This window comes from Myotis daubentonii, chromosome 4, assembly GCF_963259705.1.
Source record: "Myotis daubentonii chromosome 4, mMyoDau2.1, whole genome shotgun sequence".
In the NCBI taxonomy this organism is placed as follows: Eukaryota; Metazoa; Chordata; class Mammalia; order Chiroptera; family Vespertilionidae; genus Myotis; species Myotis daubentonii.
The window spans coordinates 49,262,250-49,384,145 of NC_081843.1; the positions used below are offsets into that span (position 1 = coordinate 49,262,250).

General features: G+C 38.8%; 1 protein-coding gene across 3 annotated transcripts; it reads right to left on the reverse strand.

Annotated features, from left to right (window-relative positions):
* Positions 1 to 55,542: 55,542 nt before the first annotated feature.
* YTHDC2 (YTH N6-methyladenosine RNA binding protein C2) lies at positions 55,543 to 120,117 on the reverse strand. Of its 3 annotated transcripts, XM_059693888.1 has the most exons (29): positions 119,741 to 120,117; positions 118,517 to 118,607; positions 114,055 to 114,251; positions 110,135 to 110,334; positions 106,124 to 106,290; positions 104,365 to 104,467; positions 103,372 to 103,528; positions 100,068 to 100,175; positions 96,968 to 97,116; positions 94,353 to 94,488; positions 91,234 to 91,360; positions 90,957 to 91,022; positions 87,515 to 87,693; positions 87,177 to 87,273; positions 87,008 to 87,095; positions 86,840 to 86,920; positions 84,614 to 84,696; positions 83,311 to 83,416; positions 81,753 to 81,872; positions 81,176 to 81,448; positions 77,650 to 77,776; positions 76,025 to 76,230; positions 75,479 to 75,674; positions 72,039 to 72,148; positions 70,397 to 70,689; positions 62,447 to 62,618; positions 59,851 to 60,054; positions 58,908 to 59,090; positions 55,543 to 57,458 (listed from the first exon to the last, which is right to left on the reverse strand). In XM_059693888.1, exons 1-29 carry the CDS (start codon positions 119,934 to 119,936, stop codon positions 57,378 to 57,380), a joined length of 4,296 nt encoding a protein of 1,431 aa, XP_059549871.1. In that variant the 5' UTR covers positions 119,937 to 120,117; the 3' UTR covers positions 55,543 to 57,377. The 3 variants fall into 3 exon arrangements, with proteins under 3 accessions (XP_059549871.1, XP_059549872.1, XP_059549873.1); XM_059693889.1 differs by lacking the exon at positions 59,851 to 60,054; XM_059693890.1 differs by lacking the exon at positions 118,517 to 118,607 and having other exon boundaries at positions 119,741 to 119,848.
* Positions 120,118 to 121,896: the final 1,779 nt, after the last annotated feature.

Genomic DNA, 121,896 nt, shown 5'->3' on the forward strand with positions numbered 1-121,896 from the left:
AAAATGGCCCCAGCATGCACAGTGGAGCACACATTGTATTAGGCCAAGTGCAAAGGCTCTCATGAGCTAGTTCTTGAATTTCAGAAGAAGGTTTGGAACTATGCTAGTCACCAATCAGCCCAGGTAAACAGTGGCAACCAGAGCAGCAGTGAAACAGACAATCATTTTAAGAAGTGGCAAACACTATACTAGCTGAGACACCAAGTGAAGCAAGGACAATAGGTCAGTGTAACTCATTACATCATCATAATTGCTGAAACTGAGTTATCTAATATTTTTCTAAACCATCTTTGCTGGTCAAAAGTTATTAAAGACAGACAGATAAAAACAGTTATTAACTGCTTGCTCTGTGCCAAACACTCTAATTGGTATTTACACATTCATTATCTCAGACCACATCTAAAAGACAGATGTACACCATGGGGTGTATGATTAAATGTGATGCTTTTGTTTCTTTTAAGTTATTATAAAAATAAATCTCTGGCTAGCCCAATGTCCCTTGAACTTTTTCCCCAAGAATTTTTCAGGACTTTGGGGGGTCATCTGCTGAGAGACTAGGGCAGAAGTGAGGATGAGGCAGAGTTGCAGAGATTTGGGACTGCTCCTCTGGAGGAGTCAGTAAGGTGGGTCAGCAAAAATTATTATTGAGGGCAAACAAGGAATTCATGGCAAATCTGATCAACATGGTGCCAAGGCTTCTTCCCTGACAAGGAGAACACAGGACACAGCACCAGCGTTCTCATGTGTCCTTCTCTGGGAAAAGAAAGGAGTAGCTAAAACAATTACAGTAAATGTATTACACAGCATTCAAATTTAAAAGGCTACTACTATTGTAAATAACACTGCAACGTAAGGGTGTATATATTCTTTTGAATCAGTGTTTCGGGTTCCTTCAGATATATTCCCAGAAGTGGAATCTCTGGGTCATAAGGCAATTTCTTCGGTTTTTTGAGGTAGCTCCATACTCCCTTCCATAGTGGCTGCACCAATTTGCATTCCCACCAACAGTGCACGAGGGCTCCCTTTTCTTCATTCCTCAACATTTCTTTGATTTACTGATGATAGCCATCCTGCCAGGTGTGTGTGAGGTTATATCTCATTGTGGTTTTAAATAGCATTTCTCTGATGACTCGTGACGTTGAGCATCCTTTCATATGTCTATTGGCCATCTGTACGTTCTCTTCGGGGAAATGTTTATTCAGATCCTTTGTCCATTATTTAATTAGATTTTTGGGGGTTTTTTGGTGTTGAGTTGTATAAGTTCTTTATAAATTTTGGATATTAACCTATTATCAGATGTATCATTGGCAAATATGTTTGTTCTCCCATTCAGTGCATTGTCATTTTATTTTATTGATGGTTTCCTTTGCTGTGCAAAACGTTTTAGTTTGATGTATTCCTATTTGTTTATTTTTCCTTTGTTTCCCTTGCCCAGGGAGATATTTCAGAAAAAAACACTGCTACAAGAAATGTCTGAGATTTCACTGCCTATGTCTTCTTCTAAGGCTTTTATGGTTTTTGAGAAAAACATTTTAAGTCTTTAATCCATTTTGAATTTATTCTTGTGTATGATGTAAAAGGTGGTTGGAGCATTATTTACAATAGCCAACATCTGGAAGCAACCTAAGTGTCCATCAGTAGATGAGTGGATAAAAAAGCTGTGGTACATTTACACAGAGGAATACTACTCCACCACAAAAAAGGAAATCTTACCCTTTGCAGCAGCATGGATGAACCCAAGTATTATGCTAAGTGAAATACATCAGTCAGAAAAAGACAAGTACAATATGATTTTATTTATATGTGGAATCTAATGAGTAAAATAAACTAACAAACAAATAGAAACAGAACAGACTGACAGGTGTCAGAGGGTAGGGGTTGGGGGACTGGGTGACAAAAGTGAAGAGGTTAAGCCAAAGCCGGTTTGGCTCAGTGGATGGAGCGTCGGCCTGCGGACTGAAGGGTCCCAGGTTCGATTCCGGTCAAGGGCATGTACCTGGGTTGTGGGCACATTCCCAGTGGGAGATGTGCAGGAGGCAGCTGATCAATGTTTCTCTCTCATCGATGTTTCTAACTCTCTATCTCTCTCCCTTCCTCTCTGTGAAAAATCAATAAAATATATTTTTTTAAAAAAGTGAAGAGGTTAAGCAAAAACAAAGACTCATAGACACAGACAACAGTACAGTAATCATCAGAGAGAAAGGTAGGTGGAGGTGGTCGAAGGGGGTACAAAGGGAATAAATGGAGATGGAAGGAGACTTGATCTGAGGTGGTGAACATACAATACAATATACAGATGATATAGTATAGAACTGAATGCCTAAAACCTACATAATTGTATTAATCAATGTCACCCCAATAAATTCCAGGGCTACTACTCACTAGGGTATATTCTCCAAATCCACCGGGACAGACACAAAGGTTAAATCCACTTTATGAAAAAGCTTCCTTTCTTGAAAAATCCACATCAAAGGAATTCCATGGGTTGGCATGCACTAGAAAAAAAGACCTCCTTATTTGTAGATACTGACAAATAGGTCTTTTTAATTATTAACTAATTTATATTTTATTTTTACCCACAAAAGACTATCTCTTTTCTTTTCAAGCCAATGCTAAAACCTCAACCCCACTATGACCTCCCTCAAAAGTCACAAAGCCCAAAAACTGTATGATGATATCCCTGAACCACACTCTCTTCCCAAAATCAATATTCTCCTTTCTTTTGTTTCAAGCACGCATTAACTAGATCTGTGTGTTTGGGATTTTAAATATTAGGCTTAATTAGAGAATACATTTGAGCAAAATGGCTTTTCTAAAACTGATGATCCCATTAAGAGATTAGATATTTATACCTGGTGTGAAAACTGACCATTTTTAGTTATACTCAAGGAGCACAAATATTCTTCTGTGAAGTGGGTTTTAGGGTAGCATGAAGAGCAAACGAGATCATGCATGTGAAAACATTCTGTAACTGCAGAACATACTGCAAAACTAAGAGATTAGTTCCCTTTCTATCTCTCTGTTCTTCAGATAAAACTGATCACAGATGCCGGGATAAAACCTGAGTCTGTCTGTCTCGTAAATAACATGTCTCAATCACCATCCCAGTCACTACTGCTTTATGCTAAAGCTGTACGGTTCTATTCAAATTAGGTATGGAGTCCACTAACATTATTAGATTAAATTACACAAAACTACTGGTATTCAATCATTTTTAACATTCAGGAATGGCCATTTCATAGTTCAACCAAATGCAAAGCATTGCTTTACTTTAAAAGATCCTGTAAAATTATAGACATAAAAATTACTTGCAGTGTTTCTGCATTTACAGAAAATAAATTAAAGCTATACTGTTCCAAAGAATGGGAGTTCCTTCATAAAAAAAAAAAAAACTTGAAGGAAGAAGATAGGAATGGAGCAGCAGCTTTTCTGATTGAGGTTGACTGGAACCCACAATCCAGAAGGGAATGAGTTATGTAAAAGAAACCCCCAGACATAATACATCTTATTCTGTCACTTGGAGACATATTTCTCTCAGCTTATAACAGGATGTTGAAAGACTCTTCTTCTCTTGTCTCAGAATTTCAACTAAAGCCCAAAGCTGAGGACAATAAGTACTAAGAACACCCACATTCTACAGAGAACTGCCAGGCATATTTCTACAGAATTTATCAATCACACTGCTCTCATCCACTACTCCCACCCATCTGTATAAGTAATGGATTGAAATTCTAGAATTCCCATATGTTACTGAGTTGTTGGCCTAAGTAATGGTTCTCAAACTGAGAGTTTAGAGGAGGCATTTCTGGGAATGCTACTAGCATTTAATGGATACAAGCTTGATAAATACCCTGCAAGGGAGAGCCCTGCACAGCAAAGAATTCCCACCCAGATTGCCAATAGCAATCCCATTAAGAAATATTGGCAGAGGTGAAAAGTCCTATGGGTTCTTCACTCTCCTTCGGAGACAGGACTATCCTCTTACTCCAAAGACAAGTGAGATGGGATTCAAGAAATTAGCTGTGGCTGCAAGAAGGGGTGATGAACATTCATTCCCAAGGCAGACCAACTGAGTGAACTTGTTGATCTGCCTCTGTGACCCCGTAAGCAGAGAATACAAGGAAATGAATTGTGGGAAAATGGCTGGCTGAAGAAAGGGGCAGCAATGCAGTGGTCTCCCTCCCACCTTTTGGGTGTACCTCCTCTGGGCCAAGTAGACATCATGGAAGTTATCCAGGTTTAAGCTGTGTGGCCAGAGGCTGCCCACTGGGCAATAAGGGCATTGTCAGAGGACATGGCAAGCCAAGAAGAAACACAGCATTCTCATGGAGACATCTGCCCCTTCCTCCACTCTTCCTCTCAGTCTCACTGGAGGAAAGAGGAGCCCTGGGACAGACAAGGAAAGAAGGTACAGAAGGAAACAAGGAGCAAGCCAGCCCATCACCAATGCAGTCCCCTCACCAACACAGGTCCTGTGAGCCTCGGGCCAAGCCTGGCAGAGAAGAGTTCTCTACTGGACATGAGGCAGAAATTCCAACCTGATTAAATTAAACTGGACTGGACTTTTATGCCCAAAAGTGTCCACAAAGCAATGGCATCTGTCTAAGATACTCTTGGCACTGAAAAGATATGACAGCACATGTTTGATGGCAAAAAGAAAAAAAAATGTAGACAAGAAACAAAGCTGTTTCATAGTTGCATCTCACCAAATCCTAGTTAAAGAACATTCTCAGCTGATAACTTTTCTAAATGACAGTATAGTAGCAATCCCAATATATGAATAGAAAGATTTTTTTTTCATGTATTGATTTCAGAGAGAGAGGAAGAAACAGTGATCTGTTCTTCCATTTATTTATGCATACTTTGATTGATTCTTGTATGTGCCCTGACAGGGGACTGAACCCCCTGCAACATTGGCATATCAAGATGATGCTCTAACCAACTGAGCTACCTAACCAGGTGAAAGCTTTTTAAATGAACTAAAAACTACTAAAATATCTTCATAATAACAGCTGCCTGTGTTAGCCAGGGTCAATAACTATAAACAACGAATAGATTTTAGGTTTCTCAGACTCAGGGTGGATTTATGGGGGGAGTGTTCATTCAATCTATAAATTCTTGTCATGTCCTACTCTATGTCAGGTATTATTCTGAGCATCGGGATACACCAGTGAACAAGAGACAAAATCTCTTCCTCATAAAGCTCAACCTCTAATGGAGAGTCAGACAAAAACAAATAAGAAAAGTATACAGATTGGTCAATGATGCTAAAAGAAAAACTAAAGCAGGGATGAGGAGAGGGAGTTTTTTGTGGGGCTCAGGGATTACTCTTTTATATGAGAACTAGTGGCCCGGTGCATGAAATTCGTGCAGGGGGGGGAGGTGTCCCTCAGCTTGGCCTGCACCCTCTCCAATCTGGGGGATGTCTGACTGCCGGTTTAGGCCTGATCCCTGTGTGATCCCTCATGGCCCTGTGGGATTGGGCCTAAACCGGCAGTCAGACATCCCTCTCGCAATCTGGGACTGCTGGCTCCTAACCGCTCACCTACCTGCCTGCCGGCCTGCTCTCCCCCAACTGCCCCCCTTGCCACATGAGCACTCCCAACTGCCTTCCCCTGCCGGCCTGTTTGCCCCCAACTGTTCCCCCCTCACTGGCCTGATCACCCCCTACTGCCCTCCCCTCCTGGCCTGATCACCCCTAACCGCTTCTGCCTCAGCCCTGCCACCATGGCTTTGTCCGGAAGAACATCCGGAAGGTTTCCCAGAAGGTCTCCTGGTCTAATTAGCATATTAGCCTTTTATTAGTATAGATGGTTAGAGAAGTCCAGTCAGTGTGACTCAGTGATTGAGCATCGACCCAGGAACCAAGAGGTCACCAGTTCGATTCCGGGTCAGGGCACATGCCCAGGCTATGGACTGGATCCCCAGTAGGGAATGTGTAGGTGGCAGCTGGTCAATGATGTTTCTCTCTCATTGATGTTTCTATCCCTCTCCTTTCCTCTCTAAAAATCAATAAAAACATTTTTTTAAAGAAAAAAAGAATGTTGGGAAGACATCCCATGAAGTTAGGATGGACAATTTTGGCAATAGATACAATGCTGCCACCCCTGGATGCTGCCAGCACTGCAGATGGACACTGACAGGACTGCGACCACTAATAAATTCTAACCATCCCTTTATTTTTGTCTCCATCGATTTTATCCCCTCTCCAGGCAGAACATCTATGTGGCTGAAGGAAACCAGAATACGTCATCCCAAAGTAGGCCTCTTTGACATAAAAAACATATTTTAAACTGAAGGCAATTAAGAAGCAGCAAATGCAGAAAACGCTCTCTCTATCCTCCCCCTTTTCTGCCTAAAGGCAGGACATAAATTCTGCTTCTACTGGAGACAGGCTCTAATCAGCCCACAGACGGCACCAGAGGAATCTGCAAACAAACCTTACTCCACTAGCTTCCTGACAGTTTGCCATCCTTGGAAGCCTAAAATCACTCCTTTGTCCGCCACTTCTCCACAAATCTATTGATCTTTGTTGAAGTGCAGTAGAAACAGGAGTTCTAAGCCACCTTTTGAGTTACTTTTGCAAAGGTTGTGCACTGCACATATTAATGAACTCTCTTGTCAATCTGTCTTTTTAAGAGTCCCAGCTGAAAGCGGAAGATGGGTAGAGGTAAAGCTTTGCTTCCCGCCATGGCCACACCAGGACTCCCTGCCCTGTATCAGGAATGGACAGAGGGAGAATGGCTGCGTTACATTCATTGTGGTTTCCTCCCGATTGGAAGGATGAATGTCCACCCCACTATTGTTTCTGAGAACCTCCTCTGTGACAATCCTCGCTGAGAAGTGGTTGTGGCTGTAAAGGGGTTGAATGGCTTGCTTTGGCATTGGGAGGTGGAACAGGAATTTAGACTCGTGTCTCGACTGATTCCAAAGCCAGTGACCCCAATCACAGTGAGAATTGTTTTTCCCAAGTGAACAATTACTTGTTTTCTTGCCAGTACAAAAGGGGAGGGAGTGACTGCTCCCAAAGTCAGTGTGAACCATGAGTGCACTATAAAGCATCCCCCATCAACCCTCAGGATACTCACTCTCATATTAGCTGTTCCTTCCAGCTATTCTTACCTCTTATTCTCTCTGCAAGCGGCTAATTCCTAATCAAGCCAGGTGGTGATTGGGACCTCCAGGTCAGTGTTTCTCCGGTTATAGTCCTCAGAACTGCTGCATCAGCATACCAGTCGATGTGGCTCAGTGGTTGAGCATCGACCCAGGAACCAAGAGGTCACCGGTTCGATTCACCAGGAAACTTGTGAGAAATTCTATGCCCTGAGCCCACCACCAGGCCTGCTGGATGGAAACCGGGTAGAAGCTGCCATCTTTAACAAGCCCTCCAGGTGATTCTGCTGGAGTCCTAAGTTTGAGCCACTGCTGTGGTTCTCACAGCTGTTCTGGATGCTGTGCCTTCTCAGTGTGGTTCCCCTGGAGCAGGCACCTGCCTGTCTCTCATTAAACCCTGACAAGGGCAGCCACTCACCTCTTTCAGGAAGCTTCCCCACTCTGGGCACAGAAAAAATCTCTGCCTTAAATGTCCTTAAAAATTTGTCCTTACATATAAAGTCCACATCAAGCCTATAAAGCCCTAAAAGGATTGCACACATAAGTACAATGTTGTAATTTGACAGCCAAAGGTAACCTATGCCATGACACCTTCAATTATGAAGCCATGGAGAAAAATCATGTATGTTCTATATGACACCCGGGACATTGGCAATGCTTAACAAATATTTTTAAATTGCTTGTTTCCTTATTAGAATAGTTGAATCCTAACTATATTGTTGGGTAACTACCTATCATAGGCTTTCCATAGGCAGAGTTTACTTACAGTACAATGAAACCCATGGAGTAGTGAGATGATTAAAAACAAGGATTTAGTGAAATTTTTATAGCTTTTTATAAATGCAAATTCATATCCCTAGGTAAAGCTTCACACAGTACTTTTTTACCAAAGCAGAATGAGACTCTTCAGTTTCTATGGATTTATGATTCTCATGGGTCTTAGGAAAATATTCTAGTACATGTTTTTCCCCAGTAAAATTTTACTTCCTAATACCTCAAAAGTGACTTTTCTTCTATTCCACTCTAAATAATGCTCACACGTCTTTTGAACGGTTAATTTTCCTTATTAATAACATTTGATTTTTCTTATTAAAGAGACTATATACACTGAGTGGCCAGACTATTGTGACCATTTGACGTTTGTAGGCAAATTAGCTATAATTTCGTGCTGAAGTTGCTAGAGGGCCAGACCATTATAAATAAGGAAGCAGGTTGTTTTCCACGACAGTAGAAGGGATTTTTTTCTGAAGATATGGGTAAACAAGGTGATTTAACAGTCTTTGAACGTGGGATATATTTGAACGTGAGTGGCCAGATTATTATGACCACCTGACATTTGTAGGCAAATTAGTCCTAAACTGCATCGTATGGGATATGGAAGACGAAGGCCTATTCGAACACCTTTGCTGTCTGCAATTACCAAGATAAAATGTCTCCAATTCGCACAGGTACACAAGGATTGGACAGTCAAGCATTGGAAAAAAGTCATGTGGTCCAATGAATCACGTTTCCAGTTACATCATGCAGATGGCAGAGTGAGAATTTGGTGGAAACAGCATGACAGCATGCACCCCACATGCATGAGTACAACCCTTCATGCAGGTGGGGGCAGTGTTATGGTTTGGGGCATGTTTTCCTGGCATGATTTGGGCCCTTGAATTCGTGTGGAACAACATCTGAATAGCACAACATACCTAAGTATTGTTGCTGATCAAGTTCATCCTATCATGTTGATGGCGTATCCCAATGGAGGTGGCTTCTTCCAACAAGTCAATGTGCCATGCCATGGTGCTCGTATTGTGCAGGAGTGGTTTCAAGAACATGAGGAAGACTTTACCTTGCTTAGGCGGCCCCCACAATTACCAGATCTCAATCCAATTGAGCATTTGTGGGACGAAGTTACAAGAGCCATCTGGCAGCTGGTTCCACAACCATCAAATCTCACAGAACTGGACAGTGCTATTCATCAGGCATGGTGTCAGATTCCTCGCATCACCTTTCAACATCTCGTGGAGTCAATGCCAAGAAGAATCGCTGCAGTACTGAAGGCAAAGGTGGCCCAACGAAGTACTGATGGGGTGGTCATAATAATCTGGCCACTCAATATATATATCCAACGTTCAAAGGCTGTTAAATCATGTTGTTTATTCATATCTTCAGGAAAAAATCACTTTTACTGTTGTGGTAAACAACCTGCTTCCCTGTTTATAATGGTCTGGCCCTCTAGCAACTTCCGCGCGAAATTATAGCTAATTTGCCTACAAACGTCAGGTGGTCATAATAATCTGGCCACTCAGTGTATAATCACTGTTTAAAGGATAGATTAATTTCCTTAAGTCAGTATTTTGTATTTTTCTTTTATTTTTATAATTCAATTTTATAATTTTTAGAATTTATTAGGAGAACTATTTTGTAGACATTAATGCAAGAAATCTATTTTGGACCCTTTTTCTCTAGTGCCAAAATGTAATCTCTATCCTAATTTTTTAAAAGATGTTGATTACTAATATTTAATAAAATGAACACTATATTTGGTGACAGTTTATGGTCAAAGTAATTCAAGTATAGTTACTTAATGTGCATTTAATATCTCTTTGAATAATAAATACAGTAGAGTCACATGTTTTTCCGAACTTTTCTTAAGTCAGTGAATGAAAACTCCCCCCAACATTTCCAAGTACTGAGGTTTGTTTCATGGATGATACTCCTGAGAAAAATCTAAGAGCATGGAAGGAAAGAGAGTGTGGAAGGGTTAGTGTTTATTCACAAGTGATGGGTTGTAGCTACATGGTAACTCCACCTGCTATTCACCACTTCTTTTAATACTAATAGAGCTTCCTTCCACTCCCTATATTAGCAATAAATAGACTAGCAATTCAAATTAGATAAGAACAGGGTTAAAGCATAGAGTTCCTGATAGGTATTCTTTTATATTTGTGGTAAGAAAATGTATGTATCATGTCAGGTCCCATAATCTAGATATATCTAAATATGCTTTGCTAGACATAACATGTTATTATTGATTCAAAGACAATAATTCATTAGATCACAAATGTAACAACTAAACTTCCAAAAGTAAACTTAAAAGCCCTAACACAATACCTGCAAGTGGTCTCTAGAACCCAAGAGGGCCCCCAGCAATAGCCACTAAGAAGCAGGGGTGGGTCTTCAGTCACTCAGCCACAAGGAAATGAATTCTGTTCACAACCTGAATGAGTCTGGATGCATTTCTTCCCCATTACGCCTCCACCTTGATCGCAGCCCTGTGAGGGCTTAAGCAGAGGGCCCAGTTAGCCTGTGCAGACTCCTAACCCACACTATTTGTGAGACAATAAAGGTGCCTCATTTTAAGCCACTAAGTTTGTGGTAACTCGTTATTCAGTGTAGAAAACAGATATACTGCGTTAACATGGAATCCTTTTTACTTTGAATCAACCAGGCCCAGTAACGTCCTTCCCTCATTTGTTCATAATGATTTCAACCCTCACTATAGAGTGTGTAGTACTTATCTCTGGGAGGTTTTCTTCACTTCAGAGAGGTTTAAGGGTTTAAGTAAACACCTGCATTTAAGGAAATGCTTTTTAACTCTTTCACAGAAACAAGAATCACCTCTACTGGAAGACAATTAAAAAAATTCATAGGTATAGCTCTAGGCACATGCTAGGTTCATCTTAAAGAATGGAGAACTAGGAAAGGCAAGAATAGAATCTTTGATCCACTCACTTCTTCATTCTATAAAGCAAAACCATAAGGATTTATTTAAGCAGCAATAATAATGAAAACAACAGTGACCCAGTTAACTATTCTTCCAATACATGAATCACAAAAGTACCTCTAAGCAAGAAAGGGGTCCTAATGTATTTTCATCTGTGTAATTTTTGTACACTTTTTTTATAAGAAATATAGGGTGTCCCAAAAATATATACACACTGTAACAGCTGATAACTCACTTAATTTTCACATCTTTTCAAGTTTAACTTATTTGAAATAATGGGTGAAGCCAGACTAAACTTTGAACAAAGAAATTTTAGCCTGAAATGCCGCTGGACATTTTTTATGGGGATACATAAAAAATAAAGTTTACTGTACAAAACCAGCAAGTTGATGAATTGAGGGCACACAAATACTGAACGAAATGATTCTTGAAGTTTGTGATTCCATTGCTTCGCATTATCAGCAGTGCCTGGACCAGACAGTCATCTGTTTGAAAACAGGCATTGACAAAAATATTATTCATTTCTGTGGATTCTTTTAAATTTTGAAAATGAACTGTATGTTAATAAACACTGACTTCATAATCATTCAAAGGTTACATTTTTGGGTACGTCCTGTATATACACCAGACTTGAGATACCACTGCTTATTTTTCATTCATTCAACAAATAGTTACAAAAAGCTCTAAGTGCCAGGGACTCTTCTAAACACTTTTTATTTACTAGCCAGTAAATAAAATAGTAAAGAACTTTGCCCACATGACACTTAGTTTTGTGAAAGGAATGAACAATCAAAATAATAAACAACTAAATTACATAGTGCCTTAAAAAGTGATGTGCATGATGGAAAAGTAGATTAAGGAAGGGGAAGCTGAATGCTGGGGAGGATGGATGGGGTGGTGGTGAGTGTAGGCCTCTATGACCACGTGAGACAGGAGCCTGGCTGCCTCTCCTCACAGAAAATCAAGGAGGCACTTGTAGTGTTAGCCTAGAAGTTCTCAAATTTCTCAGTGTCTTAATTTTTTTTATCATTAAGACAGAACCCCTATGCCAAAATAAATACCTACCAGTTACTTTTAGTATTAATTAGATCCAAAAACTAAAGTGTTTAGGAGGAGAAACCAAGATGGCGGCATAGGTAAACACCGGAGTTTGCTGCCTCGAACAACGACTTCAAAAATACAACTAAAAGACAGAACGGACATCATCCAGAACCACAGGAAGGCTGGCTGAGTGGAAATTCTACAACTAGAAGGAAAGAGAAAAGCATACTGAGACTCAGAGGAGGCGCACTACGGAAGTAAAGTACTAAGGTGCGGAGGTGCATGAGGAAGGGCTGGCGGCTGATAGCGTGGTTGTCGTTTTCAATCGGGAGGGAGTCTCAGGCTCTGAGCTCCAGTTCCGGGCAAGTCTCTAGGGACCCAGACTCATACGGGAGAAGCGGGACTGTCTGGCATCGGTCGGAACTCGAGGGCAGCCTTCTCTCCGAGGGGCTTGCAGTGATTACCAGGACACTGAGAAGCAGAGCCTCTGAGGGCTGGACTAAGAGCAGCCATAACTGCTAGCCCCACCCTGTTGATCCCATGGTACCCGCCCCACCAAAGCCCTGCAGGGTGGCTTTTGCTGTAGAGCTTAAGGCAGAGGCTAGATTACCACCTCCCTAGAGATCCAGGAGCCAGGAAACCCAGAGTGGGACCATCTAGTTTGCAGCTCCATGGAACCATAAAGGACACACTCAGGGGGCAGACTCAGTGAGCACCAAAGCCCCACTGAAGCAAATCTTGCCCCAGAGGGGTGTCTCCAGCACAGAAGTTCTCCCACTGCAGACACAGCTGATTCTCACAGCCAATTGACCTGGAGGTCAATTCCTCCCAGTGGTAACTACAACAATCAAGGCTTAACTACAACAAGACTGTGCACGAAGACCACAAGGGGGTGCACCAAGAGTGTCCTTCTCAGGTAATTGGGGAGGCTGAACCACTGGGCCCTAGAGGACACTCAGCACAGAAAACCACTCTATCAACACAGGGAAGCATAAAAAATGCAGAGACAAAGAAAAAGGACACAAATGACAGAAATGGAGGAAAGCAAACTACTGGATATAGAGTTCAAAACCACACTTTTAAGGTTTTTCAAGAATTTTCTAGAAACTGCCAATAAACTTAATGAGATCTACAAGAAATCTAATGAGACCCTCGAGGTTGTGATAAAGGACCAACTAGAAATTAAGCATACACTGACTGAAATAAAGAATATTATACAGAATCCCAACAGCAGACTAGAGGATTGCAAGAATCAAGTCAACGATTTGAAACACGAAGAAGCAAAAAACACCCAACCGGAAAAGCAAAATGAAAAAGAATCCGAAAATACGAAGATAGTGTAAGGAGCCTCTGGGACAGCTTCAAGCATACCAACATCTGAATTATAGGGGTGCCAGAAGAAGAGAGAGAGCAAGATATTGAAAACCTATTTGAAGAAATAATGACAGAAAACTTCCCCTACCTGGTGAAAGAAATAGACTTACAAGTCCAGGAAGCACAGAGAACCCCAAACAAAAGGAATCCAAAGAGGATCACACCAAGATACATCATCATTATAATGCCAAGAGCAAAAGACAAAGAGAGAATCTTAAAAGCAGGAAGAGAAAGAAAGTCAGTTACCCACAAGGGAGTACCCATATGTCTGTCAGCTGATTTCTCAACAGAAACTTTGCAGGCCAGAAGGGAGTGGCAAGAAATATTCAAAGTGATGAATGCCAAGAACCTACAACCAAGATTACTTTATCCAGCAAAGCTATCATTCAGAATTGAAGGTCAGATAAAGAGCTTCACAGATAAGAAAAAGCTAAAGGAGTTCATCACTACCAAACCAGTATTATATGAAATGCTGAAAGGTATCTTTAAGAAGAGGAAGAAGAAGAAGGTAAAGATAGAAATTATGAACAACAAATACACATCTATCAACAAGTGAATCTGAAAATCAAGTGAATAATCTGATAAACAGAATGAACTGGTGATTATAATAGAATCAGGGGCATAGAAAGGGAGTGGGCTGACTATTCTTGGGGGGAAAGGGGATGTGGGGGATGGGGGAAGAGACTGGACAAAAATCATGCACCTATGGATGAGGAGAGTGGGTGGGGAGTGAGGGAGGAGGGTGGGGTGGGAACTGGGTGGAGGGGAGTTATGGGGGGAAAAGAGGAACAACTATAATAATCTGAACAATAAAGATTTAATTAATCAAAAAATAAAAAAATCATATTAATAGTCTGAATCATTAAAAACTGTTTTTTAAAGGGCAAAGGAGCACTTCAATTCATTATGGGAATCTCCAAGGACTATGAGAAAACCAATACTTTTATTCTAATAAAAATTAAGAAGTCATTAGCTTTCAGAGAAGGCTAGACAGCATGTTCTCACTGTGAGAATCAATCATTCACCTTCCTTTCTCCAAATTTCAAGTCACCTTCGGACTGCTCCTGTGACACAGAGTTAATGGCAGGAGAGAGGCTGTCATAGCCCATTACCAACACCACACATTGTGAAACAGAGCTGGCAGCGGCCTGGCATTCTCTCCCTCAAAGTGAGAATTAAATCAAATTGAACTTGCCTTATGCAGAAGTAAAATAATGTGGTAGGTCCCTGTCACCTCTCCTCCAATATAAAAAGGTCATGATTTCTTATCAAGTAAAGGAAAGAGGAAATGACTTAAATTAAACCTCTGTTTATCTACATTCTTGACTAATTACAAAACTAGAGAGATTCACTCACCACTACCACCACCACCACCACCACCACCCCAGTCACTCTTCCATGGTGATAGAGTGCCATCTAGTGCTAATATTGTCTTGAGGGATTCAAAAGCACATGAGTATAGGAGTCCTAAAAAGCAACGGTAAAATAAAATTAAAAACATTTTTATTGAGCACCTACTATGAAAATACAGTTTGCCTGACTTTTTTCTTCACAATTCTGCAAAAGTTTTCAGAATCTTTACTTGCCCTGAGTTTTGTGGAAATATTTACATTGTGGTAGGAGGGGAGAAAATGCTTTTTGCCAGTGATTCTATGAACATTAAATATGAGTGCGGAGGTGGCCATCAGGCTGCTCAGCTTGAGCAGAGCCTTGATTACATTTACTGCACCTCTTCCCAGAAAAATGTATGGCTACTTAGCATTTATATTGCACTTTTCGTCTCCAAACCACTTTACAGAACCTCTCTGATTAATTCCCCCAACGCCCTTGCGAAGTAGTTATTACTCTATACTATTAGCTCCTTTATGAAAGCTTTTGATGGCTGTTTCCACTGCCTGTGCGTGAATTGCATTTATCAAAGAGAATTTCTCCAAAGACTCATGTCCAGAGTCAAAGAACAATTACCACAGAAAACCTTAATTTCCTTTTTCTCAGAGATAAAAAAAGATTTATAATTAACTTAAATAGTGAACAAATTAACTCCTTTCCCAATCAAAGAATGTCAGAATAAAGAAAAGCATTGTGTCATCAATGTGAAACTTTTCCTTAGTTTCTCATCACCAGTATATACAGGACTCCACCCCCCACTAGAATAACAGCACTGCTGTGCCCTCAAAATAAAGAAAGCCCAAGAGGGAGAGAGATGGGCAGGCTGCTAAAAGAGGAGGAACTCATACATTAGGACTCTGTGATACATTAAGGAACTGATGTGTTTTATTTAAAAGCTAAGCATCCATCACTCCTAACTTAATCACCTTTCATAAACCAGCTATTCCTTATAACATTTTGATAAATGGTGTCATTTAGAACCAAAAAAAAATGATAGAGAAGTTGTATTTTCAATGAGTAATATTCACATTTTTTCTGTATGTAGTTCAAGTTTGAGCATCTTAACTAGACTCTTCCCTTTTTTTCCAAAGAAATCAATAAAACGCATTTTCTAAATTGCAAAGCATAGCTACTAAATGACTCCCACACAGTATGTGATAAAATATGAGTGTTCCAAGAGATACTGCATCCCATGGAGAAAGAGAACAGAGAAGACAGAAGAGCCAATAAGTTAAATCCTGAGCAAAAGTATCATGTCAGTGGTGGGAGAGGCCGAGACACCAAAGTCAGCAATGAGAGGCCTGGCTGCCTCCCAACACTCACTTCTCTGCTTTCATATTTACTTGTCTTCACCCCAGAGATTACCAACTAGAGATGCAGACAACAGAGATTTCACAACGCACATTAATGGTGGAAAAACACTTCACATTACAAACAATCATCCAATAATTTCAGCTTAAAAAAATAATTATTCCATGGTATGTGGGAAGCAGAATTAATGTATCCATTGCCATTTCCAAAATCCTCCTAGGGTGGTTTTTGGTGATGTTCAAATGCCAGCTTTTTAAAAACAATCTCTACTTATAGCTACTTTATGTAAGGGGATTCATCACCATTTTGGCACTTAATGTATTTTAGTATATTTAGAATTTAGGGGGGGAAAGATAAATAGTGTGAACTGAAATTTAAGTTCTAATTAGCATATTCATTGAGCCAGATTATTTCCTAACAGGAAAACTTATAACTTTCATTAAAAAGAGATTTTAATTTGGGTTGTTGGAGGGAGTGGAGATAGGGTCTTGTTCCAGGAACAGTGTGTGTTCATCTTGGAACTGGTGGGAAGTTCATAAATTGATCCTATGTGCATAAATTTTTTATCAGCTTTTATCCCAAATATGGGCACAAGCAACTCCTAATCAAGTTCTTAATGATGAGCTCTTCAAATTCTGGAGAGTTCACATTGATGAGGAACTTTATTCTCACAAATGGGTGATACATGTAAAGCCATTTTTAAACCAAATATTTTACGATCATTCAAAATGTTGGAATTTTATAAAACCCAAAATTTAGAATACTCATATGACATTTAAGGAATCTACCAGCTCTTTCTTTTCCTTTATGGACAAAAGTAATGTTAAAATTTTGGTGATAATGCAAAAGCACTTCGAGTCCAATCAAACCTTTTCCCCACATGAAGTATTCATAAGCAACGGTAAAGTTAATTTGCAGACAGCATGTGCATTGTTAGCAGTCACTCCACCACTAGCTTGCGCGCTATTAAAGGGCACATCTGCTGCACAAAGGGAAACGTGTTTGACAAATGGAAAACAGCAACATGAAGTTTACCGGGACCTCCCAGCAGACTCCCCAACTCTGAACCTTGACCACAGGACCTCAGATTGCATCCTGTGCTCCCAAGTTCATCCTGAAAGATTACATACACACACACCATGACCACCACACACACACACACACACACACACACACACACACACACACCAGCACCAGCATCATCACCACACACACACACTCACAGTGCAATTCCCTACAGCATCAGAGGCCACGTGTCCAGAATGGGAAGCAACACACTGCCCATCACCTGGCTGCTGCCATTCGTGCCTGAATATAGAGTATCTCCTAAGCCAAACACAGAGAAGGTGCCTGATTCCATTTTGCTCAAGTCCCAGACCATATAGTTCATGTCAAGAAGCTACCAGTCAGGATCCATAGCTACTAGCCAAGAGGTATGGCCACCTCTGCTCATGCAAAGCTTTTCTAAAAACCAAGGATCAAAAGATGCTTTTAACTCACAGGTACTCACAGATTGGGAAGCTTCATTCTATCTTATTCTTGACTCCTACTTGGGCATCAAGCCTCCAGGCCTACACAAGAGACAAGGAAATCTTTTAAATAATGTAGCAGAATCCTATGATCTGAGGCCGCTGGGCTATATTTTCAGCCTGTTAAAGGAATTCAAAAAGTTGTTCTCCTTTTAAGATAAAACTTGGCTTTCAAGCTTATTGTCTTGGTGCTAAATCCTGTTTTGAATTTCATAAGCTAAATATTAACACTTGCTTCTCATTTGCATTCCAACTTTAAGAATTTTAATGTCTCTGGTCCCAAGGAAGTTGTATGCTTTGACTGACTATGAAGAAAGCCAAGTACATTGAAATACCCTTCTCCACACCAGAATGTTGCCAAACTAGACAGTGTGGCATTCTTGAAGAGATATCACACAAATCTCCTTTGCTCATACAATTCATTCTGTCTGGAAAACCCTTCCCTTCCTGTCTCCAGACAAATAAATAATTTCTTTTTCTTCAAAATCCACCTTTCCCTGAATCTTTCACCGCATTTGCTCCATGCGAAACTCGTATCTCCTGCTCCTGAGAACCCCCACAGCATTCTGCACATCGCTTCTGTGCTTCTACTTTATCTTGGCCAAAGAGTTCTGCAGGTTCCTGCCCCTCTACTGGCATGTGAGCTCCTGGAGAATAGCAACAATGTCCTATTTACCTTGTGGACTCAAGCTTATATTTACCTCAATGCTTATGGACTCAAGTTTGAAATGATTAGGGCAAGAAATAGGTTTAGCAGCATATAAAGAAAAACTAATAGTTGTTTAGGTACAAAAGGTATTTTTTCTCCAAAAGAGAATCCAGACATAGGGCTGTTTGTCTAGGCTAAGAGATTTTGCTCTGTGAAGTTATCAAGGACCCCTCAGGCTTCCTCTTAGTTCTCTGTCCTACCATATTTAGAATCTGACTTATATCCTCAAGGATGCCATACAGCTGCTCCAGTTGTCATATATAAATTATAGTCCGCCCAATGGAGAAAACAGAAGAAAGAGCAAAAAGAGGACACACACACACACACACACACACACACACACACACACACACACACACACAATTTGTGTCCACTATCTCAGGGGGTGAAAGGACACAAGGATTGTCACAGGCAACCCAGAGAAAAAAGGATTGAAATTATGGTCTTTGGTGTTTCTAAGTCCAGATATGAAACACACAGAAGACTACTTGCAGCAAGAATTTTCCACCCCAAAGAAGGCAGTTATCAGCCACATGAGCAGTCAGAAGAGAAGCAAGAAAACCAGAGATGCCCTAGCCAGTTTGGCTCAGTGAACAGAGTGTTGGCCTGTGGACTGAAGGGGCCCAGGTTTGATTCTGGTCAAGTGCACGTACCTTAGTTGCAGGCTAGATCCCCGGCCTTGGTCGGTGCAGGTGCAGGAGGCAACCAATCGATGTGTCACTCTCAGATTGATGTTTCTCTGTGTGTGTGTCTCTCCCCATCCCTTCTAGTCAATCTAGAAATCAAAAGTAAAATATCCTTGGGTGGGGATTGAACCAAAAAAAATAAAAGAAAGAAAGAAAACCAGAGACTAGTGAGTGTCTCTGATAACTGCCTCTGCCCTCTGTCAGCTAAAAAAAAGCCACCATAAGTTTGGAGATGTAAGTGCAGACAAAATCTGAACCTTTATTTCTAGCTGGAAAACCTAGAATTCACACACATACATCCTGCAGATATGGTGGAGCAGACATGGTGACCAGACAGAAGGAACTTAAAGCAGACAGTTCTACTGAGTTCTCATGACTCAACGTGTCTTGAAAGAGCATCAAAAGTCTCCTCTAACCAACCCTATGGAGGCTCAATGTAGCAGAGAAAGCCCACCAACCTAAAGAAGTCTGGAGGTCAGTCAGATTGAGGGAACAGAGAACATATTCTAGAACTTGCACTTGAATCCAGAAAGGCCATGCTTCATAGATGCTAGCAAGGATAGAAGCTGACAACTGAAGACATGCAGAAATGAGCCAGTATAAGTGAGACAGATAGATGCCTTATCCAAGCCACCAATGATGACTGGTCCAAGAAAAAGCTTAATGAGGAACTGGTATGGCTGAGCTGAGAAGGCTTCACAATGTGGCACATTAGATCTGAGTATGAGAACTCAGGGGGTGAAAGGACACGATGGGGTGAAAAGATTAAAGTTTACTGTGCTGACATGGTTGGCTCACGGAAGATCTTTTGGCAGAGGGCCCTGTACACAGAAGTGGTGGCACCTCAAAGGTGAAAGGAAGAGCCCTGTGAGAGAAAGGATCTGGGCTCCTTAAGTCATCCCACCCTTCTCCTTCCATGGGTTTTCTCTGTGAACACTTTGGATTGGTCTGTGTTGTGTTGTTGTTATTCTTTTAATTCAGAAGTGCTAAATTCCTTAGTAGTATACTCAGTGGTTCAGAAGAAGCAAAATCTTGATGGAATTAAAAATTAAAAGAGAGTATCTTAGATACTAGCTAGAACAAGTTAAATATTTCTCTTTAGGGAGTCCATTTAAATGTTTATGTCTTCCTAAACCGCAAAAAAAAAAACACACACACACACAAAAAAAACATAACCAAATAGGATGCATTAGCACCATCAGCCCAATCTTACCTGGATGGCCAGCATATAGTTCCACCCTGTTCTCCTCCAGGCACATCAGTCTACCTAAAGAGCTCAACATACACCACTGGATTTTATTTTATCTGATTTGATTTGATTTGATCCTTTGTTCTCTGACAGGTGTGGGGACAAATAGAGAAAGTAGAAATACTTAATATTTGTATTAGTTTACTACTTTTGTTGTCTGCTATCATAACAAAACACCACAGGTGAAGTGGCTTAAACAACAGAAATTTATTTCCGTACCGTTATAGAGGCTGGAAGTCCAAGATCAAACTGCCAGCAGGTTTGGTTTCCTTTGAGACGTCTCTCCTTGGCTTGCAGAGAGCCACCTTCTCACTATGCCCTCACATGGTCTTTTCTCTGGTGTCCTGGTGTCTGTGTGTTCTTTTCTATTAAAAACACCAATCAGATTTTATCAGGACCACCCCTAAAAGTCTCGTTTTAACTTAATTACCTCTTCATAAGTCCTATCTCCAAATACAGTCACAGTCTGAGGTACTGGGGGTTAAGAATTTCATATATGAATTTTGAGGGGACATAATTTCAGTGCATAAAAAATGTTATTGAGCCGAAACCAGTTTGGCTCAGTGGATAGAGCGTCGGCCTGTGGACTGAAAGGTCCCAGGTTCGATTCCGGTCAAGGGCATGTACCTGGGTTGCGGGCACATCCCCAGTGGGAGATGTGCAGGAGGCAGCTGATCGATGTTTCTCTCTCATCGATGTTTCTAACTCTCTATCTCTCTCCCTTCCTCTCTGTGAAAAATCAATAAAATATATTTTTTAAAATATGTTATTGAGTAGTTATTTCTTGTTGGAGGTTTTGAATATTTCTGTAACTGTTCATTCAACTCAATAATATACCATCCTCAAGTACCAACGATGTGAGAAAACATGTGTTTTACCTAGAACACCTCAACCTTAGAGGAATACCATGGGCATGTTTGACAATAAGCATACTATTTTATGTACTAGTCACTCTTCTTTTAATAGATCAAATAAATTAAATTCCATGAGTACACAGACATGCCCAGTCACAGAGATACTAATTTATAGCCATACTACACTTAAAATGAAAACATCTTGAAATGTACTTCAATGGGATAAAAGACACTTGGAAAAGTTATCCATCAAAACGCTGCAAACTGAATGTGTATTCCCCTTTGCTACCTGCCAAAATCCCTAAAATAACATTAAAGAAATAAAGGAGTTAACCAAACAAAAAAGACCAAAAAGAGAGAGAGAAAATAAGAAAACAATAAATGAATGATGACAATAAAATTCTAGAAGATGGAGAACAAGGAAATGAGTAGTCATTGACTGCTCTGGTTACCTACAACTGGGTAACAAACTACCCCCCAAACTTAGCAACTTAAAACAACTATTTTTATGCTCATGAATTATGCAAGTCAGGAATTTGAAGAGGACTTGGCAGGGACAGCTTGCCATTTCACCATAATGTCGGCAACCTAAACCGGGAAGACTCAAAAGTTGGAGTGATTCAACAACTGGGGGTAGAACTATCTGGAGGCTTTGTGTCTGAGAGTTAACACTGGCTGTTGGCTGGGGCCTCAGTTGGCTGGAAAAGCTGCATATAAAGGTCCTTGTTATTTGGTCTGGGCTTCTTCAGAGCACGGCAGTCTAAGACTTATTACATAACAGCTCAAGGGTCCAAAAATGAGTATCCTAAGAGAACCAAGTAGAAGCTGTACCATCTTTTCTGATATAGCCTTGGCACTGTTTTACTGCACTCTATTGGCCAACCAGTCATTGAGGTCAGTCCATATTTAAGAAAAGAATACATAGGATCCCACCATCACAAACACCATCTTTCAGTTGGAGGAATGTCAAAATATTTCTAGACATGTTTTTAAACCATTACATTGACTTAGCAGAATTTGGAGTTTGTAAGGGGGAGCACAAATGAAAACAAAGCTATTGGTGTTGTAGAACTCTAGTAAGACTCAGGCATTTAATATACCAGATACCAAGAAGGAATAGAGGGCAGGGATGAGAGTGAAGCTGGGAACAGGAGGACTGGGTGAGCCTTTGTATGAGAAATGCCTAGACCCCAGATCTTTTCCCTAACTTGCACAGATGGACCACCAACCCATTCTCATCCCAGCAGGAGGAGGGGAGTTTGTTTTGTAGAGCAGCAGTTCTCAAAGTGTGGAGTCACCAAGACACTTTCAGGGGGTCTACTAGGTCAAAACTACCTTATCATAATACCAGAGTATTATTTGCCTTTTTTTACTCTCATTAGTGTATAGTAGAGTGTTCCAGAGACTATATGCAGAGCAGATATGAGAATCCAGCTATCTTCTATTAAGCTAAACACTTAAATGAAGGTGCAAAAATACAAAAGATAGCTACTTTTCTCACTAAATTATTTGTTGGTTTTGGAAATTTTAGCTATTTTTCAAAATATGTGATATTTATATTAAAATACAATTGGCTTATTGTTATTTTTAATAAATATGTCTTAAATTTCCATTTTAATTTCTAATATGGTAAATATCAATTGATATAACCAACATAAACAAATGCTCTTTGACAATCTCAAAAATGTTTAAGATCATTTAGAGGGGTTTTTAGACCAAACAATTTCAGAACCACTGCTCTGAAGACCCTGGATTTAGGGACATTCTAAACAGCAGAAGGCAAAGAGAATGCATGAAACAACAAGGAAAGACCAAAACAAGCAAATAAGACAAGAGAAAGGCCATGGAGAAAAAAAAAATCCATAAAAACACCATTGATATCCTAACAGATTAGGATATCCAGAAACAAGGAAAAAATGCTTACAGCAACAGAGAACTTGGAAATTAAAAGCAAGAGAGCCAAAATTAATAAGATCAGTGGAGAATTAGAAAGTAATAAAATTGAGGAAATGTCCTAGAAAATAGAGCAAAATCATAAAAAGATGAAAACTAGGACAGAAAAGGCACTTAGAGGACTGATTTAGAAGATAATCTCTAACTGAAAGTAGCTTCATTTTAAAGAAAGGACAGACAACATAAAAAAAGGAAATTTCTACAGAAATAATTCAACAAAATTTCCCGGAGCTAAATGACATGCACTTTCATATAGAATAGGTTCACACAAGTATAAGCCTCGAGAGAGGAAAAATGACATTTACAAAGGATGAGGAATCAAAATGTCATCATAACTTCACAGAAACACTGAAAGCTTGATGACAATTGGATGATGCCTTCAAAACATTAAGGAGCATATTTTTCAGCCATAAAAAAAGAAGGAAATCCTGTCAATTTTGACAACATGAATGGATCGGGAGGGCATTATGCTAATGATTAAGTCAAACAGAGAAAGACAAATGCTGTATGAGCTCACTTATATATGTAATCTTTAAAAAAAGAAAAAAGCTGAACTCATGCCCCCAAAATAGTTTCTGAATACTGCTAGTGAAGACCAGCAAGACTAAAACACTAGAAGTAAATATTCTCTCTATAAGAATTAATTATAATCAGAACCCCTAATCATTAAAATTTAGTTGTGAGATAAAGCCAACCACTCAGGAACCTCAGCACCTACCTAGATACAGGTACTCTAGCCTAAGCCCACGAATACATGCTATTCCGCTGACCACAGCCATAGGTCTGACCCATGTGATTAGCATCTGATTCTATCACCACAATGAAGCACCAGGAGATGTTTGCTGATGCTTCTAAGACAGGGGCCATTACAATTGTGAGGACATAAGATCTGCAGCTGCTGCTATCTTGACCCCAAAAGACATCGCTTTCCTGAGAATGGAGTCCAAGTGGAGGGGACAAAGCAAACAGATGAAAAGAAACTCTCCCATTTTCACCATTTGATCCCCTAATTAAGCTATTGAGCATTCCACTAGGATCTTTCGGTCAATCATCTAATTACCAGTTTGGGGAAGCCAGCTGGACTTTTTTTTTTTTTTTTTGTCCCAACTGAAGAAGTCCTAAATGCTACAAAGATAAAGGATACTTGAGGCAGAGGAGGTTTCCTTTTAGCAAACAATGGCTTGCCAAGCGGTTACTCCAGCCCAACTCCGCACAATGGGAACATGTGAAGCTGAATTTCAAAGCTGCCCTCTGGTTATGATGCATTTGTGTCAAGAATCTAGCATTTATCAACTTTACCCCTCAGTTTAGCTTTAGCCTCTGCTCTGCTGCTACAGCAGCATTAGGTGATGTTTTAGTTTCCTAGAGCTACCATACCGAACCTCCAAAAAACTGGTGGCTTAAAATAACCAAAAAGTATTCTCTCCTACCTTTGGAGGTCACAAGTTTGAAATCAAGATGTCAGCAGGGCCACACGCCCTCCAGAGCCTCCATTCCTTGCCTCTTCCAGTTTCTGGTGACTATTGGTATTCTTGACTTGTGGGGACATCATTTTGTTGGGGCCCAGGACAGGGTCCTACAATGGCATATTGAGTCTTTTGTATTAAATATCCCACAATGGCATATTCAGTCTTTTGTATTAAAGTTACTTGAAAAGTAGCCGATGCAAAAAGGGTGTGTTTGTTACCAATGGGGAGAGGATGGGGAGAGGTCTTGTCACCTGTTGCTCATAGGAGAGGACTTTTTGCAATATCCTGAGAAAAATAATGTTCTGAGGCTCACACAGGAGAACAAGTGGTTTTTATTTCTGTGGAATTACATCCCTGAGTTTCCAAGGTCCCATTTCTTCTTGTCCTACTTGAGGAAGAAGTGTGTAGCTGTGGCTCCAATAGGGCTAGAGTCAGAGTCAGTGTCCAGAGTTTCCATTCCATGTTGGAGCAGTACAATACATCATCAGGCTAGCCTAGTTTGGGTTTCCTGCTGCAGCCCATCAGTCCATTGCATGTGGAGCCCATGTGGCCGTGGGTTGCATGGGCAAATGCAAGAAAGAAGGTATGAGCAAGCCTCACAAGCAACAAGAGAGAGAATTCCTTTGTTTAGAGGATTATGTATTCCCAAATTTTCGGGGGTTTGCAATGGCCATGCCATTCTGGTCAATGAGCTGCTCCTGGGTATGACTGACTGGTGCCTTCCCTAGTCACCCCAACTTCACTGTGCACCTATGTCCTCTTTGTTGGACCCCTTCCCTCAGTGATCTGGGAGGAATGGGCCAATGGTCCCCTGGGGAGTATGAAATTGCAGCTTTCTGATGAACCTGCCCAAATGACGTGCCTATAATGTCTAGCCTCCCTTTGCTCCTTTCCTATTAGCTAACTAATTATAATTAGCTATCATGTTGACTATCCTTTGTCTCCTTGATAAATCCCCCCTGTGAAAGGTACCCTCCTTGCTCCAAGGGGGTTTAGAGAGACACCCTCATTTCTAGAGTTAAGGAATCCAGAGCTGAGAAGTCTGTATAAACCAGTGATGGCGAACCTATGACATGCGTGTCAGAGGTGACACGCGAACTCATTTTTTTGGTTGATTTTTCTTGGTTAAATGGAATTTAAATATATAAAATAAATATCAAAAATATAAGTCTTTGTTTCAGTATGGTTGCAAATATCAAAAAATTTCTATATGTGACACGGCACCAGAGTTAAGTTAGGGTTTTTCAAAATGCTGACACGCCGAGCTCAAAAGGTTCGCCATCACTGGTATAAACAAACCTTGTTATTTTTTACTAATTTACTATCCAAGTCCTCTTTCTGTTTAGATTCCTTACTAAGGAGCAACCAAACCTGTTTCTTTGCTCTGTCAATTCTTCACAAATTTATCATTTCTTTTATCTAAAAAACATAAAAAGTTGTCTAGATCTATAATTTCTTTGAGTATCATTTATTATCTTCCATGTGCACATATAAAATTGGTTTTCCTCCTTTTAATCTGGGCTCATGTCAATTTTATTATTAGTCTAGCCATAGAACTCACAGGGGAAAAGGGGGACTCTCTGCCTCCGTGGTCACATGGCCTTCTCCTCTTTTCTGTCTAAACTCCTTTCACTTCCCTCTTATAAAGACACCTGTCACCCTGGCCAGTGTTTCTCAGTGATTAGAGCACTGTCCCACACACCTAAGGGTCAAAGGTTTGATTCCGGGTCAAGGGCACATACTTAGGTTGCAGATGGATCCCCAGCCCTCATGGGTGCATGTGTAGGAGGCAACCAATCAATGTGTCTTTCTTACATCGATGTTTCTTTCTCTCTCTCTCTCTTGCTCTCTGCACCCCCCTCCCTTCCACCCTCTCTAAAAATCAATAATCAGTGAAAAAAATATCCTTGGGTTAGGATTAACAACAACAATTTAAAAAAAGGCACTTATCTTTGGATTTAGAGGCCACTCAGATAATTGAAGATGATCTCCTTGCTCAAGATCCTTAACCTAATTACATCTGCAAAGGCCCTTGTTTCCAAATAAGGTAAAACAGAACATGGACATACCTTTTGGGAGGCCACCACTTAGTCACTACAAGTAATTAATGTCCTTTAAAACCTGTTACAGATCATGAAACCTCTTCTTAAAGAAATATTCTCTGACATGGTCGTGTCAAACAGTATCTGACACTACCATGTGGCGCCCCATGCCAATTACATTGCAATATCTGAGAGAACCAGGTATGAGCAGTTTGTAAAGATGCCCCAGGTCATCCTGATGTGCAACGACATTTGGGAACCACTGCTTTCATAGCAGTTGTTTCTGTATATTTTCACTAATCTTCAAGTTCAAAACTCTCCAGTTTACTTTTTTCTGCTTGTTTATTAATATTGTAACTTTTCCTTGTGGTTCTTCTTATTAAAAATAAAGTCATTTTATAAAAGTAAAACAAAAGAATACCCATTGGGTATTTGCTTATGTTTTCCATTTGATCGTGTTTCTAGGAACTGCTCTCACCCTAGACATCCACAAACTTGCCAGTCCTTCCTTGCCTCCGTACACACACACATCTCTGCCATAGGCAAAGGCAAATCATTTTGGGTTTCATTCCTTTGAGTAAAGCTTTGTACACACTGAAATTATATATCATTTTCAAAGTATTTCTTGAAAAGAAATGATTAAATATTTAAGCCTTTAAGTTCTAAAAATATTAACCCAAGAGAAGGAAGAGATGACATTCTGAAGGAATCTTGATATGAATATGGAAAAGAGATATTCATAGTTTTCATATTTAATTTGGAATTTTTTCAAATGAGGCCCATGATCTTAGAGAGAAGCTTAGGGCATAACATTGGGCCTGAGACTTGGTGCATTCAGGAAGATGCCTAGTTTCTCTTTGTGCAAGTAGAAGTTCACCTTGAGCCACACATATAGGGGAACTAGCTCTTGCATTTTAAAACCATCACCCATCTTTCCATTCTTCTTATTCATTTTTTAACCAAATTTGCCATCATTCTAGTCAAACATTTTTGGCAAAAGTATTTCCCAGTATGCATTTCTCCTCACACTAAATCTTAAAGTTCTCAACAAAGGATACAGCCAAAAGTAATTACATGATCTGAAAGCTCAGAACATATTAGAACACAATTTACATTTACCAAAAGATGGATTTTGTACCTATTTTATATGTATTTTATATTACTGAGTTATTTCCCCCCACAATATAAGCTTCACACCAATAAGCTATTTATTAACATAGGTAATTTTAACATGTGCTTATTAGATTAATAAGACTTTTTATGTTATACTTTAATATTTGCTACAGATTTTAATAAAGCCCAGATGTCATACTTTCTGTCCTCCAAGATTTTATAGCCAGAGGACACAGGAAAACACAGATCAAATTCATCAACAATTACTTATTGAGTGACTACTTTATATAATACATTTTTCTAGAAATGAGATAAGAGTTTAATTGCTATTTCTGGGCTGGAGAGACATGCTTAGCCTTGAGTAAAGACTAGGACTTGGACAGGAGAACTACTAAGCAAGAAAATCAGTAGCAGCAAAGAACCACAGATATGAAAGTATATGTCACGGTAATAGATATCTGCTCATTCTATGTGCCCAGCATCCATGGTAATTGTACCTCAGCTTTCCTTTCAAAATCCACTCCTCTTTTACCCTCAATCTGCCATCATTTATGGATCCTGATAGAAGACATAAAACTCCTGGGTCAGAGTTAAAACACTTGGCTGCTCACAGCAATAGCTGTTGCCAGAATATTTGCATTTTCTTATGTCAGTTCCTTGAGCCCATTTCCAAAGGGCAATGCAAGGAGATTCAAGGGGCACCTGCACACACAGTGGGTGCTGCAGGAACCCAGCCTTCTTCAAAGACAGTAAGCATGCCTACCCTTTGTTCCAGAAGGAGACACTGTCTGGATTTTCCAAGGCTGTTTGCTATACAAACATCATTGAAAAAAATAGCCCAAAACAAAGTCCCTCGGAGCCTATGCTCACAAAATAGGCAGAAATGCAAGAGACACAGGGAGAACTGTCTGCCAACAAACAGTTTATTTTTCAGCTCATTCTTCCCAGGAAGTATGCTTAGTATATGACTATGCGCTTACAACCGCCTAGTCATCTAGAGTTTGTTTTCTTAATTTCCCAGTGGACAGTAAGGACCACAATATCCACATTAGGTGCTGCGCTTAACCAGGCCTCCGAAAAGCAGAGAAGCCTTGCTGAGAAAATCTACCAAGAAAATATTTCCAAGACAGCAGTCCCCAAACTTTAACTATTGAGGGAGGGCTTTGGATTTCACAGTGAAAGACAGTATGCAACAATTTTAAGAAAACATCTGCTTTTACTGGAGTAGAAAGAACAGAGCTTTCTGTAGTTTTGTAAATAATCAGTTTCATTTGCCAGGTCATTTTCAAACTATGTCATTTCTGTTAAGTTATTTTGCATTTTTATTTATTTATTTATTTTTAAATATATTTTTATTGATTTCAGAGAGGAAGGGAGAGGGAGAGAGTAATAGAAACATCGATGATGAGAGAGAATCGATGATTGGTTGCCTTCTGCATGCCCCCCAGTGGGGATCAAGCCCAAATTCAGGCATGTGCCTGACTGGGAATCAGTGACCTCCTGGTTCATAGGTCGATGCTCAATCACTGAGCCACTCCAGTCAGGCTCAAACTACTCTTTGTCATTTTATAAATGAAAATGCATCATGACAGTTGAAACAGTGTTTTTCTCATTTCTTTGCCTGAGAAAATAACCAACCCTCCCCCTCCACCACCACCAAAAAAACAAAAACAAAAAACTTGTGTTTGAGAGACATTGTTTTATTACAAACAAAGGAATTTCTACTTAGTGAGGGCAAAAACTGAGGAAACCCACTACCTTTAAGTTATCATGACAGTAGATTTACTCAAACATTTGGACAAATTCAAGAGTAAGAAATGCAAAGTAAATTATTGGGGACACTTAGATATTGGGGGCAATTTTACCAGAACCATGAGATAAGCTCTACTCTGACATTTAAAAAACATATACTGAGTGAATCTGTAGCTGGTTTTTATGTCTTATGATCTCATTCTGATCTCTGACAGTGGCATTTAATATGATAAAATGCAATGGGATTCTTGGTAATGACCCATTCATATCATGGTCTTTTTCTGCTCTTTTCTAACAAGATGAAACAATGATTCATCACCAGCTGAAGAACTGCCAATTTAGAATCAAGTTGCTGCCAAGTGTTCAGACCCAGGACATCAAACGGCTCCCGGCAGAGAAGCCCCTCCAGCAGGGCCCTTGTGATTTAGCTACTGCTGGGCAGTCTCCTCCAGTTTATGATTTCACACAAGGCCACTGATAGTGCAGGTTTTTTTTTATGAGAGTGAAGATGTATGAACACTGACTAAGCCGTTTACATGTATTAATTCATGTGTCTAACTACCCTGTGCAGCTGTTTGATCCTTCCCTCCAGATGAGGACACGGAGGCGTCCAGCAACTTGCCTGCGTTCTGGTGTAGGAGATGGAGTCGGGATTTGAGCCCAGAGCCTCACCTTTACACCTGCTGGCCTTAGAAACAGTAGTTCTTCTTCCCTGCCTAGTACATTCCAGTCAGAAACAACCAACCCCCAAGGTTTATAGCATTTCCTCAACACATTACCAGAATTTTAAAATGTCAAAAACTGTCACAAGGGTTTCTGACCTTAATTTGTTGTGTCTATCATTTGGCATATTACATAGTGTGTTTGTTTTTTGAGTGTTTTATTGATTGATTGGAGCTGTAAGTTTGTCACCTTTCACTCGGATGGGCAGAGAAAATGTACATTTTTTAATCTTGCCTATAATTCTTCTAATAGTGCTCACAAGCACTCACCCGCCAGGAGCAGGGAGAAAACATGGACATTTAGCCCAATGTAGTCACCTGTCTGTCTGCGCACACACTTTGAGGTAGCACGTCTTTTGAAGATGGTGAGGCAGAGCCCCTGGCCTGATCATACAGGAGATGTAACTAGACTTTTACTGGGGACTGTCAGGCAGGGACCAAGGCCAGGCTTTCAGAATTCTCCCATCCACCACACCTGTCCTCTGATAGGATGCCTATTCGTGGCAGAGGAGAAAGGGACCTATGATCTGGGTAGTATCCTCTTGCTTCTCTGACCCCTACATCCACCATCCTCGCAGGATTGGTCATTTCTCCCTCTGCCGGCATTTACACCACAAATCAGTGCCTAGTATACTTTGTGCTTTGGTGTCTTTGACTTGTTTGGGGCAGCGCTCATTGAGTTACTGGGCCCCTGGAAGTCTCGCTTGTCTCCTGTGTGATCTTCAGCCACATGGCAATTCCATCACCATCCACCCTGACCTCCTACTCAACCTAGAGCAAACTGCTCAGCTAGACCCTTAGCAAAGTTTTGTGCCTTCCTAGAGAATTTTGGAAACTTCCTAGAAAATATTATCTAGGCCACCATTAACCAAAGGTGAGTAGGAAAGCTAAGCTTAGCATCCCCTACCCCCTGCTTTACACCTAAAACTACTGAGGCAGCAAGTTTAATTTGATGGGGCCCTTGCCACTAATTAGGGGGTAATTTACAGATAATCCCCTATCCTCAACACCAAAATAATCGGGGACTCAGCTTCCTGATCCTCTTGTTCTCTCCAGATTATTTAATATATTTTAGCCCAGAGAAGATAGCAAATGCCTAGGATCTTAACTCTTCTGCCTCTCTCCTTCCCACCTAATCCCACTATCCCTCAGGAAAGAGGATTTCATCCCATCCTTAGGGCAGCAAGTCTATGGAATAGCCATCATAGATGATGAGGGTTCCTTTATAGAAGAAAGTCTGATACTCAGATCTAACTCCTCCCTGTTTGGTCTTGATACGCTTAAATTTTGAGAACATTGTCTCTTCCTCAAGTCCCTCTGGCAAGTCTATTGCTTTAATGTAAAATCCTGTTTAAAGTGGCAGAAATGAATGTTAATTCTTTCTTTCTCTTTACGTTCCTACTGTAACAGTCCTATAGTTTCATCCCTGCCTTCAGCCACATGAATTCCTCAGGCTGCATGAAAAAAGGCAAAATGCAAAACACAAATATTTTTAAGAATACTACTCCAGTTACACTCACATTTGACAGCTATGGGTGTGTGCATATTCTCTATGACTCTTATATGTAAATATTGCTTCTACTTTTTCTTTAAAATGTTCTCCTATTCACCGTTGTCGATATTTTTATCACATATGCCACTTACGAGCTTTTAAATGGACCTTTCTCCTGATTAATAATAGATATATGTAACTCCTTACTGCTGAGATAAAACTACATGGAATAATTAGATTAATTCCAGAAAGTGCTCTTCATCTTCTTTACATCTTTTAGCAACATTTTTGCTTCAGGTATCTTTTCATTTCTGAGGCATGTTTACCATGGTTACTGTGATTCTGATGGTCTGTTCTGGTGTGGATTTTCATGGATGAGAAACTATCACCACAGTGTCTCACAGTATCAACAACAACAATACCAAGCCAGAAGCAAATGCCTACAATCTTAACTCTCCTGAAGGTAGCAAAATGAATGCAGTGCACCAAAGAGAAGCAGCATTGTTTCTAGAGGTAGAAAATGTACAGAAAGCCTTTCGTTTATAGGAGGTCTCTTTCACATGTTAGCCTTGTAACACCCCCACCACCAACACACACACACACACACACACACACACACACACACACACACACACTGCAGGGAGGTAGATTGATAAATGTAGCCTTCTATTTCACTTCCCTGCTGGGCTTTCACTCAAATTAGCACTTTCCTGTGTTTCAGTTTTGTTCTTCTGATTGTTTTCCTTCCGTCACCACCAACTCATTCTCTCAGCAAAGTGCACGGGCGGAAAATGAACAAAGTTCTCACTTCCTAACAAAGGCTGGAGGCAGGCCCAAGTCAGAAACTGCTGGGCACTTGAACCTGAGCTGCCACCCAAAACACTGCACCTAAAGTCGAGAAGATCAGTTAGGATTTAGAAAATCAAATGAACCTTCACTTTCTAAAATTGATTGGCAGCATACTAACCTGAGAAAGATTTGGTCGCCAGAAAAAATAAAAAAAAAAAACTAGCATTAATTTACTAGTGCTCTGCCTTCAGACTACCAGGTTGTGCCCAGTTTTTCTAGTCAAACGTTTGGAAAGGTCCTCCTTTCTCTCATGCTGGTACACTCATCAAGGATGAAAAAAAAATTAACCCAAGTAAGAATATATAATGCTCCAACCCCAAACTATAGATACCTATCACCTAATTTTTCAAATTAAAAACACTAAGCTCCCAAACAAATATTTGTATACCCACATTCATAGTAGCATTATTCACAGTAGCCAAGAGGTGGAAACAACCCCAAATGTGTGTGGATAGATTAATGGATACAAAAAGTGAGATATATACATACAATGGAATACTATTCAGTTTTTTTAAAAAAAAGAAAATTGTAACACATGCTATACCATTGATGAAACTTGAAGACATTTTAAGTGAAATACGCCAGTCACAGAAGAACAAATTCTGCAGGATTCCACTTACATGAGGTATCTAAAATAGAGATGATGACAAAGTTCTAGAGAGGGATAGTGATAATAGTTGCACAGCACTATGAATGTACTTAGTGTCATGGCACTGCACACTTAAAAATTGTTAAAATGAAAAATTCTGTTATGTATATATTACAACATAAAACACACACAATCACATCTTTGCTTTCCCTATCCTATATAATAAAAGCCTAATATGCTAAGTGTCTGGTCATCTGTTCAACTAATCAAAGTGTAATATGCTAATGATATGCTAAGGCAGCAGTTCTCAACCTGTGGGTAGCGACACCTTTGGGGGTCAAACGACCCTTTCACAGGGGTCGCCTAAGACCATCGGAAAACACATATATAATTACATATTTTTTTGTGATTAATCACTATGCTTTAATTATGTTCAATTTGTAACAATGAAAATACATCCTGCATATCAGATATTTACATTACGATTCATAACAGTAGCAAAATTACAGTTATGAAGTAGCAACGAAAATAATTTTATGGTTGGGGGTCACCACAACATGAGGAACTGTATTAAAGGATCGTGGCTTTAGGAAGGTTGAGAACCACTGTGCTAAGGCCACTCAACTGCTCGCTATGACATGCACTGACCACCAGGGGGCAGACAGTTGACCAGTCAACCAGTCGCTATGATGTGCACTAAGCACCAGGGGGCAGATGCTCCAACCGGTAGGTTAGCTTGCTGCTGGGGTCCGGCCAATTGGGACTGAGGGAGATGGGCCAGACACACCATGGAGCCCTCCTGCGTCCCTCCCCGGCCCCGACAGTGCAATGGTGGGGTCTCTCAGCCTGGCCTGCACACTCTCGCAATCCAGGACCCCTTGGGGGATGTCAGAGAGCCGATTTTGGCCCTATCCCGCAGGCTAGACCAAGGGACCCCACTGGTGCACCGAGCCTCTAGTAAAATAATGTTCTCACTTGCTTATGCACTACTGAGAATTTGATTTCCTATTTAAAGGACCAGACCTATGAGGCACATTGACACCATTTGTAAACCTCCTTTCTCTCTCTGGGAAGGTCATGCTTCTCAGCCAGGCAGCAGCATCCTCAGCCCTGATGGGGGGTTCGAGTAAGAGGACCCCAGGACTCAGCCTATCTGGCTAAAGCATCTCCCTTCTCCTGTGCCCTCTCCCTGTTTTCCCCTTTCCTTCTGGTAATCATCACCCTATTGTTTCTATGAGGTTTTGTGGGGTGTGTTTGTTTTCTTAATCCCTTCACCTTTTTCACCCAGTCCCTCAACCCACCTCCCTTCTGATAGCTGTCAGTCTATTCTCTGTAGCTATGAGTCTGTTGCTATTTTATTGTTAGTTTATTTTGTTCATTAGATTCCACATAAGTGAAATCATACGGTGCTTGTCTTTCTCTGACTGGCTTATTTCACTTGGCATAACACTCTCCAGGTCCATCCACTTCTGAGAATATATCCAAAGAAACCTGAAATACTAATTGGAAAGAATATATGCACCCTTATGTTCAGTTATTATTTCTTAAAATATTTATTCCCTTATTAATTTTTTCTCTCCTGTGGAGGCTCCTATTTATTATACAGATATTAACACATTCCTCCTATTATTCATATGTTTTGACTTTTTGTTTATATTTTCTGCCCTTTTATCTCTTCCTAATCTATGGGAGTTCCTCAAAGTAATCACAGAGTTTTAATTAATCCTTTGTTATTTGTGAAATATCATTTTATTCAATTATTTTAAACTTTTATTGTGAAACATAGCAACACAGAGGAAAAATGCATAAAACATAAATATCTAGCTTAACAAGTTATTATAGAGTGAATATTCATACAATCCCCACCAAGGCTGGCTTCACAGGCAGGCAACCTGTGCAGTTACATAGAGACCCACCATTCAAAGGCTCCCCTGCTTGGTTTAATGAGCTGCTGTCACTGTCTTGAGATTTTTAATAATTTTGAAAACAAAGGACTCCACGTTTTCATTTTTTACTGGCTCCACGGATTATGTAGCTCATGTCCACAAACAAAAAATTTGCTACACATCTGAAGACCCCAACCTGCCCCTTCCAAATTACAATCTTTTCCTTCCCCATAAAGATACTATCTATCCTGACTTTTTTTTAATATATATTTTATTGATTTTTTACAGAGAGGAAGAGAGAGGGATAGAGAGTTAGAAACATCAATGAGAGAGAAACATCGATGAGAGAGAAACATCAATCAGCTGCCTTCCCCACACTCCCTACTGGGGATGTGCCTGCAACCAAGGTACATGCCCTTGACCGGAATCTAACCTGGGACCCTTGAGCCCTCAGGCTGAGGCTCTATCCACTGAGCGAAACCAGTTAGGGCTCCATCCTGACTTTTATGGTAATCACTTCATTGTTTTTTATATAATTTTATCACCTATATATGATCCTAAATCCTATAGTGTAGTTTTCTTACCTTAGTGAATGTCTCATACTATGGCACATCAATAAGATAAAAATAGACCAAAGCCACTAACATTTTAATTATGAAAATTATGGGGAATAGAAGTAAGGAATTCCCTGATCCTGGCAAGATGGCTATCATCAGCTCTTACTTCTTCCCCCAACCCAACCCTGAAGATGACACATAAAAAAGAACCAGGAATGACGCTAAGGAATTAATGTAAAAATAATGGAAAAAGGCAGCATGCTGCAATAGTAAACCTATAGACAGGGTTCCTGCACCAAAAAAAAAATAGTGAACAAAATGATCACACAATGTGAATGTGTGATAAATACTCAAGGAAAAAGTACTTGGAGCAATACAAGCACAAAATGGGGATTTGACTAAGCCTAAAGTATCTGAGAAAGCTTTCCAGAGGTAACTCTTGGTCTGTGGTCTGAAAGAGTTAACTGAGGTGAGCCCTTGTGGGAAGGAGCGCATCACAGCTGAAGGATTCTAAGAAGACAGTATGCAGCAAATGAAGAGGAGGTGTTCAGACGAGCCTGGAGAGATAAGCAGAGGCTGGGCCAAACAGGCCAACTCCTAAGGAGCAGAGATTTTAAATAGGTCAGTGATGTGATCAGGTTGGGTTTTAAATGGTCTGTTGAGTTGCGGAGTGGATTGGCAGGGAAAAGTGGAAACGAAGAGACCAGTTGATGGCTACTGCAGTACTCTAGGTGAATTATGCTGATGGCTGTTCGGGGCAGTGGCAGGGAAAATGGAGAGAAATCGATTGATTTGAAAGATACTAAGAAGTAAAATGGTCAGTTGTGGTAGTGGAAGCTGAAGCAAAGGGATGTATCCAGATTAAGAATAACCCCGAGTTCCTGGCATATGCATCTCAGTGAACTGTGATGGTATTTGCTGAGTTAGGAAACCCAAAAACAGGAACACATGGGGGCAGGGGGAAGAGAGGAGCAGGGAGTCCAAATAGTGAGCGTGGTACGGTTTTGGACATGGCGATTTAACTTTCCTTTGAGAGATGTTGACTAGGCAGTGGGACATTAGCCTTTCACATGGCCTTGGATCACACTTAGGAGTTTATCATAGATTTTTTAAAAAAGGCACAAAATCAATATTCTCTTCCAGCATTTTTCTTACTCCTTTCTCCATTTTCTAAGGAAATTAATGAAGACAGAGGTACTATTTTTACTAGGACAGCTCATTCTCTGGACACAACTCTTTATCTGAAGGGCACTACAACCTATAATTTCTGGCAAACAAAAATTGCCAATCCCTGGACATTAAGTAATGATAATTAATAATAATAACAGATTTAATGCAAAATAACTTGAGAAAGCTCTTTAAAAAGCAATGTATGGATTCTGAATTCTTATTATTGGATGCCTACGATTGTGTTGAACTGTGGGGAAAATATTGAGAATAATGACAAGACTGTACAAAGAGATCTTTCTTACTAAAGAAGAGCAATTATGTAGAATATGATTTTCAACATTAACAGTTTTTCAAAGACAGTATGTGCATCACTTTTCCTTACAAAGTTATAGATGTATTCTGTATGAATTTAATACTTAAGCACCAATCATTAATAATTCAAAAGTTCCCATCATACCACTATTCTAATAAAGCATAGTAACTTCCATAGCATCAGTAAGTGGTGTTTAAATGAAGGACACTCGTTTTACCATCACAAGTGGGTGGGGGCCAAGGTCAAGTCACCCTTCAAGGTTTTCTTTTGTTCTAATAGCACGTACCTTATAGAAACATGTATTTCTTACTTGTTATTTCTGCTTTTCCTGGCATGATACATTAAATTCTCTTAGCACCAATTATTAATTTATTAACTATCACCAAGTAAAAATCTGTTAAAAATGCCCAGAGGATGTATACTGTAGGTTCACAGCTGCAGATCCAACAGAGTTTATGAACTCATTGCCAATGAATTATGCTCAGAGGCCATTATGTGAACCAAAAATAAAATTTATAATTATTTCCATCCATAAAATATCCAGAAGAATGCTATGCTATGCTAATTTTAAGGATATAGAGTAATGTAACAGATGTCATGGGTAGGCTACTACCTAGGAGGGAAAATTCTTCAGTGAAGGAAGCATGCCATTTGGCATTATCATATTTCATTACTTATGAGCTCTTATGGTTGAATAGGAAACAATAGTGTATTATTGGGATGCCCTCTATGGCCCAGACTCTGAACCAGGTATTTTCCATGATGTCTTGTTTAATCCTCACAACAACATGATGAGGTATATCGTATCTGCATTTTACAAAGGCAAAACCTGAGCACATTAAGAAACTGACCCCCTCCCCACCAAGTCACACACATAACTACACAGCAGAGCCATAAATTAATACCTTGAATTTGGACTACCAAAACCCTGTAGGAAATACTGGCAAGGAACAACCTGTGTAGATTAGAAATCCTAGGAATAGAAAAAGAAATCACCTACTAACAAAGATTTTCAATGTAATCTTTACCTCCAGTCAACTAACTCTTAATCATCTCAGAATACAGAACACTGAAATTACCTAAACTATGGAAATCTTAGGGAAAGCTCCAAATGTGCTTCGCCAATTCCTTTTCTTATTTAGTATGAAAAAGTGTTTTGGTTGCAGAGAACTAATGTCACAAATATCTAACATTAACTCTGGGGAAACAATAATAATCAAATAGAATTGGAGTAAACTACACATGAATGAAAATGACCAGAATTTTTTCCATTTTTTCCCCTTTCTCTACGTTCAAACCAGGAATCAGACATTTCCTCAAGCCATAATAACATTGAATAGTACCAAAGTTTCACAATTAGTTCATTTCTTGATCATTTTATTGTCAAAACCACTTGCTGTAAAATATCTATGCCGCAACCTCTATTTTCCTCTCTTAGAGTTTTGGGGGTTGGGGTTTTTGTTGTTATTGTTGTTGTTGTTGGGGTATTCTTGGCTTTTCCATAGAAACCTGGGCTTAATATAAACTTTTTCCTACAAAACTGAGAAGTCCACTGTTGTATAAACCTATTGGCCTGTGAAGGTACTCCCTTTTGGACCCTGACCATTCTTTAAGTTATCCTAGTCTTGGAGCAGGTCATAAGCAATAAAGATTGAATAGGCACATGGTCCCTTTCAACATGATCTCCCTTGCCATTTTTTTGGAATAGAAATGTGCACCAGTCAAGGCCCTCCCTATTTCTCCTTGATCTAGCCACAGATCAATTCCTTATTATATCAAGTTAAAGGTTATGAGTGGGGCTCTTTTTAATCAACTAATTTACACTTTGAAATCTGTCTCTTTCCCAATATCAGAGGATACAGGAGTCTGCTCTGAGCATCCCTCTTCAATTTGGTTCAAATGATGTTGAATCTAAAAGATATTATTTAATCTGTGTGTGGAATTTAGCTGTTTCCTAGTTTCATTATAGATACTTTTTTCCTTCTATATTTGTTTCTTTCTGTTTATTTCTGTAGATTTCAGATGGAGAAATAAAGCAAACCTACTCTTATTTATCATCTTTCCAGAACTGTCTCTAATTTGAATATTTAAATACCTGATTAAATATTGTATATTTAAATAGGCAGAGCTATGCACAATATACACTAAATAGCCAAAAGAAGACCAAAAATGCAGACATCTGAAACCTCTTCTGATAGTCATTGTGAGGCTTGATTCAAAATGTAAGACAGGCTTTAGACATCACATCACTCACTTCCTTATTACCCACTGGGTTAATAGGAGTCTTGGTCTTCTCTACGTTATGCTAGGACCCTATAAGAACACAGAAATAATAGGAAAGCTAAACATTTAAACTGCACATACTAGGGTTAAGCATTAACTAACCAGAGTGGTGAATAGGTAGGTAAATCAGTTTGAACTAAAATCAGAAAGCACTAATGAGTGGTTTGCACATCTAGTAAAAAATAAAGAGCAGGAGGTTTGAAGATAGCTGCGTAGATAAACGCCTATACTCGACACCTCCCACAACCACATCAAAATTACAACTAAAATACAGAACAACCATCCTCCAGAACCGCTGGGAAGCTGGCTGAGTGGAAGTTCTACAACTAGAGAGGTAAAGAAGGAAGCGCACTGAGACTGGTAGGAGGTGCAGAGGTGCGGAATGAGCTGGGCCAGCACCCACATGTACTGCTTTTTTAATCAGGAGGGAGACTGTCTGTGCAGAGACCGCTGGGAGGAGCAAGGGGTCCCAGCCCCACACCAGACCCCCAAGCCCAGGGTCCCAGAACTGGGAAAAGAAATCCCTAGGGGCAGTAAGAACTAAGGGTGTAAAAACCAGTGAGGATTGGGGCTCAGTGACACAGCTGTTCCTCTTAAAAGACCAGCACCACGAACTAAACTTACAAGCTCCTGCTTCCTCTGAGCTCCAGTGCTGGGTGAGGCTCTGGGGGACCCAGACACATATGAGGAGAAACTGGACTGTCTGGCATCAGGGTAGGAACTCAGGGGCAGCTTTCTCCCAGATGGAGGTGCTCACAGGAGTCATTGTTCCTATGCTGGGACCTCCCTGGTCTCAGGGCTGGCTGGCAGCCATTTCTGTTTGCTCCAACCTGGTGATTCCCTAAGACCCAGCCTCATCCAATTTACAACCCCACCCAAGCTGAGTGCAGCAGCTTTTGCACATGAATGGCCTATCCTTCCTCAGGCTAAAATTCTCTCAAGCAAGCTGCAGCTGAGTCAGGGAGCCCCAAACCTATCCATAAAAGGCCCAAGACCAGCCTGCCTTGCTTCATAGCTGGGCCTCATCTGGGCACTTCCAAACCCCATACAAAGAGAAGAAATCTGCAGATCTCTCTGTAGCTCCTGCTGGGTGGCCCCAGGCAGTGGTTCACTTTGCACCTCCCTGGAGACCCAGGAGCCAGTGGACACAGTGGTCAGAGTCAGACTATACTAGATTACAACTCTTCACATCCATAAGCCACACACTCAAGGGGCAGATTCAGTGAGCACCAAAACCCCACTGAAGCAAGTCCTGCTCCATAGGTGTATCTCCTACACAGCAGCTCTCCCACTGTAGTCTCATCTGGTCCTCACAGCCAATTGGCCGAGAGGTCAATTCCTCCCAGTGATACCAACAGCAAATAAGGCTTAACTACAACAAAACTGTGCACACAGCCCACAAAGGGGTGCACCAAGAGTGCCCACCTCAGGTGATTGGGGAGGCTGAGCCACTGGGCCCTATAGGACACTTACTACACAAGGCCACTCTACCAATTCAAGGAGACATAGCAGCTCTACCCAATACATAGAAACAAACACAGGGAAGCAGCCAAAATGCAGAGACAAAGAAACATGTCACAAATGAAAGAAATGGAAGAAAGCAAACTACTGGATATAGAGTTCAAAACCACAGTTATAAGATTACTCAAGAATCTTCTAGAAACCTCCAAAGAAATGGAAAAGGACCAGTCAGAAATTAAGCATACACTGACTAAAATAAAAAATAATATACAGGGATTCAACAGTAGAGTAGATAATTCTGAGAATCAAATCAACAATTTGAAATATGAGGAAGCAAAAAACACCCAACCAGAAGAGACAAAAAGAAAAAAGAAAAAAGAATCCAAAAATATGAAGATAGTGTCAGGAGCCTCTGGGACAACTTCAAGCGTACCAACATTCACATTATGAGGGTGCCAGAAGAAGAGAGAGAACAAGATATTGAAAACTTATTTGAAGAAACAATGACAGAAAACTTCCCCTACCTGGTGAAAGAAATAGACTTTACAAGTCCAGAAATTCCAGAGAATCCCAAACAAGACACATCATAATTAAAATGCAAACGGCTAAAGACAAAGAGAGAATCTTAAAAGCAGCAAGAGAAAAGCAGTTAGTTCTCAACAAGGGAATGCCCATAAGACTGTCAGCTGACTTCTTAACAGAAACTATGCAGGCCAGAAGGGAGTGGCAAAAATATTCAAAGTGATGAATAGCAAGGACCTACAACCAAGATTACTTTATCCAACAAAGCTATCTTTCAGAATAGAAGGTCAGATAAAGAGCTTCACAGATAAGAAAAAGCTAAAGGAGTTCATCACCACCAAACCAGTATTACATGAAATGTTGAAGGGTATTCTTTAAGAAGAAAAAGAAGAAAAAGAAAATGATCCAAAAATATGTACAACAAAATGGCAACAAATACACACCTATCAACAATTGAATCTAAAAATCAAAATAAACTAATAAGAAATCTAATGAACAGAATAAACTGGTGAATAAAATAGAACCAGAGGCATGGAAATGGAACAGACAAATGATTCTGGGGACGGGGGGTGGGGAATTAAACAAAGATCTTTCTTTTTCTTTTTTTAATTATTATTTTTTTTAATCCTCACCCAAGAATATTTTCCATTGATTTTTAGAGAGGGTGGGAGGGAGAGGGAAAGACAGGGAGAAACATGGATGATTGCCTCCTGCATGAGTCCCGACCAGGGTCTGGGCTGGAAAGGAGCCTGCAACTGAGGTACATGCCCTTGACCAGAATCGAACCTGGGAACCTTCAGTCCGCAGGACAACACTCTATCCACTGAGCCAAAATGCTAGGGCTAAAACAAAGATCTTATATGCATACTCGAGGCCTGGTGCACAAAAATTTGTGCACTCGGGGTGGGGAGGGGGTGTTCCTCAGCCAGGCCTGTGCCCTCTCACAGTCTGGGACCCCTTGGGAGATAACGACCTGCTGGCTTAGGCCTGCTCCCGGGTGGCAGAGGGCAGGCCCAATCCCTAGGTGCAGCCCCTGGTCGGGCTCAGAGCAGGGCCGATTGGGGAGTTGGGGCGCCGCCCCCTGTCATGCACAGAGCAGGGCAGATTGGGAGGTTGCGATGCCACCCTCAGTCACGCTCAGGGTAGGGCCAATTGGGGGGTTGGGGCACCGCCCCGTCACACTCAAGGCAGGGTCAATGGGGAGGTTGTGGCGCCACCCCCTGTCATGCACAGAGCAGGGCCAATCAGGGGTTTGGGGCGCTGCCCCCTGTCACACACAGAGCAGGGCCAATCAGGGGGTTGAGGCGCTCCCCCCTGTCACTCACAGAGTAGGGCCAATAGGGGAGTTGGCACACCGCTCCCTGTCACACACAGAGCAGGGCAGATCAGGGGGTTGGGGCGCCGCCCTCTATCACCCACAGAGCAGGGCCGATCAGGGGGTTGGGGCGCCACTGCTGTCACACTCAGGGCAGGGCCAATGGGGAGGTTATGGCTCTACCCCATCACACACAGAGCAGGGCCCGTGGGGGGTGGGGGGGCGCCGCCCTCTATCACCCACAGAGCAGGGCCGATAGGGAGGTTGTGGCCCTGCCACCTGTCACACACAGAGCCGCAGGGCAATCAGGGGGTTTGGGCGTTGCCCCCTGTCACGCTGATCCCGGTGCCGGGAGGCCTCTCAGCTCCGCTGATCCCAGTGCTGGGAGGCATATTACCCTTTTACTATATAGAATAGAGGCCTGGTGCACGAGTGGGGGCCGGCTGGTTTTCCCTGAAGGGTGTCCCGGATCAGGGTGGGGGTCCCCACTGGAGTGCCTGGCCAGCCTGGGTGAGGGGCTGAGGGCTGTTTTCAGGCTGGGACTGAAGCTCCCAACCGCTCCTTTTTTTCTTTTTTTTTTTTATTCTGGGCCAGCTTTAGCTCTGAGGCTCCAGCTCTTAGGCCTCCGCTCCTGAAAGCAGGTATCTAGTTTGTTTCAGTTCTCGAAACTCTGTATCAACTCCAGCTCTGAGATCCCAGCCGGCTGAAAGCTGGTTTCTGGGCGTCTATATTTGTTACAATCTTTGAAACTGCAGGCTCAGAGGCCTGCAAGGCAGGTGGGGAACGTTGGAGTCCTCCGTCACTGAAGCAAGCAAGCCTCATGTTAGTTTCAAGCTGCCTGGCTGCCGGCCGCCATCTTGGCTGACAGTTAATTTGCATATTGCCCTGATTAGCCAATGGGAAGGGTAGCGGTCGTACGCCAATTACCATGTTTCTCTTTTATTAGTGTAGATATGCATTACCTATGGACACAGACAATAGAGTGGCAAAGGCTTGGGGTGGGACGGGAACTGGGTAGAGGGAGGCAATGGGGAGGGAAGAGAGGGACATCTATAATAATCTCAGCAATAAGGATTTTTGAAAAAAAGAAAGAACAGCAGCAATACTTTTCAGAGTATAAACTCCATGGTTAGATGCTACTTATCAACCGAACTTGGACCAAAGTATGAACCAGCCCCAAAACCACATGGTCACCAGACCACCCCAAAACTCTTGTTACAATGGACTACTCCCATATGTGTCCTTTCCCCACAAACGTGCCTTTTGCCACAGAAGTCTCTACCTGAACTTTTCCATTTCTGCCTGTCCGTTTTACCCGTCTTTCAATGTCCAGTTCAAATTCTTTATCCTCCATGAAGCCTTTGCCATTGTTTTCTCCAGTCGAAACTAACCTTTCCCAGTTTGGCATCTCTATTTTACCATCTACCCTTTATCTTCATTAATTCAGTAATTATTACTCAGCACCTACTATATGCCAACCACTATTCTAAGGATTATGGATACAGTGCTGAAAAGGGCACAATTCTTGCTCTATGAGCTCATATTCAAAGTAACAAGCAAAAATAATTTAATGTCAAGTGCACTTCGGTTCTATGAAGAAAACGTACGCTAGGTAACGAGTAAGACAAATACAGTGACCCTAGAAGGGGTCAGGGAAGAACTCTCTGAATAAGTGACATTTGAGCAGAGACCCAAATGTAATAAGGGGATGATCATGGTAAGATGAGGGGAAAGCCTCCCGGAGAGAGAACAGGTGCAAAGGCCTGGAGGCAGGAATTGAAGGCCTGGCTTATTTAAGGAACTGCAAGAAGGCTAAGTGTTGCCTAGAAACCTGGGAGGCAGGGTTGGGGGGAGTGGAAGGAGACAAAGTTTAGAAAGACAAACCAGGTCAAGTAGAGCATTACAGACCGTAACAAGGGCCTTGGTGACAAGGACTGCATCTCCCACTGCGCCGAACACATCATTCCTTTCTTTAGAAAACTCCCACACTCTTCCATGTGGTTCTATTGAATCTCTACTATAATGCCCTGTCTATTCCCCACCTGCAAAGTACATGACCCAGGTCAGATCCAGCATTGACCCTTCTCATCCAGTTCACAGTGAGTAGTCATGTAACTCAATCAGGCTTACAAGTTTTAACAATTGCATTGCTATCTTCTGCCAGAGGCTATCTGCACTCCGTTTACCACTGGTCATGAGAGTCCTCAAATTCAACCAGGTGGTACATAATTCAGATCCAAAATCCTATCCCAGCATCTGTTTTCTTGCATCACTCCTGGCATCAAATGTCACAAGTTTGGTCCAACTCTGGAAAAGATAATGTCATAAAGGAGTATTCTCATGATAAATTTCTGAAAATGAGAAGCAACTCTTCAAAGTTGTCTCAAGCCTTTATACCCCAAACACCAATCAACACTGGAGATGGACCGCCCTGGGAAAGGGGCATGACTTGGGCAAGGCAGTTCTCTTCAACTCAGATAATACCCACAAGGGTCTGGCATCTTAGTGCTTTATGCCAGCAGCCCACCCAGTATGGGGGCAATAAGATCTTCCTTCCTAAAGATGTATCTTGGTAACATATCATGGTGTTTATCATGGAAACTATGATTAGTAATAATTAATGGACTTTAATAATAATGTTTTAAATCAAATTCACAATAAAAATGTCAATGTTCAACTATTTTTAAATACCTAAAAACTTTCAACTTACTGGAATTTTTGTTTGTTTGTTTTATTGTTTTTCAATAGTGCAGTGAAGGCCTGGGGGAAGGGAGGGTAGTGGGGTGGAGAGGGCCAATGGAGAAATAAAAGGGATATCTGTAATATTTTCAACAATAAAGATCAATTTTAAAAAAAAACACATCTTGTCTTGGGTTGTGGGGAGAAGAGAGTAAAGAGGGGACAATTGATGATGGGAGGAGACTTGACTTGGGGTGGTGAACAATATCAACTTATTGTTTTTACAAACCTTTGATTGAACCTAGAGGGTTATGATAACAATCAAGTAGTATGAGAGACAGAAGTGCTCATGTCGTGCCTGGCACTCAGTAAATGTTTTCCAACTAATCTAATAAAACTTGGCCATTAATGTTTCAGTTTGAAAATTCACACACATTTTAAATACAGCATCATAACTAGATGTTTATAGGAAACTCATAATATAGAAATTCAAGAAGTTTCCCGCTGCGTGGGTCAGGGTTTTAGTTAGAAACAGATGAAAATATTCAATAAAGATATTTTAATGAAGGGTCTGCTCACAAAGGAGGAGGCAGGGTTCAGGACAAACTACAAAGGAGAATGAGAAAGGATCAAGAAGCAGAGAACAGAGAAGTGGAGGCAAAAAAGAAACAGCCCATCTTTTGAAGATTTGGGCACTTCAAGACTCTTTTTGGGGGAGAAATTTGGAAGGATTATCCCCTAAAGCGGTGGGTCCTGAGCACAGACCAGGGCTCCTCTTTGTGCCGTGGCGTACGGGTCTGTACACAAGGTGCCACAGGGAAACTGTCCAGCCTTTCCTGGAGTGGCTTCCCCATTTGACTTGGGTTTTCTCTCTCTCTTGGTCTGAGGAATCCAAACAGCAGCATCATACCTCATCGATACTTCTCACAAATACATTCATAGGGTTATCTGGCTCTGGAAAGAACATAATGCACATACTTGTAAGACACGTCTCAAGTTGACCCGGCAAGGGGGTAGGAGACCGGCACAGCAAGGATCTGAACAAGCTTCCTCCTGAACTAAAGCCCTCCTGAGTATTACCCCTGAGCCCTCAGGAGAGAAGGAACATATTTTAAGTCGTGACTGTAACTAAAATCTACAAATAGCTCAGGGGCAAAGACTCTGAAGTCCACAGCCAATACCGCCCCAGCCCCTCCGCGGCCAGAGCACAGCTTCAGATTACGGTGTGGTTGAAGGAGGAGACCCCACGGCCTGGTGTTCCTTTCCCTTTCGGCTTTCCCAAAGGCCTGGTCCTGGTCAAATCTCTCCCTTACCTTTGGGGCATCGGTTCTTCAGATTGAAGTACATGATTGGTAAAATTATTTTTAATTCGAAAATGATCTTGAGAACTTGCCATTTAAACCACCGTGGTTTATCATCTGTATCAATTAAACGTGACTGGTGTTTGAAAATGCATACAACAGTACCATCTAGTGGACCAAAGGTAGTAAATAGTGACAATACAGACAAACGAAATTTCATGAGGAAAAAGTAATTATGTAGAACATTCCAGGTAGTATTTTTTAACTTTTTATAGATGTGAGCATCTCGGAGAATCTAACAAAAGTTATAGACCATACCACCCCCCGGAAATGCAAAACACAAATATATCAAAATTCTGCATACAATCTCAGGGAATATATGGCCTTCTCCAACCTTCCCAAATTATGCCTGGTCAATTTAACATCCTCCCCTGTATATACATTATTTCAACCATTGGGGGGGAAAAAAACAATCCTGTAGTCATAAGGAATCAACAGATGTTGTCGCAGATTTATGTCTTTTTTTAAAAATATCTAACTATAACCCAAACCTCCTTCTTATTTGCAGTGATACTTCATTGTATTAGGGCTGGTGGGAGGCGGGGCCCACCTTCCATGGCAGAAGAGGGCAGATCCTTCTGCTTCTTACTCCTTAGCACAGTGGTTCTCAACCTTCCTAATGCCACCACCCTTTAATACAGTTCCTCATGTTGTGGTGACCCCCAACGATAAAATTATTTTCGTTGCTACTTCATAACTGTAATTTTGCTACTGTTATGAATCGTAATGTAAATATCTGATATGCAGGATATATTTCATTGTTACAAATTGAACATAATTAAAGCATAGTGATTAATCACAAAAACAAAATGTAATTATATATGTGTTTTCTGATGGTCTTAGGCGACCCCTGTGAAAGGGTCATTCGACCCCCAAGGGGTTGTGACCCACAGGTTGAGAACCGCTGCCTTAGCAGGAAGGCACTCACGTGGCCAGTCATTTGCTCCCATACACTTTGATTCTTGAGAGGGTGTGACAAAGACACAGGGGAGACTGGAAAATCATTGAAGAAAGAAGTGAGAATCTGGCATTGACAATGTCCAGTGGCAGGGAAGCCAGGGATGAGGTACTGGCCTGACCTTTCCTTGGCTCTAATTCTGTCTACCCACTTCCCTATTTTCATATCTGGCTCAATCCATCAATTCTGTTGACTGACATCCTTCTAATAAACCCCTTTACTGCTTAAATCAGAATGTGTTACTTACAATTAAGTAACACCAAACTTTTTGATTTATGCACACATCAAAAATGTAGGGGTGAAAAACCACCTAGGTTATGTTCCCTGGCTGGGGGAATCAAACCTGCAACCTTTTGGTATGGAGGACAATGCTCCCACCAACCTAGCCACCCGGCCAGGGCTAGTTTATATTTTTGATGCGATTGTAAATGAGATTGTTTTCCTAATTTTTCTTTTTGATAGTTTGTTTTTGGTGTATGAAATGCAATCAAACAAATCAGCCCCGCTTGGCACTCCACTCGTTCAGTGCCGTTGTCCCCAGCGGGGCCTCCTCCCAGGCGGACCAGGCCAAATGTCTGCATCCTGGGCGCTGCCTGACCTAGTCACAGGGCCGCAGAATTTTCCAGCCCAGAGCCTTTCCTCCTTGCCTCAGGCCACTGTGGGGCAGGGCACAACCAGCCATTCCACAGAGTGTGGAAGGGGGGACCTCCCCTGCTCTGGAGGTGGGCAGGCCGTCCTTCCCCAGCCCCACTGTAGTCTCCTTTTTGCTCTCCTTCAAAAGTTCCTCTAAAGGGTCCCTCGGGATCGCTGGTGGGAGTGTCCATCCAACATCTCTGCTGCCCTGAGCTCTGCTGCGTGGCTCCCTCCTGCAGACTGAGATCCCAGGTGGGACTGGCAGGGAACTCGCCCTGCTCCCGCCCGCGAGTCTCAGCCTGGGATTCCTGCCCTGAGCTCCCAATGCTCCCAGCAATCAGCGCTGTCCTGGCCACCTCCATCCACCCACCTCCACCCACCTCCATCCACCCCAGCACCCCGGCCCTGCGGCCTGGCCACAGTTTACTCACTTCCACCCACCTCCATCCACCTCCACCCACCTCCATCCACCTCCACCCACCTCCATCCACCTCCACCCACCTCCATCCACCTCCACCCACCTCCACCCACCTCCATCCACCCCAGGACCCCGGCCTTGCGGCCTGGCCGCAGTTTACTCACTTCCCGCCCAGTCTGCGGTTCCAGTGCACCGAGGCGAGGGTGGCGACTGGCCCCTCTGTGACCAACACCGCAGCTCCGGACCCTGACTTGTGGCTGCGGGGCCACGCTGTCCCACCAGACGGACCTGGAGAGTGGCAGTGGCAGCAGCGGCAGTGGTGGCAGAAGCTGGGCGCGGAGTTGCAGAGCCCGGAAGTCTCTTCCCCGGAAGACACTGCAGGTACTGCAGGACGCTCCAAACCTGCACACAGCACTCACGCACGCTCACTCACTCACGCTCACTCTCTCTCACACACACTCACCCCACACCGGTCCCACCGCCATTTTCGAGTCCCCAAAACGGACCTGGGTCATTGTGTTTTTATCTTAATTTTTCTCCCCTGAGCTCCTTCTTAACCTATTCATTTTTAGTAGCATGTTAGTTAGCCTCCATGTGTGGGTGTTTCTCAGGTCTCTTCTTGGGATTGATTTCTAGTTTCATACCGTTGTGATCGGAGATGATGCTTGATAGGATTTCAGTCTTCTTAAATGTATTGAAGCTTGTTTTATAGCCTAATAGGGGTCTATCATGAAAAATGTTTGTCTTTTATAAGTACTGCTCCCCTAGCTTTGTTGTTTCCATTTGCACAAATATCTTTTTTTATCCCTTTACTCTCATCAGAGCGTGCGTTTGTTTTTTTTATCTGAAGTGGGTCTCTTGTAGGAAACATAGGCATAGGTGTGGTTTTTAAAATCCAGACAACCTATGTCCTTTGATTGGAACATTTAGTTCATTTACATTTAAAATAATTTTTGATAGGTATGTAGTTATTGTCATTTTATTACTTTATGATTGTTTTTCCAGTTCTCTATTCCTTTCTTATTCTCTTGCTCTGTAGTGTCTTTATCCTACATGTCTTTATCCTTTCTCTATTATTTGTATATTTCTTTTAGACTTTAAAGGATTGTGGTTACCATGTGCTTCATATATACCAAGCTATGTTTAGAGCAGTTTATTATAAGTGGATGGTTACTTAAGTTTGAACACATTCTAAAATCACATTTTTACTCGCTCCACCACATTTGTTTTTGCCATTATTTTTTATTTCTTGTGTGTATCCCTTAATTTAGTGTTGTAATTACACATGATCTTTCTACTTTTGTCTTTTAACCTTTGTACTAGCTTTATAGTTGTTGGCCCACTGCTTTTTTAAAGAGTGTCTTTATCACTAAAGATTTTTGTCTTTCCTATATTTTCTCAGTCACATTTTTTATCTTCTGGTTTTTTTTTTTAAAGGAGTCTCTTTAACATTTCTTGTGAAACTTGTTTAGTGATGATAAACTCCTTTAGCTTTTTCTTGTCTGGGAAATGGTATCTCTCCTTATTGCTAAGTGATAGCCTTGCTGGGTAGAGCAATCTTGGTTGAAGGTCTTTGCTTTTCATCACGTTAAATATTTCATGCCAATCCCTATTCTCCTGCAAAGTTTCTGTTGAGAAATCAGCTGACAGTCTCAGTGGGAGCTCTTTTGTACATAACTGCTTTTCTCTTGCTGCTTTTAAGATTTTCTCTGTCTCTAACCTTTGGCATTTTAATTATAATGTGTGCTTGTGTGGGGCCTCTTTGGGTTCATCTTTGGGACTCTGTATTTCCTAGACTTATGTGTCTATTTTCTTTGCCAGGAGAGGAAAGATTTCAGTCACTTCTTAAAATAGACTTTCAATTCCTTGTGCTCTCTCGCTTCTCTTTCTGCTACCCCTGGTACACTTGATATTGTATCAAAGGTCCCTTGAACTATCCTTGTTGTTGTTTGTTTTTGTTTTTTTAAAAAAATTATTGATTTTTAGAAAGAGAAGAAGGGAGGTGGGTAGAGAGATAGAAACATCAATGAAAGAGAAACATCATCAGGCTGCCTCCTGCACGTCCTGAGGATTGAGCCCACAACCCAACCAGTTTGGTTCCCTGACCTGAAACCAAACTGGTGACTTCTTGACTCCTGGGTCAACACTCAACCACTGAGCAACACCAGCTAGGCATAGCTGCATTTTTTTTTTATTCTTTTTTCTTTTTACTGTTTCTAACTGGGTATTTTCTGCTACCTGGTCTTCCAAATCACTGATTCAACTCCCTATTCATCTAATAAACTGTTGATTCCCTCTAATATATTTTTCATTTCAATTACTGTATTCATTTCTGACTCGGTTTTTTGTTTGTTTTCTTTTTTATGAGTCCTATAACTTTGCTCAAGAGATAGGAATCTGTGTCATCTATTTTTTCACTAAGTTAATTGGGCATCCTTATAATCATCATAATCAGTGGTTTTGACTCTGCCTCTACATTGCTTGTCTCCATTTCATTTAGTTCTTATCCTGGAGTTTTGGCCTGTTCTCTCACTTGGGACATGTTTATCTCCTCATATTGGCTGACTCCCTGTTTTTTTCTATGTATTAGGAGGATTTGCTACATCTCATGGTCTCGGCAGTGTGGCTTTCTATAGTAGGTGTGCTGTGGGGCTCAATGGTGCAGTCTCCCTGGTTACCAGAGCTGGGTGTCCTAGGGGTGTCCCTTTTGTGGGTTGTGTGTGCCCTCCTGTTGTACTTGAGCCTTGATTGCTGTTGACACATCAGTGGGTGGGATTGGTCCTCAGGCTGGCCGTGAGGCCTGGCCATGACTACAGCTGATGAGCTGTTGTGCTGGGGCTGACCCTGTGGGATGGGAGTCACTTTAGCAGAGCTCTAGTACCAGCCAAGTCCACTCTTGGAGTCATTTGTGGAGCTGATTGGGTGGTACTCTGGTGTGGTCTGAAGCCAGCCATCGGGTGTGTTGGATCTGGAGTCTCATGGGAGCATGCAGGTCAAGGTCAGCCATTGCTTGTGCCTAGTTTAGCGCTATGTGGTAGGAGTTAAAAAGTGATCTGTGGTTGATTGCCACTTGTGCTGGGCTTGGAGGTGCTTGGATAAGGCTATTGTGTGAACTAGGGATGGTTTCCACTAGTTTCAGACGAGGGCTTTTGGTGGGCACCACAGTTAGCTGAGACCAGCTGCCACTTGTGTCATGTTTGTTGCCACTTTTGAGGCTACATTCCAAGTCAAGAGTGTCTGCTGCTTATCCCACACTTGGGGCTAATGGAAGGGGCTATAATGTAAGTTGAGACCAGTCAGAGCTTACGCCAGGCTTCTTTTTTTTTTTAGGGGGTGAGGGGGCGTTATGGGGTTGGACCTCTGAGAATTTAGAAAAGTCCACAGCTTGAGCTGAGGTAGGCTGCTCATGTGGAGAATCTGCTGGAAGAGGTTGGGTAGTACCCATGTGTTTGATGTTGCAAACAGGTTAGGCGGGTTAATTGAGAGCTCAGATTTGGTGCCCACCTGCACCAGGCCAGCAGAGGAGAGGGCTGAATAAAAGAACACTTGCCAGCACTTCCATACCCTGACCCCTGCCCCTCCAGACTTCTCCCTGAATCTAGTCAATTTACTTCCTCCCCATCTGTCCCTGGCACTCTTTGAGCTGCTGTTCCTGTACTGGAGCCCAGAGCAAGTAACTTTATGAGCAAGTGAGTCTGCACTTGGGCCCTTATGACCTATAGCAACTAGGTCTCCAGCAGCCCTCCATCTCAATTGGATGTAATCCCTGCTGTTTTTCAAGCCAGATGTTACAGGGACTCTTCATGGCACTGGAGCACTGGATTGGAGAGCCCAGTGTGAAGTTGAGGTCTCTTGCTCCACAGCCAAGATATCCCTCGCAATTTTTAATTACACCGTGGTGTGCGACCTATTTCTCGTCTCCACCCTTTCTACCCATTCTCAACATGGTTTCTTCTTTATATCCTTACTGGAGGCCCAGTGCACAAAAATTTGTGCACCCGGGGGGGAGGGTGGGTCCCTCAGCCCAGCCTGTGCCCTCTCGCAGTCTGGGACCCCTCAGGGGATGACCACCTGCTGGCTTAGGCTCACTCCCCAGGGGATTGGGCCTAAGATGGCAATCAGACATCCCTCTGGCAGCCCGGCAGCCCTCGGGGGATGTCCACTTGCCAGCGGGGAGCAGGCCTAAACTGCAGTCAGACATCCTTAGCGCTGCTGAGGAGGCAGGAGAGGCTCCCACCACCACTGCTGTACTGGCAGCCATCAGCCTGGCTTGTGGTTGAGCAGAGCTCCCCCCTGTGAGAGTGCCCTGACCACCAGGGGGCAGCTCCTGCATTGAGCATCTGCCCCCTGGTGGTCAGTGTGTGTCATAGTGACGAGTCATTCCCAGTCCTTCTGCTGTTAGGGTCAGTTAGCATATTACCCTTTTATCATATAGGATAGAGGCCTGGTGCACGGGTGGGGGCTGGCTGGTTTGCCCTGAAGGGTGTCCCGGATCAGTGTGGGGGTTCCCACTGGGGTGCCTGACCAGCCTGGATGAGGGGATGATGGCTGTTTGGCAGCTGGTCACACCCCCTTCAGGTGGGGGTCCCCACTAGGGTGCTGAGGGCCGTTTTCAGGCTGGCGGGTGACTGAAGCTCCCAACCTCTCCTTTTCTTTTTTTATTCTGGGATTTATTTACCTTCTATGGCTGTCACTGGAGCTGAGAGCCGGCTTTAGCTCTGAGGCTCGGCTCCAGCTCTGAGACCTCAGCTGCTGAAAGCAGGTATCTGGGTTTGTTTGGGTTCTATAATTGAAACTCTGCTGCAACTCCAGCTCTGACGGGTGAAAGCAGGTTTCTGGAGCTTGTTTAGCTTCTATAATTGCAACATTGTTTCTTAGAGTGCAAGCTCAGAGGCCGGCAGCGGCAGGCAGGGAATGTTGGCTTCCTCCATCTCTGGAGCAAGCAAGCCTCCTGTTCGCTTCAGCTGCCTGGCTGCCAGCCGCCATCTTGGTTGGCAGTCAATTTGCATATCTCGCTGATTAGCCAATGGGAAGGGTAGCGAAGTTATGGTTAATTACCATGTTTCTCTATTATTAGATAGGATCGGATGTCTGTTCAGTTAGTCTTCAGGTGGTTCTCAATGATGGCTGTTCTATAATTTAGTTGTAATTTTGATGTAGTGGTTGGAGGAGGTGAGTATAGTATTTATCTATACTCTCCATTTTGACCAGAAGTCTGGAAATGAGCTTTGATATACACAATGACTTGGATTGATTTCAAAGACATTATGCTGAAAAATAATTCTATTTATATGACATTCTCAAAAGGCGAAAACTAGAATGTCAGAGAACAGATCAATGGCTGCCAGGGCTTAGGGACAAGAGGAGGCTATAAGTACAAAGGGACATAGCATGAGGGGGAGTGATGGAAAATCCCAATTGTGGTAAAAGATATAAATCTGTACATGTGTTAAAATTCATAGAGCTGTACTGTACATCTTTTTTATATATGTATTTTATTGATTTTTTACAGAGAAGAAGGGAGAGGGATAGAGAGTTAGAAACATCGATGAGAGAGATCGACCAGCTGCCTCCTGCACACCCCCTAGTGGGGATGTGCCCGCAACCAAGGTCCATGCCCTTGTACATCTTTTTTAAAAAGTTGATTTGTTAATTCTAAAAGTTAAATAAAATTTAAAGAAACCTTTGCATTAAACCTATGCTAAATGGTAAAACTAGTTGGCAATACAGATATTCTGAGAAGAGCATTTCAGGCAGAGTGTACAGCTAAAACAAGTTTCTGAGGCTGGCACATGCTTGGTATATTGAAAGAATAGTGAAGAGCTCAATGTGGCTAAAGTGGAATGAGTAGAGGTCAGAAATATAATGGGGGAGCAGATCATGTAAGGTGTTTATGCCATTATAAAGACTTTGGCTTTCGAGTTAGATGGGGAGCCATTGCAGGGTTTTGAGCAGCACTATATTAATTCTCTTGATGTCTTAAAATTTATATGTTGAGAATAGATTCGTGGCAGAAGGGAGAGAAAAGAAATCTTAGGAAGCTATTTCAATAACCCAGGTGAGAATGATGGTGGCGCAGTTCAGAGTGGTTATGACAGTTTGTGGTGAGAAACAGCTGGAGTCTAGAAATATTTTGAAAGTAGACCCAAGAAAACTTTCTGATAAAACTGAGAAAAAGAAAGGCATCAAGGGTGACTCCAAGTTTTCTGGCCTGAGCCACCAAAAGAAGGGAACTGACATCTACTGAAGAGGACAGACAGCTTCGGTAGAACAGGCTGTGGGGAAGCAATAGTAGTTCAATTTTGAATATGGAGAACTGGAGAATGTATTAGACTGCCAAGTGGAAATTTCCCATTTGGTTGAAAGACCAAGATGCATCCAGTGGCCATGGGCATATTGACAGTATGTGGTCCTTTGGGTACAACGGAATTGTGGAGACTCCTGGAGCACAGTGAAGATCTATATTATGTGAGGCTCACTCAGACCAGGAAGCATGGTCACTTGTGAGTTACATGTTCAGTTGCAATGTTTTTGCCCTGCTATTGATTCTGGGGTGAAGCTCATTTAACTTCTTAAGACTTTCTCTGTTTCAGGATATAATATTTTAAATGATAAAGAATGAGTCTATGAGGAAGAATTCTTAAATGAACCTGTCTTTTCTTGAAGTTTATTCTTTCCTCATGGCCTATCTTTGCTGTAATTGCTGGAGTGACGCTGGGTTGTTCAGCGGGTACAATGGCAAGTTAGCATAATGAAGTGTCCTGGCTAAGAACAAAAGGTGGATGGCTGAATATTTTATTAATATTCCAAAGATTTTACATTAAAACATGTCTTGAATTTTTTTTCTATGCCCCTATCATAATAAGGATATTTTTTCTCAAGGAGTTTGTACTAATATGAAACCATCACCTTCAATGTCATTATAATATTCTTCAAGGTGCTTGAAATTCATTAATATCTCAAGGGATATTGCTGATCACTGTTACCTTAGTCCTAATATGTAGTATCAGAAATAACAAGATATAAATAATTGAGTAGAATTTCATCTAATAAGTATATTTAAAGTTCATCTCTTCAAAAACAGCATTTTAATTACATTCAAATTGTACTCATTTTATATAGGTATCAACAAAGTCATCATTTCCACAGGGGGCTAGATATTAGAAAACAGATAAAAATGAAACAAGTTTTATTTTTCAAAAGTCCTTAACTTCCAAATTTAGAACACCAGGAACTGCTAAATATACACCAAAACAAAATGTAAACATTATCAGAGGAACACAAGTTGCTCTAATAGGAAAAAAACTGTAATACACATACAGTGAAACATAATTCACATAGATTCAATTTATAGGTATGTCTCAAAGTATAAAATAAATTTTAAAAACCAAATATCTACAAATACAGGCCAAAATCACATATGACATTCTAAACTAATATATCAATATATAATGCTTTACCAGAGGAAGAAGGGTTCTCAAGATTTTATGCTGACCTATAAATTTTCACTTCTTTGTTCTCAAATACAGAAGCAGATGACTCGGAGTTCTTGTCTTTAAATTAATTTCCTGTTGGTGTTGTTATCTAGAAATGACCCAAATGTATCATGACAAGTGCTACCAACCTGTTCTATTTAGAGCTCAGTGACCAAGACATTTCATTCTTTTTTACCTGTACCTCTATTTCCCTTCAAAAAGCTTCTTAGGAAACTTTATAGATAGTGGTGGTAAAGAGTTGAAACCAAATAATTCTGAATTGGCAAAGAAGTAGATAGTTGGCGCTAACACAGTTTTATAAAAAAAATCACCACCAACACCACCCTAATTTATTAAACCATTAAGTGCAAAAAAAGAAATAAATCATCCAAAACATAGCAGGATAAAAAGTACTGGAAAACGAATAGAAGGCATTTAGAACTGTGATGCTTGTGGGCTTCAGTTTGGAAGACATACAGCAAACAAGTTATCACTACCTGTTAAACTACTTGTATAATTTGTTTAAATTTCTAACTTGTCTAAATCAAGTTGCCCTAGACAAAACAAAAAGGTCATAATTACTGTGCTCATGTAAGTTGTAATATGGGAGGAAGAATGGGGTAAGGCACCCATCAGGTTAAAAGAGGCAGAACCAGCAAGAAAACTAAGCACTGAATTTGACCTGAGGAATGTTGCCTTTCTTCAGACTTTCCTGCATTACATAATTGCAGAAAAAGAATACCCCTCCTTTTTTTCTTAATGTATGTTAGGCTAAAAATGACAGAATAAATAGTTGTTAATTAGCACACACTATTTTTTAAAAGAAACATTTTTTAATCTGGTTGTTTGCTTGTTGGCTTTTTAATCATAAATCTTAAGAGTTGACTCTTCTAAAATGGTGCACAGATGTACTGATATATTTAGGCCTTTCTTAAAAGTAAACAACTTAAATAGGGGGCATCTGTAATAGTGTTAACAATAAAAAGTAAACAAACTTACTTTGCATTAAAAAAATAATCAATATGAACTATAATTCAGTGTTTTAAACAAATGAAACACTCAACTTCAAATTAAGTATATTTAAAATAACTGCTGTTTTGTCAAATAATGAAACTACTATGTTTTATTCAATTAGAAACTTACAATTAATAAACATTACATAATCACTCTATATTATCACTATTAAAATTATCATTATCTCTTTTATATGAAGATGATGGTTCTAAAGCAATACTCTAAACCAGAAAAGCCCATCTAAGTTTTTGGAAGTCAGTGCATTCTGTACCTAAGTGCTCTTGAAAGGTTGAAAGATAAAGAGATAAGTAATCTGAAAGATATCCTTAATGACCACAAATATTGCCAGTACTCAAAGTCAAGAATGGTATAACTCGAGTGTCAATCAGTTGTCGTTTTTTCTCCTGATGGAAGGCGTTCCCATAACTGTAGCAACTGTTCCCCAATCTGAGGTTCTAGTTCCTAGATAAATCAAAAGTCAGAATAAACATTAAAATAACTGGACTGAATTTTATAATCACCAATACCTACACTGATAAAAATGTAAGAAAATCACTGTAAATTTTATTTTTCTACCAGCACATACTAAAATTATATGGAATACATTGCTTTAATTCTTTGCTTTAGGATTTATGAAGCATTTAAGACTGTAGTTAACCTGCAAATATCGCAACTATTTGTGACAACTTGATGAGAGACTTCCATGGAGTTCTGCTAGAATTTTTTTTTTTTTTTGTATCTGGAAATAATGAATTTTGTTTCTAATGGATATTTAGCAAAAGCATTCAGCTTGACCTATAAAACATAGCATATTAGATATTTCCAGTGTTTTTTTCCAAGAGACTAGCTTAGATGACTATATAATAATCTTAGGTATTAGACTTATTTCAAAATCACTATTTAGGATAAAAATAAAAATATTCTTATATAACTGAAAAGAATGTTATTTACAGTCCTCTTGTGACAAGATGTGCTTTTAAAAAGAATCCACTCTTCATGTGGTAATCTGAAGTGAGTCACACTGGTTCAAATAAATTATTAGCCGTGTGACCTTAGGCAAAACTAATTTCTTTGAATCTATTTTATCCTACATAAAATTGGGCTAATAATTCATTGTGTGCATTAAATTACCTCATATTACAGTTAGCACAGTAATCCATATGTATGTTAATTCCCATCACCCTAGCTAGTTTAAAAATGTATGTCATGAAGACAAGGTAAAACATAATAGAAATAAAACAAGCCACAAAAATATAAAAAGGTTATTTTTTTACATTACACAAATTAGTTAAAGTCTTAATGGAGTTTAGATACTGTTGTTAACCTTAGATTTTAGTAAAATTACAATACTTCAGAATTACACTCAGTTTTGATCATATCTTAGGACAGTAATGGCGAACCTATGACACGCGTGTCAGAGGTGACACGCGAACTCATTTTTTTGGTTGATTTTTCTTGGTTAAATGGCATTTAAATATATAAAATAAATATCAAAAATATAAGTCTTTGTTTCACTATGGTTGCAAATATCAAAAAATTTCTATATGTGACACGGCACCAGAGTTAAGTTAGGGTTTTTCAAAATGCTGACACGCCGAGCTCAAAAGGTTCACCATCACTATCTTAGGAGGATAACAGGAGTCTCCAAAAAGGAACTTAAGAAATATTTTATATATGCAATGACAGAAAGAAGTCAAATTTACAAAATGTTAAAAAAGCAATGAGCTCTATAAGAAATATTTTGCAAGAAAGCTTTTACTAGCTCCTTTACAAATCTGAACCACTATTTTCCATGTGCATGTGGAAAATAGGATATATATTCTTACAATGGCTCCTCAAACAAATCACTAAATAACAGCAAAACAAAATAAAAAGAAAAGTAGAAGAAAAATATTAAATGCCATTGTATACCTGCCCATCTCTGCTTATCTGAACTTTCTTGTTATCATTCCAAGGATTGAGCAAATGGTGTGCAAACTGAAAGGGAAGACTTTCTTTTCGTATCCACTCCACCTTAAATACTCCTCCAAGTCCAGCTGAGCCCCAATCCTGGCTCTTCTCCTTTCCTATCTCAGATGACATCCTAGAAAATCCCTGTGGATAAAATGAGGTGGAAGGATAAAAGTGAATTCAATTTATCTGAGAAAGCTATGAGGGTTTTTTTTAAGGGGAAAAATATAATATAAAAGTAATACATAGCTAACAAAAACGGGGGGGGGGGGGCGGGAACATCTGTAATACTTTCAACAATAAAGATCAATTAAAAAATAAGCTACTTATTAAGTGTTTTTATAAAAAAAATATAAGCAAATTTTATAGGAAAGACCAATTCCAGCCTTCTAACATAATTTCAGATATGACAGATATTTTCTAAATAATATTTCAATAGTTCTAAACCCACATTTATACCATAATAAATGGATACAATCTAACCTCTATGCTTTTACTTCCAAAAACTATATTATCAAATTCATTATTTTAAAAATTCAGATATATGAGTTAAGACACACACTCAGTTTCTTGATTGTCAATACTAACTTCCTTGACCTATTTAAATAAACATCTTACCAAAAATTCAAGATTCTCATTGTTTTTAATCTACCCCAGAAATGGTAAATCTACAGTTGTCTTCAGAAGCATAAATTGTTTATCTGGAGAGGTTCTGGTAAGATAAGGCAAAAACAAAGGGATCCCTATTTATCATGCCCTTGAGGAGGTGCAATGTATTTCTCATTCTAAGACAAAATTGCATTCCGATGTAATACAAAGCCAGGGGTTTTTGTTGTTGTTTGTTTTTTATCTCTATGGTCTAACCTGCAGCCAGAAGAACCCTTACTGCTTCAGGATGGCTCACCTGGAAATGTCCAGATCCTTGAACAGAAAAAACCAAGTAAACCATGCTGCTTTCCCAAAAGGCTCGATTTAGCTTCCGCTCATTACTAGGGGTTGTAGACCAAATACCCTTCTGTTGAGAAATTTCAAGGTTTCTCAAATTGCTACTCTTCATTATGAAGTATCGAATAGGCATGTTTGGTCTTGGTGAAGGAGATTTTGACCCCTATAAAAGAATGCATAAATTCTTGAAAGGTAATTTGACCTTTCGGAATCAATAGGCTCCATTAAATAACATCATCATGAACATATAAACCAAAATAGTTTACCAAATATTCAACAAATGCGAACAGCTCTGTCATTCATTCCTGAAAAACTACACAAGGCTCAATCAAAATGAGGTTAAAGAGCCCAAACCCAGTACTCAGTTTCAGAGCATTCAAAATCCCTTATCAAGAAAGGATCCTGGATTACCAACTTTGATTTATACTCCAAATGTACTTCCAGAAAATATTTTAATAAACTTCAAAGTCTGAAAACAAAACAAATACTGCTCCAGCTTATTGCCAGGATACAGTTTCCAGGTAACAGTGCAAGGAAACAAACAGAAACCAGTGGTCTTGCTGAAATGCAGAGACAGACCAGGCAACTAGTATTTGCATGGCAGTGAACTAGACCAAAGAAGTTGCACAGAAAGTGAGCTCATGGGAAACTGCAGTTTTTGGTTAAGTGCTGACCTGCACACAAGTAAGAAAAAATGACTTGAGGCCTGGAAAAGACCCAAAGGAAGGAAGTACACCTGATAATTCTGAGCGCTCACACATATGGCTGAGAATACTTCCTGTTATCCCCAACCAAAATAGAAATAATTTGGACTAATAATGGGTCATTAGTCCACAGAAACATCACACCTTAGTATCAGAACTAAATTAGTACCAGATAAAAACTGCTCTGGAACCACCCAGGCACTGCTTACTAGCAAATCCTGAAAAGATTAAATTGATTGCCACTAACTTAACTGTATACCAAAAGGATATCTAACACTATTTAAAGGAATACAACAAAAATCATGTAGCCAAACAAAATTATAAGGAATGCAAAGGAACAGAAGAATATGATCCATAACTGGAAAATAAATTAATCACTAGGAACAGACTCAGATGATGCAATTAGGAGATAAGAATATTAAGGCAGTTATGATAAATATGCTTACTATCTTCAAGAAGGTAAAGGAAACATGAACATGATGAGAGGAGAAATGGAAGGTATTTTTTAAAGACCCAAAGGATGCTCTGGAGATGAACTTATAGTATCTGAAGTGAAAAATACACTAGAAAGAATGCATAATAGATTAGACACTACAAATAAAAATACAAGCGACCTAACTTAAAGATACAGCAATAGAAACCTCTCAAATGAAGCAGAGAGAAAATAACTGAAATATAATTATCAGAGCATCAGTGACCTGTGGGAAAATATCAAGTAGCCTTAGATTTGTATATCCAGGATCCCAGAAAGGAGAAGTGAGAGGTGAAATATAAAATATAAGTGAAGAGCCCTGGCCAGTGTTGCTCAGCGGTTAGAGCACCAGCCCACGCACTGAAGGATCACAGGTTCAATTCCTGGTCAAGGGCATGTACCTGGGTTGCAGGTTCAATCCCCACATGAATTAGGGCATGTGTGGGAGGCAACCAATTGATGTGTCTTTCTCACATCATTGTTTCTCGCTCTCCCTCTCCCTCTCTCCTATTCTCTCAAAAAAAGCAATGGAAAAAATATCCTCAGGTAAGGATTAACAACAAAAAAAGTGAGAAAGTAAAGGTCTTACATTTCCCAAAATTGATGGAAACTATAAATACACAGAATGAAGAAGAAACAGAAGGAAAACTAGACCAAATCATATCAAAATCAAACTGCTAAAAACAAGTGGTAAAAAGAAAATCTTAATAAAAACAGCTAGAGGACCCAGGTGAGTGACTCGGCTGAGTGTCATGTCACCCTGTACACCAAAAATGTTACAGGTTCACCAGAACACAACATACAGTACAACAAATAACCCTAGTCAAATACTTACTCAGGTACTAACAACACAAGAAAGTAGAACTAAATATATTCTAACATTAGAAACCATTCATTTTATAAATTCTTTAAAAGATACATAGTTCTCAATTCCCCATCAAAATTTCCTATCTTCCTAGTTCCATCCTGTTTTGTTTTATACTATATCCATTGAGTTGATAAAATCAATTAACAAAAAAATCCTTTTCAATTCTAAAATTATAAACCAAAGTTAAGATAATCTTCTTCTTATTTGTTTTAACAACAAAAAAAGAAGTTCTAAAGAAATAGAAAGGAAATAATGAACTACTTAGCTACATGCCATCAGTGAATGATCTGTTAGTTTTAAAACACACCAACATGGTAATAACTAGAAAAAAATTGGCAAACAAAAGAAACAAAAAATTTACTCAAGGTGTCTCAAGTTTGCCAGCTTCAATATATATCTAGAACAGAGCCCACAATTAGTAACTGAAAATAATTGGTTTATGATTTTAAATACGTAATATTCAATGTGCTACAAATGTATTCCTTGCTACATCAACTTTTAGATACTCTACCTTTCCTGAGGATGGAGGAGAAGGGCTAGCACAAGGACTTGGGTAATCTTCTGTAGATTTTGCAGAAGCTTGATCTGGTCGGTCATCAGTGCTTCGTTTAGGATGTAAAATTCCTCTATCTTTGTACTTCTGAGGTGGATGTAGTGCTGGAGATGGAGATTTCGTCAATACTCTTGAGTGAGAAGGAAGAAGCAAAGGCGACCCATTATATGTAAGTTCATAATACAAAGCAAATGCCATTTTAAATCAAAGTTTCAAAGACATTATAGTTGATAGGACATTTTTTAAAAGGGAATTTCATTCTTCTATTACATTTGGAAGTTAAGAAACAGTTGGACTATTATGGTACAGTTTACAAAAACAAATATACAAAAACATATTTTTAAGACAATCTACAAAAGTCTTTAACTTAATATTAAAAATTACCCAAGTATTATTCCCCTTACCAAATCCCTATCCCTCCTTTATGATGGTATAGGAGAGAACTTAACAATTATATTTTATATTGACATTTAATGTCTTTAACATTATAAAATTATTAAACTACATCTAAGCCAATGGCCTTTACAAGAATATCACCCACTCCACTTCCCTTCCACCTCCACAGCATATCTTAGAGCCAAGTAAAATAGATATAAAAAGCATACTAAAATAGTAAGGTAAAGTGGAAATAATGCTGGACTAAAGTCAGGATAAAAGATTTCTAGGACAGTACTAAATTTATAACTAACTAGGTATATGATCCTGGGCAAATCTTTTAATTTATGAGCTTAAAAAGTATATATTTGTGGAACAACCAGACATTTAAAAATAAACTGAGTACTTCCTAAAATCATGCAATATCCACCTATAGAATATTCTCACCCAAACACTGGATCTAATCAAGCACTGAGAGCTAACTACCAGTTTACATGAACTACTTAAGATATAGCAATAAATAACACCAGGAGAAATGAAGAGACAAATCCAGAATGTGGTACAGTAAGTACTCAGTGTCATCAACAAGTTCTGTGACTTTAAGCAAAATGATGTATAATGAACCAATTTTACCATAGGCTAATTGACATAAACAAGAGTTAAGTTACTATGTCATCTCATCAACATTATAATGAAACACTTTGAATGAAATGATGTTATTCAAGGACCTGCTGTACATCTCACAGTACCACTGACCTAGTTTCTTCAAAAAGGCCAACTAAGGAACTGCTCTGATCACAAGGGACTCAAGAAAAACAACACCCTGGTACAATGCATAAGTCCTCCCTGGATGCTAATTCAAATAAATCTATAGAGAACTGGGGAAATTATCATTTCATTGAAATTGATAATTGGATTTTGATTATGTAGGAAAAAATGCCTGTTGTATTAAGAGATGAATAGTTAAATGTGGAAGGGTAAAATGACAGGATGTATGGTATTAATTTTGAAATATGTAAACAAAAACGAAAGCAAAAGGAAAAAATATTTGGCTACAAACAAGTAGGTGAAATCTTGGTTATTACTGAATCAGGGCTATGGAGTTCATGATAGTATTTCATTTACTTTGCTGTGCTTCACAATATTTATAATGAGTAAATTGAAAGCAGAAAAGGGTAAGTGTTCAATAATCCACTAGCTTCCACAGTCTTTGCAAGTCCTGCCTACTAGACAAGTCGAAATAGCTTATGCCCACAATTGTTTCCATTTCTATAAATATCTTAGAAGGATCGTTTCTTTCACAAATGAAATAAAATAGCTAAAACTTAAAGATATTAATAAAATGTGATGTATGCATATATGAATCATTAACTTGATTAGAAGTACAAAAATTAAATTTTCAAAGATTTTTTTCCTCTCATAACCGAAGTTCAATGACTTTTTTAGTTACAACTTCTAACATTCCATCATTCTTACCCTGGTACCTAACTGACCTGAAAATTAGCTGACAGAACTTAATGAAGGCAAAATCTTATTAAAGTAAAAATGATATTTTCAATAGAATTAAATACCTATTTTTGTGGTTTTCAAGTTGATCTTTTACTCTGAGCCTTATTTTAGCTTTTTTCTCATGTTTATTTGGTTTCCCCAAAACATTTCATTCAAGTAGAAACAAAGTATTCCTGTAAACCAGCGGTTCTCAACCTGTGGGTCGCGACCCCTTTGGGGTCGAACGACCCTTTCACAGGGGTTGTCTAAGACCATCGGAAAACACATATATAATTACATATTGTTTTTGTGATTAATCACTATGCTTTAATTATGTTCAATTTGTAACAATGAAATTGGGGGTCACCACAACATGAGGAACTGTATTAAATGGTCGCGGCATTAGGAAGGTTGAGAACCACTGTGGCGTAAACCATTCCACCTAAATTTTCATTTAGGAGGAACAAAGAGTTCTGATATAGAGCTCACTTATAGCTCATTTTTTCTTATGTAAATCTTTTGCCATTAAATTACTATTTGAAAATGATAAGAAAAAAACATTAGTTTGGCTTTGGGATGGGACATGGGCAATTTCTAGTATTTTAATAATTTCTTAAACTATTCTTAAATATTTTTAATTCAAAATATGACTTTAGGTAAAAACTTTATAGGATGGAGGATATTATAAGGCTGAGGTGCAGAATGTACAAAGCTTCAAATGTAGAGTTGAAGAGTTAACTGAAAATATAAGCAGCCCAGGCCAGTATGCAGTTGGTTGGAGCATTGTCCTATATATTGAAAGGTGTGGATGTACCTGGGGCACATAACTAGATTTCAGGTTCAATCCCTGGTTGGGTGCATACTGAAGGCAACCAATCAATGTTCTCTCTCACAATGATAATTCATTCTTTTCCTTTCCTTTCCTTTCCTTCCCTTTCCCTTCCCTTCCCTTCCCCTTCCCTTCCCCTTTCCCTTCCCTTCCCCTTTCCCTTCCCTTCCCCTTTCCCTTCCCTTCCCCTTTCCCTTCCCTTCCCCTTTCCCTTCCCTTCCCCTTCCCCTTCCCTTCCCCTTTCCCTTTCCCTTCCCTTCCCCTTTCCCTTCCCTTCCCCTTTCCCTTCCCCTTCCCCTTCCCCTCCCCTCCCCTCCCCTCCCCTCCCCTCCCCTCCCCTCCCCTCCCCTCCCTTCCCTTCCCTTCCCTTTCCTTCCTTCCTTCCTTCCTTCCTTCCTTCCTTCCTTCCTTCCTCTTTCTTTCTTTTCTTTCTCTCTCTCTCCCCCCCCCCCACCTGTCCTCTCTCTCTAAAAAGAAATCAATAAGCATATCCTCAGGTGAGGATTTTTTTTAAAAGAAAGAAAATGCAAGCAAACAGAATATGTGACTATTTTTATATTTATCAAAGGATATTTATTATATTAAAAATAAATGAAATTCACTGACAAAAAGTGTTTTTATTGAAAACATTTATCTAATCTACATCTTGCTGTCCTAGAGTGAAAACTCTAACTATAAATAATTTTTCTCTAAGAAGTAATCCCACAAAGATGATAACTTCTCTCTTCAAAAATAAATCTTCCTAAGAGTCCTCATTCTATTCTTCACCAAGATACATCAATTCTAGGCATAATCCATTAATTCTACAAAAAGTCCTATTGTTCAATAGGTAGGAGAATGAAAAATGTCAGGCTACAACTTGTAAGAAAATGAAATGTTTGATCCTGGTATCACAAGGTGGGGGGGGGGGGGGGGCGATGAACTTATAAGACAATCAGTTTCTAAGTATAACTAATTACACTTTATAATTCTGATTTTCTTCTGTATTTCCAAATTTTATCAAATGAATATGTATTACTTCATAAAGGAAAAAGGAAGTTTTTATCCAAAAAAATGTGTGCAACTCTGTTAGTATGTGAATATAGGTACACACATAATACATATGCGTTTATACATACATACATACATACACACACACACACACAGAGTTCTCTGTGAATCTAACAGGTTTTTTATAATTCAAGAAGAGCTTTCTTACTGTTGACAATCATATAATAAATAAAAATGTCACATCCAATTGCTAAATGCCAAAAAGGTGTAGGAATAATAAGACCACATTAAAATATCTATGGAGATGTATGTGCACATTCTAAATATTTGCTGTTCAAGTAAGCTTTTAGAATAATCTTTTCAAAAAAGTGGGAGATGTCTAAGTAGAATATATGGTTTTTACTATTCTTTTGTTTAGGAGGGTCTACATCAGAAAGGTTCAGCTGTGCACAATGTGTGGTTTTCTTGGCAACTGGCTAAATTATTCCTAAAACTAGATATCTGAAGAACTTGGAAACCAATAAATATTATTCCTCTTTCACTGAAGTCTGAACTAATAAAGCCTTTATGCTTCTGTGAAATATGCAAAATTTGATCAAAAGAAGGTAATGAAATCCCCATCTGACCCTTGAGCATCACATATCTTTTGTTTCCTTTGTTTCTATTTTCAGTTTTTTACCAGTGAAATCATATTCTTACTACAGAGACTTTCCAATATTGCCAAAATTAGCATCACAGGCAAAATGTTGTCTTTATTATCAACAAGGTAAGAAAATTTTTTCTAATGATAAAAAGAAACATATTTGATTCTATTAAATGTTTACAAGAAATAGTTCTGAATCATGCCCAATGATTCATTATAACCACTATCATATCCTATATAATAAAAACCTAATATGCTAAGTGTCTGACCATTCTACTGTTCGACCAGTCACTATGACGTGCACCGACCACCAGAGGGAAGACGCTCCGACCAGTAGGTTAGCTGGCTGCTGGGGTCCAGTCAATCGGGACTGGATGAGACAGGCCAGACATGCCCTACAGCCCTCCCGTGGTCCTTCCCTGGCCCCGATTGTACACCTGTGTGGTCCCTCAGCCTGGCCTGCACCCTCTCACAATCCAGGACCCCTCGGGGGATGTCAGAGAGCCAGTTTCAGCCCAGTACCCGCAGGCCAGGCTGAGGGACCCCAGCGGTGCACAAATCCGTGCACTGGGCCTCTCGTTATATCATAATATATTTTTGGGTAAATAATTCAAGAAGAGTTTTCTTACTATTGACAATCATATAATAAAAATATCACATCCAATTGTTAAATGACAGAAAGAATAAAAGAATTTGATTAAATTGAAACAAATTTTGTCACAATAAATTTATTTACTTATTATATGCCTCTCAATAAAATGTAAATTCTCTGAAGAAGTCTATTTTGTTTTGTACATTGCTCTATCCCTCATACCAAGAACAACAGGCATTGAATGTATCACTGAATGAATAGATGGTTTTTCTGTAGGAATACTAGTCAGCAATATTGATATCTAGGTAATACTTGTGGGTTGTTCTTTTAAATGGCTATAGCCATCACTTCTTGCTGTAGGGTACCTACGAAAGATGCCACTTGACATACATTAACTAAAATGTAAAATAAAAAATGTTGCTATCTTCTCAACAGACCCTAAATTTGTGAATTCTTAAAAATAAACATTGAGTTTTTCTGAAAAAAAAAATTTCTTATTAAATAACTCACATACCAGTAGCCTAAAATCCTTCATATTATCTTAAAACTCATAAGAATTACTAGGGGCCTGGTGCACGGATTCATGCACATTGAAAAAAAAATAATTAGAATATTTTAATATTTAATATTGGATTTTGTATTCCACAGAGTACATGTACCATATTTGATTTTACAATCTGAAAAAGTTGAGGACACTGGTCTTCATTTGGAATTTTTGCCTTAACTATATGGTCAATGTCATGTCCCGTTCATAATTTGGATTCACTATCTAATATCAATAATATGTGAGCATGAGGCAGTCCATGTTTCTGAAATTCGGTGACATGAATTTTAGCTGTAGCATTGCCAAATAAATCAAATTTACATATATCATTTAAAAAGAGCATTCAGTTTAATATTAAAAACACTGGCTACCAAGTCAGGTCTGTTTTCAACTTTTTGCCAGTGCTGTAAATTATTTGTAATACCTACCCATTTGGGGTTGCATGTCATGGTTATAAAAAAATCAGGCTTGCCATACTTCGTTACAATTGCAATAGCATCCTGATATCGCTGCTGCATATTTCTGGGAGTACCCCCAAAAGACGATGGAAGTATTATCATTTTACCAATCAGCACATTGTGATTTTCAGATCTAGATGTGAGATGATCCATCAAACCACTATATTTTTCAACTCTCAACTTATATTGGTTTGCTTTAATGAAATTTATCCGATTTGCTTCCATTTTTTAGTATGAATTGACAATATACTGGTAAGCTAATTTTCCTGCATTTAAAATAGAATTGAACATGTCCCACACGGAGAGATGAAATCCATAATACTGCATTTGTGTGCCTCATGTCTTTACATTTTGTCTGGTATTATTGTTGATTACACTGTCGTCTCTGAGTCTTAATGCAATATCTGTTCCCCAGCCTTTTTCACCATGTGGAAAAAGAATAGGATACGTCATTGCATCTAATGTAGAAAACAGGATACTGATTTATTTTAGTGGCATTCGTATTATTGGGATCTGGTTTACAATGAATGAACAGGTCCCTTTCAAAGGGAGGTTCTCCATCTTCGTTTCTAAATATGATGGCAACCTCAGTTACACGGGGAGAATTATATCTACCCAGATCACTGTTACGATTATATTTAATTGCCATTGTTACTTCCGTGGGAGCAATACATTTTGCTGCTGCTTCGGATTGGGCTTCCTTTTCTACCTCATGTAGCATCTTGTATGATTTTGTTAATTTGTTTATTTCATGCATGAGGTTGTTGATATTGATCATGAGTCTTTTTGAGCAACCGTGGTTTTCTGGCATTGCTAATCTTTTACTTGTCGCTTCGGCCGTGTCTAAAACGTAGAGTTGAACAAACTTCTGAGAAACACCATCTGAAGGATGTAAAGTTCCAGTACGGTGATAAACTTGACTGTGTATTCTAAAACAGTATGGCCCATATCCTGATGATGAAGTGATATTTGCACCCATTGAAGCAAAAGCAAAAGAACTATTTATGGAATGAATATTTTCCATAAAATTTTTACTATCAGAATCTTCCTTAATCATTAATTTTTTAAAATATTCCGGGTATTCTGAAAACATATCATTTGGACAAACTTTACCTTTGCTGCAACATCGAGTAAATTTTCCATCAGATGGTTTTCTATTGGAGAAATTTAGTGATAGGCAAAACTGACATGTAACAGTCATTTCACCACAACTATGTTCGATAATTGCATCCTCATTTACTTAATTTTTGCTGTGAAGGCAGTTCCTACCAGTATTGGTAGTATTTGTCGATGACAGTTTTTCAGACATATTCTGTCAATGATGATGCTTTCTTTCGGCCGCAGAGGTACATTGTGCCAATAGTTGGTCTTCAGACATATTCTAGTGACGACGCCAGCTTCTTTCGGCTACAGAGGTACAATTGGGGCTGGCCGGCCGGGGAGGGACCACGGGAGATTGGCCTGCCTAGAAGGGACCGCAGGAGGGCTTCAGGGCATGTCTGGCCCTGTCTCACCCCGGCAGCCCCAGCTTGCATCCCCAGCCTTGCAACCCCAGCTTGCACCCCCAGCCGCACAGCCCCGCAGCCCTGCCTGGCACCCCACCTTGGCCTGGCACTGCCTGCTCACCTGCTTCACCATCCCACCACGGTCCCGCTCTCGTTGGGGCCTATCAGGGCTGGCAGTCCCTCCACTGCTGCCCACTGCTGGCGCCGTGTTGCCAACACCTGCCAAGTACCACACCATCCCCTGGTGGTCAGCGCATGTCATAGCAAGCGATTGAACTCCCTGTCGAACTCCCAAAGGGACAATTTGCATATTAGGCATTTATATAGAGGTTTTCAAAGGAAAAATCTCTTCCCATTTTACTGTGACCTTTCTGTGTTCCTTACATGATAACAATGTAACTTCTAAGTATTATAAAAGCACATAATTCCATAATAAATAACTTTTCCTGGAGAAAATGTCTCCTGTTTCAAGCCATTAATTTACCTTTCTGCAGTAGTAGACTCATCAGGAAATTCAGTATCTGCTGAACTTTTCCTACTATTATTTGACCTCCAAGATGATGCCAAAGGAAGTTCTTCTGAAGACATAGGCCTTGGCCTTTGTCCAATCCCAGATGGTTGTTGTAAACCTGCAGACTGTTCTTCAGTGCTTAAAGCAGCTATAATTGCTCTAATGGTTGCTTCATCAACTTGAGACCACGGTTTAGATGGAGCTCTCATTCGGCGTAAAAATAAGCTGTGCCACTTCTGTCTGAGCTGCAGCAATAAACTGGCGGCCTACAATAAAATAGTTTCTTCAGTTCAAATATGCTTGCAAGCACCTATTTGTTTATTAATTAAGGGTCTTTGAATGTTTCCAAAGAACAAGGTTTACATTTCATATAATTTACTACTACTTTCATTCTTTTTATTGCAAGAATGAAATAAAATTTCTTCTTTACCATATTTGAGGCACAAAATCAAATGAAACAGTTTATTGAGAGAGACAATATGTGGTAGAGTGTGATTAATATCTCAAAAGCAGAGTAAACAAACAAAAGCAGAGTAAAAAACAAAAGCAGAGTAAACAAACAAAAATACATTTAGTTCCATTCATTTTATTTTAGTGACTGTGGAACATCCAAATAATGATGTCCAGAAGGCAGCTGGATTCATATGTCCAGGGAAAGGCCTAAGCTAGATATAGACGTGGTAGTCATCAATGCATAAATGGTTAGAGGTAGTCTCTAGGAACTGTGCAGAGACAGTGAAAAAAGCAAAGCACCAAGTATTGGAGAACATCTAACATTTAAGGCACAAACACATAGAGAAGAGTCCGTGAAAGAACCTAAGAAGAAATGGCCTCTCTAGAAAAAAGAAGAATCAAGGAAGATTAATGTCACGGTATCTGGTGACAAAGAAATTGGGACAGATGTGAGGAGGAAAAATGGGAAAGATAAAATTACAAAAAGAAGGTTATGGACAATACTGCCAAAAATGAGAAGAGGTCAAATTTGTCAAGGACAGCAGGCTGGTTTTGACAACATGGAGGACAATATTGTCCTCAGCAAGAACAATTTCAGTGAAGTGACAGGCTATTGGATATTCAAGTGAGACTACATACAGTAGGTTCAAATGATGGAAGAATCCTAAAAAGGTAAATCTAGCCCTTGTTGACTATTCACAGCTTAGCTGCCAAAACAAAACAAAACAAAAAGCTATAAAATGACCTTTAAAAGTGGAGATGAAATTAAGGGTAGGCTTTGTCAAGAAATATTTTTAATTTGAAAAGAAACATTCCTCTTTCCCAATTCAGAGATATGTGAAAAGAGAAATCAGAAAGGAATTCAGATCTTTCTCTTAGAAATAGTTAAAATAAAGGGATTTCTTGTGTACCCAATACTCAATATTTCATTATATACACAGAAATACTCAAAATATTACCATGCATAAATACTGATCTGCACCTACGTTTTTCAAATCCACTGTTGGATTAAACCCCAATGCAGCAGAGAATACCTGAGGGCCCACAACTGAAAAAGAAGTTGTATTCTCTAATGCTAAGAACCCAATATTATAGATATAATTTTCATTATATTGTTTATCAGATCATACTAACTGGATCACACTACTAAAGAGCAACTTACCTCAGGCTCTAGTTTGAAATTGAGCCACTCATCAAGTTTCAAAGCTGCCAGATTAGCAGTAGTTCTATCTTCCATTTCACTATCACTACTATCATTAGGAATACCATCCGCTGTCGAAACAAATATTGAAAGAAAAATTTTCACTTTAACCATTTTATATTATAGCAAAAAGAATAAGCAAATATAGATTTACACACCACATTTACACAAATCTTCCTGATATACTAACAATTTGTGTGGGGAGTTCTCTAAACCCCATAGGTCACAAATTAAATCTCAATATTTAAAAGGAGGGGGGAAAAAGGAATTGTAAAGACTACAATCTCTAATCTCAAGGCAACAAAACAAAAAAGAAATTAAAAAATCCAAAAAAATATTTAGATAATAAGTAGATGGAGAAGAAAACTAAGAACATCAGGGAATAAAAACATTAAAAATAGTAAGGAAAAGAATGATATATTAGGGAAGACAAAATGTTATTAATAGTTAAAACTATAATCCAGTTCCTTAAAACCTAATAAGCAATCCTGATAAATTTAATAAAGGGAGAAAAAAGCACAAATCTAACCACAAAATCAAAACTGAGCATAAAATTGTAAAAATGGTTCAAAATGTGTTAAGCTTAAAAGAATTATAAGAGTCTTGAAACCTTCAAGGAAAATTCATTTCTATAAAACAAATTGAAAGAATAAGTAATTACTAAAACTGAAAGAATAAGAAATAGAAAAACTCAGACTATTTAAGGAAGAAATTCAAGATGTCCTTAAAGAACAACAACAAAGAAATCCAGAACACCAAGTCTCTCAAACTTTCAAGAAATCAAATAACAGCCAGTTCCTTTAATGAGAGAATCTAAACCTAACCTTAAAACTGATAAAACCAAAAACCTAAAGATACTTAAATGTGCAAATGCACACACCACACAAACTCTATGTAGGTCAGCCTAACTAATGATCATAAATATTACAATTTTAATAAGTGCTGGCAAAATATTTAGCATTGCAATGAATTACTCTTAGTCCAAGAAAGGTTTATTCTTGTAACAATATGATGGTAGTTCCATAAAAAAAATATACACCACATCAATAAATGAAACAAATTCTGATTACATGAACAAATGCTCAAGTTATTTAACAAATTCAACACATTTTTAAAACATTAAAAACAGAACAATTCTGCCTTAATTTAATGAATGAAATAATTTATTAAAACAAGAATTATAATCAATGGTACAACTTTAGAATTTAAACCTTTAAAATTAAAAAGGACAAAGTAGACCATTTAATGGTTTTCCAATATCATGAAAAAGAGATGAAAAAATAAATTTTGGCAACAAATTAAAATATTAGCACCTGAAGGTAATATAACTTAAGAAATAGAGAATCCAAAGGATTAATAAGAGCTTAGTAAAGTAACCAAGTACATAAAATATACTCTTGGAGGTAGAGTTCTTATTAAGGAAGAACAACAGGCAAAGAAAAAGAAAACCTATTCACCATAATTCAAAAACAGAAACAAAACATCTTAAGAATCATCTTAAGAAATATATCCAACCTTTACAAAGTTACCAAAAAATTGCTAAATTTAATAGAAGATATAGCTACATAGGAAGAATATATTAAATTTGCTGGAAGCAAACACTAAATTAAAATCACAAAAGAACTGTTTGGTGTCAAAAGGCTTATAAGAAGGTGACTACTCAATATTCATAAAAAAAATAGGTAAGATTATCAAATAACTTAATAGAAAAGCAGCAAAGAGTTACGGGTAGATCCTCCACCAGATATTAGAGCTTATTAAAATACAAAACTATTGAATAATGTTATAATATAAAGGCAGAAATTTAAAGGAAAAGAAGACAGAGAGTTTTACCATGCCAAATGTAATATGAAATCATATAAACCTTCTAAAAGACAATACATAAGGATTATTTTGGTGCAGGTGAGGGGAAAGCACTTGGAAAAACATGAAATCTACATTTTAAACCAGAGTCAATGCAACATGGTTGAAAAAATTATCTTAAAAATCAAATCATAGCAAAAGAAGAAAAAACGGAGTACTTATCAGGTCCATGGAAGAATGAAACTTTTTCAGCTCTGAAGTGAGCAGTATAGAAAAAGATTATTCAATTTGAATCTATAGCAGTCAAAACACAGAACTAGAATGGCCAGAGTGGCTCAGTTGGTTGGGCATGGTCCTATGCACTGAAAAGTTACCCGTTAGATTCCAACTCAGGGCATATACCTGGGTTTCAGGCTCAATCCCGATTAGGACACTTAGAGAAAGCAACCAAAGTTTTTCTCCCTCTTCCTTCCTCTCTCTCTAAGCATGTCTTCTGGTGAGGATTTAAAAAACAAAACAATACAAAAACACCACAGAACTCAAAATATACAAAACTAACAAAAATGGGTATTATATATGATAGAAAGAAGGCTAACAGCTTTAAATCATGAAACTGTAGGTCAAATTAAGAAAAAAATCAGTTCTCAAACCTTATCCCATCCCACTCTCTCTTTGATCACTGTGTTTCCAATCACATACCTTTAGGTCAATTCCTAGATCATTTCTTAGTGCAGAATCTTGGCCCTTGCCAACTTCTTTATTATCTTCACATAGCTAGCTCCTTCTCATACTTTAGGTCTCAGCTTAAATCACGTCTCCTCAGAGGAATTTGTCTAGGGTTTCTTTCTAAAGTAGGTCATCCCTAAGGCAGTCTGCTTTATTTCTTTCATAGCACTATATAAAACACTTACTTTTTTGCTGTCTGTCTACCATCCACAACCATGTAAACTCCCAAGGACAGAAATAACTTGTCTATTTTGTTTTCTGTTACATCCTCAATACCTACCACAATACCTGACATACAGCAGTTATTCAAATAGTAAATATTTGCTGAGTCACCAAATAGGAAAAAATTAGAAACAATCAAGATGTCCAATTGTAAAGAAACATTTAAATACAATATACCACTTTAATATGATAGAATATTTTGCAGCCAATAATATAAAATATTTCATGTTTTTTATATTCTATACAATCAAAACAGCAGAATATAAAATGATAGTATGGGTAAAATAATTTAAAATATGTATATATCTACAGAAAAATATATAATATTAAGTATGTTTACATAAGGGTAATAAGATATGGGTAACTATTATTTCCTTTAAACAAATACCTTTTATTTTTGTTAATCATTTAAATTCAGTGGAAGAGAAAAACAAACTTCCTATCAGCAAGATTAATAAAAAATGTACAAATCAAGTTATCTTAATTAATTTCAAGAACAGTGGTATGCTTTAGTATTTTCTGGTTAGTCTTATATTAAAAGGGAGCTAATACTACATAAGTTTTTATAATTTCAAAATTTGTTTGGTTTAGCAAAAAGAAAAAAAAATTTCATTTCAAATATATTTTTATTTCCTTCATAACAGATTTACCTCGAAAGGATGAAGATTCCTGAAGAGCATTACTTGCCAACCTAGCTGGTCCACAGAATACCAATACAGTGACGGGTGTCACTGCTGAACAACATCTAATGTTAGCTATTCTATGGGCTCTGGTCATTTCATCATAAATAAGCCAGTCTGTGGGCAGTGCCTGAATTGCTGCAGCTTGACCATTGGCTGGAGGAATCTATTAGGAAAATAAATTAAAAAATTGTTAACTATGTTTATCACCTACTTTACTGGTAATAATTTTAAACTGTAAAACGTCCCTTAATAAAATGGGTGATGCATACCCAAACAAAAATTAAAGCAAGTCATTGCTCATGTAGTTTGTACAAAAGTTCTCATTATTTAACACATTAACTCTTTCAGCTCTAAGAGTCAATCAAAATTTTGTGCCAATACTGAATTATACACACATATATATAATTAATTTCTTAAAGCAGGTCAGTATGTAGAACATTTTTCATTGATTTTTCAACCATCTAAATTAGATGAGTTTCACCTCAAGGCCTAAGAGCATTAAAAATGTTTTACCTTTTTATATTGAGGCTGACTGAGAACTGAAGTGGGATGAAACCGTACTTTTTTCTCCTTTGACCCTGTCAATACTAAATTCTCTCTGTCCACATGGACTAAATTAGGATACATGCCTGCCACCAATGCAGCTTTAACGACAGCCCAATTCTCGGAATTTGTGTTAACATCTCGAATGTCACCACCACCTCGTGCTCTAACAAAACCTAGAAAGAGGAAAAAACCACACCTACTTTTCCTATTGTTCACAACATACTTGTAAATTTGTGTGCTTTTTATAAAAAAAATTGTAGAACCTATGTAAGTTTAATGATATTCAAATTCCACAATAATTAATAAAATCTAATTTAAAATATAGAATCAATGTTCTAAGAAAGTTTAAGTTTGCTCAGGCTAAAAAAAGAAGGTTTATTGGGGGCTTAGAAACTTTTAAAAGTTACACATTCTTGCCTGGCCAGCAGAGCTCAGTGGTTGAGCGATGACCTATGAACCAAGGGGTCACAGCTCGATTCCCAGTCAGGGCACATGCCTGGGTGGCAGGCTCAATCCCCAGTGTGGGGTGAGCAGGAGGCACTGATGTTTCTGTTTCTCTTTCTTTCTCTCTCTCTCTCTCTCTCTCTCTCTCTCTCTCTCTCTCTCTCTCTCTCTCTCTCCTTCCTCTCTGAAGTCAATAAAAATATTTTTTTAAATTACACATTCTTGCAGTCAAGTTATTCATAAGCTGCTATCTGAAACACACTAAAACATAGCTGAAAACCTAAACCATTCTAATAATAATTCCAAAAGTACTTCATATTGTCCCATATTTGAGACAACTCTAAACCCTGTGGTTTATTTCTTATATTACTTTGGCACTTCAGCTCATCTATAAATCCAGACTCTGGTAATCATCTTCTATTTTTTCAATGTATTATGCTACTCAAAAAGGAATTAGCAATTCTAAAATAAAATAGCTACATAAAAAAAAAAAAAATCAGCCGAAACCGACTTGGCTCAGTGGATAGAGTGTTGGCCTGCGGACTGAAGGGTCCCAGGTTCGATTCTGGTCAGGGGCGTGTACCTTGATTGCGGGCATATCCCCAGTGGGAGATGTGCAGGAGGGAGCTGATCGATGTTTCTCTCCCATTGATGTTTCTAACTCTCTATCTCTCTCCCTTCCTCTCTGTAAAAATCAATATAATATATTAAAAAAATAAATCAAAATGCCTTCAAGTGATTACTTGTTGCTTTCTGTTCCAAAAATATGAAGGCCAGCATTTGTAACAAGCTAGTTAAGTTTTTATAATTTATATTTCATAGAGCTAAATAACTGTTTATTAATAGTGATAAAATATAACTGTAATATCTAAACTGATCTTTACCAACAAATACATTTTAAAGTGTTCACTGCCAACAGTACCAAAAGGTATTCACACATTTCTCAATGGCAATTCTGCAGTGTCAATTTTTCAACAAACAAAAGCTGAGGTCACATGGAAGTCTATAAAGCAGGTAATGAATATCACAAAAATGTGATAATGTCATAACAATAATATAAGATGGCATCAGTTAATACTAGAAATACTACGAGGTATTGGCAGGGTTCTCTCAGTGGTTTAAACAGGTTCTTTGTGTGAAAACATTACCTGATGCTCTAAGTTGACCGAGCAATTGAGTTCTCATGCCTATGATTATTTCCATTGTTGCTTGTGAAAGGAAATTCTTTTCACAAAAGGCTCGCTCCCACCCATCACTTCGTGCTTTCTGCCATGCCTATAAAAATATAATTATATAACATAATACATGTACCAGACACTTCTTAGGCAACAAAGTAACTGAAAACCACTACATTAACCACTCAAGGTCAATTCTTCTTCTTCTAATTATTTTATAAAATCTAAGACTTTATTTAAAAAAAAAAAAGAATGTAGATGCAGAAAACAGACTGATACTTGCCAGCAAATGAGCAAAATGGGTAAAGGTGGTCAAAGACACAAACTGTCAGTTATAAACGAAGTTTAAACGCTGGGGATATAATGTATAGCATGGGGACTATAGTTGATAACACTATATTGCATATTTGGAAGTAGCTAAGAGAGTAGAACTTTTTTAAAATAAACTTTATTTTAATGAGATATACTTGACATGTAACATATTAGTTTCAGGTGTACAACATAGTGATTCAATATTTGTATATATTGTATAATAATCTTCAGAATAAATCTAATTAACAGACTAGAGAGATCTTAAAAGTTCTCATCACAAGAGAAAAAAATTATAACTGTTTGAAGATGGATGTTAACTAGATTGACTGTGATAATTCTGCAATATATACAAATATCTTATCATTATGCCGTACAACTGAAACTTATATGCCAATTATACCTCAATTTTTAAAAAAATAAATAATTTAACACTGGACTGGTGTGGCTTGGTTGGTTGATCATCATCCCATGCACCAAGAAGTGGCTGGTTCAATTCCTGGTCAGGACACACGCCCAAGTTACAGGCTCGATCCCCAGTAGGAGGTGTGCAGGAGGCAGCTGATTGATGTTTCTATCTCTCTCCCTCTCCCTTCCTCTCTCTGAAATCAATAAAAATATATTTGAAAGAAAAAAAATAATTTAAAATTTAAATATAAAAAATAAAATCTAAGACTTTGTGATTTATCATTGGTTAAATTTATACTCAAATGCTAAGAAAGTCTTTTGAGTTTATAAAAATCTCAATGAGAGAACTAAGTATCAGGAAACCTAAATGAGCAGTTATGTAAAAATATTTACCTTTCAAATACAGGTGCTAATTGTCCTTCACAAAAGTATAGAGCAGTGGTTCTCAACCTTCCTAATGCTGCAACCCTTTAATACAGTTCCTCATGTTGTGGTGACCCCCAATTTCATTGTTACAAATTGAACATAATTAAAGCATAGTGATTAATCACAAAAACAATACATAATTATATATGTGTTTTCCAATGGTCTTAGGCGACCCCTGTGAAAGGGTCATCCAACCCCCAAAGGGGTCACGACCCCCAGGCTGAGAACCACTGGTATAGAGCCTTTAAAACTAAGCCATCATAATACATTTATATCTAAGAATCCACTATTCCTCCAAAAATAACCTCTGTATCAACCTCCTAATCAGTCTGAGAATGGAAAGTGGGATTTCTAGAAACTATCTAGGTGCAATATAAAATAGCTCCTCTTTTAAAATGAGTTCTTTTGCTTTGAAATATAACCGATAGATCAAAGCAGTAATTTATCTATTCCCTCTTCTTTTCAAGGAGCTGGGGGAAAAGCAAAGAATAGACAGGAATTCTCCAAATCTTCCTCTAATTATTGTCACTCAACTGATCTGTGATAATACAAGATATCACAGACTCAATTAAGAGCAATGCATTATCCATCCAATATAATAAAAGCCCAGCGACCAAAATGGCAGAATGACCAGAACAATCAGAGACCAGAATGGCTGTGGCCCCTCACCCTGACCAGCCCCGCGCCCCAGCAGGGACCCCCACCCCAATGCGGGGCCCCCATCAGGGCAGGGAAGCCGGCTCCCACCTGTGCACCAGGCCTCTATCCTATATAATAAAAAGGTAATATGCAAATTGACCCTAAGGGTGGAACGAACAGAACGACCGCTCAACCAGTCACTATGAGGTGCACTGACCACCTCTCGGTCCCTTTCCCTGGCCGGAAGGCTCTGATTGCCCATTGGCGAATGGGGAACCAGGGGTGAGTGGCAGGGGACACGTGTGGCGCCAGGCCAAGGCCCCCGCCCCACCGGTCAGCCTACACACAGAGGGTGACCCACAGTGGGGGTGGGGCCAACAAGCAGGTGGGAATGGCCAACCTCTCAGTCCCTTCCCCTGTCAGGCTCCGATCGCCGGTGGCAAACAGGGCACCAGGGGTGAGTGGCAGCAGAGGGCGGGGCCGGCTGCTGGCAGCCGGGGAAGATGGCCCTGATCACAGGCCAGGCCTAGGGACCATACCAACGCACAATTTCGTGCACCAGGCCTCTAGCTGTTTAATAATGCTCACACAAAAGAAGCTTGTAAATATTTTTGTAAATTGTATGTATTATAAGGAAATACTTGAAAATAGTATTTTCTGCTTAAACAACAAAAAAAAATGCTTTTTTAATGTATAGGCATAGACTACATTCAAAAGAATTTAAGGATAAATAACATGTCTACCTTTTGAAGAAATGCTGAAATTATCCCCTGCATCTGAATTTCTACATTATATATAATTTCCCTTCTTCAAAGCCTCACTTTCCTTATCTTTCCTTTCGCATTTAGCCCTTTCCTCATTTTTCACTACTATTATCTTAACTAGAGGCCTGGTGCACAAAATTCATGCACTGAGGCGGGGGGGGGGGAAGAACTCAGGAGGGGGGGCCCTTCAGCCCGTCCTGTGCCCTCTCGCAGTCCGGGAGCCCTGGGGGAATGTCCGACTGTGGCGGAGGCCAGAGAGGCTCCGGCCACCACCACTGCGCTCACCAGCCGTGAGCCCAGCTTCTGGCTGAGCAGCGCTCCCCTGTGGGAGTGCACTGACCACCAGGGGGCAGCTCCTGCATTGAGCGTCTGCCTGTTGGTGGCTAGTGCATGTCATAGCGACTGGTAATTCTGCCATTCAATCGATTTGCATATTAGCCTTTTATTATATAGGATAGGTTTTAAGTGATTTTTTTAATTTGCTTTATAAAATTAAGTTCTTAGCATAGTGTCTTGATCATACAAAAAAAAAAGATGTACTCTAAAAAAAATAGACATTAAATTCAAGGTAAATTTCTTCTAAGCTTTGTTCTATATATTTCGAGTAACATAGAGTGTTAACTAAAATTTTAGAGCATTCCTTGCCCAAGATATAATTGAAAGATAAGAAACTTGAGTATTAAAAATAAATACAAGTATAAATAAAAATAAGTATGTACACACCTACAATACACATATTCCTACAAAGATAAAATGAAAGAAAAAAGTAGAGAAAAACTGTGATAATGTTAACATTAACAGTAGGAAGATTTTTTTCTGGGAAATTCATAAAATGTGATGTTATGATGAAACAAAATTAATAGAATCATATCTATTTTTTAAATTTCTTACACTTGCTCCAGAAATGTGTTTAACCAGCAACATTTTCAGAAATAAAATAACAATGAGAGTACCTGGAATGCTCTGAGAAGTGCCATATGATCACTGAAAGTTCCAGCAGTGAAACGTTTCCTACAAAGCATAGCTGCACGTTTTTGAGAGGCCTGAGTTGGCAAGACAAAAGGATCTCGATAGGCTAGTGTGCAGGCAATTGTAAGGATAGGGTCCAGACACTTTAAAACAACAGCACACAGGACCATTTTACCAAGATGTGGTTCTACTGGCAAGTCAGCCAAATGATATCCAAGTTCAGTGAGATCTTCCCATGCATCCATTGCATCTATTGTCTAAACAAAAGAATACAAAACAGAATTTAACATAACCAAAAACTATGTTTAAGCAAGTGACATATCTAAAAGTCTATAAAAAAGAAATGAGAATGTAAACTTTGTTTTGCTATCACATCACACACAAAAAATATATTTTGCTTTAAATATATTAAAACAAGCTACTGTTTTATTATAACTACCACAACAGTATTTATTCAAAGTAGATGGTTAAGATAATTTTTTAAAGTACAAAATTAGTTAAGATGTGTTCTCATTTGGTTTAAATTTCATATAGGTTAAATAAAACCATTAAGACACGAACCTTAAGCATTTGTACAGCATTCCGTACAATTAAAGCTGGTGGAGGTTCAGGAGCTTTCATAAGGAAATCCGCAATAGGACAATTAACTGGGGCTAACAGTTTGGTATGTAAACAAAGTTCCTGTAAATAAGAATAGCAAATAATTTTGAAATATTGACATTTATTTTTTTAAAAATCATGAGAACTACAGTACCCAAAGACTAGCGGAGTCTCTGACTAAAATGAACAACAGTAAAGGGAACAATGTCTTTCAAGGAAACATAGGCTCATACTTTGCCCTAGGTTCCAAAATTTTTATGAACACCCTCCAACAACTCATATCAAAATTACCATTGCCACCAGTGACAATGTCTCCTCACACAGTTTTAAGAGTTACTGTCCAAAATATCTTTTTTTTCCTTAATATTACCTTCTGGAATCTTGTATCTATTCAACAAATACTTAAGTGCTACTAAGTGCTAGGTACTGTGCAGCAAGTTGGAGAAAAAGAAGAGGACAGACTGTCAGACAAGTGTCCACCCTCATGAAGTTTTCATTGTGTGTGAAGAACAGAATAATTACATAATTAACTCTTTAATTACAACTGTGATAAACGCTATGAAGGACACAGAGAGCTGAAGAGGTAAATGGGAAAAGGAAGCCATTGAAGTCAAAAACCATTTCTTGAGGAAATGACATTGAAACTAAGACATAAAGACTGAGTAGGAGCTAATTATAAAAAGAGTAAGGGGGAGGAGTCTCAGGAGAGGGAATAGCACATATGAAGGCCCTAAGATCAATACAGATAAGATGTGCTTGGGGAATGAAAACTACCGGTATGAGTAGAGAGAGGACAAAAGGCAGGAGCTAAAAAATTAAAACTGGAGACACAAGCTTGAGAAATAATTTAGGCATCTATTAAGAATTTTATAATTTGTCCTAAGAAGAACATAAAATGGAACATGAGCATGAGGAAGTGGGAAGTCATCTAGATATGTGGTTACCAAAAATATGATGCAATGTCTCTTTAAAGGTTTGGGAATCAGCATCTAATTCAGCACAGCAGAGAATCGAATTAATGTTATGATAGTTTTCCCTAGGAACTATAGTGTCTGGCTGTTCCATGAAGTCAGAAAACCTAAAGGAAAACAGTAACGGCCAGGAAATCTCAGTGAACTTAGTTCCAAATCTACCAAGGTAATCTCAGCATCTTAAACTGAGATTCTGGTATTATGTTTTGGACGTCAAATAATTTGTTTTGTAATCCTCATTGAAAATGTAAAAGGTGAACACTACATGGTTGACAGACTCCTAGAATAATGCACAAAAACAAATGCTATTCTTATAAACTATACTCAAGTAATTCTTTAAAGCTTTGAAGGTTTGTAAATTAAATTTTCTGTATATAAAAAATATTAGTTATATACATAACCACCTACCATAATATATATTTGATAATTTTGTTTTATAAATTGTTTCATAAACTGATTATTGAAAAGTCCAATCAGCATAAGTTGAAATGATCCCTTCTCCTCCCTTACCCACAAAGATAGGCTTTTAGAGTTAAATAAACTTCTACCTGTAATGGCATTCTCAAAAGTTCTGGAGTCTGAAATTCCAACATATTCTGGAATCGGAGTCTACTGAACAGACGAAAACAAATTCCAGGTCTACATCGCCCTGCCCTTTAAAGTAAAATACAAAATTAAGACTCAGGAATAAAGACTGTAATAAGTAAACTGTACAACCAATGTGATTTAGGATATAGAACACTGAACTAGTATCAGGACATCTGAGTTTGAATTGCTACTCTGACACTTATCCTTTATGACGGCACTTCACTTGTCTAGGACTCCATTATCTCATTTATAAAGTGAGATTCATGAATGATACCTAACTGATATATAGGGGTGGGCAAAGCAGGTTTACAATTGTCAGTAAGTGAAACACAGAGCCAATAATTGTTTTTCAATGTTTCTCTCGGACTTAATGCATTTACATCTAAATATATATATACAGACATATATTTTTTAGTATAGCAGAATATGAGACACATGTTCCATACCTTACTTTTCTCACTTAATATATTCTGAAAACTCATCCCACATAAAAAGACATACATCCAAATATTTTCCTTTTAACAGTTACACTGGTATACCACTGTGTGGCTTCAGCAATATAACCACTTCACTGTTGATGGACACTACAGTGTTCCCAAACTATTACAAAAATGCTATGAAATACATTCTTAAACATACATCATGTGCAAGTATACTCAGGATAAATTATGAGAAGTGGAATCCACTATGGAAGGGTAGATTTGGATAAACAATTTCAAACTGCCCTCTGAAGAAATCTCACCAATTTACACTCCCATCAGCAAACTATGAAAGCCTATAGGCCCATGCTTTTGCCAGCTCTGTTGCACACACTGTTAACATTTTCATCAATGTCAATCTGATAAGCAAAAAGCAGTACCTCATTAATTTACATTTATTTTGGTATATACATAAGGCAACATATGTGAAATTAATGTGCTGGTCTATATTAACCAATTTTTTAAAAGCTTTTTGGTATAATACAAAAATTAGTCCTTTGTCCCATCTTGCAAATGTTTGACATTTTTGCTTTTATTTTTTAAGTTTCTTACATATTATGAATATGGTTTATACCAGGCAAAAATTTTTAATTTTAACATAACCTGAATGTGATATTTTTTAAACAGTGTTAAATTAGTTTGCTTTGCAAAAGTAATATAAAATAAAGACTAACATGAAAATGTTAACATTTTACAGAAAGTGCAATATACATTAATATGTAATACATATGAATATGTTTCCATTTTACATGCAATTTTTGAATGTACATTAAATATACATTACCTGCCCTTTCGTTGTATGGCACTAGCTTTGGAAATCCACACCATTTTTAACATTGTAACAAAATTCAGTGCATCAAAGGATTTCTGTAATATATAAATCACCTTCATGTTAAAACTTAAAAAGGCATTTAGGAAGAAACAGCAAAACCACCCTATATAATAAAAGGCTAATATGCAAATAACCAAATGTTGGAATGACCACCAGGGGGCAGACACTCAATGCAAGAGCTGCCCCCTGGTGGTCAGTGTGCTCCCACGGGGGGCACCAGGCCTCTAGTTATATTTTAATATGCCAAGTTTAATTCAGAACGCCCCTTGATTAGATAATTACAGCAGAGTACTAATTTTTTTTTTAATCCAGATTTCTGACTACAAACATTCTAAAGAAAAAGAATAAAAACTCAGAAGACCTGAAAAACTTCCTCATTCTGTGCCTTGCTGAGTTATTTGTTTCTCTCTTCTACAGTTAAATAATAGCAGTCAGTTCTCATAAGGCATCAAGATGGGAAAGAACTAATCTATCCTCTTCACATCACTGTTCATCAGGTTTACATCATTGTGAAGAACAGATATGATCAGGAAAAAACATTTTTTTAAAATACTTTCTAGGAAGCTTCATCTAGAGAAATAAGAATAACAATAGCCACCCTAGCTGGTTTGGCTCAGTGGATAGAGCGTCAGCTTGTGGACTGAGGGGTCCCGGGTTTGATTCCGGCCAAGGGCACATGCCTGGGTTGTGGGCTCGATCCCCAGTAGGGGGTGTGCAGGAGGCAGCCAATCAATGGTTCTCTCTTATCATTGATGTTTCTATCTCACCCTCTTCCTTCCTCTCTGAAATCAATAAAATATTTTTTTTTTTAAAAAAAGAATAACAATAGCTGAAACAATCCTATCCCAAAGTGAAAAACATTTTAATCCCTTCCACTGTATCTCCTGCTGAGCTACTACTGTAATGTAATTAGGCGATCCAGAATGTTAAAGCATACTTCCTCAAAGAAAATTTACTGTAGAGAAACATTTTTAAAGACTGCATTCCTGACTAAAATATGCTTCAAACATTCAGTGACAATAATTTCCCTTTCAAAAAATAACTATATAAAACAAATACAAGTGTGTTTCTCCTAATAGTTTAATTGTGGGATTTTTAGAAAAGATGCTACTTATTTAGTTTTTAATAAAATGTTGCATTTGTCATGTTTATTTGATAAATAACACCTAAAGAAATTAATTTCTAAGATATTCAAAATCTACCTCAGCTCTAGATAATTTTAGGGCAATAAAATCTGAATTTTCATTGACTCACTATTCAGATTTTTAATGATAATATTCATAATTATTCTCCTATAAAAAATAAAATGTACCCCTTCTTTACAGTATCCAACTACAATGAAATGTCCAAATTTTATAAAAATTTTTTCTACAAGATATTCCTAGAAACATCTTGAAAATGAACACTGAAAATATTATAAAGTAATTAACAAAATTTTCACATTAAAAACCATTATTTATATCCACTAGAACAGACATACTTTGCCTTCTACAACATGGATAGTATTTCTTCCCTTGACAAATCAACTACCTTTATCATTTTCAATTCTTTCAGTGAAATGAGAGTCACTAGGCATTCCATTACTAAAAGGAAATGCTGACTTTTATTTACAGCAGGGGCTGGTACAAAATATTTTAGCCTTTCCAGAGGGTCTTTGTTGCAACTACTCTGCCACTGCAGTGTAAAAGCAGCCATAGACAATAGGTCAAAGATTAAACATGGCAGTGATCTAATGAAATTTATTTTTTGTTTGCTTTCTTTCAGCATGGCTCCCTTGCATTAAATATCTCCTGATTACCTACTATTCTAGGAGCATTGAAGATATAACAATAAATAAGAAGGTTATGGGCCATTCCCACATGTAGAATGAAAACATGTAATCAAATGCCCACAGTTGGACAAAATTTTCACTATAACTAGCCAAATCCTTTACTTCTTTCCTAGTATTTAGTGGGCAAAAGCTACTTTTTTGTATAATTTGTAAAAATAACAAGACAGATCCTATACATTGAATTGTTTAAGGGAGAATATTTACTTTAGTGAAATTAACATTTACTGTTAAATTTATCTAGAACCAGAAATATTACCATTAAAGTGAATTCTGCTTATGAAAGCATGCACATAAATGCATCTTAACCTTCCTCATTTGAGTTGAAAATACAACTTAACCATACATACCTCTTTCACCTTACCAGAATCAATAACAAAGACAACATCATTGACTGTGATGCTGGTTTCAGCAATATTGGTGGAAAGGATCTGCAATGGGATGTTATGTTATAGTTAATATGAAAACAGAACCAATGACTACTAAAATAGAAAAAAATAAAATTTTATGAAGCTTACTATTTTTCGAACACCTGCAGGTGGGTTTTTTAATACTTTCTTTTGATCAGATGTTTGCATGTTTGAATGAAGCATAAAGACTTGATATCTGTTGACAATTGAAAGAGAAAATATACTATGGTACCTATCTTTAATTTAAATAAAAAATATATAAAGCTTTAGTTTTTACCTATGTGTATTGTCAGCAAACCGCTTATCATCAAATAGGATGCGATCCCTCAGTCCAACAATTTCATCATATCCAGGCAGAAAAATTAATATTGCACCTTGGAGAGAAATGATTTTGTTAATATTAAATTTCATGTAAAACCAGAACCAATCAATAGAATTAGCTATAATGAACTATATCACAAGTTTTCAAGTACTGATAAACTGTAATACTTAAGATACTTAAGAGGTTATGCATTATTGTCAAGGGAATTATACAAAAATTTGTACACACAAATTATTAATTTTTAAATCAAAGTATACATTTTGTTCCAGATCTTTTAGACAACACTTATTTACCAGCATCACAACTATGGCAGATATTGTACAGGAGATGCATGATCAAATCCAAATCTACTTTTTCATCATCAAAACTATGATGATAAGCTTTCAGGAGCTCTCTATCTTCTGCATTGAGGTCACTTCCATTTGTTTGAACCAGAGAACTTTCATCTAGATTTCCAAATTCCAATGAAGCACTAAAAAAAAAAAAAAAAAAAAAAAAAAAAAAAAAAGGCCAAGTTAATTTTAATTAAAAAGAATAACCCTTTAAGACCAATGAGCCCCACTATGTCCTTCTTCAAATTTTCAATAGACATTAAGAAAGATAAGTGATACTTAATGTCCCAACTATAATTCATGTTTTAGTTTAAAGTACACTATTCAAAGTAAATTTGGCAATAAGTGCTTTTTAAAAAACACAACCTGAAGAAATTTCTCCACAGAAATTATGCAAATGACCAAAAACCACATGAAAAAATGTTATTCATCATTAGAGAAACAAGTATCAAAACCACAATGAGATAACACTTCATTAAAAAACAATGTTAGAGAGGGTGTGGAGAAATTGGAACTTTCCCCTCACACATTGCTAAGTAGGAATGTAAAAGACCACAGCCATTTTGAAAACAATGTGTCAGTTTCTCAAAATGTTAAACAGAGTGTTACCATATGCCCAGCAATTTGACTCTTAGGTATATATACAAAAGAAATAAAAATACATGTCCACATAAAAATTTGTAGACAAATGTTCATACCAATATTATTCATAATAGTAGAAACAACCAAAATGTTCATCAAGTAATGAATGGATAAAAAACTGTGACCTGTCCACAGAATGGAATATTACTCAATCAGAAAAGGATGCTGCAACATGAATAAACCTTGAAAACACCAGGCTAGGTGAACAAAGCCAATCACAGGAGACCATCAATCATATTATATGATTCCAATTATATGAAACTAGAGACCTGGTGCATGAAAATTCATGCACTCGGGAGGGAGTCCCCTCAGCCCGGCCTGCACCCTCTGGCAGTCCAGAACCCCTTGGGGGATGTCCACCTGCTGGCTTAGGCCCACTCTGTGGGGGGATCAGGCCTAAGTTGGCAGTCAGACATCCCTCTGACAGCCTGGGAGCCTTCGGAGGATGTCTGACTAGTGGCTTAGGCCCGCTCCCCAAGGGGAGCTCCCCAAGGGGAGCGGGCCTGAGCCACTAGTTGGACATCCTTAGCGCTGCTGCAGAGGCAGGCAAGGCTCCCACCACCACTGCTATGCTGGCCAGCCATGAGCCGGCTTCTGGCTGAGTGGCGCTCCCCCTGTGGAAGTGCACTGACCACCAGGAGGCAGCTCCTACATTAAGCGTCTGCCCCCTGGTGGTCAGTGAGTGTCATAGCGACCAATCATTCCTGGTCAGTTAGCTGTTAGGGTCAATTTGCATATTGCCCTTTATTAGATAGGATACCCACAATAGACAAATCTATAGAAACAGAGAGTACATTAGTGGATGCTTTGGGCTGTGAGAGTTGGGGAAAATGGGGAGTGACTGATAATTAGTATAGATTTCCTCTTGGGGTAATGAATAGGTTCTTAAAATTGTAGTAATGACTGCATAACACTGTAAACATACTAAAAAACTTTAAATGCACACTTAATTGGGTGAGTTATATGGTTTATGAATTTTATCTCTGGTCATCATTATATTTTCTTAGTAGGTTGTTTCTTATTCTTCACTATGATAAACAACACTCTGAAGAAAATTCCATTTAAAGAAAATTCTATAGGTACCAACTTAACAAGATTCTTAATTTGGTAGTTCTATACTAAAAGTAAGTTAATTATGCTATTTTCCAAAAGCCAGAATCAGCATAAATTACTGAAATAAATGCCTTAAGTCTTTATCCTACACATCTATAAAAATAAATGGGGAATATGCTAATTAGACCAGACATCTTCCAGACGCCCTTCCTGATGAAGCCGGGGCTGGAGGAAAGCCAGCCGGATCCCAGGCACCTGCAGGCAGCCCGGGGGAAGCCAGCCCAGGTCCTGGGTGCCTGCAGGCGGCCTGGGGAAAACCAGCAGGGGTCCCGGGTGCCTGCAGGCGGCTCAGGGGAAGCCAGCCCAGGTCCTGGTTGCCTGCAGGAGGCCCCGGAGAAGCCAGCCCAGGTCCCGGGTGCCTGCGGGCAGCCCAAGGAATGCCAGCCTGGGTCCCTGGTGCCTGCCAGTGGCTGGAGGGGGGAAGCCCAGGTCCTGGGTGCCACAGGGAAGCCGGTGCCAGCAGCCGGGGGAAGGAAGGCCTACTCTTGCATGAATTTTCGTGCATCGGGCCTCTAGTAAAGATATAAACTACTACCATCACTAGTATTTATCCATAAGATTTCTAGGAAATTAATATAATACAATCTCTCTAAAAGAGTTTGGCAGAAAGATAAACATAAGACTGCTTTCATTGGGGAAGATATTAAACTTATACAATTTTATAATTGCAGTATTTAAACTTTAAGATCCATTTTAAAACATTCCAAGTTTTTTTCTTACTTTTTAACTGGTAAATGAAGATGCTATTACATTCTTTGTTTTAAGCTATAAACTTTAGATATCAATTATGAATTATGCAACAAACATAATATATTTAGTTTTAAATATTTGAAATTTGTAATTGATAATGTCATAATCTGGGAAATAAAAAGAAAGCCCAATTAAGCAGAATAACTAAAATATTATCTAGATAATTACTTGGTAATTTTTAGTGTCTAGTGTGCTATATCTGATACCATAAACATGTATGAACAGCCCAGCCACAGTGCTTCAGTGGTTGAGCATCAACCTATGACCCAGGAGGTCATGGTTCAATTACTGGTCAGGGCATTTGCAGGCTCAGTCCCCAGTGCGCGTTGTGCAGGAGATAGTCGATCAAGGATTCTCTCTCATCACTGATGTTTCTATATTTCTCTCCCTCTCCCTTCCTCTCTGAAACCAATAAAAATATATTTAAAAAAAAAAGAATGTCTGAAACATTAAAAATGTTAACACTAAAAGGATTGCAGGTTCTGAGTGCTATTATTGAAATAACAACAAAACCCACCATACTAGAATTAACATTTGGATCTGCCAAATAATTTTGCCAGTTTACACATTTTATATTCCTTTCCTTATCATTTTAGTCAAGTTTTGGGAAAATGCAGTGATAAATACATGTCTGTAGCTACCACGTATAACTGGAAATTCCCTTTCTGCTTTTTCAAAATAAAATAAAAAATAAGATAAATATTATAACACAGTGGATCTCATTAGCAACCTACGCCAAAAAATCAGAAAAATTCCTTAGAATCACACACACACACACACACACACACACACACACAAAATATCTCAATAAGAGACTGTAAATTTGTCACTTTCTATAATTTACATGGCTGAGGTTTTTTAAAAAGCAGTTAGAATTAAACATAGTATAAAGTTTTACCTGTAAGATTCTAGAAGATCCACAACTTCAGTCTGCCCAAAGTGTTTAGCCCAATCTAAAGCCATCCTGCCAAAATTCAAATATATCAAATTAAGACAAATAAATAATGTTCTCAAAATTACAAAACTAGTAGTTGCTCAAAATTTTTCATTCACCCATTAGAGATGTACCAGCAATTATTACACAACAGCTTTTAATACAAAGGTAAATATGAAAAGTCAAAAAATATGTGTACCTATACAAAGATATACAAAGAATGGATACAATTTAAAATTACCAGCCATTTGATGCTTTGCTATGGACATTGGCTCCCATACTAATTAACTGCTCTACTTGACTTGAAAAACCTCGTCCTGCGGCAACCATCAGAACTGTTGCACTGGTTTCACTATGTCTGTAATCGACTAAAATAAGAAAAAGATAAATATGTGTTAAATTTCCAAATTATTTAAAATAATTTTAATTTTTATTTAAATGAAAGAACTGAGCATCAGAAGAATTAGCTGGGACTGGCTACTTCACCTAACTATATCATTAACAGCATTATATAACCCTTAACTCATATCATCCCAAAGGATCTGTTATTAACATGCTCTTAATATAAACAGGATGGAATAGGGACTACCTTTGGAATTTTGGAGAAGAAAAGACAGTTATTAAACTATCGTAAGCTCACCAAGATACACTAATGGGCTTCCTCCCATATGTGTCCCAACCAGGGACTGAATCCCTTTGGTGCTTGAGACAACACTCTAACCAACTGAGCCATACCAGGCAGGGTAAAACTGTAGTTAATTTTGGGGGGAATCAAAATAAATGTGGAATTTTCAACTTCATGGGGGACTGCACTCCTAACCCCACATTGTCCAAGGGTCAACTGTACAATAAGAATAATACAGCAGGGTAAGGAGAAATAGTGAGAAAAGGGTGCAATTTAGTAAAATAAGAAAAGGCCTCTCTGAGAAAACACTATCTAAATAGAGAGCTAGACCTAACCGGTTTGGCTCAGTGGATAGAGCATCAGCCTGCAGACTGAAAGGTCCCAGGTTCGATTCCGGTCAAGGACATGTACCTTGGTTGCGGGCACATCCCAGTAGGTGTGCAGGAGGCAGCTGATCGATGTGTCTCTCTCATCGATGTTTCTAACTCTCTATCCCTCTCCCTTCCTCTCTGTAAAAAATCAATAAAATATATACTAAATAAATAAATAAATAAATAAATAAATAAATAAATAAATAAATAAATAGAGAGCTAAATGGAATAGACATTGGGCCATATGAGTATCTGTGGGAACAGAATTCCAGACACAGGAAACAACAAAACAAAGGCCCAAATATGGGAATGACGGTAAGGGTGGCTAAAGCAGAGTGAACAAGGGGAAAAGTAGTAGAAAATGAGATAAAAAAGGTAACCAAAGACCAAATCAGGGAAGGGTCTTTGGTTTTTATTCAAAGTGTAATTGAAAGCCATGGAAAAGTAAGAGAAAAGCGAAGCAGCATAATCCAATTCCCTTTTTAAAAGGATCAATCTCCGGAGAAGAGACTAAAATAACATAACAGAAGCAGTTAATAGGCTACTACTGTAGTTCAGGAGAGAAATGTTGGCTTATACTAGGATGGCAGCAGAGAGGAAGTGCAATATAGTCAGATTTAGATTTATTTAGAAGGTAAAACTAACAGAATTTGTTAATGGGTTATATGTGGGGTGTGAGAACAAAGTCTAGGATGACTTTATGTTTTGTTGACTTAGCAACTAAGTGAATGATAGTACTTTAGGTTCAGATTCAGGTGGTCTCAGATGGCCAGGCACCTGCATTTTTAAAAAGATCTACAACTGATTATGCATACTTAGGAAACACTTAGGAAAGAGCATGTTGAGAGGAAATCAAAAGTTGTTTGGGGCAAATCCAGTTTTATCCGATTGACATACAACTAGAGATGTCAAGTGATCAGACATATTGAAGAGAGAGGGAGGTCAGGACTGAACATATAAAATTACAAGTAATTTTAAATAAATACATAAAGCTATGATTAGATGAGATCCATATAGTGAGTAAGTATAAGTAGAAGGAAGGTCAAAGGATTGAGGTCTGGGACATTTCATATTTATAGGTCAAAAAAAAGAATAAACCTACCAAGAAAACCAAGTAGTTCCATCCAGGGAGAAAAGAAGGAAAATCAAGTATGGAATATCAGAAGTTAATGTAAAAAATGTTTCAGGAAGGGAGTGATCAATAATCCCATATAATAAAAGGCTAATATGCACATCAACCAAATGGTGAAATGACCAGTCGCTATGATGCACACTGACCACCAGGGGGCAGACATTCAATGCAGGAGCTGCCCCCCGGTGGTCAGTGCGCTCTAGAAGCCGGGCTCAAGACTGGCAAGTGCAACAGCGGTGGCAGGAGCCTCTCCTGCCTCTGCAGCAGCACTAAGGATGTCCGACTGACGACTGTGCGGGCCCAAGTCGTCAGTCAGACATCCCCCAAGGGTTCCCAGACTGCAAGAGTGTGCAGACTGGGCTAAGGGACCTCCCCTCCTCCCAACCCGATGCACGAAATCCATGCATGGGTAGGGTCCCTGGGCCTGGCTGGTGATCAGGGCTGGCCGGGGCCTTCCTTCCCCAGCTGCCGGCTGCCGGCTGGGGTTCCTTTATTCCGCGCTGCCCCCTGGTGGTCAGCCCACGTCATAGCAAGAAGTTAAACTCCCGGTCGGTCCAACTCCCAAGGGGACAATTTGCATATTAGCCTTTTATTATATAGGATGATGCTGAGAAGTTTAGGTGAAAGAACATCTAAATCCTTTCCAGTACTGACTTTCTATGATATTTTATTCTACCTTGTGCTAAGAATCCTTCAAGGTTCTGAAACTCATCTTTGGTTGCCAATATCCAGTATCATCAACTAACAACATCAGGATAACTCACTAGGGAAAACATGTCACATGACATACAGCATGTACATGTGAATTAGGACTTGAGCTCACACAACTAAAGATATGTTAAAATTCTCCACTCACTTACTTAAAATTTAGAGCAAAGTTAGCTCTTTTTCTTCTTTTGAAATCACAAATGTTTTGAAAATCTAAGCCATTCCCCTGGGAGTGGGAAGGTATGTGTACAATACATGAACATAAAAATACTTTTGCACATAATTGGCATACACTCACAGACCCCATTAAACTATTCTGGTACAACTAGGTTAAGAATCCTGATTTAACACAATATTTATTTAGTGTACTATGCTAATAAGAAGATCCTGATGTGTGCATTTCAAATAAGTACTCCAAAAGAATACGTTATTGGTTGTGAATAAAAAATATAGTACATACATTTTGAATTGAACTAAATTTTCAGCATAAATCTGACTAATAAATTAAAATAAATTACACTTACCACTAACATTTTCCGTTAAAATAAGGTGAAAAATCTGAGCAAAGGCCTCAACATCTTTATTCAGCCATATATCAGAAAGACAAGCATCCATTTCCTTTATTAACCATGGTTCAAGGCAATTCACATCTTTTTCTGTCTTTACAAAAAAAAAAAAGCAAAGGTTATAAATTACCTAACAGCTTAACCTCTACTTGCAAAGAACATGAGATGGCCATAATGATCACAGAAACTACTAACCATATAATATTATAGCATAGACGTTGACATGTTTCTCATCTCATCATAAACATATCACTTACATTACTATATGTTGTTCTTACATTCATCTTTCATCTGAGAATAAGAATGTTTGTAACAGGGTAGGTAATCCAGATAAAATATTAACCAAGTACTGGTATGCTTCTGATAGGATGTTGCAAAATGTATACCAGTGGTTCTCTCTCCCAACTGTATGCCAGAGGGACCACCACCTGGAGCTTTTCAACGCTGATCCAGGTTCCACCCCAGAGCAAGTACATTAGTATCTCTGATGATAGAGGCCAGATTCCATACGGCTTTAAAAGTTCCTTAGGTGATGCTAATGTGTAACCCACTCTTAAGAACTAATAATCAAAATCCTGTTCATTGAACCAAATGAATGTTCCCTATATTAAAAAACAATTTTAAACATTCTTTAAAAGTATTTTTAAATTCATGTGTAGTTCATTTGGATACATTATCTCTAAATAATCGCAAAAAAACTGCAGCATATCTGCATTATATACCTTCTCATGCTCAAAACAGTAAGTTAAATTCTTTTTATAGAAGTGCATAGTCCCAGCTATATTCTGCATTTTCATCAATGCCGTTTAAAGAATTCCAAACCAGAGTCAAAGACCAAAATGGTCTTAGGAAATCAGGTAGTTCCAGTTTTCAGATTTCTTGGAACTCAGTGTAGGAGAGGCACCACTTGGGAATGGGGATGAAGAGTTATGGATGACCAGGCAGGGCTTCTACAAAATATTCACTTGTAAAAATAAAAGAAGAGAACTTGATTTTATCTATAGTAGGCAATTGATTTTATACAGTCACAAAGCTGATTAGTGATAGAAACAATACCAGTATTGATTATTTGCTCTAACACCAACAATCTTTTCTCAATTTTCTAAGTTATCATGTCTTATATTATTTAGCTCATGGGCTCCTAAACGTTTGAGATGACAAAATATCAAGCAATAATAATGCATATGCACAATATCTATTACTATATTCAAGATATTTAGAGAAAATACTGAAGTAATTTAAAGTTAAAATGAAACAGTAAAAGATACTGCATTATTTACAAAAAAAAGTGTTAAAAGCCATTCTGAAAAATGTGTTGTAGCCTAAAATAAACTAAAAACTGTATGCATATATTATGCAAAAAATAATGCATAAATTGTGCCACTATGAACATAGAGGTCCATATGTTCTTTCTGATTGGTGTTTCTAGTTTCTTGGGATATATTCCCTGAAGTGCAATTACTGGGTCAAATGGGAGTTCCATTTTTAATATTTTGAAGAATCTCAATACTGTTTTCCACAGTGGCTGCACCAGTCTGCATTCTCACCAGCAGTGCACAAGGGTTCTTTTGTCTCCATATCCTCTCCAGCACTTGTCATTTGTTGATTTGTTGATGATAGCCATTCTGACAGGTATGAGATGGTACCCATTGTTGTTTTGATTTGCATCTCTCGGATGATTAGTGACTTTGAGCATGTTTTCATGTCTCTTGGCCTTCTGTATGTCCTCTTTCAAAAAGTGTCTATTTTAGTCCTTTGCCCATTTTTTTATTGGATTGTTTATCTTCCTTTTGTTAAGTTGTATGAGTTCCCTGTAAATTTTGGAGATTAAACCCTTATCTGAGATAGCATTGGCAAATATGTTCTCCCATGGAATGGGCTTTCTTGTTTTGTTAATGGGTGTTTTTTTTTTGGTGTGCAGAAGCTTTTTATTTTGGTGTAGTCCCATTTGTTTATTTTCTCCTTAGTTTCCATTGTCCTGGGAGCTATTATCAGTAAAGATATTGCTATGGCATATGTCTGATATATTGAAGTGCCCATCAGCAGATGAGTGGATTAAAAAACTGTGGTACATCGATACAATGGAATACTACGCTGCTATAAAAAGGAAGGAATTTTTACCATTTACAACAGCATGGATGGACCTAGAAAGCATTATGCTAAGCGAAATAAGCCAGTCGGAGAAAGATAAATATCACATGATCTCACTCATATGTGGGATATAATGAACAACATAAACTGATGAACAAAAATAGTTCCAGAGACAAAGAAATACTGAACAGACCGTCCAGCCTCAGAGAGAAGGCGGGGGGGGGGGGGGGGGGCGGAAGATCAATCAAAGGACTTGTGTGCATGCATATTGGCATGACCAATGGACACGGACACTGGGGCAGTTGGGGCTTTGTCCTGGGGGGCGGGTGTGGCAGGGGGGTGGGGTCAATTGGGGAAAAAGGAGACATATGTAATACTTTAAGCAATAAAAAAATGCATAAAAATATTATGATCTCCTACAATGTTCTTTAAACTATAAAATTTTTACTTAAAATATCAGTATGAAAACAATTAGGTCTTACCAACTGACTGAAAACAGCATCACCACCATCATCCAATAAATCATACTCTTCAGTCACATTTGGAATTGTTCTTTGCCTCTGAGATTCAGGCTTGACAGTATTCTCTTGAGCTGAATACCATTCTGTAAGTGTGGTTTGTTGTTTCTCTTCTAAATTAATTACCAAAGAAAGAATTTATAAATAAGTTATTTGCTTTGTGAAATATATTCCTTTGTTTTAGTACTCTAATGAATCTGAAAATACTTAAAAGTTGGCCTTATTTAAAATAAATTACACTCATATTTTCAGTTAAAATAATGTGAAAAACCCTAGCAAAGACATTAACATCTTTATGCAGCCATATGTCAGAAAGAGTCTAATTCCTTTATTAAATACTAGTACCCTGGTACACAAATTCATGCACATTGAAAGGAAATTAATTAGAATAAATATTTTAATATTGCTATTCACCCTTTATAATAGAAGTGTTAACCAAATTCACGACTGATAATGACAGATCAAAGCACACGTGTGCAACTGGTGCCAGCGAGAGCTTTCTATGTATCGCACATTCGCGAGTCAACTTAGCTTTTTACAGATATAGAATAAACTTGCTTAATTAGACCTGCTTTCTGATGTAGCTAAACTTTTTCCAGCCCAGTGAAGCACCCCAACTTCTCTTTCAGGTAATTGTCAGCAACACAGCAGTAAATATCAACACAAAGCAGATTATTATTGTAGATCATGCAGGGAGAACAAAAGGTAAAATATTTAACTGCAGCAGTGTTTGACTATAATTCTGTGCAGTGAGAAAACCTGAAGTCATTGTCAAGGTCCACCATTTCTTACTTCTTTTCCGTTGGGTCAAGTTTCTAAACTTTCTAAATCTCCGTTTTCCAGCTAATGAAGAGAAAATAGGATTCCACCAAATCTTGTATCTACCTACTCCAGGACTTTTGTGAGGATCAAATGAGATGAGGCATGGAAAAATGCTTCACAGACATTTAATTGAAATGTAAAATTATTTGCACTTGGCTATAAAGCAAGTCGTGTTCCTGGGCTGAAGAAACTGTAAGGAGGCTAGTCGTCTCTAGGGAGAGGAAGCTAGGCGTTGCTATGTGACATCATTACCCGGTGCCCACAGCAACCCTTTCCGGGCTAGGTGGGGCTGTGGGCCCATTTTGTGCCATGGGGTCTTGGCAGCATCCGCTGTGATTTGGTGGACTGTCACTCTGGGGTGGTGGCGGAGCCTGAGTCCCACTTCGGGGAAGCCGAGTTTTGCTTTGTGGGTGCCAGGTCCGCAGTACCGTTTCTCTGTGCGCGTCATAGCAGCTCCTGCATTGAGCATCTGCCCCCTGGTGGTCAGTGTGTATCATAGTGACCGGTCAGACGGTCGGATACTTGGCATATTGGCCTTTTATATAAATAATTATTTTTTAAAATATATTAATTAGCAACATTTAATGAAATGTGTTATGCTGAATCATAAAGACACATGAAACTGCTTAAAAACCTTATCTATTCATCTATTAGTAAAATGTTTACTTCTATATCCATAATTCAAAGAACAGTATTTTAGCCATACAATAAATACTGTTTAAATCAATGATTGATATTCATATAGAACTTTGTAGAAAACAATTTATTGCACTTCTGCCACCATGCTATTTGTTTGAAATACAAGTTCTATACAACTTTCATGTTCAAAAGTTTCAAGATCTGCAAGTTTTATAATTTACACATTAGTGATTTAGCCCTGCACTGTGAAATAAGTATTGCTAACAGCTTTATCAAGTGGAAAATCCAAAGTTATTTATCCAAGGTCATACAGACAAAACAACAGAATCAAAGCTTTAAGCCAAATCTTCCATCATGAATAATGTAGGTGAAAGTAAATAAAAAGAGTCTAATCCTAATTCAAAACCTGAGATATGTCATAAGAAATGTATTAAGAGGCAAATAATGCTAAAATCAAAGAATAGAAGCAATTCATAACAATATCAAGATTTGAAAACCTTGACATTTGTATCAAAGATGAGTTCCCTCCCACCCGTTCCCTACTCTTGTCCTGAGATATGCTGTGACATATCATACTCTTCTCCCTCCTTCAAACAGTGGTTGAATCTTTTCCTTAAAATATTTTTATTGATTTATTTTTAGAGAGAGAGAAATGGAGAGGGATGGACAGGGAAACATCAATGTGAGAGCAAAACATCAACTGGCTGCCTCCTGCATGTCCCTACAGGGGATCTAGCCTGCAACCCTGGCATGCATTCTGGCTGGGAATCAATCTGGCAACAAGCAACCTTTCAGTGCATGGAATGCCAAACCAACTGAGCCACACCAGCCAGGGCAGTGGTTGACTCTTTGGATATAGACGCACACAACCTCCTCAATTCCGGTATCCCCTTTCTTTCTTTTTAATTAATTTTTTTAAAATTGAATTTATTGGGGTAGCATTGGTTAATAAAATTATATAGGTTTCAGGTGTACAATTCTATAATACATTATCTGTATACTGTATTGTGTATTCACCATCCCAAATCAAGTCTCTTTCCATCACCATTTATCCCCCTTTTATTCTCTTCTACCTTTCCCCACCCCTTTTCTCCATCGTATTCACCATACTGGCATCCACTTTCAATTCCTCACTATAGATAATAACTTCTGGACATAAACCATATTGTAAAAGGTATATTTGGGACAGTATTCTAATATACTACACAATTATATACAAGACAAACACTTCCAAGTGTCCTTGTACCTTCATAGTATAATACTGAAGTATTCTAAAAAGTCAATAGGAATAGTAATTTTCTTTTTATATGTGTTTGACAAAAAGCTAACCTCCCACCCTGGCCAGTGTTTGCTCAGTGGTTAGAGCACTGGCCTGAGCACCAGTCTCAGGTTCGATTACTGGTCAAGGGCATGTACCGGGGTTGCAGGTTTGATCCTCATCCCAGTTCAGGGCACATGCAGGCAGCAACCAATCGATGTGTCTCTCATGTTGATGTTTCTCTTTCTCTCTCCCTCTCTCTCTCTCTCCCCTCCCCCCCTCCCTCCCTCCCTCCCTTACACGCTCTAAATATCAATGGGGGGAATAAGAAATAAAAAAGCTTACCTCGCTGTTTTTCCTTTTTGTATTTTAACATTTCTTTATTTGTATATCCAGTAGTTCTTAAAATATCTTCCAGAAACATTTCTTTTACTTCAAATGGTCTTCCCTGTACTAAATAACATACATTTTAAAAAGTAGTTATTGCTGGAGCTCCAGTTGCACAATCGGTTAGCGCGCGGTACTTAAAAAGTAGTTATTGCATCTCAGAGATAATTCACATAAAACCATGAGATTTCCAAGTTAACAAACGTTGAGTGTAAAATCCAAAAGCAATTCTATAGGTCAAGTGATACTCATGATACTGTCCTTTAAATATAACTGTGATCTTGATTTTAGAAAAGTGTTCATATGCTTATTTTTTCCAATGTTTACTCTCTACTTATCATGTGTTTGGCATCATGCTAGGCACCAGGAATACAAATGGTAAGCAGAAACAGAGCTACCTCCTGATCTCCTGAAGCTTGCAAGCTAGCAGAGGAGAAAGACATTAATCCAATAATCCAGAATGTAAATTTTAAAATAGAGTTGTGACAAGTATTATCAAAGAGAAATACAAGATGTCATGACAATATCTAATGTGTGTGTGTGTGTGGGGGGGGGGGGGCATTGAGTTAAGAAAAGCATCCTCACTGAGAAAATGAGGACCAAGAGAATGGGTAAACAAAATAACTAAGCTATGTGGGGAAATATAGCACATGCAAAGAGCCCACTGTGGGAAAGGATATGAAAAGACCAAACTAGTTTCAAGCTAACTAGAACATAGTAGGAGAGGGGGAGTTGAGAGGGGATTGTAGTTCAAGATGAGGCAGGAGAAATAGATAAGTTTTATTAAGGACTTAGGTATTTATCTTGAAGTAATGGTCATTCAAAGTTTTAAGCTCAGGAGAGTGTTCAACATCATAGAATTCCAGTTCAGAAAAGACCGTTCTGATTGCATCATGGAGAATGGATTTAAAAAAGAGTAGAGTGGATGGAACAGAGCAGGTAGAAGTTATTCCAATAGTTCAGGTAAAAGAGAACAACTTGAATGAGGCTGGTGATAGTAAAAATGGAAAAAAAGAGACTTTAGAGACAGAAAGTAAAACCCACAGAACTCATTATTTGATTGGATATGAAGGAATGATAAGGAAAAGTCAATCAAAGCTCTTAGATTTCTGGCTTACAAAATTGGATAGATGATGAGGTTATTCCTTGATGTAACAAGGAAAACCGAAAAAGGAACGGGTTAGTTAGCTGATGGAAGTTGGGGTTTAGTTTTAGACATGTCAATTATGAGGTGCCCAAACTAGCTTTCAATTAGCAGATGCATATATTTCATGTGCCTTATCATCCAAGAATATTATGAAAAGAAAAATATACAGATTTGTGACTTAGGTGACAAGGTCAATGGTATGATTAATCAAAACAGGCAACATAAGAAAAAATTTTTGTAGAACTATTAAGTATTCAGTTTGGGTCATATTAGAAGTAAGCTGTTTATAAGATATCTAAGACCAAAGCTCTAGAGAACAGTCTGAATTGGGGAAAAGTCTGAATTGGAAATAAAGATTCAAGAGTCATCAATCTAAAAAAGAAAGTAGCCCTAACCTGTTTGGCTCGGTAGATAGAGCATCGGCCTGCACACTGAAGAGTCCCAGGTTCGATTCCAGCCAAAGGCACGTGCCCAGACTGCAGGCTCAATCCCCAGTGGGGGGCGTGCAGGAGGCAGCCGATCAATGATTTTCTCTCATCACTAATGTTTCTCTCTCTCTCTCCCTTTCCCTTCCTCTCTGAAATCAATAAAAAAATTTTCTAAAAAACTCATTAAAATAAATAAGTAAAAATAAAAAAGTAGAAGGGCAGTGAGAACTTCTAGAGACACTAACTGTGCATCTCCAGTACCTCGTAGAGTATAGCATAGAGCAGAAAAGAAGAGGAAAAACAAAGAAAAGAAAGTAAGTGAAGGTGTATAAGGAAAAGAAAACAGATTAAGGGAATAACCATAATACCAACATTTAAGCACCACTGTAAAAGAATAAACCCACAAAGGAGACCACAAAAGAAAGTGCAAACTATAATGTAACTGCGTTTCAGAAGGCAGTTTTGTCAAATAAATTATGGGATCGGAGCATTTCTCACACACACACACACACACACACACACACACACACACAAGAAAAAGGGGGCCAAGCATGAAAAATACTAAAGAAAATGTAATTAAGATTTTTGTGTAAAATATGAACTATAGGCTTGGCAATTAAATTAGTGTCAAAACAATACTGGTAAGAATATACAAATAGAAACAGCCCTCTAGACTACAGAAATTTAAATAATTTTAGGCTTTTGAAAAAGTAAAATTGAAAAATCTGTTAAAATTAAAAATATATCCTTTTACTCAACAAGTTCATTTTCAGGAACCTATCCTTAGAAATAAGAGCACCAGTATATAAGGATATACATATAAGAATGTTCATTACAACACTGTTTATTGTGGGGGAAAGGAGGATCTAAAACCAATCTGAATATCAAAAAATAAAGAAATAGTTAAATCATTGTACATTCATATTATAAAATATTAAAACAGCTGCTTAAAATAATGAACCACATCCACGACCGCTGATATGAAGGACTGTTCACAATGTACTGGCATATGAATAAAGCAAACTGCAACATAATGTATGTGCTCATTTTTGTAAAACCAATTTCTGTAAACATGATATATATGTGTAGATTTGCATATATGAGATGGACAAGGTGAAAAAGGATATACACTAAGCTTTAGCATCAATTAATCTCAGGAAAGTAGAACATAGAATAAGAGGACAGGAGCAACTGTGTACTTTTTCCTATATATGTTTGCACTATATCATTAAGGTAAATACATACAACTTTTTCTAATTTTGAGGATAAATTTAATAATTTTTTAACTGGTGGCAAAACCAGTTTTGATTAAAGGATAAGGACAAAAGTTAAGTGACAGCATGTTCAGAAGTACCTGAGAAGTAAACAAGGAAATGTAGTCTACTCTTTCAAGGAGTCTGGCAATAAAGGGGAAGCTATAGGACAGAATTTAAAGGGGAATACAGGGCCAAAATAAAGAATACTTCCTTTTAATACTAGAGAATTGGCCTCACAACACAACAGCAAAGAGTTGTAGATGGAAAAGGATAAATAACAGAACGATGACTAATTAAGCATATCTCAAAGGAAACAGAAATGGATACTCTCTACTTCAGAACATTTCCCAATTCTGATTACAATAAATATAACCATGCCAAAAAGCATTCTTTTGTACAAATGCTAAAAGAAATCTTATAATTTAACTTACTATATATCACTGGACAACTTCCAAAATATCTTATAAAGAGATTTACATCCAAGGCAGCACTAGAAAGAATTAGTTTCAAAGTTGGATGCTTTTGCAACAAATCTCTTAACTTTGTAAGTAAAAAATCACTAAATCGATCTCTTTCATGTACTTCATCCTGCAGTAAACAAAAATAAAACCAGAGAATAGTTAAAAATTATAGATGACTAAGTCTTTACAACTATGGAACTGCTAGGTTTACACTAATTCAAATTGACTGTGGACAAGGCCAACCAGTATTAGTGAAAATTCTGTATTATGGACAATTCAGAAATAGACTTTAATAACCCAATATAGGTTGTTGTTTTTCACAGAATATAAAACCACACAAACTAAAATAAACTCTGAATTAGTACAGTCTAATTTAATGTTCTTTTAATATAATATACAAAATCTGTTAGCATCAGGGCTCAGGTGCATCCTTTGGTTTGAATACACAGAACTAATAAGTTTACAAAAGCTGCTTATTACAAGTTTATAAAATTCAACCTACTTCTTTTTATACAAACAGGATAAAAGCTTATAACTCTTTAATAGGGTGATAATTCATCTACTTTCTTCATTAGCAGCTTCACCATGAAGTTAAATGACTGTAAAGTATGCCCTAAGGCTGGTAAATACATATTAAAGGAGGAATCAGATGACTAAGCATTCAGAGAAAAGAAAACGTTCACCATTCTAGAGGGCTCTATGTAAATGCATGCAAATATAGTTTTCATACATAATAAAGCACTTTTTAAAAAACTATCTACTTATTTTATTTTCTTATAAAATCTGATAATAGCTTAAATATAAAATATGTATTTCTAATAATTGTATAAAATAAAAAGTAACCTGATTATAATAGCCTGTTCAAACAAAAACAAACTGGTTCTCACTTATAGCCTATTCTAAAAATGTAATTATGTATTTAAATTTTATGGAAATTTATGGTAAATTCAGCAATATTCTTACCACAATAACATGTGTCACAGCTGACAATGTACTATCTCCTGCCATCAATGTTCGAAGCAATACCCCATTAGTGCAAAATGTCAGAAGTGTCTTAGGAGAAACCCTTTTTAAAAAATCAAAATAACATGCACAATTACAAGCATTATATGTAATTAAACCATGATCACATTAAATGCTAGTCTCATTTGTACTTTAACAAATGTTACTTTAAGTAACTAAGAGTCCGACTGGTGTGGCTCAGTGGTTGAGTGTTAACCTATGAACCAAGAGGTCACAGTTTGATTCCCAATCAGGCACATGCCCAGGTTGCAGGCTTGATCCCCAGGAAGGGGCATGCAGGAGGCAGCTGATCAATGATTCTCTCTCATCAGTGATGTTTCTATATCTCTCTCTCTCTCACTTCTCTAAAATCAATAAAAATATTCTTTAAGTAATATAATACTGTATATATGCTTTATTAGCAAAGTTATGTGAACTATTTATTTTATGCCTGACAATCTCACAAAATTTTTATTACTAACAGCCTTTTATTAATTAAATGATTATTTTGTTAAAAAGCCATAGATTTTTTAAAAGACCTTAAATATAGTATGTCCCCCAAAAATGATACACACTTTAACAGCTGATAGCTACTTAATTTTCACTCTTTTTTAGGTGATAGGTGATAATGAGTGAAGCCAGACTAAGTTTTGGTTTTTTTGTTTTTTTGTTTTTTTAAATATATTTTATTGATTTTTCACAGAGAGGAAGGGAGAGAGATAGAGAGAGTTAGAAACATCAATGAAAGAGAAACATCGATCAGCTGCCTCCTGCACATCCCCCATGGGGATGTGCCCGCAACCCAAGCACATGCCCCTGACCAGAATCAAACCCGGGACCTCTCGGTCCGCAGGCTGACGCTCTATCCACTGAGCCAAACTGGTTTCGGCACCAGACTAAGTTTTGAGCAAAGAAAATTTATCCTAAAGTGCCACTAGACTTTTTTTAATGGAGATTTATAAAGGTAAAGTTTATGGTACAAAACCAGCAACAATTGACGAAATGAGGGCACACAAACACCAAACAATATGATTCTTCATGTTTGCAATTCCATTGCTTCACGCTATCAGTAAAGCCTGGACCAGAATGGTCATCAGTTTGAAAATAGGCATTGACAAAAAAATTTATTCATTTCTGTAAATTCTTTTAAATTTTTAAAATGAACTGTATAAACATTGACTTTATAATCATTCAAAGTGTGCATAAATTTTTTGAAGACACCCTGTACTTTTTGCTTGGGGACAAAAGTATATCATAAAAGGGATCAGCTTTTTAAACCACCATATCCAAACTACTGGAGCACAAAAATAGTACTATTGATGAAGAAAGTATACTACTAATACTAACAGTATTCAATTCAGTCTCTAACATTTACTGAGTACTTACTATAAATTTCACATCAACGTACTCTAAATGCCTTTATTAGCCCTATTTTACAGATGAGAAAACTGAGACCCAAAGAGGTGAAATAACTTGTACTTGATCATAAAACTATGAAATTCCAATTTGTATCTATGGCCCAAACCCTTTCTCAACTATTTGTTTATTAAAATCTCACTAAGTTTAGACATAACCTCAATGATCTGTCATAGAATTATTACTACTTGGAATAAATAATCATCTAACTTTTCAACTAACACATTCTCCATATTCAGTGAAACATAGACATTTATCTTTTCTAAGAATGATAAGAGATAGTCTAGTGAAGAATTATCTTTACCTGCTTTCTAATCGTATCTGATACCCAATTGTTTGACCAATCCTTTCTCTTCTCTCTGCAGCAACTCTTTCAGCCACAGCAATAGCTGCTAATCGTCTTGGTTGAGTACAAAATATTCGGCAAGGGATACCATTTTTAAAGCAATCATCTAATAGGAACTGAGGAATCTGAAATACAAGTTTTAAAGTGCTATAAAATGACATAATTAGATACCCAGAAAATCCACTTAAACACTATTAAAACTAAAAAAATTCTGTAACATGTCCAAATATAAAATAATCATAAAATCAACAACTTTCATGTAATTGCTAATAATCGCCTAGAATGTGATTTAAAAAGATCTTGTTCAAGATCAACTTGAAACATCTTGCAGTGCTAGGAAGTAAGGAAGTGGTAAAAAAGTGATGAGTCATGCCAAAACGACACAGGAACCAAGTGGAAGAAGTACTTAATGGCCAAATCTGGGAGAGTTGAGTAAAAAAATTTAAACTAATTAATTATAAACCATATATAAAATAAATATTCATGAATCTACATGATAAAAATAATCAAATATATAAAGAAGAAATAGTTAACGCTTATACAAAGATTATTAAAACACTAATGAAAAGCATAAAAGATCTGAATATATAAATAAATGACATATTCCTGAATGGGAATAATTACAAAAATGTCAATTCTCTCAAATTATTCTATAAAGTCAATGAAACAACAATCAAAATTCCACTGTGGGTTTTAATAGTGAAAAGCATAAAAAAATAGCCTAATACCAGGATTGTAAATACTTTTCTATAATTAAATTCAACCAGGTCAGAAATATTCAAAAGTAAAAGTCTTCCTACCCCTTCCACTACCACTAGTCCTCTCCAAAAAAATAACTACTGTTAAGTTTCTTATGAACTCTTTCAGGGAAAAAAATGTTTTCACAATTTAGCATATTTGTGTATATAAGCTGGTTTTTATTCATACAAAGTGATTACTTACACAATATTGTAATTTGTAGATTTCACTTAACATATCAGATTACCTAATCCACTTTAATAACTGTACATCCTATTCTATGGATGTGCTATAATTTAACAAATTTAACTACACTTAAATAATTTCCAGGTTTTTGGACTTGTTATTATTGATGATGTTCCTTGCTATTACCAGTGCTGCACTGAATATCTATCTTCACATACTTCTATAGTCAGAGAATATAAATTAAATTTGAACAGAAAAACTATAAATTTCCCTCCAAAACAATTTATACTATTAATAAAGCAGAAGATGCTGTTTTCCCAACACCTATGCAAATATTGGATATTGATCATTTTTAAATTTCTGCCAATCTGATCATTGAAAAATAAAATTGTTCTGATTTCATTTCTTTCTTTTTTTTAATATATTTTATTGATTTTTTACAGAGAGGAAGGAAGAGAGATATAGAGTTAGAAACATCGATGAGAGAGAAACATCGATCAGCTGCCTCCTGCACATCTCCTACCGGGGATGTGCCCGCAACCCAGGTACATGCCCTCAACCGGAATCGAACCTGGGACCCCTCAGTCCGCAGGCCGACGCTCCATCCACTGAGCCAAACCGGTTTCGGCCATTTCTTTACCTATGAGTGAGAGCATGTTTTCATACATATCTCACCCTCTGGGATTTTTTTAAGCTTGACTATTTTACCCAGAAGCATGCATATACACAGCTAAGAAATATTTTAAAAGAAAATATAATGAAGAGGAATGTTGTTTTACATACTATAAAGCTACAAAAAGCAAAAGGTGAGATCCTAGTGCAAAAATACAACTAAATATACATAACAAAAATTCTAGAAATTGGTTCACGGACTACAGAAACTTAGTATTTGATCAAAAGTGTTATCTTAAATAAGGGAAAAAAGATAATTACAAATTATATTGGAACAACTAGATATTAACATGAGGAAAAAAGTAAGATTTCTACCTGATATGATAAAATAAATTCCAGATGGATTTTAAAACTATAAATAAAAAAATACTAAGAAAAAATAATTATAGGAAAATGTTTTTTTCATTCTGGAATGACATAAGATAATATATTAGTTTCAGGTGTACAACAACACAGTGATTTGACATTTATATATCTTACAAAGTGATCACCACAGGAAGTCCAGTAACCATCTATCACCACACAGTTACTGCAATTTACTTGACTGTATTCCCTATGCTTAATCTTGGAGTAGGAAATGCCTTTCTTAGAATGGCAAAAGACCTTAAAAAATATTGATAGATTTGACACTAAGTAAAGCAAACAAAAAATTGAGAAAAATTATGCTCAAGATATCTGACACCAGGCATGTATCTATGATATATAAAGTACTATTAAAAGTAAATCCAGCCGAAAATGGTTTGGCTCAGTGGATAGAGCATCGGCCTGCGGACTGAAAGGTCCCAGGTTCGATTCCGGTCAAGGGCATGTACCTGGGTTGCGGGCATATCCCCAGTAGGAGATATGCAGGAGGCAGCTGATCGATGTTTCTCTCTCATTGATGTTTCTAACTATCTCTCTCCCTTCCTCTCTGTAAAAAAATCAATAAAATATATTTAAAATAAATAAATAAATAAAAGTAAATCCAAAATGATTAAGCCAAATGAAAAACGAGATGTAAATAAGCAAGTCACAAAATATAAATAGGTAATAAGCGAATAAAAAATATTCAACTCAGAGAGAAACCAAGATGGCAGCATAAGTAAACAACGGACATTGCTGCCTCCCACAACAACTTCAAAAATACAACGAAAAGACAAAACGGGCATCATCCAGAACTACAGGAAGGCTGGCGGAGTGGAAATTCTACAACTAGAAGGAAAAAGAAAAGCACACAGAGACTCAGAGGAGGTGCGGAAGTAAAGTGCTGAGGTCTTTTTGAATCGGGAGGGAGTCACAAGCTCCTGACTGCTCTGAACTCCGTTTCCGGGAAGTCTCTGGGGACCCAGGACTCATACGGGGAGAAACTGGACTGTCTGCAGCAGGCAAAACTCGGAACTTGAGGGCGGCTTTTCCTCAGAGGTGCTTGCAGCAATTACCGCGACACTGAGATGCGGGGTCCCTTAGGGCAGGGCTAAGGATCCACCATAGCTGCTTGCTCCGCCCTTTGATTCCCTGAGACCCCGCCCCACCCAGGCTGCAGCAGAGGCTTTTGCATATGAATGCCCTGGCCCTTTGCAACCTGAAAATTACCTAACAAATTGCAGCTGGGCCAGACCGACCCAGAACTTCCAAGAGAAGGCCCAAGGCCCCACAGCAGCTTGCATTGCTTCACAGCTGGGCCTCATCTGGGCACGTACATCCAAACAAAGGCTAGCACACATTAAAACTACTGCAGTACACGACAACAGAAACCAATTACTGCCTGCGATGCAGTGTGATCACAAGCTAATCATTTGCCAAACACTGTTTACCAGCAGAAACTCTTGGATTTAAATATGTACACTATAGTTATAGACATGTAATTTATTTATGTCAGCGAAATTACTACAGTTTTTTCCAACACATTGCCTATTTGCTAAAATTTGTTAAAAATAACAGTAACTGCCCTAACTGGTTTGGCTCAGTGGATAGAGCGTCGGCCTGTGGACCGAAGGATCCCAGGTTTGATTCCAGTCAAGGGCATGTACCTTGGTTGCAGGCACATCTCCAGTGGGAGGTGTGCAGGAGGCAGCTGATAGATGTTTCTCTCTCATTGATGTTTCTAACTCTCCCTTCCTCTCTGTAAAAAATCAATAAAATATATTTTAAAAAAAAATAACAGTAACTAATAACAACAACAACAAAATAACCTGTTAATTTAATTATAAGCAAATCTTAGTTAAAAGCATTTTAAAATTAACAGGGTGTTAATTTTCACATATGACACCGACTGGAAATTTTGTCTGTTAAACCCAAGATCTGTTAAATAAAGGTCTGAAAAACCGAGGGTTTTCTGTATAAAACTGTGATATGGGATAAAATATATTTTCTGCTATAAACAAGGAAACAAACCTGTGTAGTCTTTCCAGACCCAGTTTCTCCTACAATCAAAACTACTTTATTTTCTTTAATTATTTTAACAATTTCTTCTTGTTTCTCAAACACTGGCAAAGACTGCCTGAAAGAATCAAATTCGGATTCTCCTCTTTTCACTGGAATCTGAGGTATGCCATTGTTGAGTCGCCCACTTGTCTTGCTCATTTCCCGGTTTTCTTTGAAAATGAAAAAATAAATAAATTTATAATCAACATTAAAAAATGTGTTAAAAACAAAATAAGTAATTTCTAATGTAATTTCATTCAAATGTTTCTTCTCTACTCAGTCCATATAAAGTTTGCAAGCAAGGTCTCAACTGTTGTACTCTTATACTTACTATCCTTAGAGAATACGTTACAAATTTCAGTATTATTTAGAAAACATATTTCTCAAAAGTATTTCTGATGCATAATGTTTACAAATAAACAAAAATCAATCATTCAATAGCCATTAATAATAAAGCATGATTTGATATCTTAAAATGATTTTCAGGCTTGTTTCTATCAATAACATAGAAAATTAGGAAATATTATAGTAGGAAACAATGTGAATTATATTTACCAAGTCCAATGTGAAAATACATCATGAAAAAAATACCCTATATGTTTAAGTTAAACACGTAAGATTATGTGACCAAATAGAATAATATGTATAAACTAGAGGCCCGGTGCACAAGATTTGTGCACTGGAGGGGGGGGTCATCCCCCTCAGCCCGCCTGCACCCTCTCGCAGTCCGGGACTCCTCAGGGGATATCTGCCTGCCGTCTTAGGCCCAATCCCCTGGGATTGAGCCTAAGCTGGCGGAGAGACATCCCTCTTGCAATCTGGGGCTCTCGCAGTCTGGGGCCCTCACTCCTTACCGCCTGCCTGCAGCAGAAGCAGGAGAGGCTCCCACCACCACCGCTACACTCCCCAGCCATGAGCCAGGCTCTCTGCTCCTTAGCACTGCCTTGGAGATGGGAGAGGCTCCCATCACCGCCACTGTGCTTGCCAGCCATGATCTCGGCTTCTGGCTGAGTGGTGCTCCCCCTGTGGGAGTACACTGACCACCAGGGGGCAGCTTCTGTGTTGAGCGTCTGCCTGCTGGTGGTCAGTGCACATCACAGCAATGGTTGTTCTGCTGTTAGGTTGATTTGCATACTAGAGTTTTATTATCTACTAGAGGCCTGGTGCACGAAATTTGTGCACTCGGGGGGTCCTTCAACCCAGCCTGTGCCCTCTTGCATTCTGGGAGCCCTTGGGGGATGCCCGCCTGGGGAGCAGGCCTAAGCCAACAGTGGGACATCCTGGAGACAGGAGAGCCAGGCTTCTGGCTGAGTGGCATTGAGCATCTGCCCCCTGGTGGTCAGTGCACATCATAGCGATCAGTCATTCCACCATTCAGTCAATTTGCATATTAGCCTTTTATTATATAGGACTAGAGGCCCGGTGAACAAAAATTTGTGCACTCGGGGGGTCCCTCAGCCCAGCCTGTGCACTCTCGCAGTCTGGGACCCCTCAGGAGATAACGACCTGCTGGCTTGGGCCTGCTCCCGGGTGGCAGAGGGCAGGCCTAATCCCTAGGTACAGCCCCTGGTCGGGCTCAGAGCAGGGCCTATTGGGGAATTGGGGTGCCGCCCCCTGTCATGCACAGAGCAGGGCGGATTGGGAGGTTGCGATGCCACCCTTAGTCATGCTCAGGGTAGGGCCGATTGGGGGGTTGGGGCACCGCCCCGTCACACTCAAGGCAGGGTCGATGGGGAGGTTGCGGCGCCACCCCATCACGCACAGAGCAGGGCCGATCAGGGGGTTGGGGCGCCTTCCCCTGTCAGGAACAGAGCAGGGCCGATAGGGATGGTTGTGGCCCCGCCCCCTGTCACATACAGAGCCACAGGGCGATCAGGGGGTTTGGGCGCTGCCCCGTCATGCTGATCCCGGTGCAGGGAGACCTCACGGCTCCGCTGATCCTGGTGCTGGGAGGCATATTACCCTTTTACTATATAGAATAGAGGCCTGGTGCATGGGTGGGTGCCGGCTGGTTTGCCCTGAAGGGTGTCCCGGATCAGGGTGGGGGTCCCCACTGGGGTGCCTGGCCAGCCTGGATGAGGGGATGATGGCTGTTTGCAGCTGGTCACACACCCTTCAGGGTGGGGGTCCCCACTGGGGTGCCTGGCCAGCCTGGGTAAGGGGCTGAGGGCTGTTTTCATGCTGGGACTGAAGCTCCCAACTGCTCCTTTTTTTCTTTTGTTTTTTTTTTATTTATTCTGAGCCAGCTTTAGCTCTGAGGCCCTAGCTCTTAGGCCTCCGCTCCTGAAAGCAGGTATCTGGTTTGTTTAGGTTCTACAATCGAAACTCTGTATCAACTCCAGGTCTGAGATCCCGGCTAGCTGAAAGCTGGTTTCTGGGGTTTTGTTTAGCTTCTAGTTTTGTAACTATGTTTCAAACTGCCAGCTCAGAGGCCTGCAGCGGCAGGCGGGGAACGTTGGAGTCCTCCGTCACTGAAGCAAGCAAGCCTCATGTTAGTTTCAAGCTGCCTGGCTGCCGGCCACCATCTTGGCTGGCAGTTAATTTGCATATCGCCCTGATTAGCCAATAGGAAGGGTAGCGGTAGTACGCCAATTACCATGTTTCTCTTTTATTAGATAGGATAATAATAAAAGTGTAATATGTTAATTAGGATGGATGTCCTTCCAGACGACCTTCCGGACAAAGCCGGGGCTGCAAGGGAAGCCCAGGTCCCAGGTTCCTGCCTGCGGCTGGAGGGAAGCCTGGGTCCCGGGGGAAGCTGGTGCCAGCAGCCAGGGGAAGTAAGCCTACTCTTGCACGAATTTCATGCATCAGGCCTCTAGTATAGCGTATAAGGCTCTAATGCGTATCAAATTTCCTACTTGAGTGTTTTGGCCTACTTCAACACTTACCTAAACAGACAGGAATAAAATAGAGCCATGATGTATGTATATTCTTCACACAATTAAAAATATTTTGCATGTGTGTATTTAAACTTAAATTCCTTGATATCTACTACCATGTGTTTTCTGGATTCTGCAAACCTACTCCAATAGACTGAAAATTATGCACATTCTGTCACTTCAGGTAATAAATAATTTTCTCACTAGGGAAGTTATTTTTTTAAACAGTGAAATTGCCACTTAATTTTATAACCTAAATATATTATCTACCTTTCAACAAATTAATGTACTGAACATTCTGTCCTGTCTCTTACCAGAAGCTAAAACTCAATTCCAAAACTCACTCATTAGCATGTCATAGCAGCATAATATAGGAAAGTCTAGATCAGGGGTCCTCAAACTACGGCCCGCGGGCCACATGCAAATACAAATACTGTATTTGTTCCCGTTTTGTTTTTTTACCTCAAAATAAGATATGTACAGTGTGCACAGGAATTTGTTCATAGGTTTTTTTTAAAGTATAGTCCGGCCCTCCAACGGTCTGAGGGACAGTGAACTGGGCCCCTGTTTAAAAAGTTTGAGGACCCCTGGTCTAGACCATGTAGTCAAATCCCAGCTCTGCAGTTTACTGGCTGATTGAATGGCCTTGAACAAACTATTTAACTTCTCTGAACCCGTTTATTCACCTATGAGATAGGGGAAATTCCTACATTGCAAGAGTTGCTATGAGGCCCTGTATAGAGAGTTTAGTATACTGCCTAGCACAGAGTAAATGCTCAATAAATGGTAGCTATTACTATGACACTTAAAAAGAAAACTTGTTTAACTTCATGACATGCCTTAACACTGCATTTCATTCCAAAATTTTTATAAGTTTTAATAATTTCAATAAGCTATTCACACTGGGAAATCTTACTTCATCTTAGTTTTTAAAAATAAATTTAAAATGGGAAAAGAACAGTCATCAAATAATAGGATAAACACAGAAGCTCCCCAGAAAATACATACCAGCTTCAACTGCAAACACATTTCCTCTTTCTGTTTTAGGCAGAAGTTCAGTACGTTCTTTATTGGTGACGGGAAATCTTTGAATTAGGCTCCTAACAGCATGTTTTGTATTATGAGTCAAATTACAGGTCATCATTGCATGAGCTGTTTCTGATCCATCTTTCTTCTTCACAGTTAGGTATCTATTTGCTCCCTTTCTGAATATTAATAAAAATCATTTATTTACTATATACAGTCAATTTGTTCACATATGATGTATGCCTACTTAGAAAATACATGTCAAGCAAAACACTGAAAAAAATCAAAATGATTTGGGTAAAGATGCTGAAAATCCCAAAAACTCAATTAAAGAGGGCTGTGGTGCTAAAGTGACCACAAGACCACTTTCAATTAAAATTTCAAAATGCTGCAAATCCAATTTTAAGTCAGTAAAAATGGCTTACTTACCCACAAGTGTTAAAGTTTGTCCTAGCGGACTTCATGGTGTATGACAACAATTAATTCATGCATGCTGGGAAGCATGGGGGGGGGGGGGAGTAATCTGAACAACAGAATCTAAAAGTGATAATAAAAAAGTTATGGTTCATTGTGCAGACTAACATATCCCATTGAATGTCTCCACAGTATGCTGGTAATGTCACACTCTCATGAAGACCTGTTAAGAGAGCCAACTTTAGTAGTTGGGCCCCCCAAAAAGCATAAATCAACATTATTGGTAAGAATTTTCAAATGCATACTGGGGGAAAAAAAGTTTTCAAAGCTTCTGATACTAGCCTTCATATACAAGGCAATGCTACAAGATGTGGGAAAAAATGCTAGATAACTGAAATTCAAATGAACTTTTAAAAGTAATAAAATGCAAGCCCCATATGCAATTTTTAAGTATAAAAATAAATGTATGGAAATTACAAATAAAAACATCCTAACTTTAAAGGGTAAAAATAACCTGGACAACGTGGTTCAGTGGATAAGAATCTACCAGGTAATGGTTCAATTCCTGGGCAGGATACATGCCTGGGTTGTGGGCCCAATCCCCAGTGGGGGGCCTACAGAAGGCAGCCAATCAATGATTCTCTTTCATCATTGATATTTCTATCTCTCTCTACCTTTCCCTTCCTCTCTGAAATCAATAAAAATATACTTAAAAATAAATAAATAAAATAAAAGGTAAAAGTAACCAATACATGCTATGATGAAGTATTGGCATTTCAATGCCTTTTTTCTTTAAAAAAAACAAACAAACATATAACTAATCAAATTTATGCAATTTTAAGAATCAGTTCATCAATTATATAACATTTAGATAGCATGTTACTGACTATACAGGGTTCCTCAAACTTTTTAAACAGGGGCCCAGTTCACTGTCCCTCAGACCATTGGAGGGCCGGACTATAGTTTAAAAAAAAACTATGAACAAATTCCTATGCACACTGCACATATCTTATTTTGAAGTAAAAAAACAAAACAGGAACAAATACAGTATTTGTATTTGCATGTGGCCCGCGGGCCATAGTTTGAGGACCCGATTTAAGATATTCAAATACAACCATCTGCATCACTATTCCCCACTTTCCAAATCTGTAAATGGTTTAAAAAATCAGCTAAAGAACCAAAATCTAAAATGACTGCTTAAAAAGCTCACAGCCACCAAGGAACTAATGTCTCTAAAAAAATAATACACAAGCATTCGATACCCCGTAAATGCTTAATTTCATATCTCCTTAATTTATACTTTTGTTAGGCAGATAGATGAAAAGATCTTTCAATTTTTTAAAAGAAGGGAGATTTTAAAAAAGTGATCAGAAAAAAATTATAAATTTTCACACAGTAAGCTTAGGATCTATTTTTTAAACCTTAGAAGAAACTCAAAATAAACTATCACAGAATCACAGAATCTTAACTAAAACAAATTTACACCTTCATGTTTTACATTTTAAAAAATAAGCCTTAAAAAATATAGACCTTTAAAGTTTAAAGACATGACCAAAGCTAGAGAATAAGGCAGTGAGAGACCGGGAGTAAAATTAAGGTTTCCTGACCTTTCCTCTACACCAGGTTCTCTCTCAAGTAATAATAATACTAGGGATAATAATACCAGGCACAACATTTAAAAAGCAGAAAAACGAACTTCCTAAATTCATGAAGTTAATGCTCGGAGGTTAAAAAATATTTACTCCAGGTTGAACAGAAAAGCCCATGAAATGTAAGCCAGGCACAAATTCTCAAATAAATGAAAATAAAAGAGTTAAGTACATTCAAAGTGATTTAGTTCTTTATGTGTGAAAAGAAGGAAAGGCATTTGAAAAGCACAAGGAACACTAGATTAGCATTGTACTACATTTATTAAAATATAAAAAGGGGGCAAAAGTGCTAGGGAATTTCATAAGAGGTATTGTGGAACATTGGATATTGCTATTAGGGCCTGGATTAGTAGGCAGGGTTGCCCTGCTTCCCTTAGCATCTGTTTTCCTTTTTTCCTCTCTGTCTTTGAAATTCCCTTAGCATGTTTTCCTTTCCTGTCTCTTCAGTGTTTCTTATCCCCCTTTTTTGTCCTGATAACTTCTTTCTTGCTCTCCCCTTTCCCAGATGTTTTCTCCATTTCTAGGCCATCCCTAAATCAGTGAGTGGTTCTCAACCTTCCTAATGCTGCGACCCTTTAATACAGTTCCTCATGTTGTAGTGACCCCCAATTTCATTGTTACAAATTGAACATAATTAAAGCATAGTGATTAATCACAAAAACAATATGTAATTATATATGTGTTTTCCGATGGTCTTAGGCAACCTGTGAAAGGGTCGTTCGACCCACAAAGGGGTCACGACCCACAGGTTGAGAACCGCTGCCTTAAATGATCACACTACTGAACAGAAGAAGTAGAGGCAATCTATTCAAATGGACTGCTTTTCTAAGAGCAATTTGTAATTGTCATTTCTAAGTTAATTTTTCAGAATTCAGAACCCATTTAACCACAGAAATGGTATAACTGCAGAACTGTGCATTTTTCTAATGCAGGCTCACTAGCTCTTATCTGTAAATCTTAAACCCAAACAGTTCTGAAAATTTTTTTTAAGTGCAGCAACTTCAACTGGCAGCAAAGCCTGATTAAATTGACATGAGGCTATTTCCAGTCTTTATTTATTTTAGTGTGAATAATCATACATTTTTCAGTAGAAATATTAATGTGATTGAAGGTGACGCCTACAGCTTATTAGGGGTATTACATAACATGTTGAAATTATTCCCTAATACCTTTCTAACATCAGAAAAACCTGAATCTCAAAACATACTGATCCAGGTGTTTTTAGACAAAGGATTATGCCCCTACATTCCATTTTTATTTCTAAGTGCAGTATTTTACCTATCCAGAGGACTCTAATATGGGGGTGCTTAGGATCCTAGCCATTGTTCCAGCATTGACCTCAGTGATGTTCAAAATGCACATTCACTTAAGCTAAATCCCCTGTCAGTAATCTGTCACTGTTGTGGACATTCATATGCAAGACATACCTACATCAGCTAATTTCACCTTGGAATCTTCCTACTATTTATTTATTAATATATTTACTTAATAAAGTATTGTTTTCCTTCTCTTAACCTAAAAGTGAGTAAGCTGAATTTATGCCCCCCTCCCATGGTTCCCACCCAGGGGCAATTTTGCTCTCCAGGGAACATTTTAGCGATGTCTAGAGGCGTTTTTGGTTGTTACAACTGGGGAGGAAGTTGTCTGGTATATATAGGTGTAAAGGCTTAAACATCCCACATTGCAAAAAAAAAAAAAAAAAAAAAAAAAGCCCTCCAAAATCAAGAATTACCCAATCCAAAATGCCAATTGCTCCAATATTGAGAAGCTCTGCTATACAGCAATCCCACCACCCTTAGTCTCAAAATGAAATAGTTCCACAGAATTTCAAAGCTCTTCAATTTGGATAGCTCAAATGACCTTTCCCCACTATGGTTCAGTGACTCTCAAAAAATATGTACTGTTTCCTCCTGTTCCATTTTATTTAATCAGTTCTAATCATCAGATTCTTGATTTAGTAAGAAAAAAAAGTCAATGTGTTCTAAGGCTTACCATTACAGTACTGTAACATTAAAAGAGAAATTCTGTAAATAATTATACTTATTACCTTTAGGCCATCCATTCTTTAAAAAAAAAAGGAAAAAGACTGTTTCAATGAAATAAGAAAATATTTCTCTCAAGTAATCAACTTCAAATTTTAAACTATTTTTTCTTACATTTTAAAGTTTACTTTTTTTGTTTTTTGCCCCTAGGGAAAACAAAAATAGGGGGGATTGAAGGAAAAGGAAAGAGCTTATGTTTGGCACAGACATGAATCAGTTTATCTACATACAATATAATTAAGAATGTGAATCTAGAACAGTACTATTTAAATGTAGTCAGAATAATTGTTCTTTTCTTGGTAAATAATTTTCTTTAAATAAGAAAAGCTATCAGCTTACCCTTTACTTTTAGAGACCAAACCAAGAGACTGACTCAATCGATGAATAAAGGCTCGTTCGGTACTGGTCAAAGAAGAAGGAAATTCCATTTCTACAAGGGAAAAGACACACAAAGTACCATTTGGGGACAAGTAATTTTCTTTCAAGGTGCTTCAATATTGCTTACATAGATATAAAATATGAAAACATCATATATGCATATAATCAAATTATATTCTATGTGAAAAGTAGATATTCAATAGCCACTGAATGTCAACCACAGTTATAGTCATGAAAATTAAATCCAAGTGTGTGAAGAGTTCCAATGGTTCCCCAAAGATTCTACTTATGTATGCTAGAAGCTTGCGTTGGTATGATGACCGATGAAGACATTTTACGACTTTAACTTCGTCCTCACTCGCTTAACTAACAAAATGTTCATTTCCTGCCATGGTCAAGGATGCTCAAGCATTATGAATGCTCGACATCAAACACCTTGAAGGCATATTTTCTTTTGCCTTCAAAACTGTACAGACTTCCTATTTCACCAGCTCACAACAGATCTGCTGCTCTTTATTGCTGAGGCTGCACCGCTGCTGGCAGGAAGTTCAGAACCACTCTGCACAGGGCATTCCCGGTTGGGAACTGTAAGCCCCAGAGTGAGGGGCCCCCTCTGGAGGCCAGCAAACCCGGGGGAGCCTCCACGCCCTGGACGTATCGCCAGAGGCGGGCGGCTGGGTCTGTGCCGTGTGGCGCCAGGCTAGCAGCTCTCCGGCCCGAACAGGTGCGCTAGCCGTTTCCCAGCCCAAACCGGTTTCATTTTTTTTTCCCAAGTGTTTAGCGTGATGCTTCTAGGATTTAACCAGGGCACTACATATTGCCAGTGCCTTTATTTGTCTAATTTCTGATTTCCTTCTGCTCTTCTTGTGTGGCTTCAACGTACCACAGCTTCCTTAAAAAAATAAAAATAAAATGTAGGGGCTTATCCGGAGTTCAACACCGTGGCTCAGCCGCCCGCAGCTGCGAACAGCCTGGCCCTGGGCGGGAAGAAACGCCCCCGGCCGCAGGGCACCCGGACCTTCCCCCCCGCACGCCGCCCTCAGCAGATGCCCCGCGGCCCTTCACAGCCCGCCGGAGGCTCCCCGCTGGGCCCGGTCTGCCCTCCCCGCACCGAGGCAGCCCCTTCGCCCCGGGGGCCAGGGGGTGGGGGCTGGGGCCGCCGGGGGTCCCGGTCGGGAGCCTCACCTTTCTGGTCCCCATATCGGAAGCGCTCCAGAGCGATATTAACGGCGATTTTCACCTCCTCGTCTATGCGAACATCCTTCAGCCCCTTGGCCCGGGCGCCGCCCCCAGGGCCGCACTGAGCCGGGCCGCCCCCGCCGCCGCCCCCGCCGCCGCCAGGAGCCGGCGGCCGTGGGGAGACGCTGCTCGGCCTGGACATGGCCCTGAGGTCACCCCGCCGGGAAGCCGCCAGGCTTGCGGGCTGACGGTCGCCGATAAGGACAGCGGGCCTCTGCCGTTCCGGACCGCTCCACAGGCGGCCTGCGCGGTGCCAAAGTCACCGGGAAGCCCAGTCAGTCACAACAGCCGAGGAGGCGCGGGCGCCACTGAAACCCGGGCGTGGCCTAGAGAGCGAGCGTGATGACGTCACCAGGGCCGCGGCGCCCGTGACCTCAGCGCGCCCGCCGTCGCGCCCGGGCCCGCCGCACCTCACTCGCTCAAACGCCCGACCCAGCTGGCCCCCTGTCTCCATCCACCCCTCGAACCAAGGCGCTCTTACTCGGACCTTTATTCAGCCACTCGTTACTGGGTTGAATCCTTCCTTCCTTCCTTCCTTCATTTCCATAAGCACGGGTAGGCTCCTACTGTGTGCCCTGCGAGCACTATGCGGCGCCCTACACTGGGGAACCAAACACACGTTTCCTGCCACCTGGGAGTTTACATTCTAGTGGGGGTGGAGTTGCCAGATGTGGCAAATAAAAATACAGGGTGCCCAGTTGTTTTATTTCAGATGCCTAATAATTTTTTAGCATGTGTACGTCCCGTACAATATTTGGGAACACATTTGGTTAAATATATATATATATATTTTTTTTTTTTACCTGAAATACAAATTTAATAGCGTCTGTATTTTATCTGCCAATCCTAAATGGGACTGACAGACAATAAACAAGTAAATGACTGAATGATAGTTATGTGCCATATGAGATGATGGGATAGGAAGGTGAAACCCTTTAATTTAGGAGGTCAGGGAAGATGATGAGAATCCCACTTGCTAGTATACAATTCCACTAACGTAAACCTAATCCCAGCTACCTTAACTGCTTCCATTCTGGCACAACAAAGGCTCCCCCGTTGCAACTAATTTCTTCCTGTACCTTGATGTTTAACAAGCTCATTATGGTCAGAGGAACTTTCCAATTGCATAGTTTCCTCCTGCACAAGGCAGTTCACATACCCCCCCCCCGCGCCCCTGCCCCCAGGACTTCATATGGATGCCTCTTTCTTGTCATTTAAAGCAGGATTCTATCCCTTACCTGGACAAGCTTCAATCTGTTATTTGCCACTGTTTGAAATTATTTTGTTTAGGTATTATTTGCTTTTCCCACTAGAATATTAGCGCCTTTGGATCAGAGACCTTGTTTATCTTGTTGGTCACTATTTCATCAGCAGATAGCACTGCATAGATGCATAATGAATATTCATTGTTTGGCCATATTTTAGAATCTAAAATTAAGTTTGATTGTCTCTACCCTCCAAAATCTCTTTGGCTGGCTACTAAAAAGAGTTCTGCATAAGCAGAAATAAGTCCTACATTCTGGTCCTCTCAGGGTTATCAGTGAATTGTGTAAACATTTACTACTACCTTGATCTCTGTGTATCTTAATTTCCTTAGGTGTGCAATAATAATGTCTGCCATATATTAAGTGCCCAGAGGCATTATTTTTCCAATCCTCACAAAACTATATGAAGTAGTTATATTAACTCATGATACAAATGAGGAAACAGGCTGGATGAAATTAAAACTGGCCGAGGGCCATGCAATTTATTGGTAACTAATGAGTTATGCATGAAAACCAGGCCCAGCCTAGCTTCATACCAGGACAACATAGATAGTAGATAATAGCTGGATGCACTAAATATATTGTCATAAGACTGAAAACATTATACATGGGGTCAGCCACATACTGCTTTCAATTTCACTTCACAACTTCTTAGTTCCATTTTTTATTGATTTCACTATTTATTAGCTTTGTGGCTTGACTACTTATTTGACTGCTAAGCTTATTTACAGGTTTCCTATCTGTAAATGAGTATATTTAATATTCATTTTACAGAATTGTAAATGTGACATAATATGCAAGTATCAAGCATTGATTTAATGTTCTGCTTCACCTTTC

Bases quoted from the DNA above. Each gene is read 5' to 3' on its own strand.
- YTHDC2 (XM_059693888.1), bottom strand. From the start codon at position 119,936: ATGTCCAGGCCGAGCAGCGTCTCCCCACGGCCGCCGGCTCCTGGCGGC. The intron at 87,694-90,956 runs GTAAAACTTTAT...TTTTTTTTTTAG, and splicing joins GATCTTCTAGAATCTTACAG to TGCTTCATTGGAATTTGGAA. The intron at 81,449-81,752 runs GTTCGTGTCTTA...TCTTTTGTTTAG, and splicing joins ATGCTGTACAAATGCTTAAG to ACAATAGATGCAATGGATGC.